Source organism: Tetrao urogallus, assembly GCF_951394365.1.
Source record: "Tetrao urogallus genome assembly, chromosome: 17".
In the NCBI taxonomy this organism is placed as follows: domain Eukaryota; kingdom Metazoa; phylum Chordata; class Aves; order Galliformes; family Phasianidae; genus Tetrao; species Tetrao urogallus.
Window position 1 is genome coordinate 5,440,170 of NC_136830.1, and position 115,582 is coordinate 5,555,751.

A 115,582-nucleotide genomic window follows, 5' to 3' on the forward strand; every position below is an offset into this window, starting at 1 on the left:
AAACATAGAATGTAACTGGCACTGTTCCTGCAACAGTGTTAACAGTATAAAGACTCAAGAAAGCACTGCCATTAACTGTACCTGCACAGAAGACCTTAAGCAATCTGTTTGACAGGGATTGCTGCGCTCTGAATGTCACATTACCCCTGTGTTCTCTTGGCCATTCTCTGTCACTCTGTAGGGCTCTCTCATCTGGTATCCAAGTACTGCTTACTAAGTACTTTTCTTTAGTTTAGGAATGATTTTTTTTAAGAAAGGAGGTACAGGAAACCACGTTCTTGTGGTTCTGAATCCACTCCTACCTATTGTAACTATTAATCTAATGTGATGATTGTACTTCATGTGCCGACAACCTGATCTTACTGTGAATACTAATCAGGGTCATGCAACTACTTGCTGCTAACACGTGGAATGTATAGCACTGCTAACCTTAAGGAGGGATGGTTTTATTAAGGACAGGGGAAAGGAAACCTCATCTTTAAAACCTCACATTCACCAACATTAACCAAGGCTGAGTCACTATTACCCCTGCTTCCCATCAGCTGCTGCATACCTTGCTGCTGGCAGCTCAGCTTCCAGCAGGGTGTTGTGTTGGAGCAAAGACCGCAGTGCCTGGGGCTGCCCATGCAGCCTTCTGAGGGAAGCTGCAAAATCACTTCAGATGTGGGGACAGGATCCCTGTGTCCAAGCAGTCCAAGAGTAAGTTAAAAGAAAAAAAAATGATGAAAGAAAGTTCAGCTAAAGCTACAGTTTCTCCTTTGAATTTCCCCCATGCTAACAAAGTAATTGGAGGTAAGAAAATGATTTGCCAGGGCTTCAATGTCTGGTAATTCTTACCTCTGCTACACTGCCTGTCATTCCGGCTCTCTTGTCTTCATGCGGCTGGCTTGAAAATGAGAAAGCAGCTCCTCCTCAAAACAAAATATGCAGCTTTAAGACACTGCTGACTATTTTTCAGAAGGGAGCAAACCTCTCAATGGCTTTATTTTTTAGAGTAACTTTTTAATGCTACTTGATTCCCGGAGTCTCCGTTGAGTGGGTAAGCTGATGAAAAAAGAACCGTATATTACTTCCATGCTGATCGTTAGCCACACAAGCTTAATAAAGATTTGTGATGGGCTTTCACAGCCTCTGTCTCTTTCCTTAACCAGTGGGGAAGGTGGTGGGCAGGCAGCCCAAGCTTTACCTGTCTCTTACAAGTGTGTGCCCAGGCAGACAGCAGCCGCAGGAAGGCACGTGCATTTCATTTCCCCTCAGTAATAACGCGCTGGGAGGCAGTGGAGAAAGCCTGCACTGAGCAGTGAGCTGCTGCCTGGAGCGTGGCAGAAATGGGGGCTGCTGCATGACTGCTGCTTCCATCAAGGTTGGGAACAGTTCCACAAAGCACAGAATCGAGGCACAGCTTGCTGACGCCACCACCCTTCTGCCAGGGAGATTCCTGCAAGCAGGCCTGGGCTCAGAGTCCTGTTGGGACAGGAGCAGGCCGCTGCCCTCGCTGCACAGCAGGACGGCGCACAGCAGAGCCGGGCTGCAGCAGGAAGCGCCGCTGCTGGCAGGGCTTGTGCAGCTCCACAGCTGCAGTCACTCCCCACTCCTGAAGTCCAAGCACAGCCCCCAGCTGGAACAGAAGCCCTCGTAGCCAGAATCTGTTTTTGTACAATTGTTTATACAAATTCAACAAAGGTAAAACTGCATCAGGAAGGTCTACGAAAACAACACCTTACAACAATGGCACTTATGAATGCAGAATTTTACAATCAGGAAATAACCATGTTATAAACCTTAAATGAGAACTCAACTCACACTTCAAAGAAAGAGAGACTACGTTTGACCATTTATTCTACTGCTGGACTCACTGTATAAATTAATTTTATATTGAGTACAAGAGCTCATGCTACAGAGTGAAACCCTCCTATGTGCAAAAGCTGAAATTGGAATTTTTAAAATTTTGAGAAAAAAGGTGATTTCTATACAGATAAAACTTGGCAAAGTGTTTTACTTCAACTATAATTTACACCTTATTTCCACAACATGCTTATGTCACTTCTCAAGTATACAAAGCAGGATATAAACTTCCATTAAAACATGCTTTAAGTTGAAAGTATTAACCTACTTTTCCTGACCTGGGCACGTTTGTAGATAGATACTGTCTACGAAGTATAGGTTAAGTTCTCTCCTACCATAAGTAAAGATAAAAATTGGCAATCAAAACCGAAACACTGGTAATGCATTCAAACATTGCATAAATAATTTTTAAACAATTTTTGTACAAAAATAGTTCTGCATAATGTAAGATGTAACAAAACAAAATGTGTTAAGAAGGCAGAAATGCAGTGCGTGGTCCACTTTAATGACACCAACTTTTTTTTTGTTTGTTTGTTTGTTTTAAGAAATGAAAAGCAGAAATCAAATTTACACTACCAAGCACATGCTGTGGTACTTTAAATAACAGTATTCCTTGGAGACCAGTCTTCTTCCGGGTGTGAACAATTATCATCAGTAACAGTCGCCTTATGAATTTGCATAAGAGCCAGTGCAGGACATCCCAGGTAGACTGAATTAGTGGCACAAGTTGAGATCTTAACGTGGGTAGTTTCATGTTGTTCTCGACAAGAGTTGTAAAATCCCATCACGGTATTTTCCAATATTCCAAGTTCCCAATTGAAAATAAAATCCCTACATGTTCTTAGTCCCTTCCCCGCCTCGCCCCAGTATTTACACGTGTCCTTTAACTAACTCAGTTTTTGCAGGAGTTTTTCTTCCACTTGCCCAAACTGAACACTTACTGACATCTCTGCTATGAACTGCTCACAGCCTTCTTTTGTCACTTGCTTGCAGTACCTCAAGTCGATCTGGCAGATGTTTCCACAACGTTTGAAGTAGGACAGGCACTGGTCAGTCACCTTATTGCAGTCTGCAAAAAAAGAGAGAAGGGGACAAAAGTGAAACCCCATTTTCATCTCTGATTTGACCTCCTCAGCCCTTTCCGCTCCTCCTGTGCCACGCCGCCACCAGCTGCCCCCACCAGCCCGCCTGCAGCTCCCGGCTCCCCATGGCGGCTGTGTAACCGAAGGGATGAGGAGGAGGAGATGGGATGAGGAGGATGAACAAAGTGACAATTTGCAGCTCCCAGCAGCTCAGACAGGGCAGGGCCTGGGAGAACAGCGGCTGCAGGATCACCGACTCCAGCAGCAAACAGTGCTGATGGGGAGGGACACCCCCACCCTCCTCCCCTGCCCCGAGTTCGTGCTGCATACCTGATAAATTAATTTCCGTTAATGAATCCCGCGTGGTAGTTCCAACCGCGGTCAGCAGGTTAATAGACTGATCTGTCACGTGGTTACAGTAACTAAGATTGAGTTTGGAGAGCAGAGGCATGTGCCTGATGATCAGCCGCAAAGACGCGTCGGTGATGTCCAGGCCGGCCAAGCGCAGCTCCACGATGTTCCGCAGTTTACTCCGGTTGTCGATCTGACCTGGAAAGCAGAAGCAGCAGCTGAGCCTCGTGCTGTGCTGCAAACATCTGCAAATCTATATGAAATGCACTGTGACACACAACACTGCTGCCCTGAGTTAACTTCAGATGTTTTTGCCTGTCTGTTGCTTTGGAGGGGACATCAGCAGGAACGCTTGCCTATTTTGGATACAGGCACGTGGACAATAACCACCTCCTGATTTAAAAACAAAAGGGACGAAAGTAACTGCAGGGGCCCAGCGGAATTACAGGTCGGGAATAAGCAGTAGGCTGTGCAGTGCATGCCAGAAAGCAGATCTGATTTGCTCAAAATTTCACCTGAGCTGATATCCGGGCGAATGTGGCATGACCCACAGAACTGCTCCTTCCCTGAACTGGAAGAAAGTGTTTCCATACTCTCTAAAGTACACCCGTTGCAGCCTGAAGAGAAGAAAGTCAGACAGAAAACCAGCACAGTGGCTCAGATGACTGTTCAGCAGCCAGAGAACATCACTCATCACCCAGAGGCTTCCAGCGAGGTGCTGCACGTCACTACTTAACCGCCTCACGCGCCAGCAAAGCCCAGAACCCCACCGGTGCTGGCTGCAGGGTTTGCTGCCCATTTCCTCCACGGGGGACCAGCAGCAGAGCATGCTGAGTGCAGATGGGACAGCCCGCGCTCTCCCGCCGGTTACCTGGCCGGTTATCTGTGGGCGGTGACAGGAGGTCTCTCATCTGAGCGTCCTTCAGTCCTTCTGCCCACTGCACGTCCAGAGTTCGGAGTAAAGGGCAGCTGGAACTACAAAGTGCTGACACTGCTATCCATGAGCACCCTGATAACAGCAGGTCTCGGAGACCTGCAGATACAGAAGAGATTGGAGCACACGGCCCATGCGGAGAGGCACCCAGCGATCTGCTCCCAAACACAGGCTGAGCTGAGCCCAGCGCTGCTCCAACACACCCCAATGTTTCGGGGCACGCAGGGACCCTGGGAGCCCCCCACCCAGCCATCCCTCTGCCCTGCACCCAGAACCTCCATTACGGGGGGGGGGGGGGGGAAACAGTCCCCCAGCATCCCCCAGCTGAACCGGTCAGCACAGGCACAGCACTTACTGGCCAACACCTGCCACAAATTAGTTTGCTAGAATGCCAAGCAGTCACAACAAAACTCATTTTAACATACTGATGTTCTGCCCCTATGTATGTACTCCTCCTTTCAGATAGCTGGACCCCTTCACACCCTCCTCACAGATAACAGTTTACATCTAAACTGGTTTGCTAAGATCTGGTGAAGCAGTCAAAAAACCATCGCTTACCTGGCAGTCTGTTGATAAGCCAGCTCAGCTGCTTTTTAGATATATTTGTCCAGCTAAGATCAAGGGTTACAGGCTGTCTCCTAATAATGCCACTAAGCATAAGTGGAGTGATGGATTTACAATGGTTTAAATCTATTTTGGTCCATAATCTTTTGTCACAGCACCTACCCAAAAAGAAAAAAAGTCAACAGCACTTGAATTTGGCACTTGTTTCAATTTCTGCAAGACTTTTAAAAAGCATCACAGAACTATGGGGAGAACGACAGCATTTAACTAAAACTAGCCAAAATAAAGCGAAGTGATGCTGAGGTAAGTGCACCAACAAACAGCGTCACGTAGGTTTGAAGTTTCCTGTCAAGTCTATCTCACAGCGAAGTACGGAATTATTTCTACTGAATTATCACTGCCAACATCATAGGATCCCATTTTAAGTGACCACAGCATTTATTAAAATCTGTCTTGTAGCCTGAAAACAAGCACCTTCCTTCTTATCTTCTGAATAAAAAGAATGGTTTCATGTGCTTCTTGTCCTGATTTCCCCCACACTTTCCCTATGCAAAACAAATTCTGTTCCTGTTATTCCCATGTGCATTTCTGTGCTCTCTTTATGGCTCCCTAAGGGCCACAAGCAACAAATCCGAATGGTTTGCAGTATCCTGCATTTTCCTACATTTTGCATTAGAAAACGCCATACTTAAACTGAAAAATCATCTAACACCTTCTGTGGCACTGAGAAACCCGTGGAGGAAGGGCTCCATGGGCATCGCCTTGCGCCACACTACCAACCTTCCTGTCATTTATCCAGGTTTTGCTACACTGCGCTACTGAGGGGCCTCTGCCATGACTCGCCCATCCATGTGCACATTATGGCTGAATATGAGATGACAGCCAACAAGATACTTTGCTGCGAGTGCACTGAAACTCAGCAATCTGTCCACTAATGCTTTCTGTGGTGGTGCAGTCACTGTCTGTGTCAATTTTTACGCTCTGACACTCTGAGCACAGAACAATGGAGGACTCTTCCACAAGTTCTGCTGATATGGAATCAGCAGATGGGATTGCTCTGCGTGCCCTCTGCAGGGCAACAACCGGGATGGACCTTCTGAGGAGAACACTGAGGACACCAGAAGATCTTCACCGTATCTCAATAGAGATTTAAGAGCTGAACTAAAAAAACAACTGCATCAGCAGCAAGAGCTCCTGGGGGCACAGCGACCCAGGCTCAGCCTGACCCAGACAGCATGTTCTCATGTGTGGGAACACTGCAGTGCCTGAGGACAGAACAGGCTGCTCTGGGCAGCACAGCTGCTGCAGGCTGATGCTCAGACACAGAGCTCTCATCAGAAGCGCTGGCAACTGCTGCTTGTGCGAAAGCACTAAAGACAAGCTGCTTCTTCAGACACTGCCGGGCACCCTCTCTCCTTGGGCTCAGTAGAACTCCAGGGACAACCTGCACACCTCTGTTAGTGCTCAGCCGCCCACCTCCCTTCCGAGCCCATCCCCACCACACACAAGACCCAGCACGGTTTCCCACCCTCCTTACCATCTGTTCCAGGTCTTGCAAACTCTCATACAGATGCACAAGTCTCTATGACTGAGGTAGCTAAAGACAGCCATCCAGACTTCCCTCTGCATCACGTGGGCTGCCCCATCATCCAGGGGGAGCGAGTCCGGAGGGGGGCTGATGGGGGGCGGCCGGATGACGTGCCGCTCCATCTGAATGCATTTGGGAGGAGAGAGCGAGGGCGGGGGCCGGGCGATGCCGCGCGGTGTGCTCCGCAGGCTGGGGATGAGCGGGTGCCTCAGCTCCCGGGGAGTTCCGTTCAACCCTTTGCTGAACCTATGGAGTCTCTCGCTGTTGTTCAAGGCGCGCTTGGGTTCCTCGTTTTCGCTCTCGGGTTCAGATTTGATGGGTTGGTGATTCTCATTGGCAAGGCTGTTCTCGGTTTTTTGGATCTCTTGGTTGAGCTCCTTGCTGAGCTCCTTGCTCAGTTCTTTATTGGGAAGCCGCCTTTTCCGCCTCATCTTGAACTTCTTCTTGTCCCTGGGCTCGGCCCCCTCTGTGCTGGGACCCGCGGTGGGCGAGCTGGATCGCGACTGGTCGCTGTCCTTGGAGCGGGGAGGCGCTTCCGGCAGCTCGTCCTCTGGCTCCTGCTTGAGGCGCCGCAGGGGTTTGAGCAGGGCGCTCCGCTCATCCGAAGCCTTCCACGATCGCCGCTGAAAAGGAAGAGACAAGGGCTGACTACAGGAGCACCCAGCACGTGGCGTTACCCGGAACGCTGCTGCTCTGTGGGGCTGCGGTGCCTGGGAAACAGCTGCCTGCCTGCTCTGGGCCCACCTGCCCCAGCGCCGGGCTGCAGCCACCAGCCAAAGGCATCGAGCTGGAGCGCCACCACAAAGGCAGGGAGCCCAGGATCAGCCCTCCGGACTCCAAGAGTGACAAATGCATTTATTCACCATGCATCACCTTGCAGACTTACGGGCCTTACTCATTACACAGCAGACAGCTTCCATATAGAAGGCAAACAGCATGCTATAGACAGTTCTCTCCCAACGGGCCAGAAGAAACCAGGCTTAGGATGCATTCACTGGGCAAACTTTCAACACTGGCTGACACACATGCATGCCAAATGGCCAAAAGGTCAATTTCTGAAAGCTCCTGAGGTGCAACCACTACTCGCACTGTGGCTGCGCTTCTGCTGTGATGACACCATTCCTGCTGGATGCTCAGAGCCTCGGGTTAAGCACACTCTGGCTGCCCCTTTACATCCTACTGAACTCGGTTCATCTTCTCAGGCTGCCCCACCTCCAGTGCGTGCGGACGGGGAATGCCAGGTGTGACACACTGCCACGCGATGAGCCCGCATGCTGCCACCATCTCTGATGCAAGGTGGGCTCACGGGGCTGGCAGCTTCTTCCCTGCCCTGGTTGCTGCTTGTCAAAGAGAACTGCGCTTCATTCACATTAATCTAAACTTCTGATGCACGCCAGAGAGATACGGAAGAGATGTACGGACCAAAACCAAGGAAGATTTCAAGTCTGATTTGATCGCTATACGCAAGAAAGAAGCTAGCATCTGTTAGAACGAAACAGCCTTAATAAGAAGAGATCAGGCCTGGCAAGGAAAGGTGAGCTGCTGTGAACACACCTGTTCTATCAGAACGCCCGTGTTCTGCAATAAGCTAATTGGATCACATCTGTGGATGTGCTGCTACACCTCGGACTCAGCGCCGAGCAGGGAAAGCTGATCAACCCGTACTTAAACATGTAATAAAGGAAGAGGTCACAGTACGTTAATGACAGGTTAGAAAACAGACAGGAAAATTAGAACATCAGATTACTGTCAGCTTGCAGCATCCTCCACACAGGGCACTGATGAGTGCGTAATTTAAAGGTATCAGAGTTCTGTTATTGCGGCAGATTGTGAGAGAGAAATCAATGCTTGTGCAGGGGGGGCTCCACGCTGTGATGCAGACTGCTGAGGGTATGCGTGGCAGGAGCAAGATTCAGCAAGAGAGCAAAGCATCAGCCCAGAAACTGAATTTTATTCCTTGGGGTCATCAAAACACAGTTTTTGATTGTATTTTAACATGGGACATGAGAAAAAACAGACCCAGACACTGCAGCTAACTCTTCTGAAGCATAAAGGCTTGCACGAGAGAGCGGTTTTTGAGGTGTAAAGGGCATAATAAAAATGTCCGCTCTGACACAAAGATATGAATGATACACTGGCTCACCATTCAGCCCACATGAGAAGGAGTAAAAGGGATGCAGAACATATCTATTATAAAGGCAAAGCACCTTCTTCCCGAAGAGTTTCTTCTTTTCCAAGTTTTAGCTGTTGGAAGAAAGAAAAAGTAAAAGCCCCAGAAGATGACATTTGTTCTGCTGTCTGTTGAAGGTCTGGTGACTCACAGTGCCTTCCTGACGCGCTGGGGGCTTTCACGGAGCAATTCAAGCCATCCATAAACACTCCAGTGAGTCCGCAGGGATGGGAAAAGGAGATCATGGCCAAGAAGCAGATATGCATAACCTGCTGTCACCAATTTTGCTCTCCACCAAAGCAACGACAATCCCTACATTCCCACACTGTGGTGTTCTCTCTGCCAAGACTCAACAGGCAGAGCAACTACCAAGTCCTAGAGAACTGCAGTGCACACAGTACAAGAACTGCCAGCGATCCCAGTTACAAACCATCCGACGTCTACTTGTAAGAGAAGTTGGATCTAAGTCCTCAATTCTACCTCTGGAAGCCAGCATTTCTCTACATCTCAAGTAGAACATTCTGTAATCCACACGGCAATTCAGAGTGTCTCTGCCTGGTCCAAGAGCTCTGACTTTTAAATTCAGGGAAAAGCTGCTACAGTGCTGCTGTGAGCAGCTCCTCCTCTCTGCAGGCTACAGGAGGTGTCATTCCTAAAAGTCCTCTGATCAGTTCTACACATTGTACATCTGTGAATCAGCCACAAAACAAGCAGCCACGCGCCACCAAGTGGCAACAGATGAAAAGGTTTCCATAAAAAAGTGATTTTCACTTTGTTCCTACTCCAAGCATCTTGCAGTGACTTTTTAGTTAAAGTGGGTTTTCCAGCATTTTGAACAAACCAACAGCCACAGCCCAGTGTTGTCAGCCTCTGAATGTCAACCCGAGCTTCACCGTTCAAACTACTGTCCTGTTAGACAAGCAGTTTTCAGGAAGGGAGGTAAAACATCGCAGTTTCTTTTGTAGCAATCTGGGATTTCAAGACGAGGTACAAGCCAGAAGGCAAGAGACATCAGCCCCAACCAGCCCACGCGCATCTGCGTACGTACATAAGGGTTTGTCATACCCGTTTTCTCATAGAGGGTTCCTGGGGTTTCTCAAATTTCCTTTTCCTCCGCAGATGTACTTCGTCTGACTTTCTCCTCAGAATTGAGTCAACTTGAGGCTTTTTGGAATGTTCCTCAGATTTCCGCCTGGGAGTTTCTTCACAGTCCCCTTTCCGTTTTGCAGCATCTGTTACTTCCTTATTGTCTCTGTTCATTTTCTGTTCCTTCAGCAATGAGCCTGGGAGATTTGATGCGTATTTGAATCCTGGTCCGCGCTTTTGCTTGTACGCCAAAGAGACACAAAACACAAACAAACTTTATATCTTATGCCTTTCTCAGCTATTTATGTACGTTGCCTCCAGCACTGGTGGGTTGATCACTTTGTAACAGACAAAATCATTAACATGGAGTTACAGTAGAAGCAGTTTCAACCTTTAAGAAGTTTTTATGCACACTGGCAGCCTCTCGCTTTACAAAAGAAAACAAAAAAAAGCTTCCCTAATTCCAATAGACACTTCAGGTTTCGCATGACCTTTTTTCTTTCCTTTTTACACAATCCAAAGAGTTATCTTAGAATTTAGCATGCAGCAATGCACAGAACTAACCTAAACACTCTCCAGGTTTTGGGTGAGGTGTTAGTGCGTGGAAGAAAAATAAAAGATGATTAGGGAACAGAAAGCCAACAGCTTATTTCCTTTGACTCAACTGAATTGAACACAAAAACAAAAGCGGTACTGGGCAAAATTATACCTACAAGCCAGAGGGAACGTTTGAGATCTTGTATTTCATTCCAGCACCACTTATCCCCATTAAACTCACTTTTCCAGTTTTCCCTGCATGGTTGCACTTTGGACACTCCCAGCAGTTCGGCAGCTCGTCGTTAACCACACCATCTGATTCCTTCACCTGGTGAAAGAGAGGCACAACTCAATTCACAGACAAGCTCAAAGAAGCTGCAGAAGTCTACAGGTAGACCACTCAGAGGCACTTCTCACAGCTCTGCGTTTTCTCTGATCCATTGCTGCCCTCCCAAGAGCCCCAGGAAAGAAACCCGGCTCCCTGCAGGAGCAGAGCACACCCCACAGGATCACCCTCAATATAACATCCATGGGAGGAATGTGTGGTGGCCAACCTGGTCCTTGATAAAGGCTTTGGGTCTGGGCTTTGTGTGAAGGTCAGGGACAATCCCAATTACTGCAGGGCACATTCTGCTCTTACAAAAATGATAAGGAAAGAAGCCACCTGCCGTCCCGACTGTAACCATGCCATCTCCAAACGTCCTCCCACACCCCTGATCTGAAAAGCCATTTCCCTCCCCGAAGTGAGGCACAGCCTGCTGCCTCAATAGGAAGGGATTTTTCCCATACGCACATTCTCATACATTAATACTGTTGGGCATTTTTAGAAGCAGAGCACCCTGCACTGTAATCAAGTGTGCCTTACAATATTTTTCTTTACGGCTCAGAGTGAGCAGCCCCGTGAGCACAGCCCCCAGGTTCACGTGCCAGCAGAACGCTGGCTGCCAAGCCAGCTGGAGAACAGCAAACTTCTATTCAGAGGTCCAGGCAAATGAAAACATTCTCAGGGCTTCTGACACCCACAGCTAGCGTAAGGAAGAGAAGTGCTTACTGCTTTGCTGCCTCTGAGAGACTGTGACATTCTGCTCTTTGAAAAACGCCCATTTGGTGTTGTCACATCACAAGGAAAGCACAGCCCTGCCCCACAAGCTCCTGCTTCCTGAACTTCTGCAGAGGAGCCCTCATTACATTCCAGACAGGAGAAAGGTGTTTCTGAAAAGCAGTTCCCTTGAATGAAGGAACAGTAGAGCTAAGCTAAAAAGCAGCCTCCACACAAAGACATAAGCTCACTGATGGCACGTTCGCATCTTAAGGATTAGTTACGTGGTGTTCAAGAGGTGTCTGGATGAGGTGCTACGAGATATGGTTCAGTAGCTTAGTGGGTAGTAATGGTGACAGGTTGGACTAGATGATCTTGCAGAATCACAAGGTTGGAAAGGACCTATGATTCTATGATTTAGGCAAAAGCCTCAAGGAAAAAAGAAAACATTTTATTACTGTAGTAGCACGGTTCTGCTGTCTGCAGTCAAGATGAACAGCTGGGCATTGGCATCAGCAGTACAGTAGCAGGAGCCGGCTGCTGGAACAGGCAAGGGCAGAGCTCTGCAGATTTTTCTTGTTTCTGAAGCATTTCCTCCTCCCAGCTCAGTGAAAACGTGTGAGCTGTGCAGGAGCAAGCCCTGGGATTTAGGGAACTGCTTCCTCCAGAACTGAGCCAGACAGCAGCCATTCGAGTTTCACCATCCAGCAGGAGTGATGACATGTCAGCCTTTCTCAGCAAGTCTTTGGGAGTTAATAAACGAGTAAATGAAGTGGGCAGAATTTAAATACTGGTTTTATCACAACTGTGTGCCTTTGAACCTTCTTTCCCATGGTAGGTGTAAGATACTCCAGGAGCTGTTGTATACATCTCTGCCTCAGGGGAGCAATTCCTGGCTCAAGCCCAAGTTGGGAACAAGTTATTTCCCGCACTGAATACAGAACAAATGCTACCAAAGGGAAAGCATTACAGCTCCGTCCCTTCTGAGGAGTTTAAGGAACTGAACAGATGTGAGGAACTGTAAGCAAACTAATTAGACACAAACAAACCTGCCACTGAATCCGTCCCAAGCCTTCTAGGCTGGGTGGGAGCCAGTTCTGCATGTTTGCTACCAGCAGCAGGTGGGCGTCTGAGCCACGGTGGGAGGCACCTCCACTGCATGCCTGCAGCACCAGGCAGCCATTCACAGCCTGAACACAAGACTGAGTCAGAGAATACAGAGACCCCAGGAGCCAATCTGTTATCAGCAGGTGAGAGCTGTGAGTCCTGACAGTGCAGAGGCTGAAGTAATGCAGGTAGAAACACACCTGGTCTGAAGACAGTGGCAGAAAAGCAGCTGTGCTGGAGGAGGACTTTGTTTTCTCAGTTATTTATTTTTGCTGTTCTGTCAATGCACCTAGAATACTCCCTCATTTCTATCAGTCTCACTCTATCTACCAAAGAACAGGATTCTTATGAAGAAAAATTCTTCTTAAAAAAACTGCATCAGATCCTGCATTTGGTCGCCTGTGCAACTAAGGATCTGACTCACAGCAAGAAAAATCCATCAATACTGGTTCAATACAAATGCCCTGCAACAGTAAAAGACAATATCCCTCTGAAAATCTCAGCAGCTCCCTCTGAAAGCAACACTGGGCTTATGAAAGGCTTGCCAAGATGATTTTCTCAAGGAACTATTCAGAAGAAAGAAGCTGGACAGTCAGCCCTTAGCAATGCCATTCAAGACTCCCCTGAAGCCAGGTCAGCTCTTAGGCAATGGCAGAGGACAGACCTATCAGATGCCCTACGAGGTCATCTTCTGCTGTTTCATGCAGAAAACTCACTGGTCAAACGGTGAAGCTGGAAGAGGATGAGCTCCAAACCAGACACACACAGCCCTGCAGTGCCCGAGATCACACGTGCCAGATGCCTGCTGGAGATGAAGCCATGGCTGACACGTGGCGCTGCCTGAGCAAGACAGGATGGGACCTCCTCTTGGTGCACAACCCTGGGCTGCATCTGTTTCCAAAGGTGTTTTCCATGCAGGCTGATGGCTCGGCCCATACCAGGGCTCAAGCACCTCATAAACAGGGCATCCCTTTGTCCCACAGACAACTATGGAGCCTGGCAATAAGCAGCAATGAGGGAACCAAGGAAGAGATTCTGTTCTTCTTTTGTGCTTCTCCACACAGTCTCCTCTCATCTTCTAAAATGATGATTCTGAAATCCTCCTGCTGCCCTTTTGTTTCTGTAAATAATCAATAGTTATCCACCCATTCCAGCTCAGCAGATGCACTGAGAAACTGAAGTAAAAGACACACACAGCACACTGCTAATCTCCCATTATTTTTCAGAAATATTTCAAGCAACTTTGTGCTCCTTGTTACCAAAGCAGTACTCAGAACATCTTTTATAAGCATAAAAGAACAAACGGCCCCTGCCTGACTTCACAGGTCTGACCCACATCCTGTGCAAATGGTCCCAGACGTGGGACAGTGAGAGGAAGCCATACTTCAGCTGTCACCAAACAGTGACCCTGTCCTCAGGACCTGAATACGAGGCATTGCTGGCACTGCCAGAAAGGAAGAGGAGTGCAGGGCACTTGGGGGAAGGAACAGAAGAGCAGCAGCTGCAAGACAGAACTGAGGTTCCTCTGGAAATGAGCTCCTCCTTCCCTTGCTTCTTCAGCCTTTGAAGCCTTACTTTATGCAGAGCCAAGCACACCAAGCTCCTGTTCAGAGCCCATCTGTGGCAGGAGCTGCAGGTACCCCACTCTTCAGGGCAATTCTGGCTTGCCAGCTACCTGCTTTCTGCTCCAGCAAGTCACACACATCCCTCAGTGCAACACGGCATACAGCACAGAAGCAGTGAAAGGCCGGGACAGCATCACCCCAGGCCTGCATAAGGAACACATCTCCATGCCCAGAGGGACCAAGGGCTGCTTTCTAGGGCATGGTACATCAGAATACATTTGCTAAGGCAAAATCACTTCAACCATAAACAAATCAGCAACAGAGAACGACTGAGCAGCCAAGACACAACCAGTTTTGGAGAAAGCAGGCTTCTAAGTGCTCAGACACAGGGATGTGCCCAAAAATACACTTCTGTTACCAACCAAGAGAATAGTTGTTCACAATACTCCATTCAGCCTGAAACTTGCCCAGTTTGCTCTCTAGAGCTGCAGTCTTCCTACTGCAATGTCTGCTCCCACCCTTAAGGCCAGCTGCCACTAAAAGGCATATCTGTGCCTGGACAAACACAAACAGCAAACCACTCATTTGTACTCTGCTGATACAGGGCTGCAAATAAGTCATCCAAAGCTACAGGTAGATTTTTCTGTCCTCTGGAGCTTGCCAACTGAGATGCCTTACTTCCTTACACTCCCTTAGACAAGAAGCAATAAATAAATGAAATAAACCACAAACATACACCCACATGTTGCTGCCTTGCTTTGAGCAGGCTGGTCACATCAGAAGAGAGGACCCTCCTTCAGACAGGACCGTTCACACCACAGCTATCCGTCCTGTTTCTCACACCAACTCTGGGTTCATGTAGTTCCCAAAGGTGAAAATGTGAAAATTTCTTAATTTCTGTGCCCTACTTCTACATTCAGGTGGTATCTAATCTTTCTGTTTATTTGTTTCCAACAGGTATTTCATCCTTTCACTCACCTTAAGGCATCCTGGGTGTATTATTTCATTACAAATGGAGCATTCCATTAGCATGAGATTAAACTTGCTCTCCTCCTCTTCCACAGTGTCCTCTTTCCCAGCTTCTCCACACACCAGACATACAGCAGTATGAGGCAACACCGGCTGTTTACACATATCAGAAGGAAGTCTTGATCAGGGCACATAAGACACATGGGAACAGAAGAATTCAAAATGCATTTACAGTATTTTCATTCCAAAGGGAAGATAAACAGGGCTTAATTGTGCAAACTGCTGAAGGCTCCATCCCAGCAGATCAACAAAGGCGAGAAAAACTGGTAACAACTGGGGCTGGATACCCAGAGCAAGCACCACAGGACATGTTCAGGGAATGAAAGTGCCCTTCCTGCAGCAGCAGGAGTCCATGGGGAATTGCAAGGATGAAAATGACTTTCTTTTTTTTTTTTTTCCCAAGGTCTCTTTAATCTGTGAGCTGACAGACATTGGCACAAGAGTCACTTTACTACAGTACAATGGGAGGGGAAAGAAGCAACCTAGAACATCACTATTCACATCCACTAAGCTTCACAATCTAACAATTTGGCAGCTCCCCTGTTTTACAAGCAGGGCAGACAGATGTTATGGGACCCATCCAGCCCTCATGGCAAGCCTACAACAGGACTAAGAACAGATCTTTTGCTGACTGACAGTCTATTATAGGAGGCCCTGGTCCAAATGAGAGCAGTGCAGAAAGCACTGTGCAGACACTTAAAAAGAGGGTTTCTCTGCCCAAAGTGCCACAACTGCAGTTATTTTCTGTCCTTTGCTGAGGGAGAAAGGGAATGGCAGCGTATCATATATCCATCACCTATGTCAAAGCACTGAATGCCAGTCTAATTAAAAAGCTACCTTTATGACAGTGGGAACATACTTCTAGTTTGCCACAGTAAGGTACAAGACTCCTTACAAGAAATAAAAGGAAGACCCTCACAAGAAGCTGGCCATAATGTGAATTATACTGATAAGGATGCCAACTTAACTATCAAGTAGCCAGATGCACAGGTGTGGCTTTTCATGGCAAGGATCTCTCACTGAAGGAGTGAATAAAGTCTGCAAGTGAAACACTGCACACTGAATCAAATTTATGTAGCAACAATTCACCCTTCAGGAAGTTTGAGACAGAGAAAAGAAACCATGCTAAGCCATCATAGAGCACAGTGTGCTGCCCCAAGTCCCAGCGTCAGACACAAGCTATGGCAATACTTTCTGCTTTCTCATGTCAGTACTTACCCACGCTCCATTTTAACAGCATTCAGCCAATGCTATTAAATTCCCAACCCTCCTCCACACACACAGTAGGAATCCCCAGGATTCCATTCCACTGGCAGGTAAAGCAGAACAAAACCAAGGCACCCAGAGCTGGGACGGCTCTGTCCACTTGTTCTGTCCGATCTCCCACACGACAACCATCTACAACTGCACACAAGGAACAAACATCCCAGCAACAGCACGATTAGTCTTGCTGGAAGCAAGGGCGTGTAGGGAATCTCTTTGTGCCCCAATTAGCCGTGTCCCACTGACAGACTGGAGCAGAAGCTCTGCTATTATAGCCTAGCTTCCCAGCAGAGCCCCCACACTCCCTTCAGACAGCCTCAAGTGCCCCTGGCACGCCTGCTTCCCTTCTTGATTCAACTAGTGATGCAGAGGAGTTTCCTGTTCTCTGAATGGCAGTACAGGCTCTCTTAAAACTTTGGAGTTTAATGAAAGTCTGTGCCTAGTTAATATTGTCAGTGTTATTAACCAGAGGAAAGCACAATCCCAGAACTGTGGAGATCATTACTTTCACAGAGCCTTGCTTTGGTGGCTTCTTTTAGCTGGAAGCTGTTGGACGTGCACCACAATATATTACTACTGTGATTATTAGACAACATAATGAACAAGAGTAAAGACAACAGGATTGCTCATAGAAATGTAAGGTACTGTACTGTACAACAGTTCAACTCGTTATTTTTCTACCCTTTTGCTGTTCTAAGAAAGTCTGCAACATTCCCACTGTTTCTCCAAGGAGGACTCGCAAAGAACAGAGAGACCTCCTGAGCACATGCAAGGGTGGGACAAAGAATCAAAGCACCCTGGCTACTAAGTTCTGTGCTGCAAACACAACTCCTGGAAATAAAACGGCAGATATCAAGCAAAAAAGAAAAATATTTTTTCGTAAGAAGAGAGAGGAAGATGAGAACCAAGTTCATCTCCTCCAAAAAGCTCAGCATGCGTGTGAAGATTCAAACACCTTCCTACGAAAACTTGCTCCATCAGTCAGGACAAGGCAGCGTGCTGCAGCCCTAACGTAATCTCCAAACTAAAAAGGCAGCACGATTTCTCTATTTCTTCCCCTGGAGAATAATAAATTCTTCATCCACGCTGTTCAATTCATGCCACACTCCAGGAAATCAAGTGTTCAAAGAAAAGACACTTGAGCTGCAAAAGCACTCTGTGGAAAGGTAGATATTCTATGTACTTTACTAAAAGATCCAGGAGAGCCAAATCCAATCCTCTATCAAGAGCACTGCATGGCTTGGCACAGGACATGGTGTGAGTAACCACGAGTACCTACTGGAAACCCTAGGTGCTTACCAGTTTTTAAAACCCGACCCAAGCCATTTACTGCCACCATTTTAGTTTCTTCAGCAGAATTAAATTTAAAAAAAAAAAAAAAAAAGTGAAAGTAACCATAACAAGACTAAATTGAGAGAAATCAGCATAGCTTGCATATAGCATAGCATTTCAGTTATGAATGCACAACATTGCTTTCCTTAAAAACAAACAAAAAACCCACCTCCAACAACACTACAAATAAGACCTTTCTGAAGAATTAAGGGAAAAGCTAACGTCAATTTTTCCCCTTGCTTGAGACCACTGTGGACAAAAAGCCCAAGGAGAAGCTCAGTGAGAGTCGATACGAAAGCAATGATTCAGAACCTCATGGAAGACTAACCTGTCAATATGTGTTAAATACAAAGCTCTCTCTTATGACTCGAGAATCTTCTGGGCGATATATCACAGTAGCTCAGGAAAGTGTCTCTGACTACCTGCTAGCCCTGTTCTGATGCTCAGCATCTCCCAGCAGCCCCATCCAGCCCCTGAGGGAGAAAGGATGCCAGGCTACCTGGCTCTCTGGCACTTCTCCATCAAAACCTCACATACACGCACGTAAGTGGAAATGAATCGAAATTCACATCCCAAGTAGCCTGTGGCCACCAATGACAAAGTCTTGTAGGATGCCAGTCAAAGATTTCTCCATATCTTAAAGGAGTTAAGCAGCTAAGATGGTAAAGACCATTGCAAGGCACTGCAAGAATCTCAGAGGCCCAAACCAAAAAGGCCTCTTCTCCTTTTAATGAGAGCTTCACACTCCTCCCCTCCCCCCCCAAATCCCAGAATCTCAGAGCGAATGAGTGCCAATTTCTGGTTTACTGATTATAACCACATCAACCTTCCATATTACTGAGAATGGAAGCCACGTAAGTACATTTTAGGAGTGCTATGGTTTGAAACTTCGGGATAAATCAAAAGTGATGGGAAGAAGAGATCATCTGAACTGCAGGGGTGCAAATTACACTGTTTTACCCAACGCACTTCAGAAACTTCACAGTAAATAGCTCTCAATTCCACACCTTGTCACCAGATGCCAACACAAGAAAGAAATCTCCAGAAGAACTGTAGCAAGAGGTTTACTTACTGCGATACACTGCCTCATAATGCAGGACTGTTTCATCCTGCCAGGCCCCCCAAACTTCTTCATGTCTTTGCAGAAGTGACACTCGCCACACTCTGTCCGCAGGCACGCCTCGCACTTGCGGCATCGCGTCCTCCTGCGGCGTGCCCCGGCCGTGCTCCGGTTAGCTGCGAGCTTCACCGCAGAGGCAGCGCCCAGCTTCCCTTTGGGCCGTCCGACCGCCCTGTTCTGAAAGAGCCAGACACACGAGGTTAACTCACGTCCCACTTACCATCTAAACAGCAGAAATTCCTTCAATGGGAGCTGTATGCATCTTAGATGTAAAACTGACAGATGTATCAAATATACACAGATGGCTAATGCCCAGCAGATGCATACAATCATTCTTACAGCTAAGGAATTCCATTACCTTTTGAGGAAAAGATGCATTGTAAAAAAAAGACAAAGAAATCGAGGCTCCAGGGAGAGATGCCAAACCTAACGCAAGCCCAATTCAACAGGAGGGCACTGACTATGCACAAGTCAACGCAGGACCGAGTCCCACATGACACACTTGGCTTAGGTCAAAGACGTAATCTGTGCCATGGCTGAGCTCGGCGCTGCGAGCTCCTAGGACTGTGCTCAGGTTAGCCACAAGGTTTGCTTTCCTCCTTCAGATATGGAAGAGCCCAAGGAGACAGCAAAAGTAATTATGAGGCTAGATATGGCAGGGCAATGTTCAGCAACAGTAGCTCAAGTCACATCAACCTCCCTAATGGAAAGGGAAAGTATGAGCTACTGCCAAATGGCGAGGTAGGAAATAAAACACAAATACTACAAAAGCCTTCCAAAATAGCTTCCCTCATATCCAATACCAGCAAGTGCTCCAAGCCAGAATACTAACTGATGCTGTGCAAAAAGGGCATCCCAGGTCTGGAATTCAATGACTTTTATGGTAGAAATTAAAGGAACCCAACAAGATTTTAAACGATTAGGTTAACTGCAACAGATTCACTCTACTTATCTAATTTTCACGTTCTAATAAGAAATCCCTGTTAAGCATAAGAACATACATCCCAAGTCAAATATCCCTAACAAAGTCACTGTCTGAAGGTAATTACACACAGACTGGCTTGGCTCATCCTTAGCACTGACAGCTTTCGCCATAAAGATGACAAAAACAGGCCCACAAAGCTCATCTGTGCTGTCCTGCCACACCTTTCTCACTTTCTGCGCATCTCAGCACACACAGCACAATCTAAGCAGTTTCACTTTCTGTTTGTGCTGCATTCTGGGCGATCACTGAGGTGGGACGAGGTGGAAGGAGGTGGACCGTAGGAAGCCAGGCGGAATTTCCACTGCAGCTTTTAAAAGAGCCAGGAAAACATTCTACCTGCTGCTGCGAAAGCTTCCCGAAGTGTCCTACTATACACTAACCCTGCCCACTGTAACTGAGGTGGGAGAAAAAACTGCTCAGCTGCTGCCAACGTTACACAGATTTCTACAAGTTTTAATTGCACTCCTCCAGAACAAGCTGGATCCCGCTGTGCTGTGTGAACACACAGAGGTGTAGCTTCCCATAGGAAACTGCAAGAGACACACAGATTTCAGATCAATTTCAGACACTCTAAAGAATAAATATTTGCCTTTTAGACCAACATCGCTGCCTCTCAAGGATAAAGTCAGTGCTGGCAGGACTGGCTTAGCACCTAGATAAGAGATAATTTCCTTCCTCAGCATGAATCACCCCTCCGCTGTCTCTATTAGAGCCTCCACTGGCAAAGGAAATGAGAAAAACGAACCAAAGGGAGTAAGTTAAACTGAAATACACACAACAACCCAGGCAGCTCCTCTTCATCAACCGCATGCAGATGACTCTGTGAGTCCTTGACTCCTTCCCACTAGGTCTAAACACAATTTTTTTTAAAGCAACAAATACCACTTACAACGCCATCAGAATGGGCTTTTTCAAATGCAATCTCTCTCAAGGAAAATTCAGACTTAGTGCCCTCCCCATGAGAAAGGCAATGCCTGGCACAAGCACTGCACCACAGCACCAAGAGCCCAGACCTAATTGCGAGGACTGCATCTTAAGCACCAAGTCAGAGGGAAGACGCAAGTGGTAAAAAGGCATTGCTTGAAGGTGGAATTTGAGATTCCCGATTAAAACATAAAAACAAAATAAAAAAGCAGGAAGGCAAAGGTATAAAAACAAGCCTGAAGCCAAAGCACAACTCAGATTTCCTTATAAACCACCACACAGCAGAAAGCAGGCAGGCAGATCTCTGCCTCACTCCATGGAACACACCTATCCAGCCCTTTTCATCGCTCATCAGGAAACACCAACAACTGTCCCAGCTGGGTCTGAGCGCGCTGAGCAGCAGCCAGCTCCCAGCCAAGCCGCCCTCAGCCCAGGATGTCCCAGCCAGCAAGGCTGGAGGGGCCTTGTAGGAATTCCCACTCGTATCCAGTTTCAAGGGGCTCTAACTTGGCTGCTTACAAATCTCACCAGCAGAAATCTGGCCTGTGGGTTGCTATCCCAGAAAGGGGCTGGGATTCAAGGGGAAGAAGGAGCCTCCAACACGACTTGGGGTTTATTTAGCACGTGGCAGACAGCCAGATGAATTCCAGGTCAATGCTAGGGAAGAGAAGCTGTGGGATTTCCAGCTCAGACTGTGGGTTTACAATCCAGCTGCCCTGGCAGGTAACCTGGTGAAGAGATCCCTGGTGGCTGTTTCCATTTCTACGCAGCAATTCAGGGCCCTCCCAGGACAATGCCACAGAACTGCCCCATGAATAGAGGGCAATGGTAAAAATTCCCCAGGCTGGTTTACCACGGCAGCCAGAGAGCAGCAGCTGCCCAGCCACCATACGTTACACACTACGGACTGCAAAGCTGCCTAACAGCAATGAATTTGGGATTACCCTCTCACTCCTGAGATAGAGAGGGGGATAGATTTGCAAACTGATCTTTCAGAAGTGCTGAGCTCCAAACTCAGTGTGACTTGTGCTCCAGATGGACTACTGCTGGGGGAAGCAGACATCAGTGAGTTGAACCTTTGAACAAGGCTGTGTAGATGTGGGAGTAAGACCAGGTATCACAGTTTCAACTTATTCTGAACAAAAAGGAAATGCTGCCAGTTCTCGCTGCTTGCTTACAGGTACTTTAGCACCCTCACAGCAGTTGTGAGCATCTGCTCAGGACCAAGACCAGGGTCAGAGGCAGCAGAGGCACTAAGGGAAGCGCAGCGCTTACTGCAAGAGAATCACAGCTTAGATGTTTATAGCAACATATTTCTGACCTTCACAGCTGCAAAGAATAACTTGAAAGATCCCAGACTAGCAAAAAAAAAGTAGCAAAAGAATCTTTGGAGACAACACTAGAAGAGCTATCGGCTGTTAAAAGCATCACTAAGTAGGTGCTGATGTTCTCCAACTACAATCCCAGCACCACACGTCCCTGCTGGAACTTCAAATAGATGAAGGTCTGCTGATATCAGAAGATAGTCCAGGATGCTCCAAGAACACGGCTGACAAACGCTACAGCCCCGAAATCAGCTCTTCTGCAAGTGGCCTTGGTCTGGGCACATCTCACTCCAGCAACCCAATTGCTGCCAGCAGCACCGTATCACAGCTCCTGGAGAAATCCAGGGGCATGCACAGAGTCCATCTGAAGGGCTCAGCAACAGCCAGTGCTGCAGGACCCCAAAGCACTTCATTTCCTTAACCAAGAATGATCCCAACAGCTTATGTATCTGTTGTGTAATTCTCTCCAAGAAAAGACACCTTACAGCTGCAGTTTTCCTTGCTTCAAGGTGCTGTGCCACGTTAGTACATCCTTTCCACCTGCAGAATGGGAATGATTTCCTGTTGAAACACGTGGACAGATTCTCATTACGCTGATTTGGTGCAGTTTGACCAAGTCCATGCAGCAATACCAGCACTGAAAGAGGGAAGAGGACCTGGAACTTCAGCAGTACTGGTCCTGTGCTTAGACCTTTTATGGCCCTGCATACCAACACAACTGTATTAATGGCATTAGAATACATGTATTTAATTACCGGCAATTTATTTTCTGACAACTGATAAACAAATCCCAGAAAAAAAAGTGATGTTAACCCACAATTCCTAACTGTTGTCTGCTAGAACACCACCTCAATGGGCTGGAATTGGACCGCTACTGGGCACTGGAGAAATCCCCCAAGTGCCAGGGAGAAGGAATCCAGCTGATTATTTCTTCGCCTCTCCACACCACATCAGAGGTGGGCAGAAGCTTTTTTCGACTCAAATGAGGGGGAAACACTGGAGGACGAGGCTCCCTGCTCACTAGACAAGCTCAGACCAGCCAACAGTTCTTCAGCATGAAGCCCTTCAATCCCTTCAATGATTTACAGAAATCCTAGTAAGAGATGGAAGAAAGAAAAGGATGATACAACTGCAGGAATTCAGTGGCGATGAGAAGGCAGCTAGTTTAAGGCAGCAAAAATCATGTGGATGTCAATAACACCCTTAAAAGCTGAACAACTGAAAAGTGAAAGCCAACACCATGGATTTCACGTTTCTGACTACAGGTATCTCCCCAAAAGAGATCTCCAGTTTCCCCTAGTGGTAACAGCCATGTCACCCACATGTTCCTGCCACACTGGAGATGTCCCAGACCACCAGTAAGCAATAAGCATCAGGGCAGGGGAAGGCAGCACAACTTCTCTCTTCCCAGCCACTTGCAGACAGGACCAAGCTCCTCCAGATGTTCCCATCTCCTCTGATTCCTACCCACAACCCTTCTTGTCCTCTCCTGCAGCTCCCAGGGACCACCACTAGGTCACCACATGGAGCTCCTCTGCTGAAGAAACAGAGCCATTTCCCACAAGTCAGTGGAAGAGTTTGTGCCTTGCAGGTCTGTCTGCACATTAGTGACACTCAGCAGCTTTTCCGCCAACAGAGCTACGTTGTGACACAGGTGTGACAAAGCTGCACATCAGCACTGATGCAAGTGCCCCCATTTATTTTCCTCCACTGGTGAGGAGGTAGAAGTTAGGCCTGGAGGATGGAATAAGATTTATCAGCAAAAATATGCTTTTGTAGATAAGCTGCATCCAAAGTAGAAGCTGTTATAAAGAATGACACCAGCAAACTGTACAGACTTGGGGCACCTTCCACAAACACAGCTTCTCTTCTTACTGCTGCTTGGGAGAAACTCCACCACTGCTGCCTAGGAACACTCTTCTCACTGTGTTTACTCACAGCTCCGCTGGAGGAACTGTCACTGTCACAAACCATGTTGTGTCCTACCCCGAGCAGCCCAGCAGATCAGGGCATGTGCCCAGGCCCTCGTGCTCCCAACCCACCAATGGTGCTGACTGCAGCGTAGTAAATCCTATCCACACCCGTGCTGCGAAACATGAGTCCTGACCTTCTTAGCCTAGCCATGGACTAAGGGTAAATGAGAGGTTGAAGGCAGAAGCTGGAAGAAACCAGGAGCGACAACACCACAGCTCCTACCCACACACCAAAATTGTGCTGCTGAGCTACACCTGTGGAGCTGGAGCGTTCCACCTGCTGCACACCTGGCACATCACCACAGAGTAACAGCCACCATCCTGGGCAGAAGGCAGGGTAACTGCACGTGTTAAAGCAGGCTCATATGAAAATTCAGCTGGAACCATGCTTGGGTCTGCACTGCTGAGGCTGTTTTAAACAAAGAGAAAGAAAAGCACAGCACAAGGCTTTGCACAGGTCACAGAGCTGTAATTTAAGTTCAAGAATTCCACAGAAAGGCTCTCCACTTTCTCACGTTATTTTTTGTTATGCTGTTAGATATAAAATTCTACCAAAACAAAGAATCCCGTGACACAAGCAACCTCCCAAATTCCTCCAGCCAGAACTTGCACCTTTCACACTGAATTCACAGCTGGTGCAATGCAGCTGAGGCTAAACTGCTCCCCGACCCGTGAGCTCTTTAAAAGAACTATAATAAAAATAATAAAAACTATAATCACATCAGAATTGGGAAGCAGATTGAAGAGGCCTAGCGAGGGACAAAGTTTGAGGACGGGCAGGGGCTGAGAGCTGAGCAGTGAAGGAGCCCATGTGCTCACACTACCCACGGAACGCAGCGGAGCCTCAGTGAAGTGACTCCCCCAAGACCTGGCCTGGTCTGAGCTGATATCGCAGCACAGCTCCAACTCTCCGTGTCCGCACCGGATCCATGCCCTGAGCACACCACAGTCAAACTTCCAGCTCTGATCTCTCAGGGCAATGCAAAGTGAAGCGCAAGGAGCGAGGAGGGGTCTGGAGGACAGACGGAGCACCCGGCCCATGAGCTAACTTGTCTCTAGAAGCAAATGATGAGACTATCTGAAGGAGCAAAACACCTTGAATTATGAACAAAAAAACCGAGTTCACACTCAAATTGCATGCACATGTTTAATCCTATTCCCGGTGCATTTTCAATTGCTCAGGTAGTTCTTAGAGAGTAAACTACTCGATCTAGAACATATGTTCTGGATTATTTTTCATAGATTACTCCATAAATCCAGAAAGTTTCTTCTTCTTCCCTCAAAGGGAAAGAAGAACCTTCGAAAAACAAACCCCACGAGCAGCAATAAAAGTTCTCTTTCCATTTTAGCACGCACCCTCCGCTCCACACCTCCCATCCCCGGCCACGACCCTGCCCACGGACCTGGCCCGGAACGAGGCGCCGGGTCCCGGCACCGGAGCCCGAAGTCCCGCAGTTCTCCGAGGAAGCCGGCTACAAAACCCGACCCACACCCCACGACGGCCGCGGGGCCCCCCCGCCCCTCCTGCCCCGGGGGCTGCCCTGCCCTGCCCGGCCGGCCCCGCTCCCACCCGGGGCCCGCGGACACGCCCGGGGCCGCGGTGGCGCCTCCGCTCTCGCCGGGCCGGGCCGAGCTGGGCCCGCTGCCGGCCCCACATTGTTCCCGGCCCCGCTGCCGGCCCGGCCCGGCCTCCTCCCCTCCCTTCCCGCTGCAAACTTCGCCGCCCGCCCCGGACCTGCTCCGGCCCCGGCTCGGGCCCCGGTCCCGGCTCGGGCTCCGGTTCCGACTCGTAGTCCTCTTCGTCGGCGCTCGCAGACATGGCCATGGCTCATGGTGGGCCCAGGCGGAGCCGAGCTGACATGGCTGGAGCGGCGCTGCTGGCGGAGCCCCGCTCCCCGCACACACACACATGCAGGAGGAGGAGGAGGAGGAAGGGGGCCGTGCATATTCATGCCAGGCAGCCAGGAAGGGGCCGGCCCCGGCGCCGCGGCCAATCGCGGCCCGCTCGCACAAAGCCGTTCCGCGAGGACGGCGGGGACGGCGCGGCCGCTCGGTGGGGCAGCGCCGGGCGGCGGCCCGGGGCCCCGAACCCCGAATCCGGCCGGGCCCGGGCGCCTGCGGGCGGGGATGCGCGCGGAGCGGGCGGCGGGGCCTGCGGGTGGGCCGGGCCGGGCCGGAGCGCGGAGACAAAGGAGCCGGGCTGCGAGCGGCCTGGGAGCCGCCACGGAGCCGCGCTCCGCGGGAGCCGCTCGGCCCGGCCCGGCCCCGCTGCGTGCGCCGAGATGGCCGCCTCGCCGCCGGAGCTCCGAGCCCGGGCGGCTCGGCGCGGAGGGTCGGGGCGGCCAGGCCCGAATCGCAGAGCTGCGAATTACGTTTCCCATTGGATTTCTGGGCCTTGCTTTCAGGGGAAGTCCCGTTTCCATTCCAGTTGTGAGGGTTTTGCCTCTGGCTCCTACGCCCACACCGTCGAATTAAACATGAGATTAAATATTTGCATGTGCTGAGCAACCGAGAAGCCATAAAGCAGCAGACCTAATGGTCTCTGCATCAGGATTTCTGCCAAATGAGTTCCAACTCCATTCCCCAGCCCCAATCACCACGTGGCCCCACAAACAAACACCCGTGGCTCTGCAGAGCACCGCGCTGCCCTGCACCTTCACACCGCCTCGTGGCCCTGCTCCACCTAACAAAGTTCAGCCAAACTTTAACACAGCAGGCAGGCGGCTGCTGACAAAGCCAAGTGCATCGCGTAACGATGGCCCTTCCTCGCGTTATATCTCCATTTCTTGTTTGCACTGCTGTCCTCTTGCCAGCCAACACATTATGGGAAGCGATGGTGCTGTCCCACGATGCCAGCAGCCAGGCATTCGCTCCCAGGCGGCCCTCGGTGAGCTCAGCGTCTCCTCGGGTTTCTCTCCCTCCATTGTGTTTGCACACAAGGCAGAGCTGGAGCAGATGAAAGCCCGGGCACGAAAGGCATGTGCCTAAGGCCTTGGCTTTCTGAATCACAAGGTTAGAGCAGAATCCAATGTTTTCCGGAGGAGAGGAAAGGGGAATGTACGTCTTGCTAGAGGCCTACAAAGGAGAGCTTGAAGATAGGAAGCTAGAGTAAGCAACCTGCTCGCAGCAGCATTGGTGCTCTGGAACAGCTAACATGAGGATGCCCAGTCCCACACCTGCCCACGGGCTGACCTCCACATGGGGGAAAAAAAACAACCTGGAACACCCCCTCCCCCCACCAAGGCCACTCCACTACTATGAAATATGATTCACAGCAAATTAGATCCCAACATCCACCCTTCTCTCACAACACATCTTACCACTCACGATACCCGCCTGGCCCACCAGCACAAAGTGCTAAGCTGCTCTCCTCAGCCACCCTGGGAGACTGCTCCATTCTGCCCCTTCCAGCAACACAAGTGACGAATGAGCTGCAAGGCCCTGGCAGTGTTGCCCCAACCCTGCAGGTGCCTGAGGCCATGGATGGGCCCTGAGCAGCCTGAGCTGAGGGGCAGACAGCCCATGGGTTGGGGCCAGGGCATTTGAGGTCCCTTCCAAGCCAACCACGCTGTGATTCTATGTTCTATGAGCGGGAGGATGCACACACCAAGATTACAGAGTGATTTTCAGATGCTGGGTAAACTTCGTAGAGCTGACATTTGAAAGAAAAAAAAAATCACACAGGATATAAATTAGCAAATTGGGAGTCAAGAAAAGAGGGAGAACAACATAATAAAATGAACTTTTCTGATTGCAATTGCTCTCTGAAAATCTCATCTTGTACAAGAGCAGCTAGCCATTCACAGATACATTTAATACACCAAAAGAACTATTAAGAAAGCATTTTCCAGCATGATCCTTTCAGCCTGTCTACACCAGAGAACACTAAATTACAGCAAACAGCGAGCAACCCTTGTGCAAGCAGTTCTAGCAGTGCACATCTGACAGTCCTGGCACAGTTTACAGCAGTTTAGAAAACAGAATGAGCACCGACCCAAGCCATGCCTGTACTGCTGTAACTGTGTCCACACCGCAGCCTTGCGTGATGTAATGTGTGTGATATAAGTAATAAATTACATCCTTAATTGAACTGCTGAACTAGCCTTACTGAGAGCTGCATGCAAACAGAGTACTTTCTATTCTGAACTGTTGGTGCTGATTGCTCCTCACCTGAACTCATATATAAGTCAATATCATAATCTTCTCCACAGAAACCAATTACGTTGTCACAAACTGAGACAATAACCTCAAGCGAAGAATAAACAGCAGGAGCAGATGAGTGCCAAAGAACTGGATTTTATTCTCATGCAAATATCCTTAAGTAGTAAAACCAATGTGAGGGGAGTGAGACTACCACCCCTGCACTCTGTATACTTGCTCTTGAGCTGCTCCAGGACCAACAGATCTCAGCTGCAGCTATCAGTGCTCAGAGCCAAACAGAACCTGTGGTGTCAGCCGCACACTGGAGTTCATCACAGAACATCCTGAGTTGGGTGATCCTTGTGGGTCCCTTCCACGATTTGTGATTCTGTGATTCTCACTTTGAGGTGAAACATTTTTTTAAAGGCAAACCCCATAGAAATGTTTATGAACCACATCTTGTCCTGCAGCAGGAGTTACCCTGTCAATTTCTAAGGATTGCTGTTTTGGCCCAAGTGTCTGCTCACAAGAAATATAATTCTAGACGTTGGATCTGGGCAAATTTCAGAATGCTTTTCTCCAGACTTCTAGCCAATATCTCAGTCACTCTCCACGTTGTCAGAGATGCTCTGACAGCTTCCTTTTCATCTTCAAATATCCACCCAATGTCACCATCCTAGCACTTCCTATTATTTCTCTTACCTGCACAATGACATAAGAGCAGTCACCAGATGCATCACCACAATCTCTTTAATAAACTGTCTGATTCATCAACCTTGGATAAGGTAACTCAATTAAGACTACCATACTGATTAATGCTCCTCCCACATAATGCCCATACCTTCTAACCAGTATCCAACAAATGGGAAGCAGAGGACTGCACCACTCTAGATGGCACAGCCCTGGGCTATTACAGCACAGCAGAGGAGGAGCACACAAAACACCAAGAGCCCAGGCCAAATGCGATGCTTGTAAGTCACTTAATCTTTCTCAGAGATTTAAAAAACAAACGAAACAAAAATCTACAAAAACAAAAAGCCAAAAAGCCATCAGGTGGTCTTACAAATAAAATAAGACTGCTTTCTAAGCATACTGAAACATCACATATATCTGCCATATAAGGCAAAACCACCAAATCTTGAGAATGTACCGATACAACACTGAGGTCTTCTACCCTCACAGCATCAGATTTGTGGGAACAGGCAGGCACCAACAAACCCAGCAGCACCTGAGATCTGGAGGTGTGAGTGCACTCTGTACAGGAAAAGCCATGGCACAATGGAATTACCTGCTGGGAAATGAGGGAAATCCTGCCACGCTTCCTTCTTCCACAAATGCTTCTATCAGGGAACATTCCCACAGCACAGTTCATCTCCAAGAGCCATGTTCTGCCAGTAAATGCAAAATACTGAAGTAGGCTCCTAAGAAGATAAGAAATGACTGCCACGCTGTGGAGGAACATGCAAATGGATGTGGCTGCTAGCTAAAATAGTGGATTAACCAGAATATGCAACCTGTTTTCCTTGAAGTGGCTCGGTGTGCTTTGCCACACAGCACAAAATGCTCTCGCTGGGACAGTTGTGCCCAATATCTGGCAGCAGCTTTCAAATCTAGAGACCAAACCCAAACAACGAGAGGCAAACAGTGCGCTGAAATGTAAGCAAACAAAGAGCTGAAGGACAGTTTTCCCCACGAGAGCACAGGTGCTCAGCTGTCACCTACAGACCTGAATTGGGTTTGTAGGAAAACATCCAGGACAAAAACAAGCAAAACACTCTAGACTCACAAAGCTGCTTAGCTTTCATCAGACTTTCTCCACTTCTTTTGTTAGATTTGCTGATTGTCAAAAAGAAGAGCACTTCTGTGCCTTGTATTGGTCTACTAGTGCCTGCAGGAAAGTCATGAAGTTGAAACAAGACCTCATTTATATTCTCAGCAGACTTTAATTTCACTGTGCTATGGAATCTAAAAGGAAGCCATCTTCTCAGGGACAGAACATACAATTCAATTTTGTTCTGAAAAGTGCATGCAGGATTAATGTCCGTAATTGCACAGCACATAACTGTGGAATGACAAACGCCTTCCACACTGCTCTGCCAATGTGCTTCGATCCAGAAACAAAACTATTAAATCTCAGATTTGTAACTTAAAGCTTGAATGGTTTTCATCTTGAGGTGGGGGAGAACACAAGGATGCTTGAAGACTTAATGAGATCCCAGTCTCAGATTTTTTTTGTTTTGCTGGCCAATTCAGCAATGAAAGTAGTTGGGCTCCTAGCGACACAACCTTAGACCCATCAAGTCAGTTCACATCCACCTCATTCAAAAAAGCTCTTATGACTGAAGTAGTTTTCATCAGCGCTTCTACTATCGTGGAATAAAGAGAAGGCAGCTATCTTGAAAAATGGCAATTGAGACCTTAGTTAGAAAAACTCATGTTACTGAATATTCTCGCATATGTTGGAAGAATGACAATGGGGAAGAACACATACATTTTCCAGTACGATACTTTTAAATCAACAGTTTGAAAAAAGAGATGTCTATTCATTTTTTCCAATCTGTTCAAATTTCTACTCCGAGCCAAAAAGGCTCTAATTTACCTGTTTGATGTATTAATCACATAAAGGTATCGGTCAAATTTCAAAGCAAATGGCTGGGAGTTGATAAGAAGGGAAAATATTAAGTCAAAGATGGAAGATTAAGAAGGTGCTCATTCAAGTCCTTGCTATTTATAATTACTCCCTGAAGGGACACAATATTTCAAGTACAGCCTCTTGAGGTGAGAAATAATCTGTCAAGTCACCAGGCAAAGCTTTTAGACTGACTGTGAGGCAACATGCAGCGAAGCTCTTTGGGCACGTTATGTATGATACAAGCACCAAACCCTGAGACTCCTCCGGCCTGTGCAGAGTTATTGCAGAAACAAATTTGTCTCAAGAACTCACGATTGTAAGAGATCGAAGTGCTCAGAAAAATAAACAAGCCAGACAAGGAACTGCCCCCAGGAAAGCAGGCATTTCGCACAAGCTCTTCGCAGCGTCAGCAACTCTGCACTCCTTTGCAAAGTACCTGAAGGAGTCCTCACTTCTGGTGCATCAGGTTTCTTCCTGCTCCCAAAGAGTTAGCAGGGAAAAGGCTTAGTTCTGTATGCGTGCAGCTACACTGGGAAGTCCCCTTAAATAAAGAAAAAAAATCCCCCCAACCCCAGCTATGTGGTTTCACTTCTTAATGGATCTGTCAGGAGCCAGAACTGGGGCACCTGTCTGAATAAATGTGGGACTCCTCCCAGTGGCAACTATTGTCCCTTCGGTGTAAAAGAACAAAAATTCTTCCCAATTACTTACATAGCTTATTCCGATCAAAGTTGAAATGTAAAGAGAAAAACAAATTTTAATTGATCTTGATTTTCTTTTGTATTTAAGCTACCTTTTGGTAGAAGAATTATTAGCATGTGATAACTATTAAGAGTTGTCTGATTTGCAACAGAAGAACTTAATAATCAGGGCTTTTTATCAACAAAAGGGATTCCTAACACATGTCTGTATAGACAAATCTTGCACACTGGACATTTGTAACTGTTGTTGATGCCAAGCAGAGGTCCGGCAGTGCTGTGTGAGATCACTTCAAACACCTTTACACTGGTGCCCAGCAAGGACAAAACGCGACAGCCTCAATCCCCTTCTTGTTCTCGTGGCATTTGAACAACTGAAGTAAAACTCAATGTGAATCACAACCAGAAAAAAATACAAAGTCCAACAAACTACACAGAATTCTTCTGGTGTCCTGCCTTTTTTTCTTCCCTTTCCCTATTACTTTCCTACAGAAGACTGAATTTTCACTTTAGTTTTTAAATGCTTGTTTTCCATTGTCAGTGTTTGCTTTTTAAGATGTTCCTATTGTCACAGGAAGTACCTGAACAGATCTCCAAGGCTGGCCCGTCCTGGGGAATTTGGCACAGGTTTCCCACTGCTACTAGGAATGTAGCCTTGCTGGTGGTAGCCCCCAGGCAGGCTGCTGGAACCGATGCTGTTTTGATGTTGTGCCATTTCTGCATGCTCAGATCTGCTTCAGACACCACTCAGGTTAAAGCACTAATTGCTGTAAGTAGCACCTCCGCGCTCTCACTGCTCTGGGTGGAGCTGGCCTAGCAGGAGCTATGGTAGGAATTCTTAGTAAGTAAGCAAGTAAAAACTGGAAGTATTTATTCAAAGGTTCTCAAGAATGTTCTTTGTCCACCTCACACCTCTTCCTCTGCGTGTAATGAAAATGAGATGTAAAACAATGCTCAATACTTCTGAAAAACCACAGCTAAGATCTTTTTCAAATTGCAATTTATCAAATCTCTTGAACTGATGCTTCTTCTTCTAGTTTCTACTTGCATTCAGGTTTGCTGCATCCACTGATTCTTAAACCATTTACTAAGTACTTCTGCTGTTTGATCCAATGCACGAGGTTACGTGTATGTTCATAAAACTGGAGCCGTACTTAAAGAAGCTCTTACTAGAAACTGATAGATCTTCTTCCCTTCCAAGCATTACCAATGTAAAATACAAAGAAGAAAGAAAGTTTCCTTGTTAGAAACATGCCTAAGGACCTTTGTGGGCTCCAGATATGGACAGACTGAGAGACTGACTACTAGCATGGCCTTTCATTATTTACAGTACAGGTCATGTCTAAGAATCTAACACCCTTCTCATCACTGTTGTCTACTTTTTGTGTGTGCTGTGTATTTCAGACCATGAACAATGATCAGAAACTTCCAGACTACATTTATTTATGGTATGTTTGTACTTACTTGTTCTCATGCCAACTTTGCCCACTACATAAAATAATTTGTGATATTTATATTCCCTGAAGTACTCACACAAAGCAATCACCTCTCCCTTCAACTTTGTTGTGCCATGCTGAACAAGGCATGTTCTTCTAGCCTCCTCCCTTAAACAGTGCATCTTGAATACCATTTGTGGTCCTGGAGTTCCAAACCCACCCTCATCTCAAAACCACCTCTCGTGGAACTAGAATAGAGCAATAGAGATGATCAAACGTGGTATGGCTTGTGTACTGGAAAAGACCAAAGTTACTACTGCTTTCCAGCTTAAGAGTATAAAGAAAGCGACTGAGAAGCAGTAACAGGGATGTAACAGAAACATTGACAGCACAGAGAGGGCAAATGGGACACCTCACTCCAATTCCTCAGAATCCATTATGAATGGGGCATGGAGTGTATTTCTGATAGGAAGGAACAGATCTGAAACAACAAAAGGAAACTGCGGGGTGCCACAGCTACTAGAAAGACCAACCAAACGCAGGAAAAGGTGTTTAAAAAAAAAATTAACATTTCAATTTGCGACATGTAGTCATTAATTTTAAACAGGGATATTGCCATTGCCCTCTGATACTTTTCAAGTATCTTCTCTTAAAATCAAGAAGTTACAATTACATGGAAGAAGTGAATGAGCAAGGGGTCAAAAAACCAGCCATGTTTTCCAGTATCGTTAACCAGCCACTGAAAATTACAGCTTCATCTCCTGCTCCCAGCTAGACCCATCTGTACCTGGATGCTTGCTGTCACTACAAATGCAGCAGTTCCAGGTTTGTGGCAGGTAAAAGGGATGAGAATCCAGCTCTGTCTGCATTTCTCACTCTTCACAGAACAACGGAGTCAGGCCAAAGACATTTTACTTTTTTACAGCTGCTCTTCATAGACAGCTAAAGATCTTTATCACAATAAAAACAGAAGGCACTTCCACAGAGTGCAATTATGTGTTACTACAGCTGACTATTGCCTTCCAGAAGTAGGAAATGGCTGGAAAAAAAACGTATTTTCTGCTTCAGCCATACTCTGAGGTCCTTTCATAAAACATTAGCCCTAATCCTTGCACAGATTAAATGGGAAATCCGGTATTGTAGGGCTGAAAATCTTGAGAGGGGGCTTCAACACATCATTTGATGGCAGCTCTCTACATCATTGATCACAGATGTGCCACCGCTGTGACTTTAGTGTAAGCCAGGCTCTGCTCTCCTTCCCCGCCACCCCAAAGTCCGTGTCCCGGGGCTGGGAAGGAGCTCATTTCTTACAGTTTGTTCTCACTCCCATAGGGTAAGAAATCAAAAACCTGAGGCAGTACATGCTACAGAGCTCTTCTTTTTGCACAGCAGACTGTCATTACAATAAAACACAGACAGGGCTCAGCACCAAGCAAGGACAAACTACTGCTGCACAAACCAGCAAAGCAATGGGAACATATTAACAGCTGCATGCTTGCCAGCAGAAATGTGCTGTCTAGCCAGCAGGTACACACACTGTCAGCCCGACGTCCGGACATGTAACATTTCACATTCCTGATCCTCTGATGAGGACTAAATTAGGATCATTGTGCATATCCTAGGATCCCTGGCAAATCAAACACACTGTTAAATGAGTCATTAGCAGACAGGCCTCTTCTGAAAATGGACTTCTGACAACGTTCTCTTCCAATTCTCACTACCAAAAGGGTTCTTGCAAAAAAGTCACAAAGATGAGAAGTATGATCCAGAAGAGGTGTCTATGAGTTGCACGCTGCTTCCCTATGACCATAAAATAATAATGATCCGGATGTTTTACCACAAGGCTTTCTGCTGAAGGTTTCACAGATCCTTATAAAGATTAATTTCACTCCTGGGAAGAGAAGCAGGATCCTCTAATCTGGGAAGGCTCAGGGAGAGGAGAGGTGTCATTTGCCTTGTATGACACCAGGCTGCAGCAGAGCTGGGAGCAGAACACAGACCTTTGCCTCTCATTTTGTACACCAAATATAAGATCATCAAATGCTGCCTATTTATTTTATCTCCTCGCAAAAACATTTTTGATTGCTACTTCTGTTTCTTTTCTCAGTGAATAAATTTTTTAGAGAGAGCTGCAGTAAATCTGACAGCCCCAAATGCCTTTAGAAAGGATAGACACAAGCAATGTGAAATGGGGCCACGGCATATGGATGGGACTCACATACTTAATGCAGTGTCTCGCCCGTTGCCTTATCCACTGTGAACTGAGATTCAAGGGGAGAGAACAGGTTTCCTTTCTAAACCCTGGGCTTTCAGTCTTCAAACTGCTGTTCTGCAGTGCAGAGCTGTGCACGCTGTTGGCACACCACACCAACAGTGCGTAAAAGAAACTGTGACTCAATTTTAAAGGGAAATATTATTTGCTGCTTCTATAATCACTGATTACTAAGGATATATTATTTCCAAAGACAGTCAGCCTAACTAAGCAGGGCCTTTCACGTCTTGTGTTATTCACAAGCATCAGCCATTCACCTGAATTCAAGGACCTTTTACTTTTCCAAGAGTTCTCTACCTCTGCCCTATGTTTTCCTCATTCCATCTCTTTTCAGTGCTTGGTCCTCTCCTCATCCTCCTCTCTTGCTGTCTGTAGTCTCTTCCCCTCCTTTCTTTACAGTCATTTCCATTTTCTTTGAAATGTTTTGGCATTTAGTGCCGGCTTTATTCTTCCTTCTCCATCTGCTGCTCTTGTCTTTCTAAATTTCTTCTGGAGGCTTCTCCTGGGAGAAAGGAAGAGCCACGTTTTTTCATTTACTGCCTGCTCTTCCTGAATTTCAGTTTTGCTTCTTTTGCTTAAAGGACTAAATCAGACAATCCCCCTCCCCCTGGAGCTGGTGTACCACTGTAATGTCTTCACACCAGCCCCACCAAAGCCAGTACCACGTTGCACCCTATCTGCCTTTCCTTTACACACCAACATCTCTAGAAAGTCACTGAAATATCTGGCATTTCTCCTGTATGCTAGAAGGGTAATACTGCAGCAAGCAAAACTACCACCAGGTGTTACTTCCCTGCCTTGCGCTCAATGCTCGTGGCGCCTTCCAGCCCTGCTCCACCAGCTGAAACCCCATTTTAAGGGAGTTCATCCTCCCTGAGGGTTTTCTTCTCTATCAAATCTTCTGTTTCATCATCAGGACTCACAGGGGACAAAGGAAAGCTAATGAAGCTTAACCACTTACATCACTGCTTTTATACAGACTTCTCCTATACTGTCTTTCTAACGTATTTTAATTTGGGGCTCAAAGTCACAACCCTGAGACATGTCCCAGCTGCCTCCCTCCTCTGGGAACACACCAGGAGGACATGGAAGGTGATACAGATATCTGGCATTAGAAGAGTCCAGGAAATAACAAGCTTCTTCTGCAAAACATTCAGCCCTATCTGCTGCACGCCTTTCAGCTTCAGCATAACACAAGTTGATCTCCAATTAATCACTGATTAATTAAACTAAGTATGGAGACTGTGGTGAAAGAACTACTTCTGTTACAAGTTTCCATTTGCCAGCTTCAAGATAAAGCCTGACTCTGTGAAAGTCTTCCTCTTATTTCTGTGATGCATATAATTGTTATTGTAGCTTAGCACGGATGCCTTTAAAACATTCTGCTTTTAAAAAGGATACTGGAAAACAAGCACCAGAAAGCTAAAAAGCCAAAATCCTGTAGCCAGCAAGATGGATTTTGCAAAAAGAAATGAGATGAAAATTGCACAAAAACCCAGCATCTTTTACAGTTACAGTTGTGTTGCCAAATATAAGAAATGAGCCATCTATTGACAATTCCAAAACGAAATGAACAAGAACACGAGCAAACACCAAACCTTCTAAAAACCTCCAAACATTAAGATCCTTGCGCCCCAGAAACACAGCACAAGAGCCAATTGTTTCTTAGATTTGTTTTGCAAGTTTCATGTACCAGTTCTGCTCCGAGCACAGAGATTCTGCTTTATTCCATGTCTGGAAATACCTGACCAGTAAACGAACAGCAGCCATCAGAGCAGCAGAGTGACAAATCTGACACCTACTCCTCTCAGTTTTTAAACAAATTGTTGTTTGAATACGTTGTTATTTTCAGTTACATCAGTGTTTTAAACACAATGCGTATTTCTATGGATCTGTTATAATGCAGAAGGGAGAAATGTATTTAGCAAGATATAACTGATCTGAAATGCACCCAGCTAAAAGACAGAAATAAACCAGAAGCACAACTCCTGCTCACTCTGCTCCACTCTTCCCTGGCAGCTGCTGAAGTTTATGGTTTCCCACTTCCCATCTGAAAACAGCAAACTCTCAGCTACAAGTGACTAAATGTAAAGCCACAGCAAGTACACCAGCAAAGAGAGAACGGGGAAAGTAATTTGCTCAGCTAATGACTTGAAAGTTACATACGATCATAGTGACAACAGATTTTCACAGAGAAGCCTGATTTAAGTTGATTGACCCTTTCAGCATTTCTAGGGAAACTACGTATTATAAAACTAATTCAGTGAAAAATGACAGTAAAAATAGAAGCGATGAGACATCTTCTAAATAAGCAAAGCTGCTTTTACAGCATGCTGAATAGTTGGAGTGTGGAAAACATACCACTGTTATAAATAACAGTCACCCTTTTGACTTTATTCTTAATTATTTCAAATTCTTTGTAGGCATTAACGAAGCAAGCCTCACAGTTTTGTGAAGAAAATTACTCCCATATAAAGGAGGAAAAATGAAGGTATGGGTACAGAAAACAACCCTTTGAAGTTAGTGGAAGAGGTACAGAAAACATAGGAGTTCTCACAGTGTAAGAAAAGAAACACCTCATCCAGACCCAAGTGTTTAGCAAGAGACAAGTCTGTAGCATTTACACAGCATTTAAACTTACACAAAAAGTTACATCAACACTTCAGATGTAGCTGCAATTTGTGAATGACCAAGTCACATCCAAGTTTTATGCAGATAAGTGAGGCCCAAAGAGGTTCTTTTTTAATGGAAACTGCCCATTTCTCCCTACTGAGGTACATTTATGTTCTGCTTCAACACGTAGTCATAAAATTATCAAAAAATAACCTTCCATGTTGGAAGTGCTAGCTGCTGCCTATGTCATATGAAACACTTTGCCAGAATACAGCTGAAAAACCACTAAGACCTGGCACAGCAATGATTAGTAGGTAATCGTGTCTCATTACCTTTGGGGTCTTCTTGGGCCAGCTGACCACAGGGACACCCGAAATCGCAAGATTTTGGTCATCATCAGCATGTTCTTTCAGAATGTTCTGTTGTGAACGAAAAGGTCTTTATTAACCAGAGGAATATTCTTCTGACTTAGGAGCACAGAGACTTAATGACTGTAATATCCCACCCTCACGAAGAAGAGTGATGTGCGCTCCACTGATCTGTTACATCTGTAAGTTCATTTTCCTTCAAAACTTCAAGTCACAATGAAACTCTTGCATGTCTTTAAGATGCAAAAGATGCATTTCTTTGCAAAACAGACAGCGAAATCACTCACGAATAGCCTCAAATGTTACAGATTTCTTTAAAATTGGTGTCTCCAAAAGACTAGTGTTTCCCACTGGTACCGGTCTACTACCAATATTCCCTTTCCCTGTACGTACACACTAGTTTGTTGAAACCCAAGCAATCACCAGCACCTGTCCCTAATCAATTCTGCAGAAGACCCAGGAAGATCTGGACTCTACCACCATTAGTCCTGCAGTCATGGGGCATTGGCTGGGCAGTTTAGAGGAATCTCGAATGCTTGAATACAAAGCTGAGTCACGATACAGAACCACCACACACTGCAGCCTTTACATATGGCAATTCAAGAGCACTGTCATTTCCACTGCCTTTTCTTCCACAGAGAAGTGCAGGTCAGAGTTGGTGCACCCCAACTCCCTTTGAGTGATCAAGTCAGACATTCAGCTTCCTGCACATTCACTAAATTATCTGACTTGGGCTAGTGCAGTATGAAAGGAAAAGATTGGTCTTCCCTCCTTCCCACCCCCTCCAAATCCTTTGCGTTGATGAAACCTCATGCATCCTAAAAATCTCAGGAGTGGGCTGTGCTGGCTCACACAGCTCCTGCTGTGACTCACCGCCATTCCCATACAACTCAATGCAGGGGTGGGGAAGAAGAACTCCTTTTAAGTGTACTCAATGGTGCAGTCAGGAACGGTCTGCGCTCCCTGCGACTCCCCCTGTGCTTACTAACCTAGCCACAAAGCTCTTCATGTGGAGTGCAGGCTGCTGGAAGAGACAACAACCGAAAACAAAAAACAAGTCCAAAGGAAGATTCTGCTGAGCTGCTGAAAACTAAGGCCCGAGTAAGTACTACCAGGTTAAGGAAAAAAAACTGCTCTAAGAGCACAAACAAGGACTGCAGGGTGGAAACTACTCCTAATATAATTGAGGAGGTCACACAGACAAGGAAAGTCAACGATGTTGCTCCAAATTACAATGACTTCTTGAAAAAAAAAAAAAGCTTAACTAGACACCACCAGGCATTGGGCACTCTCAGTCCCCAGTGCAGAGCTTTAATAAACAGAAATTTCACACACCATGCTAAGAGATCCTAAAGTACAGTAATTTTTTTTAACATGAAACACACTTGGAATTCCTCTGTAATCAGCTAAATACGATGACACACTGTAGCCCAATGAGCATCTCAGCAAGGCTCTGCACCAATGGCCATGGGCTTTCCCTCCCTGGAGCTACAACAACTTGCTGGATTCTGCTCAATTACCCACCTGACCTTAATCTGGAGGTGCTTTCCTATCAGAGGCCGCAGAACCAGCACAGCGCTGGTCCTGTTATCCCAGTAAGGCTGCTTTAGATGTTGACTACCCCCAGAGCAGTCCTATTACCAAAGTGAGTCATACCAAAAGGCAACACAATGCTTGGCACAGCCTACAGCACACAGCCAACACGACGGTCTTCAAGTGGAAGATCTTTCAACTTCCACACATTAGGTATAGCAAATGAACTCCTGATGGAGTTGAGCAGGGCTAAGTGAACACCTCTTTCCTCGTGTCCTTTTCTCGTGTCCTTTTCACACTAGAACAGCAATCACAGCATTACACATGACAACATTCTCAAAGTTACTCTTCAGTCATAAAAACGGAGAGGCCTTTGTGTTGTAGCAAAACCAAAATTCTTCAGAGGAAGAAGATTTACTTTGATACGCTTAAATTTGGAAATTTGCAGGACAGCAAACCTCAACCTTTCCACTGAGGACTGTGAGAAACTCTGAGATCAATAGAAAGCAGAGTACATTCCAGGAACTTGGCAGAATACTGCAGGTTTCTTGTTATCATATGTATCATGTGAAAATATTATCTAAGGAGAAACTTAGAACTGTGGCAGTTTATCATATCAGCCAGCTGAAAACAATACATGTCTCAGCAGCAGAACCATAACCAAGCCACAGCTGCACAGACAAGTGTCAAATGTCAGCACACGGCGGGGTGGATGGAGGCAGCCTTCTGTTCACCTGCTAAAGAAGGGGGAAAAATAAATGAAAAACAAAAACCAGAGATAAAGAAAGGCATGAGGCTCCAGTTAGCCAAACAACTTGATGCTCATCCAGCACAAGGCCGCCTGATTCAATGCACTTGAAGGCTGTGGTGACAACAGCAGGTAAGAAGGAAAGAAATTGATTAAGTATGTATGAATTAAGCTTAGGCATTAATTTCACAAGCACAGCAAGGAATAACTCCCCTGAAATGCATTCTGTAAAGGGAGGGTGGTTTTTTTTCTGCCATCAGAATAAGAACAGGGTAAGATTTCTTGGCAAGAAAAAGTAAGAACATATTTCAGTAGATATCATCTGTCTTGCACAAGAATCTGCTGCTGCTGCCAAGGAGTTGCGGATATTTGACAAACTCCGTTCTGCAAACTGAGTTTCTTCTGCCCTAATGGACTTCCACAGTGCCTTTGAAAGAAGAGCAGCATTTTTGCTTTGAAGTGGGGAAGGTCTGTGGCATTTTAAGAGGCCGATCTCACAGTCCTCTTCCCCAACAAGGGAATTATCATCCTGCTAGTAATGCAGGAAATGCTGTGTGCTGAAATCAGAGACTGCATACAGACAAGCAGCGCTGGCAGTGTTTAATGTGGGCTGCAGACTGCTCAGGTTTACCTGTCTGTGATGTGGGGTGCAAACTGAAGCAAGGAGCAAGGTGGTTACCTCTCTGTTCTCTTCTTCATGCCTAAGCCCACCCTGACTGCATCTTTAGCAGGCTGCCGTGCCATTTGGCAGCTACATATGAAGTGGAGAAGCCACACAAGGAAACTCTTTCAATCCCCAGGGTTACCATCTTAGAAATATTTATTCCTCATCCTATTTTTTTTTTTTCTTCCTCATCTGCTCACTGTAGGAACATGTGTGACACTTCAGCTGCTACTTCATTTTTGAGTTGAAATACAAGGAGCAAGCCATGCCACAGTTTCATACCTGAGCTTTAGGGCATGCATATATGGAACACAAGGTGCAACTGCAGGCTGTGTGTGCTTCCAACAGATAACACCAACAGCAGTGACGTGGCAGCAATGGCTGCAGAGCCTGCTGGTGCTCACCCTGCCAGCAGCTACACTGCCTTCTGTTCTCTGTGCGGTGTGGGTCAGCGGAGCACCCTCACATTTGCTGCACATACTCTCTCACACAGAGCCCAGCAGCAGACACTGGGATACAGACAATATTGCATCTCCTCTGCTGATTGTTCAGATGCCATCTGCTAGGGAGTGAACGCTGCTGTCAGTAATCGCTGCTTGGAAGCTGCTGAGAAGCTCCTTTAGTGGTGAACACCAGGCTCGTGGGATACAATTCCCATACAGCAGAGCTGCAGTCAACAACTATTTAATTCCTTGTTTGAGATGAAAGAAGAACCGACCTGCTCCCCAAGTGAGGCCCGTGCTGTGCTCTGCAAATGAGCCTCCCTTGCATTGCTGCACTCCATCGATCATGGTGATAAATGGGATCTCAATCTGCAGAGACATCAGCTGGACACTTCTGGACTGCTGTGTCCCCCCTAGATAGTCACAGTTAGTTAGGAGCTTAGACAACATGCAAGGAATTTACACAGGCTTAGATTAGTTTTCACTCTCCCTTCTCATAAGGAAAACAAATTACTTCACTACAGAGAGTCTCACCTACTTGACATTAAATACTGCATATAGCTGTAGCTGTATTTACCACACAGAGCAGTAATCCACTCACACATACTGCATCCTTGCTTCAGACAGGAAACCATGAATTCTCTGCAAGTTATCCTGATTCTGTGAAACTTTGCATTACTGAATAAAATGGTTTTCTTTCTCCAGTGAACTGCCCTTGTCTGTCTTCTGAAAACACCGAGTATCTATCCGAGGCACAAAGACTTCAATGTCAGAGAAAAAGTTCCTGAGTGTATTTCATTAAGAAATAAAACTACTACAATAAACATGGTTTTATTTTTTTCAAGAGCTGCAAACTTTCCAAGCAGAGCATGAACTTTCAGACATTCTGTCAGAGCATGTTCTTGCTGTGCGCCGGTTAAAAATAACTCTCAAGCGGGAGTACTAAAGGGCTGCTTTTTATAGGCTGCATTATTAATCCATCACATGCACGAAATTCAGGTTGCCCACAAAACAAACCTTGTGAATACAGCTGAATACAGGCATGGCACAAATGGTCTGCAAAGCTCTTTCTGCAGGATCTCTACCTCCATTCAGTTGCACCGATGACTGGTGCTCTGGGGATTCTTCAGAGCTGCAGAACAGATGCCAGGCTTCTGCTCACTCTATTGCTATTGCTAGCAGCAAAATCCCCATATTATTATCTGTTCAAGTTGGAAAGCTGGTAGCAAAGTAAAAGGAAATATGATTTTGTGGTCAAGGAGATAAAAATAATTCTGGAAAAATGGGCTGTATTTCTTCTTCTGTCATTATGTCTCTGTATGACACATAGAAAACCTTTTAAGTCAACACTTCACAGTGCCACCCCTCCGTCACACCTGGCTTGGGAACCAGGTGCTGAGGATCAGAACTTCTATCCTACAGAAACGTTAAGCAATTACAGTTTCAATGCCATTAAAACTATCTTTTGCAAGTATCACTCTTGAACAACACTAACTATTCCAAAATCACATCAGAGACACGTAAAAACGTATCCGAAATTATGGTCACTTAATCTTTTTGCAGCTCAGTTATCTACCTGTGAACCATGGCTAACAGCTCATCCATCACCACTTGTGAAGCAGATGACTGCTGCAGTGATGAGCACCACTGAGATCCCCATGGGAACATCGCTATCGCCGCGATCAGCCGAGGGTCTGAACAGCACAATGTTCCTCAACAGCAAGGACAGAACAAAATCAACAGCAGCTGCATTCTGCACAGCAAGCATCACAGGAACTCTGCAGGAGCCATTATGTTAGAGAGACGCTCAAGGAGCTGAAATGAGTCATTAGGCAACTTTTCCTTCGGTCAGCTCTACCCCGTGAAGGTAAAAGCATGTACTGACGTGGTTGGTTTTGTTGTCTTAACAGCCAACAAACCTAGTAAAACAAACCATGCAGTTCAAGTACCGTGTGGATGACAAGGAGACAGGAATTATTTACTACGCCATGTTAATGCTCACTCTCTGAAAACTGAGAGCTGCTATGTGGGACAGCTCTGTAAAAAGAGAGGTAAGACAAGAAAGTTCTTCAGCAGTTCAACTATTCAAGAGAACACTCATCAGTCAACAACCTTTCAAGAAGACTTGCTCTGACTAATCCATCCCAGCTCACCAGTGTTCGGGGTGATTCCAGAAAACACCATTCTGCAGCACGTATGATATTTAGATGTGGTCATGAGCTCTTTAACGAGCAGGGAGCCATAAAGATCCAGATGTTGGGCACATCCTGATGGTTACAGTGCGTGCTGGCACAGATTGGAGTTTAGATGCAGGCAATTTTCTGTGCAATTATCAAAGGAGATGGAACATCAAGATCAACAATTCTGCCAAGAGGCACAAAATCAACTGGCAGATGCCCACTTCATACCAATTAAAGCACAGCGGCACAGAAAGAGCACAAGGGTCTTAAGTGTCCACTCAAAGTTCTCCATCTCTGTAACCGTGAACCTGCTGCTCTGGGGAAGGCTAAGAAAGCACTGCTCCTACATGGCGTTTGAAATCAGATTCACATCTGGTATCTCACCATGTTCTAGTAAGAAGTCTTGCAGTGCAGTGCAGTTTGTCCTAACAGAGCACGCACAGTCGCACCTGAACATCCGCACCACGTATCACACGGCGCACCTCTCCCTGGGGTCTCAAGAAGGGGCAGTTTATTTTTAAGTGGAACTTGGTCCACACTTTAAACTTCAGGAAAAAAGTTCCTTCTGCAACGCAAACGCCTGCCTCCCCCTCAGACTGTGGCTTACACCGTTCTCACCTACAGAAAATATGTCGCTGAAGAGTCACATGACGCACAGTACACAGAAGCACCTCAAAACCAGTAATCCAAACACAGGACTACCTATTAATATTAATAGTTTCAAATCAGGCCCAATTTTCATGTTACTGAACCTATCTGTACTAGAGAAAGATTTTAGTTTTATTTAAGACCAAGCAAAACGAGTACGCTGGTCTCAACTTTAAAAATGTATTAATACACCTATTTCACATGACGTGAAAACAAGGTAGAGAAAAGCTAACCAGTTCATTCCAAGGAATGCTGCAGATCAGAGACAGAAGCAGCAAAGCTATGAGGCCTTCAGGTGAAACCTATCCCCATGTCTAATGAGGTACCTACCACCTCCTGTACACTAAAAATCTGAAGAGCAGATCTGTCACTAGTGGGCATTCACTCCTCATACCTTCTCCACACTGTACCACTACATTGTACCAAAGTAGAATAATTATCAACCTATAGAGGGCAATGGAGGAAAAGGAAATGAAATAGGTTAAAAAATAAAAAATAAAAAATGAAAAGGAATAAGAAATGCTAGAGGAAACATTTGACAATCTTCTGCACTAAAATCACATGCGTATGTATTGTATGTGTCAGTTATACACACTCCAGAAAAGAGACTCAAAAGGGAAGATTAAGACTATAAACATAAACAGACCGCTTGAGGTATAATATTTACACATGGGACATAAGTGCTAAACTGCAAAAGGATGTAAACTTTTGGTCCCTGAGCACAGCTGCAACAGTCAGAAATGGCTGCACTGCATCAATCAAATCAGGCTGCAACCAGCTGCCTCCCCAGTGCAAAGATGGCTTGTGTCACAGGCACAACTTCCCCCTCCATGGCATAGCAGGCTGATAGGAAGAGGTCACCATATACAAGCTTCTCTACTACTACCTCTCTACTGCAGACCTTTGCCTCCTGACCTCCTCCTATCTCCTGTGCCCACAGGACACAGTTTGTACAGATCAGAAAGCTATCACACTCACCTTCATGTCCTCCAGGAGAGCCTGCGGATCTTCAATGCCTTCTGGAACACACTTCTTGTTCTCTGGGAGAGATTCAAGCTTTTCCACCAGGGCTTTCAAACCCTTCAGTTCAAATTCTGTGAGATGAGTCCATTTGGTTGAAACTTCTGTAGCTGGAGACCCCGTTGGTGTTTTGGGATAATCCGTGGGGGTCGTTGATTTTGCACTGTCATCTGACTCATTAGACAAAGTTCTTTTTAGGTACCTCATTACTGTGGCTTTTTGTTTTCTCCCCGCACCCTCTTTTCCTTCTGAATGTGTGCTGTTGGGTGAGGAGGAGCCATCCACCAGGGATTTGGAGTTCTTATCCAAGCTGTCATCCTTTTCCTCCTGGATATGAGCATCACAAGATTCTTCATCCATGTCTAACCACGAATCTGATGAATAGCTGTCTATGCTGCGTTTTCTCTTTGCATCTGAAAGTTAGAAAAGGAATGCTGAATCTTTACCCAATATAATTTATAGTTTAATGCTTCTGTGACTGGGACTAGGAGATGCCTATTTAAAAGGGCACTGGATAATGCCAAGTCAGTATGCGACAGGAATGAGCTTTATTCAGCCTATTTTTCTGGGTTGATTTTTCATTTGTTTCATTTTTTTAATGCTGGCCTTTTTGGTTAAATCTGCTCAGTTTAAATGACTGGGAAACATTTGGGGGAAAAAATATACTTTCTTTAGCACTTCAATCTTCTGTGATTTCAATTGAGAATATGCAGAGTTCACATACAATTAATTTTTCTGGCAATCCAAAAGAGATCAGATTCAATAACCTTACAGCTTTAAAATAAAAGTTAGCAAATAAAGAGGAAAGGAAAAGTGATGGGAAAAAGCATGTTAAAATGCACTACAACATCTCCTTTAAAGCAGCTCTGCATAGCACAAACCCAATTTCTCAGTACTCTCTGTTTGCAAGCAACCATTGGTAAAACAAAAACTTCAATTTGTTACTGCACAAATACTCTTTGCTCTTCAGAGACAGAAGATTACAGTTGTGCTTTTTCTTTTTTGCAGACAAGTAGCCTAAACACACTGAGAAATGCAAGGACAGAGAGTCGCGTGATGTTGCTTCTCTAACTGCAGCCCCTGATACATTCTAGGTACTTTTTGAGAAAATTTAAACCCAAGTTTCTGATTCTCCAGAACTATTTATCTTAGTTTCATATTAAGTTTCCCCTAAAAATCCCCACTGTTACCCAACTGTATGCAATCGAGCCATGAAACCTAGGAAGGAAACTACTAGTGGCCAAGATTCTGGTCACAGCCAAATCCAGCTCCATGTGTAGTACAGGCAAACTTCCTCCCTGCATCCCTCCACTGAAACTTCACCATGAAGTAGCAAGAATGCAGTTTGTTTTGTGTGTTGAAGTGGTGGCATGCAAAACTCCAGCGCAGCTTCTCGTCTCTGCTCCATGCTAACATACCTCCATGCTTCTCTTGGAAAAATAAAACGGATTAGAAAGTATCTTAACCAGAACACTTCAGAAACACTAGGTTATCCAACTTCTATTTAATACTGCTTTTTCCTTTGTCCACAGAAGCCAGCACATTTATCCACCTCAAAGCTATATAATCAGCTTATGTCATTTTCCCATTTTACAGTTGAAGAAACAGATGCTTGGGAGAAAGAAGGATTTCTCATTGTCACACATCAAATCTAGGGCAAAATCAGGAATCAGAATCCAGTCCCTTGGGTGCAGCACTGGAGCCTGTTCTTAAGGCCATGCTGCCCTGGTGAACTATTTAGCAATTGACTGAAGCACGAAACCCCATTTAGGTGGGAGAAGACACCAGCAATAAAAAAGAAGCAGGAGAGAGCAGATACACATCCCTGTGCTGGTAGTACTAGTACAGTGCTATCAAATAAATTGGTGTAATTCTGTACAAAGAAAATTATGTTTCTGTCTTCCTGTGCTGTGGCTCTGCTGAACAGGAACTGATGGCTGTAACTGGGGCAAATCACGAGCACAGATAAGGCATAAGGAAAGAGAGGGAGATCACGTATGGAGCTGTGAATAATTTACTGCAAGTAATGCTCTGGTGCTAAGAGAAAACAGCCTTCAAGAGAGCTCCACTTTTTGTCTCTTGCTCTGATCTACTGAAACAAAAGGCAAGAGAAGAGCGGAGCATCACAGCATAGGAGGAACCATTCCCATCAGAAGCAGGCACACCAGGGCCAGCAGCTCAGCTGTGTCCGCTGCCACTGCTCCGCACAAACCAGGCACTGCTGCACCGCTACATCTGGGAATGGAGAGTCACTAAGAATGAACACACACAAATTAATCTAACCTCAAGATGAGCCATCATGAGACAAGTGCCCGTTTGCATGCCTGCCAGTTACGTGATGGCTGGCCTAACTCTACCCATGGGGCAGGGCTTGCTAATAACCTGAAGTGCAGCAGCCTGTTCTGCAGCACTGGAGGATTACAGTCCTGTTACACCATCAGATTAAGAGTGGACTGCTTTCAAGACACAACAACTGTCTGCTGCTGTTGCTAATTTAAAAACAAAAACAAAACAAAAACAAAACAAAAAACAAGGGAATCAATAATGGATGGATATCTTCACAATGAGGAAGGTTCAATTTTGTGTTTTCAAGTATTTTGTTATAATGCAACATGCCATGATTTTTATTTATTCATTTTAATGAATACAGTGTCTGATTCAGAGTTACTACGCTATACGAGTATGCCCTACATAAATGTAATCTGTACTTACTTTGTCAAGAAGTGCATTTTAAGCACTATACTATGAGAGCACCACTGGCTTGGAGGTTTTTTTTATAAAGCCTCTCCATGGAAAAGAGCTCCTAAGTGCAACTGTGGTTTCTTCCAAGCCAATGCCCCAGCCAACACCTGGTTAGAACTCCAGTTTCTCAGTGGTTGGCCAGTTCAGATTCCCATCCCACTGAGGCAGCCCTAAAGGCCTTCATCATTCCACAGTGCTAAGGAAATAAACCCAGGTTATACAACCTGCCCGTGGTATAACTCAGAAGAGCAGCAGCTGCCCAGGTTTGAACACAGGGCAGAGCTGGAAATGCCCTCTCCCCTCCCCCCGCCCCCCTGCAATTCAGTTCTCTGTGATGCTGGGCAAATCACTTAACTTTCTCCACGTGTTACAAGAGCATTGTACAAGGATAATTTTACAGTTTCTTTCCTTGCTGAAAAGTGACTTCTTGTATTACAGGACTTAGAAGATATGGAGTAGGTGAGGCGTAATTACAATATCTTTTGAACTCTTTACAGCAGACCAATATCTAATAACTACCTTGCTATTTCCAGTTTTGAACCCTGGCACAGCAGCTCCTATTGGTCTGCTAAAGACAGCAATAACATACTTGTTAGCAGGGAACCAAAACAACAGCAACCTGAGCATACCAGAACTGTACTGCATGGAACACTCCGCACAGAAATCACTCAATGTAGCCCAGTACTGTCCATCAATAAGTGAATCTATTCCGTCCCCTGAGAAGGAGAAAGTAAAGACATGGCTCCTTCACCATGCCAGAGAACAGATTTTCTTCATCCATCAGGCCTAACACACAGCTACAGCCATCCTGTTAAAATTTTAGCAATAGGGATCTTAAAAGCTGCAGGCGACAGAGAAAGCGTATTTCCGATAGCACAGTATCTTCTCCCAATTACTCTTTGTCAGCTCACTCTCAAGATCCATATCTCACTGAAGGTCAATTGTGCTTGAAAACATCCAGTACAGACTCATTCATGATAAGAGTAAAAATAATGAAGATATATCCCTCCTGAAACATTGCATGGCCAAATCCAGCTTGAAACCCAAATAGAATCCCTTTCTGACTTCAGCTGGCAGGATAAATGTTGCAGCTGAGAGGGGCAGGGAAAAGATAAAGGGGAGGGAAAGAGATGGTGTGCTTTTACAGCAATCTGTGATTTCTATCATGTCATCATTCCCCTGAGCGCCTGCCCTACAGTGGCAGAGATGAGAAGAACAGCTCTCCCTGCCTAGGAGGCAACTGCCTGAAATCTCATTCTGGGCCTGAAGAACAGGAAGGGAATCCTCAGTAGTCTTCTCCTCACTTAGAAGAGCAGGCATTTTCATTTGGGGAGTGGGAACACTCAGGGTTTTTGCCTCACCTGTAAGCACAGCTTGTTTGCTTGTTGTTTTCTGAAGTTTTGGGAGTCCAGACATTTAGAAAACAGAAATACAAAGAACAATAAAAACTGCTAGAGTAGCATACAACTATATTGACAGGGTATTACAACACAATCACAGTAATAGATTTTCTTGAGTAGGCAGTGTCTGGAAAGAGTCATTCGTGCCCAAGTACATAAATACTGTGCAATGAAAATGTAACGTGAAGAGTCTAAAGATATCCTTAAAACACAAGTGATTACAAACTCAGTTTCCTGTGTTCTCCAAAGATGTTCCCCATCACTGCAGTAAACTGTTTTTTTCAAACAAAAGAACTGAATCTCTACTGAACCTATGAAAAATCAGCACCTTGTGAATCCCAGAGACCATGGGCAGCATCCCGCGTGCCCTCTGCAGGATGTCATCAACTAGAAGTCATCGCTGATGCTCCTGAGATCCAGTAGGACTGCTCTATCAGAAGGTATATAAGAAAAGAAAGCAGAACAGCTCAAGGGTGGAATAAAAGAGAAATACTTCAGGAACCCAAAAGAAAAGTTAGTAAGTAGACATTTAGAACTAAGTGTGTCAACAAAGAAAAAAATTAACGGGGGAAAAATAAGAAACATTAGTAACACTATCATTCTTCAAGAGAAATTTCTGAAAAAGAATACAAGGATGTGGAGATTTTTTTCTGAAACCAAGGAGGACAGAAGACAATTAAATCTATCGAGGGGCCTGCAGGGAAGTTAAGTACTTTGTTCCATTTCTCTTTAAGGAGAATGACGGGAAATTCTTCGTCAAGGGATACTCTCTCATGGGAAATCAAGGCACTGCTTGAAGATAGAGAAATCTCTAAGGAAGAGATGAGCATTTAACAATTTAAGGACCTTAGCAGTTCTGAAGAAAAGTTTCTAAACCAAAGCAGCCAGTTTCTGGAGCACTGACTTCACTTAAATCTTCCATCCCACTGCGGATGCACAACAGTAAGACAGAGATATCACAGAACAAACAACTTAATTCAAGGATTAAAATTCACGGAGATTTACTCGAATCAAGAGGCTGGATGCTGAGATCAGTTAAAAGAAAGACAAGCAAGTATCTGGAACAGTATTACTCAAGCACAACAAACAACATATCTTTGTAAAGGTAAATAATGTACCTCTACTCCTGCAGAGAACTTGATAAATGCCAAACTGAAAGATCCAACAGATATAGTAGATCTGGGCTTTTGAACTGCAGTTCTCAGCTAAATAATTATTTTAAGGTTAAGGCTCTGCCAAGAAATAAAAAGCAAGTGTCTGACAAAGTATAAATCTGTCACTCCTGGGGAGAAAAACCCTGGATGTCAATGTCAGAGATTTTATCAGCATGCTAATACCTGAAGTCAAAAGATAGCAGGCAGGCAGATGAACCACATGCTGTCAGTGGATAGCACTTCAGTAAACTGGAAGAGGTGATCTGTTCAAGACAGCAACAACAGCCCAGGGCCTGGCACCAGCATCCCTGCAGTGGGGCCACACATCAGATCAGCCCAGCAGTCTCACTGATAACAAACATGTTGCGTTTTTGGGAGGGTTCATTTTCCGTCAGGTCACTGAACTGATTCAGCTCACAGGACAAGAGCCACAAAACCAGATTCTCATCTTATGAGAGCAGTGTGTTTCTTTTGTTAGCTTGAAATGGCCATAAAACCATGCTGAATTAACAGTGAAACAGTTGAGAATAGTGTCACTTTCCAGCAGGCCAACAACTGAAGGCTCACAGACAAGAAGATTGTCAGGTGACATTATTGTCACCAAATCATTTCCCAAATAGCTGGGGCTGACTTGATGCCTGCGCAGTTGAGACTTCGGTCTTGCAAAATAATCCTTTTCCATCCAGACACTGGACATCTATGGTTCCCAGTGAGCTTTTATATGATTGGAATATCTCCCAGTCAGTAACTGGATGGAGACACATTTCATGGGGATCACCAAATCATTATCAGTAATTACTGAGCTGGGCTTGAATTCACACTGGTGATTTAGCTGGAAAAGGTCCCATCTCAATATCCTGAACCATCCACTCTCCGTATCTAATTTGTTCTGAAATCACACCTCAGTGATCTGGCACCCCCACCTTGCCAACAGGAAGAGCCTCTTTCTGTGCCAATGGTTTTTACAACAGTAGGTTGGATCTTTATTTCCTAAGGAATGCAGTTACCAGAGTTTTGTCGTTGCCTTTTTTTCACATCGCTAATCCAAGAGGCCAATTTGTTCTTTGTTCAAGATGATCTTATACAAAAATTCCTCCACGTGGAGTTCCTCTTTTACTATCCCTTCACTCAGGGTCCCAAAAAGGGAGGTAGCAAGGTCCACAGACTCGTTCCAGTAAAAGGAAGGAGGAAAAAAGGGTAGTTCAGAAAAGCAACAACTGGAATTGCGCCACACTGATGCAAAGCTCGCACCAACACCAAGGCAATGCCCTCCTGCCCCAGGCACCCCCATCCATCTCTGCTGGGGTCCATTTTCAGCTGTTGTTTTAAAGGTTTCTGTGATCTCCTCATTCTTAGATTATAGATCATGTAGGTTTGTGTAGGTGTACGCTTGGTTTTGTTATTCTCTGCAACTAGAAGTCAGTCACCAAACAGAAAGAATTAAAGTCAAGATTAAAGAAAAGAAGCCAGGTTTAGTGACCAAACTGCATTCTGTAGAGGAGACATGCTATAAAAGGACTAAATATCCATCCTACCAGAGCACATTTGCAATGCACGCATTTCTGGCTACTAAGGTACTGTGCCAAACACAGCAGTAAATCCTCAACCATTTGGCAGATCATCTCAACACGAACAGTACTGAAACCAAGAAATAAATGCATCCAAAAATTATTTTCCTGGGATCTGCTTGCTAAGGAATGCTCAATAAAGACAAGAGTAAGTTGGTGCTTCATGAAAATGCTTAAGAGTCAAAACCTCCCCACCTCAAAACAAACAGTTTGTTAGAATTTCTACAAGTCTCCAATTTAATTTATGATCTTCTCCGTAGGAAACAAAGCAGTAACTAGCCTAGGGTGCCAGCATCGGTTTGAACACGCAGTCAAAGGATTCACTCACCAATTAACATTGATTCTTTCTGGTACTCTTTGCTGAGGTGGCAGCGCTGGGTCACACAGGACACGTATCTCTCCAGAACATACCAGCACATTTCATAGTAGAAAGGATAACGGAATTTGGCATGCACCTGAAAGCAAGAGCGAGACTGTCAGTCCACGAGGAAGGGAAGTTTGCAGCACAAGGGCCAGTCATCATTCTCCTCATGTTATCAAGAGCACAAACAGTGTGCAGGGGGAGGGGAGGGAGGGTGGGAGCCGCGTGAGCCGTACGCCTTCAGCATACAAAATGAGAGCCTGCCTGCCTGCCTGCCATGATAGCATCATTTCTTGGTTCAGTAATTTGTATCCTCCTGGGGTGGCGGGAGAGGAAAGGGTTTGCGTTCTTGTGAAATCATGGAAGTGATGGGTGGCCCCCACAGCATTATTTACCTACAGTATAAACATAGGGTGGTCACATACAGATGTCAGTTGCCAGAATTCAAGTTAAAACAGAAGCGCATTTTTTTCTTTTCCCAAGCACTATCAGATGATTTTTTATCAAAATGGCAGCATTACCTAAAATGACTCAAGCAGGAAATGCATCTTTTCTAATTATCGTCTTCCCAACAGTTTGATTAAACAAATGAACAAATTCTTAATTACTGGTAAATACACATTACAAGTAAAAATCTGGCTTGTGGTTTATGCTTAATATTTTGGTAGCAAGTTAACTTTTACCACAAACAAAACAGAAAGCAGGACTGTAACAAAAGACTGCCAAGCTGTGCACTTTTTCTTCCATCTTAGACCTGTTGTTCTCACAGAAAAAGCTTATTCTCCAACACTGTACATTTGGGAGATTATTTCAGATTAAGAAGAAAATTAAGAGGGTTTTGCAGCCTTCCCCTACAGTTTGCTGTTTGTGGGAGTCACTGCACCAAGGAAGAACCTAGGAAGCTCCTAAAATGCAACAACATACAGAAATTGCTTGCGATTTGTTAAAAATGGATGCCATGCATCTTGCACACTCTTGTACTTAACACTGCACACATCTTTCTCCTGGTGACACAGAAATCTGCATTTTGCAGGCCTGCACACATGCACTGCACAGGATTATAGGAACTGCTTTAAGACACATTAAGCACTTTAACAGCTCACCTAGCCAAGAGGCGTCTGCCCAGCTTTAATAAAAATGCAGGACTGCACTAGAAATACCGTTACCTTGAAGAGCCCATTTAAACAACCAAACAATACAGAGCACCACCTACATCACCCAAAAACCTGCAAAGTCAGAACAGATCCACTATCAGCAGCATCAGGCAGCTCAGGCTTGGCTCTGCACAGCAGGCACAGTCAGAGCATCTGCCTGGTGACAGGAGCACCCACCTGAGCATGCTGAAGGCTTACAAGAATGCCCATGCTTGAGAACCATTCTCAAGGTGGGTGAGGAACTTGCTGCTGTTCCCAGAGGAAACACAAACACTTTCAGCAATGAAACAAAATGTAATTAGGGGAAAACGCACTGTATTGTCCCCACTAAAGGTATCACAGTGCCAGATTTAAACACAACATGGCAATTCCCAGAAGTTAGGATTTCTTAAATCCAACACAAATGCAGCTGACAAATCTGAACTGCGTGTCGCTACGGGTCATGCATCCAGCAGAACTGCAACTCTTCCAGTGTTTCCCTGCACTGTTTTTGTTTTGTTACAAAACATACTGGAAACATAAAAAAGGAAAAGGAAAAACCAACAAGCATCCCCTTAAATGTGAGCATATTTAACCCCAGGGCCTTCTTGAAATAGAAAATCTTTCCTTCGGTTTAGTTATTTGTCACAAAGAAGAGACCCAGTCACTTATCACTACTACAGAACACAGGGGAAATTAGCCATGCTAAAATATATGCTAATAAAGGAACTCAAATTTTTCCAAGAGAGCACTGCAGGAAACGAAATTTGCGAAGAATTGACTTACAAAAACCAGGAAGCCGCCTTCCACCCCTCAGCCTTCAAAAGGTTTTCAGCCACATGCCTGGGAATATTAAAGACATCATTGCTCAACATTTGTTGACAGATTCTGAGCTTCACCAAATTTAGTTGTTACCAATGTTAATTCAATGTGAAAGACAAGGCAGTAATGCATGCAGTGCTCCCGTTATGTATATCAATCTTTAATATTCAATTTGAGTTCCTAATTGCTTCGCTATCAATGTTCCAACCCACAGCAAATCCCTCCATGCTTCTGTAATTCACCATTTGCTCAAGAAGGCTCTGCTTTCACAAACTTTCAGAAGAGCTGCCAGGTAAGGTGAGAGATGCTGTGCATAGACCTGCAGTGGCTTCTGCCATTACAGCAAGCCTAACTCTGCTTCAGAAATCATTTAAAATTTGCCTAGTGGAGAAGTAGAGAGGAGTACATTATTTATGACATCTCTGGACATTTATTAATTATAATGGATAAGAACTGTATTGCATATATGTCCACGCTTCCACCACTGTTGAGTTATGATCAAATGAACTCTGATTTTGGAGAAAAAAAGGAAGAAGTTCTGTGCTCAATTTAAAGTGTAGCAGCTGATATGGCCACTGCCTGAGGATCAGATCCCCCACCAGCATGGAGACCGAGTCCATCGTCTAATGGGCGTTTCCAGATCTAACTTCTATGATTAATAATTTACAATCCACTGAATATTTTCTCTAATTATTCCTCTGCAGTGAGAAAAATCATCTCTGGAGTATGATCCATTTCTTCAGTTCAAAGTGAAATAATTGTAGAGACTCGTATCGCCCTCCAAAACAAAACACTCCAAGCAAGCAAGGCACAGACTTTCCTTAAGAAACTATTTCCCTTCCACAATATCCATGAAGATGATTACAAACTCTATTTGTATTTCATCACTCCAATCAGAATCTTGGAAACCAATACATGATTATTTATAAGTTATGGTTATAACTTATGGTTATAATAAAGTTAGCAGATTAAGTTCCAGAAAACCAGATCAGCACAAACAACATCATCTGTGAGTGACCACCTTACGTGTATCTGCCCCTCTGCACACTCAAATCTTTTCAAGGTGTTACATTTAGATGAGTTGAGCCTCAGGTTGACACGTTCTCCCCCTTCAGCAACACAGAGCTGTGACATCCCTATGCCAAGCTGATGCATCTCAGCACGGCAGCCTGCTCTGCAGTACTCAAGCTGGTCTAGCAGAGAGCTAAACAGCTTGGCCTATTTGACTAGCTGTTAATTGGCCTCTAGGAAAGCCAGACTGCAAAATGAGAGTCTCTACAAACTGTAAGGCTGGAGAAGATTTGTTTACCTCAACTGCACATTAGGAGCTGTTTCCAACAATAGACATGTTTTTTATTACTCCTTAAAACTATTTTAAAATGGCTATAACCCTCTTAAGAAGTCTCCCAGGGATATGAGAAATTAAGCTAGAATAAGCATGACAAGTACATAAACCAGGCAATTTTATCAGGCTGTAAATCAGCATTACTGTTTCAACCATGTATTTATTCTTGTCGTAGCTGCTAAAACAATAACAACTACACCTAGCATAAAAATGACTCTGAATATCAGCAAAGATGATTAAGCATTATATAGTAGCAAGTTTAAACACAGTGAAACCTCCATAAAATTGCTCTGTGCCAAATGAAGAGGGGAAACACACCTGTATTACACTTTGATTTGAGTGTGGCGAATTACTTCGTCAACCACATCATGTAATTTACTTCTGTGCTGCACACAATGGAAAGATCAATACTGATGAGAAAGTCATTTGCAGTACGTTCACACTGCCAAATCTGTGTGAACTGCTTACTGTATGGAGCCTGCCATCCTAGCCTGTGCATGGGTAAAATTATTTGGACAAATAAAATTATTTGCACAAAGAAATCACAAAATTTGATTGGCAAAGCAAATAAAGCAAAACACACCAGAATTCTATTTTGAAAACATTTATCCTTTAAGATTCCTGCATGTTTTTTCTTGGATTTTTTTTTGGGGGGGAGGGGGGGGGGAGGAGGAGGTGTTATTTCCAAGTAACAGTACTGACGTTCCCATCTCTTATCAAACTTTAATTGCAAGGTTTATATGTTGTTACAGTCTTGAACTCTTATATTCTTCAGCTGTACACACAGGTTTGTTACAGTAAAGCTGCCTAAAAGCACAAGTCTGCAAACACAGGCACAGGATGCCCAATTCACACTGCTAGCACAACGCAGCACAAGAGCTGAAACAGTTGCTGTAAAGTTGGGGAAGTTCTGGGCTGTTGGCTTACATTGGCCTTTTTTGATACCCTGAAGTATTTTTTGAAAGGGAAAATTATAAAGAAAGACATTGGACTTTAAAGAAAATCAAACAAGTCAAGGTCTGATTTGGGATCTCCAAATGTTGCACTATCCCTTCACAAAAATCAGTGATAGGACATTTTTAAAGAGGCAAATATCACACTCTGAGAACCTTCCCATAGGATCAAGCTACCAGTGACTTTTCAAAGGCATTTCAGTTAACTGTCTGGCAGGTTCCTAAAGGTTACAGAAATACCTAACCATAATGGGGCAATCTGCCTCCTGCTATAAAAGATCTCTGGAGATCAAAGCTGCATCCAGTTTCCCCAGAAAGGCCTGACATGAAGCACTACTAACCAGTTCCAACTCCAGCAAAACGTGTGGCTTTGGGTTGCTAAGTCCAGTGAGAACAAGATGTCAGCTCTTCTACTACATCAGGAAGAAGAGCATTTGTTTGCCATCTCCCCCACAGACATGAATGGAAATAGTTTCTTTTCCCTTCAAGTTGCCAGTGCCAGTATCTTTCACGACAACAACGCACCTTCACTTTGAGGAGGTGCTGTACACGTACCCTGCACTGTTGGCTCTTATTTACAGACACTAAGAACCTTCCTGTGCCTGGCGCCTTCGTGTAGCCCCAGTCCACCTCTGGCCTCCTGCTCTTTCTCTGAAGGGCTACTACAGCTCAGCTCAGCTCCCTTCACTCTGCAAAAGAAGCTGGTGAGTCCTTTCTAGCTTCTGCTATCAGAACATTTTCTTGTTCAAGTCCCTTTACTCCCAGATACTTCACATTCCTGCCTTGGGAACATCTACTCAAAGCCAGGCTGAACTCTACTCTGTCCCTTATTTCCACTCCTGTTTTCCACTACATTCTTTCCGTTCTAGCTGCTCTGAATTTCAGCATTTACCTTTACCTGTCTTCCTCTAGGAATTAATTTTTCTACTTAAGATTCCTTCTTCCCATTAAAATCACTCTAGGGAACCAAACACTTCCAGCACTGCTTTGTGATGTGAAGATTACCAGGCCTTGCCACCTCCTGCGAAATCAGGGAGCAGCCCCTTCCCAACACAACACTGGCAGAGAGGCTGGCAACAGTCTTCCATGCACTGAGCTAGAGATGCACTCCTGAACAATGTTGGTGTCTCAGACGAAGGCATTCTCACACAAAGGAAGATGATCTGGGGCAAAAAGCCCACTTGGAGCCAGAATTGTGCCTTCTTGTAGAGGTGAACACTGAACACTACTGATGTATGATTTTAAGACTTCCTAGTGATGAAGCACTGCAGCTTCCTGCTGTTTTGCAGCCCATTCTCCATGAGCACTTCACCTAGCACATGTGCCAGTGGTTTATCAGCACCATTGCAATAGCCAGCTACAGAAAGCCTCTATCTAAATTTGCATCACACTGCTCTGATTGCCTTGCACAGTTTAGTTAACAGCCTAGTAAAGTAGTGGCACTTCCTTTGGATTCTGATACTTTATGAAATTCAGCCAGGAACTGAAGTTTATCAATGAACAGCATCACTTTCACTCCCAACACAGAGGCTGCACGGTCACCTCCTCCAGGACGCCGGACCCTTTCTAGAGGCAGATGCTACACCCAGATGAACATCACAACCTTCAGTCTCATGTCTCAACCCAGCCTCTGTCCCATGACATTTTGCACTATATTGAGTGACTGTAAAACAAAATCCTACTAAGCACAGAAAATGCTGTTTCATAAGCAGCCTCTCTGCAGCTTTCTCAGTTCAGCTGTGGACAGCAAAACCATCTCAGACCCATTAGGTCTCCATTCTTAGATGTCTTCTGCCAGTGTGCAAAGACAAACAATCAGCAGGGGATTACCAGAAGTACAGGCACAAAGGTCTGTGGTGGCAATAGGCTTCTGTGCAAAAGGGGATGTGTTTAAAAAGTTCAATGGGCAAACAGACGATACAGAACGGACGTGTCTGTAGGAAGCAGGGGAAAAACAGATGAGTAAATGCCACTAAAAATAGCCAGCATCTGAAAGTCTCATTATTTCATGTTTACCTCTCAATCAATCTGACATGGAGATCCCACCAGCTCTAGTTTCTCAGAAAGGAATACAAGATAGAGACAGATCACAGTGACAAAGAACTGTTCAGTTAAAAAGAGAATCGAGCATCCTTACCCTTGTTCTGTCCTCAATTTCATAGATGCGAAGCTGCATGGGAACATTAAAGCTATGCAGGATATTTCCACCAAACACCAGAGAATCTACTGGAGTATAAACCGCATGTATCCACCCTAGAGAGGGAAAGCAAAGAGCTGAGAATGCCTCGTGCTATGTAGTATTACAGAGCAATTTATCATCACATTTTAGCAACCCCATAAACCCCATTCTGTGGGGGATGAGAGGTTAAAGCTGTGACACGTTAAATGGCACCAAGACTAATAATAGCAGAAGGCAGCATCTTATGATGTACATACAGTCTCACAACCCTCTGTATATTGAGCACTATTAATCCACAGAACAGTTACAGTGTTTACTGAGAACACGCAAGCTTGTGACTCAACCACATCCATGACTAAGAAGTAAATTCAGTCTGCTCTACATTCTTGGCTCTTAGACAATCTTCTGGCACCTCCAGAAGGGTTGCAAATCATGTTAGCAGTGGTGGTGGGCTAGGGCTAGAACTGGACTGAGTCACATTCAATTTGTTTCACTTCAGCACCAGAGCACACATCCTCAGATATCAACAATTTCAAGTTATTACCAGTCCTCCTTCAGAGGTGAAAGTTTCATTTCCTATTATCAACTTCCTGAAGCAACCGAAAATCTCTCAGTTTCCAGTTAAGAGACTTAACATTTCTAGTACTCAATCTGATGAAATTGCCCTGGTCCCATCCTGGAAGGGACCAAATTCACTTTTCCCAGGCTCCAAAGCGAGGGAAGAATTTTCTACCACAACAAAAATCCAGGCACAGCAATTCAGGCAGCCATACACAAGCTCTTCTGATTCTGCATTGTTTGCTTGGGATGTCAGGAGCTGAGGGTCTGGCTATGCAAGACTGTAGCCTCTGATCTCTGCAGTGAAAAAAGAATTGATTCTGCTAATGATCTGGGAACCACAGAGACCAGATACTACATTTTTTCCCCTTTTTAATGAAAAGCATTACAATTTATAAACCAGCAGATAGCAAAGCAACACAGAGGGCAGTCAATTTTCTTCTAACTGTGCAGTACTTTCTATTAAAGCCATGGCAGCTTCCCTCCTCTTCAAGACCAGTGAGAGAACAGGGAAATGCCATTCAGCATACAGGGTTCTTCAGCCAGCAGCCACAAAAGCCATCTTCTGCTACAATCCTTAAGCCATAAGGGCCAGCCGAGCTACATCCCAGAAGTCCTTGAGCTACAGCAGATGGCAGAGGCAGGGCTTTCATTTAAGGGCATATCAGTAGGAGTCAGGCAGGAAAAGAAATCAACGCAGGAATTTTTTCCCTGCAAACACCATTCTGCATGCATTTTTCTGAATTTCAAAATCACAGAAAGGCTGAGGTTGGCCAGGACCTCTGGAGGTCATCTGCTCCACCCCCCGCCTGAGCCAGGCCACCTGCAGCTGCATGGGACCACATCCAGGCAGCTTTTGAGTATCTCAAGGGACAGAGATACACCACAGCCCCTCTTGGCCACCTGTGCCAGTGCTCAGTCAATTTACAATGATAAACGTGATGCACAGAAAAACACAGGTGGCTTGTAGCTGTGGCACCTCAGGTATTACCACATCTGTCCTGCTCCAGTTAGCCTAATTACAGAGTCCCCTGCTACCATTCAGCATGTTTGAAAATTAAGAATAACCAACTAGAGAGGATTTTTTTTTCCCTTCCTTTAAGGGTAATTCAGCAACCATAGAAAAAAAAACTTCAGCTAAAGCAATTCATCCCCTCACATGAAATACATCAGTCTGCACTAAGAGCAAAGTACTGGCAAGATTAATGACAATCCAGATCCTGGTGTTTGGGAAGTAAAAAAAAGATGCAAGGTCAAGGCATTTAATGCTTCCATCAGGTAATCAAAGATTTCTAGAGTTTAGGGGAAAGAATGGAAACCCTGCACTGAAGCATATCTGCTGCTGAGTCCCCAAAGCTAACTTACTGGATAGGTGGCAAAATCGCTGGCAGAGTAATTAAGTTTGTCAGATCCAGAGATGAACCAACTGAAGCTCCAACAAGTGGAACGCCTGGTGCACAGCTACACAACTGAGTGGTGGCAGAGGTCAGGGCAGGAGCAGCCAGTTACCAGCACAACACGGAGCAGCCCTCACCACTGGCTTACATGGCAGCTCCACCAGCACACGTCAATCGGCGTACGAACTGATTGAGAGATGCAGCAAGTTATTTCCATGGAATCTTCATCATCATTCTAAATACAGTCTGTTATCAAAGAATTACAACCCAATTAAGAGCAACTGATTAACTGAGCTGAAACCTGGCTTTCTAGACATCTGTGAAAGGTAAAATAAATATTCTTCATTTTACAAAGAAGTAAAACAAACACCATCAAAACACACTTCTGTTTTTCAAGTGCCTCTTTTCAATACAACCCACTCAGTAGCCTCTTCCTACAAATTATATTTCCTCAGTGAAAATTCCACACTGGAGTGCAATCGATTTCATTTTTTCCTTGCTCTTTGGGTTTCAGTCTCATCACAAGCTCCACAACCTCTCAACTCTGTCCTATTAAATGTCAAGGATCTTTGTACTAATGGCCTCCGGACTTCCTTGGTAGCAGCCTCAACATCATCCAAGAGAAACATGAGCCAATGATGCCATGAGCCAATGCTCCAAAAAATGGGGTCCCAAACATGGCAGTTCCTCAACAGAATGATTATCTAACAGAAATGGAGCTTCAGTGTTGTTACTGGAAAGCTAGAAGAGATGCAAACTAAAGGACTTCCCTAAAATACTTTCGACAACATCTGGTTCTGCAGATAATAATTAATTCCCTATTTATGTTTATAAAACAGATAGCTACTCATTAACAAACAGTGAGCACTTCAATCGACAGATGTAAATGCCTACCTTCTGAACTAAGGCCCTTTGAGATACACGTATTTCCAATAATAAGAGAGAAAGACCTGTTCCTTAATGACATACTTCTCAACAACAAAGCACTGAAATCCACTCGGGTTAGGAAATAGATTAAAAATAAACCAGAGATCAAGCAACCCACAGAAAGCCAGTGACCATAAAAACCTCGGAAGTCAAGTTCCCTACCTCTGTCCAAAGCAGAGCAAAACAATTTCCACGTGTGGCTCGGAGATGAGTAAGGACAATATTTGGGTGCCCCCCATTCCACATGGGTTCCAGGGACACACCGGATCTCCAGCAGCTCACTTGCTGCCACAGGGAGGGCACAGCCCTGGCAGAGCTGTCACCTGCTGGGAGGATCTTGGCCACTCAGCTGCAGAGCGTTCTGCAGTCACACTGCATCCCAAAATAGTTTCAGCTTGCCTGAGGAACACGGAATATTAAAACTGCAGAGACACAAACATGGAAAGGTGTGTTCCAGGGACACAGGACACTGTGCAAGATTAGTCTAAAAAAGATGAACTGACAATGTAGAAAAACACAGGAAGACTGGCACAGAAGTAAGGAAAAAAAAATCTGTTCTAATATTAACAAGAGTGTGTACAGAGAAAAACTGAAGACACCAATACCAGAAAAACAGAAGCAGGAGGAAAGAGACAAGCAGAAAGCAGGAAACACTTTCCACAAGCCACACTTTCAGGAAACATTTTCCACACATTATTTCGTGGAAATGAGCTCTGGGAAGAGATAAACTTGGATGGCACATTCAATTAATTTCTACAGATTAGACGCAAGCAGAGCTCAAATCGTGAGGAGGATGAATGTTCATTGTGACCACAGAGAACAAAAACACCCATGTTGGAAGCCTCCCAGCTGTAATGGTTTGTAAAGAGAGAGACCTCCAAAGAAGGTGCACATACCCATGAGGCAGAAATGAAGGCCACTGGGATTGCTTTACCGTCATCCGGACCCATGCACCCTGCCTGCACCTGAAGAGGGGCACCAATTCTCCCTCAGCCATTGCTTTCTGCTGTTTACATAAACTCTGGTACACTCTGCTGCACAGCCCTGGGTGTTCCACGGGTTGTTGTGTGGCAAGAGGTGAATAACTTCTCACCTTGGTAACACTCTGAAAGACAGCCATATTCTCTCTCTCTCTCAAAAAAAAAAAAAAAAAAAAAAAAAAAAAAAAAAGTGGAGGGGCTGCAACACAATAACACCACAAGTGTAATTTTATACTTAATGCTGAAAAAGAAAACAAACCAACCAACCAACCCAACACTGGCATAGTAACAGAAGAAAAGGAGTAAAGATAGAAAAAAATCCAGAAGTCGAGACAGTGTTCCTTTCTGGTTGAAAGACAAACAAAAGCACCTGCTGAACATTATCTAAAGCTACTCCTAAATCATACAGATGAGACACACAGAGGCTGTGCGGCCTCGGGGATCGATCAATAAATAGAAAACTTCCTCAGAGGTGATCGGATTCAGTCGGCCTGCCTCACCAGCAGCGCTGCTCATCACGGCAAGGCCAGCCCTCCCCTGGCAGAGGCGCCGCGCACACGGAGGCAGCGCTGCTCCCCGCAGGTCGGTGATGCTGGTGGGATCTGCCCGCTTGGGTTTCTTTCTGAAGTTATCTTTTTTATTTCAGTTCTTGGTGATTAATGAGCGTTTCTCCCTTCTCAAAATAATCCTAGATTATGAAGCAAAACCAGCGCTGAGCAGGAATTTTATTGGCGAGACTCTGAAATACCCTCAGCTGCTTTACAGTTACAAATTGTTCCACTGCTGCTATGAAAGGCTTGAATATTTAGATGTTATCATCTCCAGTAAATCAAGAAGGTAAAATTAACAGTAAAAAAAAAACTTTTCTGAACAGCTAAGAGAAAGATACAATCTCATTATCTTATGAATTTTATCAAACAAGGATCATTAAATATTGCAAATTTGTTAGATGATTTCAGAGGACTGCAAATTCCTACTGCACCTTCAAGAATGCAATTATCCATCTGTGAATAATAAAAAAGATTATTAACAAGTAAAGCTATGGGGCAAATTGACTACCAGCTCCAAGGCAAACCTACGGTACATCTGCTTCCAGCAGAAACTGAACAGGTATTTTGCTTTATAACATAGAAAGCATACACATTTTCCTACAATTCTATAGCAGCTTAGTCTGGAAAAGCTGAAACAGTCAAGTCTCAAAAAGAAAAACCAAAGTGACAAGAGATGACCTTCCAGTGGACACTGCCAGCAGGTGAGACGTTATTTCTCTCCGTTCAAAACGAATGGTTGTGTCATAATGGCATCCACAACCAAGTATAACGAGGAAATGCCACGTTTACCTTTTAAGAGTAAAAACTTAATTTGTCCCCAGCAATGTAGGTAACTCAGCAATTCTCAATCTTACACAATTTGATGGGAATCAGGCAGAGCACTGCAGAAGAACAGAACTAAAATTCAATGTTATGCTGTCACCTTCTATCTGAAAGCAGACAATCGAGGCAAAAACTCTCCTCTGTGATGCTCTTCACTGATCCCCATCGCTCGATCCCCACAGGTTCCAGGCATGGAGCTTCCATTAATGTCAGGGGAAGCTCCTGAAATGGAAAAAGCAAACAGCAACCGAAAATAGCCAGGCAGTTGCACAGCCCTAGCACAACTCCCTGCAAAAAAATATTTACCAGTCAGATTTTAATAGCCCAACATCCTCCTTGATAGAAAGACTGCGTGCTACCTTCTGGCCCCATTACACAATAATTCATCAAATACTGGCTGGCATAGCAGAGGCCACTTGGACCACGCTCTTACAGCAGGCAGAACCGTGCTGATAACCGCTGATGCCGTATCTGCAGCGCTCTGCATCCTTGCTGGTTGCTGCCTACAGTCTAGCACAGAACATCCCTTTCTGTTCGTTTTCCTTCCCAAAAAACATTCTTCCAAGAAAAGCCATTATTTCTGCATTTGACTGAAAACCAGAAGTTTGGAGCACTCTCAAGTTACCATAACAATCATCACAGAACAATGAGAATATTTTGCTCGACTGTGGCTCATTTTTCATCTCTCAAGAAATTAAGAGATTTTAATAGCATCTTTCCATGTGCAAGGCCCCACGGCACATTATAAAGAACATTAAAAGTAAAGCAACACAAACAGCTTTTCTCCTCCATGGAGGACTGCCAAACTCCAAGGTGAAGCACAGCTTTTGTAAGAGAAATGTGCAGCCACACCAGAGAGAAGCTTAAGAGAAAGCAGAGAGGCACACCATGCCAGCTGCCAGCAGGTTATCTTCTCCAGATTTTGATCATGGGAAAGGCTCATAAATCAGTGCTGCAGAAGTCTTCGACAACATCTAATGGCAGCACATCATTCAGTTCTTGGAAATGTGCAGTGACTTCCTGCACCACGGATGGCATCTCGCTTGCACTGCTACCTACAGGTGTAAAGACGAGCCAAACAGCTCACAATGGCTTGTACAGCAGAGTGTTTTGGAACATTTATGGAATTTTTTCTTAGAAAGAAACAAATGACCTTAGCATATCTCATGCCACTGCAATATCTTGCCCGTAGAGGACAACACAGACGATACCCCATCAGATCTCTGAAAACTTACCATCAAAACGACAGATAAAAGCACCTGGATTGAAAAAGGACGACTTTGTTCATTTTGGTTAAGCTTAATTTTGAGCTTGGGAGCCAAGTTTAGAAGAACACAAGAGGAATGAATATGGTATTCTGAGAAACAAGATGAGAAGAGAATTCCACACATAAAGCACCACTTTAATAACAAACAACTCAGAAGAAAAAAAAAAGCACAAGGAAAGAAGCAAAAGGTGGTTTACAGGGCATGGGGACTGGAGAAGATAAAGGGTAAGAAGTAGGGAGAGAACAGGGTCCACTGAAGTCATTTGGTGGCGTAAAAGAGGAAAGCTATTTACTTTCAAAGCAAAAGGACAAGCACTAAAAGCATTCAAGAGCAAGCTAACACATCTGCACTGACTTAGTGAGCAGTGCTTTTCTAGCAGGCTGCAGAGAAGCAGCAGTTATCATCTATGTGAAGTACAAGTGGCTGCATACAAGCCAGAGAAAGTGCTTCCAGCAATCCTGAGTGGCAGAAATCAGGGGGATGCTGCCCAAACGCCAGCTCAGCCTGCCCCTCACACAGTCATCAGAGACACCTGAATGCTGTCTCCATAGTTTACACCTCAGAGTACCCAAGTGCTCTCACTTGCACATCCCCAGTGCAAACCATTGCTGAACACACTCCCTGTACAGCTAACAGCACAAACAGCTCTGGACAAGCTCTACACTTGTGACTGATGACACTGTTGTGTGTCCCTGCTGAGACAACAGCTGCACACTGCGATTACGCTCTTCCTCTTTGGGAACATCACAGTTTACACCTCAAAAGAGAAGCACTCTATAAATGCCCCTTCTGGTTGGCAGATGGATCAGATATGCAGCATGCACTGTACACTACCTCACAGCAAGACGCTTTACCTTCCCCACATTTCATCCATGTTGAACACTGAGCCATTTGAAAGATTAAATATTTCTTGTGATAACATACACAGTGCTCACAGCCTAGGGCCACAGCATTCTTTACTAATGTCTTTATTAACAAGGACAAGTGATCTCCCATCCTAGGAAAACAAACCAGATTTCTACAGGGAAAAAAAAATTGTGCTAACACAGATAGTAACTCTTGCTTCCTTCTCCTCTTGATCTCTCAGCTGCTCTCACATCTTGAACATTAGTCTGGCTACAATCCTCAGCACGTCAGAAAGCGGTATATTTGTCAACTGGCAATTAAATGTTGACATCAGTTTAGATTATACTAACAGAAAAGGCCACATTCTTCGTTAAATTACCACTTCACTGCAGACTTTACCAGAGTTGATCATCCTTGACTCATCAGTGGAAACTGGTAAAGTAGGAGGTGAGAGCTTGTAACAGCGCATCACTTGTTGGGAAGAGCCCTACAGTGCCATGAAATGTGCAGCTTGGGTCCTATGCAAGGCAACAGACTCAGCATCCCTCAGAACCCCAGCTTAACTTCCCCCAAGCCCATAGCTGGAGGGCCTCCTAAAATACTGCAAGGTACACCTTGACCCACAGTGACTCACTACGCTGATAATACTTGGACAATTTTCTCCTTGATTCCACAGCTGTGATCATGCCTCTCAGAGCTTTCCAGGGTTAGGAGCATAGGTAGAAATTAACTGGTTTAAGCCTAATCCTGAAAAGACGAAGGCAGTGATGCAGAGGGAAATACCCCGAGGCCCTGGTGAGCACTATAATTATGCCTTCTGAAAGAATAACTCCCATTCTTGTGCAACTGCTTTGTAGTTTCAAGGATTTACTGGATCTACTGCTGATCCTAGATTCTCAAAGAAACCTTCCATCTCCCACAAGCCTATGATCTTACTCCCCCATGTGTCTTGTTACAGCCTTCTCTACCTGCTTCATCCTTTGCGCTGTGATGATATAACAGCATTGCTAGGACCACCCCAAAAAATGACTTGAAAATGAGAGCACAGCAGGATATTTTATGCAAAAGGCCCTTCACCGCGATGCTCTTCATTCACAGTCCAGCTGAGCACTAATTTTACCATTCCACACTTTCTGAGCACAAGCCATTGCACCCGAGTTGAGGCTGGTTAAGAGTTTATCAGGCTCAACTGAAAGCATGGGACAGACTGGTTTTATAGGCACCCATTACCAAAGCCCAAGCACTAAGAGCTACAAAGCACATACAAAACACATCCTAACGTAAACCAGTGTGATACTCTCACAAATGACAGCAAAGGTCACAAGAACTGACCTCTCTGACAAGGCTATGCTCAATTTGACCTGGAACAATTTCAACCGGGCATTTTCTACTTTTTTAACTAACGTGACAATATTGTTGTTTCACATAAGAGATCTGTGAAGGTTTCTAACGATATACAGCAAAACAAAAATCTCTGAAATCCATCAGGTGCTTAAGGAGAAGTTATTCGTATCTGTCTTTCAAACATGCCATGGGGCCTACAACAGCTGAGGTACTGGCATTTCTGTGCTAGGGGTGTTCCTAAGAAAACAGAAACTATAGTCAAAAAAACATGTGGGAACACTTCAGCCACCATGCTGCAGTTGTGTCCTGTATAATCTCCCACAACTTGCTGTATTCCAGCTGCTGAGTGTGACTAAACTAACACACAGAAAGTCTTATTCGTAGGAGGCTGCTCACAAGGGAACAAAGATAAACATGAAGATGCAGAAACGGATCTAAGCAAACAGCACAGGCACACTCAAACACCCAGTTCAAACAGTAACAGCACATTCTGACCTGTTTCAAGGGAAGACCTAATTCCTTTAATGGATTAACTCCTCCACCCTCCAGGTCCTTTTACCTGTCACCCCCAAGCTGATTCTGACCAAATACTTACAAATGTGCAAATTTGCAGACTCGGTTGATACTAATAATGCTCCCTAGTTAGCAAGAACATTTTCAATGTCTTTTCATGACCTGCATACTATCCATCTCTAAGACTAAAAAAAAACTGTCACAATCTTATCTCTGCAAAGTAATTCTAGAAGCTGAAGAACTACCAAGCAGTCCTTCTGTCATGTAAAAAGGCTATCAATACTTATTTCCCTGGTAAGCTCCACTAGACAGAGGCAATGTATTATATCATTATAAAGAAGCTTGCAGACCCATAATAGTCAGAGCAAAGCCTGATATCGCCTGAAATGAAGAGCGTTACAGATTGCACCATCCTTAATCCATTCTAGGCAGCAGAATAAAGGTCTGAAGACATCAGCCTTCAAAGCAGCAACTGTTTGGCTGCTTTGCAGGAAGAGGCTGAGTCGTGCAACCTAGCCACTGAGGCAGGCAGCAGTGTAAAATCATGGCCTGGACTACTGGCAGACGTCCATACCCAGCACACCCTCCATCAGCACAAGTCCTGAAGAATTATAACCGTTAAATAACATTGTTTCACCACAAAGCAACTTTGATGGAGTGTAACACCTGCTCCTCCACACAGCGCAATCTCCACTGGGCTCCATCAGGAATCAATCCACCTCAGACCACAGACAGTGGCAAAGTCATAGATAACAAGCACAGGTTAATCTTGCCAGAAGAGATCACTGGTCACTGGATATACTTAACAGCAGTTTTACCTCGGAATAACAAAAACAGAAAAGTGTTTTTCCAAGAAAACCAACAGCAGTAACAATAGTCACAGCACCTCTGAGCAGTGGTGGACTGACAGCCCCAGAGAGCCAGGGCCTCCCTCAAGTGATCACTGCATGCACATCCTCAGTTTCAATGAGACAATTCCTGGGAAATCAAATGCATTCAGCCCCTCACCTTTCCTTGCCACAGAGAATAAAGAGCTCAGCACAGGCCTTAGATGTGAAGAACTGTTTTACAGAGAGCCAAGCACAATTCCAGTGATTCCAAAAACAGTTAGCAAGTGATACCTGAAGGAATGAAGAATGTATAGCCTTGTTTCAGTTCAATTCTTTGGCATCGTTCCACCCTGTCTCCCAGAAAGATATCACTTTGCTTTCCTGAGAGAACCCATTCTTCATAAAGTTCTAGATTCTGCAGAGTAGGCGGAATCAGCCAGAAGATCTAAAAATAAAGCAAAGATGTAACTATTATCCACAGTCAACAAAAATACACAGCTAAGAGATTCCAGGAACTTTATCCTACGTTAGAGAAATGAATGCAGAGCACCAAGCCTGCTTTCTGCATAAAAAACACATTTTTCAGGTATTGTACATTGAGGTCCAGAGCAGACAGCGGCAGCAATTACGTGCTGGAAGTGGCAAGATAACTGTCAGTTGTCATCTCTCTTCCATGAAACATTTCATTCAGAAGATGCCTGCACAATTCACTTTCAGTTCAAAACAGTATGTTGGTATAGCACAACTTCACTGTACACAGAGATTAACGGTGTCTGCACAACAGGGATGATCAATCTGTTCCACTTATATCAGTGCCCTCCTTACGCTGTCTACACTACAATTAGGAAAAGCAACCTAAACCAGTGAAGATGTACAGCATGTGTGGCTATGTTCACATTTTAACATTTCTCTATTCTGCAACACTTCAGCTCAGCTTAATGTGCACACAGGAGGACCATGAAATCTCTAAAAGGATACAGTAAAGCTCCAGCTACAGAAGGTGACTTACGAGGGCACTACGACCCAACGAGGGTACACACAGCCACGTACTCCACATGACACTTCTAACCACACAGCAATAACATGCACAAAGTCACCGTCAAACAACACGCGCATTACAGATTTCAAACAAATCTCTTGCTTGTTTCATAAAGGCAAACAGTGTCCTTCCATTTCTGCAAACTGCATCTGCATCAAAGGTAACTGAAACAGACTGACAACCCACTAGCAAAGAAAAAAAACAAACAAACAAACAAGAAAAGTGAAAGAAAAACAAAAGCAAGCAACCCCTTCCTGCCATAAGAGGCAGAGAAGAATAAAAACAAACATCAAGCAAGGTTCGCTTACCTTCCCCCCACGGAAAACGTGATACCACACTGAAGTGCCTCCAAAATCAATATGGAAATCAGTGAAGCATCCTTTCACACTCATCAAACAGTACCTGAAAGCAGAGCGAAGGACAAAACAGAATCAGTCTGAAACGCATTTTTCATGTCTTAATTTACAGAGTATTATGTGCGCAACACCGTTTCCAACCAATCATATTTTTGCATCTACAGCACAGAGGTTTTTGTCTGTAATGATAATTAGCCTGTAACTGAAAAAAGTGCATCTCCAACTTGGAGTTTGCTGTCTGGACAACCAGGAGCTCCCAGAGTCGGGGAATGGAGGAAGGCTGGCAGTTACGCTGTCAGAAGCAGCACAGCACCGCCCGTCGCTGGATGCTCTGCTGCACGCTCTCCTTCATGCTCAGACATAACCTTCACCGTGAGTTGTACGCAAATAGCCTCCAAGTTTTGAAAAATCGCATTTGCCCATAAAAGCTCTCATCACCTGCGTGCCACCGCTGCCATTCCAGCAAGGAGCGGGGGGCAGAGACCTCGCTCGGCGAGCTAGCTCCTTTTTGTTCCCATCGCTCGGCATCCCAGTAGCAGGAGGCAGCCAGGCCGCGGCCGGCAGCATGGCCAGGCACCCAACCCGTCAGCTCAGCCGCTCGGTGCGGCTCTCCCGGCGGCGCCCCCCGCCCGCAGCCCCGCGGCCCGGCGCTGAGCGATGGCCGAGCTGCAGCGCCCTGCGGCCGCAGGAAACGCACACCGCTTAACCCACTAACCTCTTTTCCTTGTTCCGGTCTCCGTTTCATGGCCTGACTGGGTTTATTTTTTTGGTTTGGAGGTTTTTTTAGGGTCGGGTTTTTTTGTTGTTGTTGTTTTGGCTTTTTTTTTTTTTTTTTTTTTTGTTTGTTTGGTTACGGAAACAGTACCAGAAAGGGGAGGTGGAGGGAAAAATAAAAATAATTTAAAAAAAAAAAAAAAAAGGTATCACAGCACCGTGCCTTTTTCTCGGCACATCCAGGTGGCGAGAGGCTCAGCAGTATGCAGGCGGCGTGCAACGTCCCGCGCGCCGATAGGCTGCGGCCGCCCGACCAATCAGCGCGGCCCTCGGCCCCAGGAGCCGCTGCCTAGCAACCGCCGCGAGCCCGGGCTGACAGGCCGGCACGCAGCGCTGTCAGGAAGGCGGGCCGGGGTCGCAGGGTCCCGCGCCGCCGCCCGCCATTACGGCTCCGCTCAGCGCGGCGCGCGGGTTCTCTTCACGGCGCCCCCAGGAGCGGGAGCGAAGAAATACCCCTGGGCAGCCGGGGTGCTTCAGGAATCCCAGCTAGCCCAGGGGCTGGCCAGACTCTCAACATGCTCCATTTCAAAATACGAGTCCTTCCCTCCCAAATGCTTTTTTTTTTTTTTTTTTTTTCTCTTAAATTTCTCCTTTCATGTTGCAGCCCACCAAGATGTTGTTGATTACGAGAAGTCAGACAGAAATTAAAACCAATAAAAGCCCAGGAAGGAAGTCACCTTTCTTTGAGCCAAAGAGCAGAAAGTCACAGATTGAATCATGGCGAATAAAACAAGCCCTCGGTTTGCAGGCAGCACTGAGGATGAGGGGTTTGCATTGTGCTCAAGCAGAAATCCAAACCCTTTGGAATTGATTCCTTTTGTTTGTGGAAGGTGAGCCACGCATGGCACGATCAGTTCTGTAGGACTGAGCTACCTGTGCAGACCCCGATCAGGGGGCACTGCGGGGCCCAAAGGCAAACGCATCATCCCGTGGCTGTGCCCATCCACCAGCAGCTAACGCCAACCTGAAGCTGTTGATCTCTCGCACTCAGATAGGAAACAACAGCATTCGTGCCCTGTCGAACCCAAGTGTGGAGAATTTAGCTGTGTGAGAAAACACCCAGGCAGAGAGCAGCGCCAACGCACGTTTTTGTCCATTTCCCTCTGATTTCTTGCAGCTCTCTACACACAACCTCCATTCCAATCCAGGTGGGTGCCACGAGCCAGGCAAATGGTGGTTAACAAAAACATACAGCTCATTTTCAACTACAAAAACACCTTTTTCCACAAAGGAGCCACTACACAGCGTAGCTCCCCTTTGGTTTCTGCTGCTCACCCACCCCATCGGGCCGCTTTTGTCCGGCCCCGCAGCGCGGAGGGGCCGCAGCCCGCAGCCCTCCTGGCACAATGCCTTTGCATTGACCTCTGCGCTTCCTTCCCAACGCGCCGCAGTCACATGGCCCCGCGCAGCCCCACACACCGCTGCTCCAGCAGCTGCTGCTGCTGTGGGGAAAGGAGCAACTTTTCAGGTTTTTTTTGTACTGCGTGCACCCGCAATAATAATTATTATTATTAAAAAAGAGCTGTCGCACGGTAACCGCACTGATAGAAATGCAGGGCCGCAGCAGGTAATGGGTTATGGGAGCACAACCCCAAGCAGTGTGAGGGGACACAATGTCAGAGGTACGCCCTGAGAGCACAGGTGATGCAAAGGATGCCCCACTTCAGTTGTTCTCCACCACATCCAAACCCTGCATAGCACCAGCGTAGGCTTTCCACCACCAGGCAGCTGCTTGTAATCTCCTATAAGAGAGCCTCCCTTCCCCACCGGAGTTTGTTTCATGTTCCAACAGCCGGGAATTGTTTAGGTTAACACACTGTTATTTTGGAGGAAGGGTCTAAGATATAAGGGAAAAAAGAACTTCCCCCCCCAAAAAAATCTGTGTAAAACCATTAGTGAAAGGATGCAGAGAAACATGGAGTAAGCTGTGAACTCACAGGGAAGATCATCCCCCAAAACGAGCACAGGGGATGATCCAGAGGAAGGCAACCACCAAGCAGACGGAGGCAGAAACAACACGGAGCCGCTGCTCCGCACGCACCACGCTGGCAGGCAAACCCACAATGCACTCGCCACGCATCGCTCCGAACCCACAAGCAAACAGCGAAACAAAGACAGCAGCGGACACGGCAGGATGCAGACGCGCACGGGCGCAGGCACGCGCGCAGGCAGGGAAATGCACATGCACACGGACTCGGGGGAGACGCGTGAGCACACGCAGGCGGCATTACCCTGAGCTCAGCTCCTTTTCTCTCGCATTAGGTATCGTGCACCATACGGCTCTATTCCCTCTGGCATTGCGAGGGCTCCCCTGCCACTGAGCTCAGCCCATAAACCACTCCCAAACCCCAGCAGAGGCTTCTGTTTTTTGTTCGGGCCAATGAGAAAAGTATAGCTCACTCTTCCTTCCTCCCAGGAGCAGCGCCGGCTGGTTGAAATCCCTAAGCCTGAAACCGAATACCACAAACCCATGAGCCGACCGCGAGAGCCAAAGCGGGGAGAAGGAGCGGGCCCCGCGGCGGGCAGGACGGAGCGGCTCCGCGCTGCCCCTCACCTCCGCCCCGGGCAACGCTAACGGCCCGAGCCACGCTCCCGCACGGGGGCCCCGTAACCGAAAGCCACAAATCACGCCGGCAGACAAAAGGAACCTTTGTCACCCAGCAGACACGGGGCCAGCACTCGCGGCCCCTTCTGCCGTCCTCCGCCGCCCCACCCCCGCCCAGGCCCCACCGGCCCCCGCAGCGCCGACCCCGCCCGCAGCCCCTGCGGGAGGCCCGAGGGCCTCGGGTCCCTCACGAGGAGAGGGGGACCCGTGTTCCCCTCGTAGAAGGCCCGTGGCCTCCCCCCACGTGATGGGACCCTCACGGAAAGGGCTCACCGGCTTCCCCCTGGCTTCCCCTCTTAGACTGGGGACCTCCAGCCCGCTAGCAGGGCGCGGGCACCCACCTGCAGCCTCAGGGCCAGCTCCACCTTCCGAGGGCACAGTGAAGCCCACAGCCCCGGATCCCCTGCCAGGAGCAGGGCCTGAGGTGAGGAGCTCTTCAGGCAAAGCATCGCCTCTCCAGATCACGGAGGAACTAATCATTAAAGGTGGAGCGTGCGGCAGGCACTTCAAAAGCACATAAAGGACCTGGTGCCTGCCCTGAGGGGGTTACAGGCTGAGTCAGGCAGACAGAAACAACGTACCAGATAAGGGACGGCCTCACTTTGCACTAGAGATTTTACAAAGCAACCAGAAATCCAGATCACACCGGTAGCAAAGAGAGCAGTTGATGCCGACCTGGTCCCACCTTGCCCCGCTCCCATCCAAGGTGCCCTGAAGCACCAAGGCACCGCTGTGCTCCTGATCCCGGCCTGCCTCCTGCTGCATGCGGGGACCTCACGAGGAAGGAGTTATTTACATTCCAGCCATCGGATTTTGGCAGGGACAGCTCACAGAGAGGAACAGCAGAGCTGCACCCAGCTACCATTTCAAGACTGACTGCAAACCTCACCGCTACGGCGTGCATTCAGCTAATGCTGGGGAGGTTACCTTTGAACTTTAAGAACTGAGAGGCCTCTCTCTTAATTGGAAGCTTACATTTCTGAGAAGGCAGCGATGGCTGTGAAGAAATGAACCAACCTGCCAATTTGCAAAAATATGGCCTGTCTGCACTGCGAGCACATGAAGCTGGAATAGCGTTCTGGCATCTGCAGATGCAGTGCATTTCTCCATCTTTGTGACATGGCTGCCCAGCTACACCACAAAGAGTTTCAAAGACCAGCATTTATTTCAGCTGTACGTGTGAGTCTGCGAGTCCTCCAAGCTGTACACAAGGGAGGATTTGACTCTAATGTATCAAATTGAAGACATAAAGTTTTATTTACCTGGCTAGCTTAAGAAGTTTGAGAACTCGTGCTTACTGGTCTCTGTTTCTTGTACTTAATTATATCTGTGGGGCAGTTTTGTATCCAAAACAATTCACAAATGACACACACTGTGCACAGAAGTATCACGCATGCATTAAACAGCACCAGGTTGCCTTGTGGGACCTGCGAGCTCCCTCAGTTCAAAGGGCAGTTTCTGTCCCCAGAGGCACACCCTCAGCTTCTAATTAGACCACAGCTCCATGGAACATTTTAGCATCTGCTTAAATCCATCTCTACTTAGCAAAGGAATTAATGAATAGAAAGGAATGGATGGCTGAATAACTGCCCAGCAGAGGGAAAAACAGGGCTAACAGTGTATTGTATCAGAGCAGCACCCTTTTGTGAACAAGTCAATGTTTCATGTAAAATCACACAATCACGGGGGTCGACAGGGACCTCAAGAGATCAAGTCCTATCCCCCTATATCATCCCTTATTGAAGGACAGCAGTGATATTAGAGATCTATTATAGCAGTGTGTAGGCATTCTAATAAGAAGAATTTTTAAGGCCAGAAGGCTGCTGCAGTGATTGAGGCTTGGCACAGTTGCTATTTTGCTGCCATTGCTTTGTGATCTCAGCAGCAGTGAGCTGCTGTTTGCTCTCCCAGCACCACATAGATCCGCACCTCGCATGAACTGCAGAAGGACTCTGCCTGCAATCCCCCTGCCGTGATCTTGTCGTGCTCTTGCACTGCTTCTCAGTTGGCACAAACATCCAAGCAATCATGTGATGGCTGGAATGGCCTAAAAAGTGACCAATTTTTCTTTATTTCTGAGGCGATTTTCAGCCAGACCAATTTCTAGTCCAGTTTACTTTGCAGCTGTATAACAGCATGTTCTGGCAGTAAAGATGGACAATATGGGCACAGGACAGTTTTTCAGGGGCAATGCCAACTTACATCAGTTTGAATTTTGTCACACCACCACCTCAGCAGGCCAGTGCCTAACTTCTCACGTTTTCTTGCTGCTTAAGATGCAGTGCTTGGAAAGTTCTACTTATTTTTTTTGACATAAACTGTTCCTCACTTAATTCAGTCCTCTAAGGCTCTTATTAGGAAAGTAGTCATTTACTTACAGACAGATGAATGACCTCATTACCCTGATTTTTGATTTTTTTTTTTTAAGTTAATGGTGCAAATCCAAGTGAAAGCCACAGCAGCCTCCAGCACGTGTAGCACTCCTAGTAACCGAAGCAGCGCAGCAGATGGAGCGTTCTCTAACTTCACTCCCAGCACGGAACTCGATGTGCAGGAGCCAAGACAGACATTTGTGTCTGGTAATGCCATCTGTGTCTGCAAAACTGCAACGCGCTCGCTGGAGTGCTTTTTGTTTGTAGGGAACACGTTAATGGTGGGTATGGCATACTGCAGAGTCAGTATTATGAGAACGCTGAAAACCAAAATGAAATGAAACAATCCAATTTCTGAGCAACAACAGTCAGAATTAAAGAATACGAATACTGGAGATTCGCAGAAACAAACGGGACATACGAAACAAGTGACAGCACTGACATTTAGCTCCATGATTGAACACAATCTCTTTAATAAGGGCTCGTGCCCTCTGGGCACTCACAGCAATAGCTGGGACTGGTATCTATACAGGAAAGGGGCAGTGTGAATTCCCAGAGATGGAGAAAGCTAATCTCTTGAGGATTTCATATTTAAACTGGACAAGTTTAAAGAAGAAAAATCTCCTGAGAGTCACTAAGCACACAGAAACCACTTCCAGCTCAAGAAGTCCCTGCCTGAACTGCTTACAGTGGAAGTTCAGAAGTCTATTAAGGGGCTGCTGCATTTTATGCTCATGCTGTTTTCCCATTCTCCCCAGAGCAGCTATGACAGCAGGCAACAGCAGACAGGTTACTGAGCACCATGGAGCATTGTCCTCATCCAAGACAACTTCTCTGGCACTCCTAGACTATCAATATTTGCTTTTAAATTTATCTTTGTTGCTTCTGCAGACCGATAAAAATTTTGTGCCACCAGTGCTGTAAATCATCTTTCTCTACCCTTTCTGCTAGATGATGCTCACTAAATAACCCTCTTACACTCTCACTCCAGCTGCATCGTGCTTGCCTTTAACCCTTGTGCACAGTAACTCTCTTTCCCCACAACAAACTCCATTTTCACATTTCAAGCACCTAGTCTTTCACTGTTTAACTTCCCTTTACCTATCACATCTACTAGTTTATCAAGCTGCCAACCTCTACCTTCCCTTTGCTAGTGACAGCAACCTCTATGGTTACATGTCTACTTCTTGAACAGGCATCCCTTCTTTCTAACAGGTCACCCCCCACACATGGGAAAAGCTCCATGTCAAAATCTGTTGAATTGCTACTTCTCTAAAAATCCCTCCTTGAAACCTACCATCTGGCAGTTCATGATGCAAGTAGTGAACTGCAAGAACACACTCTGCTTTTTCTGCTAAATTCTGTTAGTCATGTTGTTACCCTATCCTTGAAGCCATCTCTGCCTTGTTTTGTTTACTGACTGCATTTTTTCCTCAGTATCTGGAGTACGCCTGCTCCAGGTAAGGGACAGTTTTCCTTGCTTCTTACTTTGTACAGCCCAGGAATCCTGAAGATCTTAAGAATCTTAAGAACACAATTCTGTTCCTTAGTTTTAACTTATTATACATAAAGCATGTTGTTTAGTGGACTAATCACTTGGGAAGGGGAAACAATTTGCCCGAGTTCTGTTTTCCACTCTGACTGCACAACTTTAGCAAGTCACATAGGACATTTCCAGATGCATGTGTGAAATTTGGCACTCTTATCCATATCTGATGACCCTAACAAGCAGTTTGCTTATTCAGGATGTAGTACCTTTAACTTCTACTGAAATCAGTGTGCTCAGCAAATTGCAGGACAGGGCTTCCACCCAATGCTTGCCACAACGCCTCTCCTGTTACGGAGACCTGCACCTTCCAAAACATTTATTATTATGGAATAAGAGACAAAATGATGCAAAATGGATTGCACGCTTCTTTGTATATGTTAGTATCAATCTATTTTAGACATTACAGTTTGGAAGCAGTTCTAAGCAATTTGCAGAGCGCTAGAAGTTGGTTCAACAACAGAGTGTGAGACGCTGCCAGCATTAGGTCTGGCCAATAGAAAATGCCTCTAAAACAGAAACAGCGGTGAAGTCAATTTAGTGCTTTCAGGATTATCTGCTGCTCACTGGCCACACAAGTCAACAGCTGTTAAAATTATTAACAATAAATCCAATTTCTGTTGTTTATTCTTATGAAACTTCTTACAATGCATATTTTCAGGCCTCCAAAAGTGGTATGTTTCCTCTAATCTTTATTCCAAATATTTAAAAAACAAAAACAAATAAGCCACTACAATTCCAAGAGGGAGACATTCAAACAGAAGGAGCACTGAGGTGATTTCATAGTAGCAAATTCATCCAAAGACTACAACTGGGATTGGCAGAAGAAGGTCAAACTACCTGTGATCCTCATCAAACCTGTTCTGAGAGGGTCCTCTGCCACCAGAAATACAGTGTATGCAGCAAGTCCAATGCTTGGGAACTTCAGCAGGTAAGTAAACTGCCATGAGTGGTAGAAACAAATCTCTGAGGGAGACCCACGCCTATTAACAATGGACTGCAAGCTCATTTCACAAAGCATCAGCTGACAACTTTTCAGCCATTAGTAGTTTAGGACCTGAGAAGAATCTGAATGCAGCCTACAGAAGGGCTTTGATTTTACTGTATGAATTGTAAGACATCTGTATCCTGTGAAGGGGCTTTCTGGGCCAGTGCTTTTGGAGAATGGAATAGTTCAGGTGGAAGGGAACTCACCAGATCGCTGAGTCCAACTTCCCACTAAAGGGCTAACCAACAGATAAAGCAATGTTAAGGGCATTATCCAAGTACCTCTTGAACACTGATAGGCATGGGACATCAGTCACCTCAGTAGGAAGCCTGCTACAGCATTTGACCACTCTCACATCTTTATCATTTAAGATCAGAGGTAGTCTGTCATTTTCAAAACAGTTGCTGAAAACAGAAATGAAAAGGTACTTTTTAAAGGGATTGGACTGAAAATGTACTCAAATCGTAGATTATTTCTCAGTTGAAAATATTTAGAAAAATTGCATCGGGAAATTTAAAAGGCATGCACATACATAACTCCTTTCCTAAAGATCCCAAACACAAGCTTTAAATCATGAAGCATCCATTGTAAAATTCTCAAATACAGAATTGTTCTCCTTGAAACCTGGAGCAGCCTATCAGCATTACACTGCTTAAACAGATCAATCACATCAATTTCTCTTCCTGCTCACAGAAAATAAATAAATAAAGATTTTCTTTGCTTCTTGCTTTTGAGTTCAAAAGGAATTAAACCAGGAGGTCAAGAGGAAAGCATTTAAAGAAACTTACTTCTTCACTTTCGGGTATTTCATCTCTGAAATAGCATTGGTAGCATCTGTCTGTCTCTCCTTCAAATGCTGTGGCCACATATTATCCACCCAGTCGACTAAGTCCACCTGGAAGCCCCAAAAATCAACTATTAGTCACTGAACACACGGTAGGATGTACCCCTGTTGGCTGCAATCCCAATAGGGTCAGCAGCAGATGAGTAGCAGGCACACTTTTTTGTAACCAATATCCCAGAAACTGCATTTATGAACATTAAAACACAAGCACAAAAGAAATTACATTTTTCCAATACGTTCCATTTCAAGGAACATTAAACCCATTTTCTGACCACATTCTGATTTGAGTAATTACATTATCATCTCCTTCAGTGTTCTACTTCAGATTAAGATTCATCGAAGTTCCTGTTCAAATGCCAAACTTCTAGGAAGCATGGCAGGAGAAAACAGCGAAAAAGACTTTACCAGCAAGATGAAGAGGAGGTGGAACCTGGTGCCTGGTAGAGACATTTTAACACATCTCTCCTGGGTGCCAGAGCATTAGCTGACCATCAGTAAGGTCAAGCCTGCATCTCATTGGTTGGCATTTTTAGTGATGTCCTAGGTATCCATCACACTCCCTCCTGATTACACAAGTGGATCACGCACACCAGCTTTCAAAACGGCTAACTCCAGTGAAGGAGGGAAGTCCAACCAGGCAGGCTGTAGTGCGGCATTTGGCCACGGTGTGGCTGCACATCCCGACACAGCTCCAAACTCCTGCCGTGCTGTCTATGGGCCAACAAGGGCCGTGAGACCTATCCGAGGTGTTTGTTGGTCACCTCTCCTCCCTCTGTGTGCAGCAAGAACCGAGAGCTACAGTTCTGCCATGGGCAGCACTCAACCTAGCGTCCTGACTGCCGCATATTTTAAAAGGCCCGTGCAAGAATGATTATTTGTATGAGCTGACCCAAAGGCTTGCATTTCATTTCAGAGCATTTCATAATGCTGCACTTAGCACGTGACATTCTTGCAGGTTGGGCTGTTGCTCATCTATTTCTCCATCTGCACCAGGTACTGTTGATAACAAGCAGTACTTGGAGAAGAGTCAAAGGGAGATGATACAGGCAGTAGAAGTAGCACCAATTCGTGACTATCACAGTTGTATGTGGAAACAAAATTGATGATTACTGCCCCAGTTCTGAAATAATCCCCACATGCTGATATTGCAACCCACAGCCTTTACTCAAAGTCAAGTACTTCTGCCTTGTGGGCTGAAATAGCTCTGCAGCACTCACAGGATCTCTCCTACAAATACAGTATCTGGTTCATATCTGACCTTATGTACTGACTGGACTTCCCCACAGTCCCTGGCACCTTCTTCTTGTATCTCCCACTGCAGCACCTGAAGGGTGCTGAAAGAGCACTCTTCCAGTGAGATCTAAATATTGCTGGTTTTACAAACCCCTTTACACTCAGGCTGAATTAAACAAACATGAAAAATTAATTTACATGGGGTAACAGGGACCTAATTGCATGTTTCAGTCCTGAGCACCCAGGAAATTAGCACAGATGTTTTAAAAGCTCGCTGAGAATGATGTGTTGGGAAAATCGGGATCAACTGAACACCAGAAACTCCCCAGAGCACTTCCAAAACTGCCTGGCTAGTGTCTGAATGACAGCAAAAACCTGTATAAACTTCTGAATAAGTGCTTAATATTCAATTTGTGATACACATGTAACAGAACACAAACCCTACTCAATAATTACTTCCATAAATCAGCTATAAAGTCTGCCATCTACTTTTTTTTCTTCACCAGTTCGGGCATAAGTGTGGCATTTATATTGCCTGCAAATGCAAGAGATGTCCCCAGTGAAAAAAAAAAAAAAAAACACAAAAACAACCACTACTACAGCTGCAATAGCACTTAGAAATTGCAAGAAAAGTGGCTGACAGCAAAGCACCATAGGGCCATAGTTTTACACTCTGCAGCACCATGAACATTCAGTGCCAGAAACAGGCTCAGTGGAACAAGCAGCACTCATTCTGCTCTGAGAAGTCTCTTTGTTCTCTGATCAACCAGGACCAATGCCCAAATTTCTCTGTTGAGTGTCCAGAGGAGACACTGTGAAACTTCCAATGCCAGTTCCTCCACTGTATCACTGTGTACAACAAGCTGATGCTGTCATCCTCACTCACATATGGCTACTTTTTAGTAATAAATGAAATTATCTTTATTAACATGGTCACAGTTTCACTGCTAGTAACTCCATGAAGTTACAAGAGTCACCCACTTTTCCAAAACGCGTACGAATCTGCTTTCTTCCTCTGATGATGCCAATTCTGACCATGCAGTAATTATGACAAATTAATTTTGTGTAAATTTCTATATTTAATACATGTGTTTTCAACTTCTTTGCTTTGGCTCCCTTGAACGTTTTTGCACTGAACAAGAGGGTCTGTAGAAGGAATTTAAGCTCCTAGGTTATGGCTTTAAATTTCCTCTTCCTTAGAGATAATCCACAATTTCCTTCTTCAGCAAGTCACAGACTAAGACTGCTTTCTTTAGGGTAGTAATAGCTTTATATTTTACATTACAAAATAGCTCTATTGTTATTTTGGATTAGGTTGTATTTGCACATTAACACTTATACAATACCATAAGACAATAGACAGGTATTTAATTTTAAATGCAGTTTCCCCTAAATACATTCAAAAGAATTGGATGTCAGTACAAATCACATGATTAAGAGCTCATCAGGCACCTAATTCCTGTAGATTAAGTTCCAGCACCAAGGAGACAGTGGAAAATGAGATCCTAAACAGACGAGAGTTACAAGAGTTACGTTACTTTCTTTCTAGTGTGCATCCTCCAGCTCTATTATTTACTACAAAGCAACTGCTTATTGGAAAGAAGCTGAAAGTAAACAGGATCCCTTACCACATTGGGACGCTTGACAATGTTCTCCAGCTTTGTATGACTGAACTCCAAGCTGATGACGTTGTAGAGTTTTTCACGCTGGGCCTCTGGCGTTTCATAGTATCTCACAAACTGGGACATGCTCATTTCAACACCTCTTTGTGTGTTCACATCCATCACATCCACTATTCGACGACTTCCTGCAAATGCACAGAAATGCTCCTAAAACACTTGATTTATTTTAAATGTGTAAGTTCTCAACAACTACAGGGAAGCTGTTTTTAGAGGGCAACAGAACAGTGTCGGTACCTCCCCAGGTCCTAAGCAGCTCAGTCAGCAGGTAACTAACCTGGAACAAGACTTTGTGCCCAGTATGACACTGAGCGAGTCATCTGTTGCCTTTGCTCCAGAGAGATGGAGAGTTCTTCCCTCCTTTACACACACAAGACGAGCTGGAGTACATTAAAATCTGCGAAGAACTGATTTAATGTGGTAGCAGTGGGCATGCAAGACAACTAGCTCTCCAAACCATACCGTGCAGTCTTGTAAACATGCCTCTCATATGCCTCTCAAGATGCTTTTGGCCATGTACAAAAGTTACCATAAGAAGCAGTCTGCATAAGCAGTTGATACGAACTGCTGCACACCTGATACTGATTGCTGTGTATTCTCAATTCCAGTCATCACCAGTGGAGATGAAAGCAGCAGAAGTGCTCACTTCGGATCTCTACACAAAAACCACAGGACACACTCGCAGCTTCTTGAGTGGCAGACATGCAAGTCTCATTAGCACCAAAATGTTGAACAGCAGTTTTTAATCGAGCCTTCAGCTTTATACAGATTAATCCACAATCTTCTCTTTGGCCAAGTGGAAGGTTTCACCCCTTTCAGCAATTTCATCATCTTAATTAGCAGTTCATTTGTGTGTGAGCAAAAGGGAGCCTGTGAGAGACATGCCTCATTTCCAGGAGAGAAGGATTCCAGCAAACAAACTTGCAGCACTTCCAAAAAATCACTCCAAAACAATTTCCATCACTGAAGAAATAACTCTAAGTAAATTGTACTAAAACAAAACGGAGAGCCTATATTATGCCATCAGAGGGAATTATTAATAATTGCAGCACCTGGCCTATTGTGTGCTTAGGAGCAGTATTTCAGCAAGAATGATAGTTTGGATTTCATTGCTCCATTAAAAACATCCTTAGCCTCTGATAGCAGTGACAGTGACAGATGTGATAATGATTCTGGGAAGGAACTCAAGACCATAAAGCTTTGTAATCAAAAAGAAAAATTTATACAGTGTAAGTCTGGAGTAGTTTCACTGGCCTGTCAGTCAGACTCCACTGCAGCACCACCAAAATGGGATTTGATTCCTCAGTCAGAACTCAGGACTGCACGTAGTGTTGCCACCTTGAGGCAGGATGGGGAGAGAGCTCAGTCACGCATGAAAAAGCACAAACATGCTTAAATCTGGTATTTGCACGTTTGAAACAATACACAAAACCCAGTTTCCTTTTGCCTTTTTTTTTTTTTAACTTGCTTTTTGTTGTTGTTTTTTTAACTGTTAACTTTACCTTCTAGGGGGAAGTTCGTTTTCCACTCATCAGGGTATCAGCTGGGAAAGTCCTACTAAACAGCCCCTAAATTAGCACCAGCCTGGTTGCTGGCTTCCACAGCCTGAGGATTAAAGCAGAGACCACAGCCCACAGGGGTTAAGCACTTTGATACTGAAAAATTGAATCTGAAGGGCTTTGTGGCAGTCTGAGACGTGCCATAGTACAATCCAGGTTTGATCTCAGCCGCACTGGAAGCGACCTCATACAGCCTCTCAATTACCCTTTCTGAAAGGAAAATCAGCAGTTACCTGATGAATTAAAAATATGAGGCCCAGTTCAATAACAGGGTTGTCAGATGTACCTGATTATCAATTACAAGCAGAAGAGCTAAGATGTGAATCGACAGTCACTTGACTTCTGAATTAAAGAGTAATTAGAGGGGCTGTTTTTCTTTTAAACCACAGCACTACCAAACACCCTGTGCATAATGATTTCTGGAGCACCGCTTGCAAAATTTGAGACATATAATTACAGGTTCACAGCCTCAGCTCACTGCCCACTTCCCAGTGGCTCTGGCTTACTGCCAGCTTTTTTTCCTCTTCTCTCCTGAAAAGATTCAGCTGTCCCACCTATTTCCTGCCCCTAGGAGAAGGTTAAATATTATCCAGAAAGGGAGACCGGTGAAGAACAAGAGAAAGGAACACACAGAGACTGAGAGATGTGAGTTCAGGCAGAGTTTCTGAGGCTGCGTGCAATTTACTGTGTGCAATTTACCATTTCCCAGATATTACTAAGCCTGTCCACATCAAGAGGATAAAGCTATCTTGGGGAACTATTTTAACCATTTGTGACAAAATTAAGATCTGTGCATAACAGACAGCTTGATGCCTGCAGTCAGAAAGCAACTTTGAATGCTGAGGGCCAGGTCTGCTGCTCCCTCTTGATCTTTACTCTTCTACAGGGAAAAACATCCCCAGATTGCAACGCAGGATTTTGGCAGAGCCTAAGGAAGCCTGCTGGCTTCACTAATGGGTTAATTGTACCTAGAGTTGCAACTTTGACCTGAATCCCAGTCAGTCCCTCTGGAGCTTCTGAGCTAGAGAGCACAGATACGTGATAGCCTGCACTGGCTAGAGGGACAAGAATCAGAGCAGAACGACCTTGCTCAAACAGAGCTACTAATGAGATTTCCCCATGCTTCAGAACCAGCATCAGGACAAATTTAGTTACAGAAATGCATCCCACGTCTGAGATCCTCCAGAGGACACAGAAGAATGAATGGCAGCAAGAGTCCAGCTGGACACTTCTACACACCTCCATGCCCCCATGGTGGTTCTCCCACCCGTAGTTTCCCCACCACAGGACAGGCCCCAGCCATTGCCCTCCTGTCCTGCAGCACCAGGGCCAGAAGCAGCCCCAGACTGGAGCCCTTCCCACACCAGGAGCCTTTCAGTGGGGTCAGATTATTTCCTTCTTACAGAAATGCAAAGCTACCTGCGCCCAACAAGCACCTTCCCCATCTTCCATCCTCAGCAGCTCTGCCATTTGTTATAGAAGTGCCAACCTGCAATAACCCATGCTGTTAGATTTCTTCGTACAACAAAAGGTTCATTTAGAGCATGTCTATAGGAAGAGCTTGAGCTAGCAAAGTCTTAAACCTTAACATGATAAGACTAAAAGAGGTTCATGGCAAATAATGCGTTTCAGTGGCATTATGTAGAAGCCATTTTTTCTTTGCATAGATGTAAAGATATTAAACTGTGATTTCCAGCAATTCTTTGAGATAAAACCTCAGCCATAGAAAGCCGCACAAAAAAAGTTTCCAAGCTTCTACAGGAGTAGCTTGTGACACATATAGCTGTAGTTACAGCAAACTTCCAAAACATGCTGATTAATACTTAGGTAAAGTTGTAACTACAGTCAAAGGTCATTTTGGACTAAGGTAACTTACGACGCTAAAACACACCAGCTACCATGAAATACTTAAGACTTTGCATGCTGCTACCCTAGGATAAGATAGTTGTTTTCTAGCCTGGATGAGCTAAGCCAGAGAATGCTTATTGCAGAAGAACAACAGCGTTATGGGCAATTAATCTGAATACCTGGTCTGGTTGCTTTTCCCACATCTACAAGTGGTTTTAAATGCACTTGTAGACAGAAGCACTGAGATAACTGATATGTTGCTGTGGTCATCATTCAACTTCCTTTTCGTGTTTTGACATTATAGGTATATATCTTTTAGAGAGGTTTGATTTTTGTTACAGCATTCATCCAAAGAGGATTTGCTGCCGTTTATATCTAGACAGCAACATGACTTTTTTAGCAGAACTATCTCAGTTTAACTAAGATTTTAATTTATTTTTGGAAGAGTTTTACTGTATTAAGCAAAGGACAAACTTAAAGAGTGATCATACAGGAAGCTCAGCTCTAAAAATAGGGATGGTTCGACTTCCAAAATGGCAAGGCAGCAGACATGCTAAACATAGGCAAACATCACAATGTTTCTTTTTTTTTAAGCATAAGGAGGAAGCAAAGAACATTTTTATTTTATTGCACAGAAGTCCCAATTGTGAATCAAGGCTCACTCAACACATGTCATAAGACACGTATCATGTCTTAGCCCAGCATCAGTGCTGAGAGCTAAACTGGGACACAACAGAAATAGAAAGTTCTCCTGCTCTGTGTGAGGGAGGAAGAAGGCTGGGTGATTTCTTCTTGTTCAGCCTTCTGAGGCACCTCACCCAGCCCAAGCCTGCAAGCAGGAGGGAGACAAGAGAGCACTACCAGAAGCAGGGAGAGAAGGAAGGGAAGAGAGGACATCAGTTTGGACTTAATTGGCAGGGCAAGAAAAAGTGCTGTTAGAAGCAGTGCCCATGAATAGCATTAAGAATAGAAATGCTGTAACAGGTGACAAAAGGCAGCATTAGCAGAAACTATATGCCAACCTGGATGACAAAATGATTGTCTGGCACCAGATCACGGTACAAAAATTCAAGGGGGTTTTAAGTAGTTCCCGATTTTAATTCTGCCTTAGAGGGTGCCCAGCAAAGCCCCACAATTTGCCCACTGCACCCAGTTGGCTTGACTCTCCCAAGATCTGAGCAAGGAAGAAATGGATCAGAAGTGACATGAGTTTGTCTCAGCATACATGCCTGCATGTCCCCCAGACCTCATGACAAACAAACAAAAACCAACCACCAAATCAGGCTGCTGCTGCTTGCAGCCAGGTACATTGATCCCTCCATTGTTACCGGCCCACAGCTGCTGAGATGATCATGGCAGCACTTGCTCCAGGCTGAAAGAATTTCTCTCCACTTTCTCCCAAGCTACGACGAGACTGGGGGTGAAATGAGTTACGTACCATAGAGCAGCCTCACCAACACAGGACAGATGCAAAGGAAACAGGAGAGGTCGCTCAAGGGAAAAGAAAGAAGAGACAAAAGGGATGTGCCAGTGTTTCTTCAGTGCAGTACTTGAAAAAGAGACACCTGCCAGACAAGAGCTGGAATTAATCACTTCAGAAGAACAGCACTTTTTTTTTTTTTTTTTTAATGGTCCTTATGTTTCCTCTATGTAGTTCTCATGCAGAAAAAGAAATGCAACAGCTAGAAATTTAGGCAGCTCACATCAGCAGCACGATATAAACCACTTAAGTGACAGACCATTGGTTTGACTCCATCCTACCTTTGGGGCACCTGGAAGTTACTGTTTCAGTAGTAACATTTATTTGCTGATCTGGTTGAGATCCGACTCAGCAGAGTTCCTTATTACAGAAAAGCCTCAGAGCACGAAGCACACTGGCAGTCCCAGCAGCATCATTGGGAGGACAACTGGAGCTTGATTCATTAAGAAAGTTTGAAACAAATATTGGAGATTTTAAAACATATTCTGGCCATAGAACAGTATGTTGAAGGAAACATTTCCACAAAATCTCAATGAAATTTTCATATAATAGTGCAAAAATAGCTTTAAAACACCTGAGGCAAATCGCCGGCCTCGACCTACACTGCTTACTGATTCTCCATGTTCCCTTTGAAAAAAATGATAGTTGATAGCTCAGCACCCTTAAATCATAGGCTTTGGATCAAAGGAAACAGCACCCACATGCAATTACTTTGCAGACGCTCACGGAACATCCCAGCTTCAACCTGCAACAACTCGGCCTTATCTCCCATCTTTGAAATGTTGCTGGATCCCCCGGCACCTCAGCTGTCAGAGCTGCCACCCATGGCCCTGAGCCACCTGCTGAACAGTGTATCGTGCAGGATCCTGAGCATCCTTTATGTCAGTTCTCACAGAGGCTGAAGAACAAGCCCACAAGTTGTTTTATGAAAAAAAAAAAAAAAAAAACTATGAAGTTGCTGCCCTTCTAAACAAGAGCAATGAGCCCACTGCCATTAGATGCATTCTGGTCAGCACTCCAGCAGTCTCACTCACAGCCTATTGATCAGACGCTTCAACACTGTGCTAACATGAAAATAACAAGTCAGAGAGGAGGGTAGGAACAGCTCACACCATGGGACAAATAAACATCAGCAACAAAGGAAGAATCTTACAATTAATGTAAATATGGGAGGAGAGGTTTCTTGTACAAAGTAAGATCAGCTTTGACTCTTACACAAAAGTCTCATCCATTGTGTCTTGAAAAAACCACGGTATTTGAACAGGAGGAAGAGAGCAACGCCTCCTGGAGGTGCAGCATCTCGTGACTCCTAGCTCAGCCCTTTGTCTCTAAGCACCGTGCTCCAATTCACAGGCAAGTCTCTGCACAAGGAGAAGCAAACGTCTTCATCAAGACCTCAGTGCAAGACTGAGGGTGGACTTGTGCACTTCCTTTGGACAGGCAGGTTAATTTTAGTATTTACTCTTTCTAAACAAGCTTTTCTAATGAGCCTCCTTTTTCACTGCTCTCAGTCTCCAGTTTCACAACTGCCTTGAAACAAATGAAGCACTGCTCTATAGAAAAGGCATTCAGAAGAATGATGGAAAGTTTTATGAACTGCAGTGTGTGGCTGCTTTGTTCTTCTCTTGTCTCTGCAAGACTAATTTCCTTTCACAGGATGGGGAACTGTACATAAAGACAAAATTCCCCCTACTTGCCTGCAGACCGCACCACGAGTCTCTCATCTTGTTTTGTAGTTTGATGTGAACTCAGCCATGATACAATTTTCAGAGCAGATCAGTTTGTGAGGTGGAGCAAATATGTAGGAGGAATGAATAACAATAAAACAAAATCACTGGGAAGCAGTTACTCAGAAACAGTTAATCTGGTTTGTTTTCAGCTTTTTGGAGTAGCTGCTAACAAAAAGCTGAACACATTTGCACTGCTGACTTGGAAACTGCTGTGCTAACACACCAAAATAAATAAAAAAGAAATACAATACAGAGCCTCTGTGCCTCTCTCCCTCTCCTGCCAGCCTTTACCCACCTGGCCTGCAGTCACCACCACCATTTGCACTTCTGGGAAGACAGCATTTATGATTCTTGTTTGAGTACTGAATTTTATGCATACATATAAAAAAGTAAAAATCACATTTTATAAAACCAGAACAACAATTACTTACAATGCATGCTTATACTCATTTCACCTCTCTCCATTCTCCTTTCGTCACTGAATATTTACAAGAGCATGGGTTGGGTGGGTGAATGTCTTCCTGTGAAATATTTAGTGTATGAACTCTTATCTCATCTGAAGCTCCCTGGGACTACAGCAGCACACGGAATGGCTGGATGAAAGACAGTCTGACACAGCCTGTGGCTGCTGTGTGTACCTCACACACTACACACAGGAGGGCAGTAACTCCTTATGCCCCAGCTGAATTTAAATTATTTACATCAGCTTGCTTACACTAAGTAATAAGGGAACTTGTTCCACCCCCCAGCTCAGCTTCTCTGCAAAGAGAAGGCCACGACTGCCAAATTCAATCTGGATGCCAGCATTCTGTACATCATTCACAGCTTACAAGAAAACTAGAAACCATTTCCAATATTACTCTGAGCAGATCATTTCACTATTCAGGCCTGTTTCTACCTGGAAAAATGAGGCCACATTTACGGTGCTCTATTACACTGTGGAACTATGATGGGTCTATACACAATATCTGATTTTAACAGCAAAATACATGTCTGATGAAACGTTCTTTGCTGCTTCTACACTTAATTATTCTAATAAACCCTTTAGTGGTGTAGGTTAAAAAAAAAGTGTCAGTTGCTACATCACCCCATGAACAACTCAAGTCCTCTACTTGCTCTGGCTGGGCACAGCAAATGCCATACAGCAATGCTACCAATCCTATACAAGTGACTGCGCTGGTCACATCTTTATTCTCTGCAGCCCAGGAGTCACAATAACTGCAAGTCATCTTTCTTTAAGATCCTCAGCACATTTTGAAATCGCCCCTTTTGCCACTAGCCTGGATTGCAAGCTGAGCTCTGCAGATGTACAGACATTATGTCCCACAAAGCCATATCCAAGAGGAGATTGTCCCCACCTGTAGTAAGATGAAGTGATGCACGTTACAGAACCCAGAGGCACAGAGAATGCTTTGGCTTTTGGACATCAAAGACTAAAGCAAATTATTGCATTTGCTTCCTGAATCTGGGGACAGCAAAGGCTAGAGATGGTCGACTGCTGCTTGGCTTTCAACAAGGCAATGGCCTTTCTCCTTGTCTCATTCTTAAGTTAACCTTGGCAGCGTACTTCCCTTTTTCTTTGCTGAAATTCACATAAAACATTCACACAGGTCTGACTGGAGATTCAGGCACGTAATCTACAAAGATAACACTTTTCTGCCCATGTGTGGCAAACTGCAGCTGCAGCTCAACAGCATCACTGGTGGAAGAAACTGTCACAAGTGAGTCCTGGAAAATATCAGTATACCAGCACTGCATGCCAAAAGCAGAAATAAGCAGCCTGAAGAAATAACACTCCGACTTCTAGTGTAGATGTTTACGGAGTTGCTAAGAGGGCCAATGACCCTCTTTGCAAAATTTTAAGTCAGCTAGGTGATGAAAAGAAGATAATGACATTCTGTTCTTCAGAACTAGCAATCAAAACCACCTTAGGCAATGAAATCAAAGCCCAATTGTTATTAAAATACAATGGACTTTGTCTTCTTTCAAGAGTTATCTCAAGTTCCTGGGCAGCTCAGGAATTCCTTTCCTCTTCTCCCTTTGTATTCTTGGCTCAAAGCCATTTCACAGACAAGACAAATTCCAACTGCTGAAATTAATCCATTGTTTCAGACTTAGAGAATATGCAGGATATCTTCCCTACAAGACAGGAGTCTGCTCATAACCATTATCCCAGCTGTGCAGTTTCAGATGTTTGTCCTTTAAAGCTACTGTATGGAAAGGCCTTTTGCACGTGTTACACATGGGTGCACATTCATGCAAACCAGCGTGCAGGTGACAGATATCTCCAAACTAAATATCAGCTGCTATTGGCATTTTTTAAACAATGAAAGCCAAACAAATCCCAAAAAGCAATGGCAACATTTCTTTGGAAGTTTGCTGAAATCTTAAGAAATGGACGCAGAAGCACAAATAAGGACAATGAGCAACCAAGAAAAATCACTTTTCCTCTCACTGTTGTCACAGGCTGGAGTTTTTAAGGTGAGATTTAACAGTATTTGGTAGCTTAGCTTCTTATTTCCTTGTTACTTACGGATGCCCAAATAAGAAGTGATACAACAATCACACTGTAAATGCAAATTAATTTCAGAATCATTTGAGGTCAATAACTTTGTACTGAATTTATGTGCTTTCAAAATACCCAACACCTCTTTAAAGCGTTCTATAACAAATACACTTTCCTGACTCTAAGAGAACAATAGGCTTAAATATCATCAGCATATTATAATGATGAGCTCTTAAAAACTAAGAAGTTTAAACAGAACACAGCTTTTTCAAGGTAGATTCTCTATCAGCACCCACACACATTCAAACACCGAGTTACGATCGCTTCACATTTGCAAAAACATCCACTTCCAGTTGTGAAGAAAACCTTTGACTTGAGAAATGCATTGACCTGAGTTTCATACAAGACTTGAGGAGTCTGTCAGAAAATTCAGGGTCAGAGGAGATGATAACAATAATAAAACAATTTTCATCTGCTTTACTGGAACATTAGAAAGTGAGTGAAATATATAAAGATTATTTTTTTTTAAATCACCAATGATATGCAATATGGAGATTATCCAGTGTTTCTCAGTCAGTAGTACATAACCGTGAAGGAACAAAGCTGAGGATTGGTCCTATTTGCTCTCAGTGCAACTCTTACATGCAGCACAGACTGCAGTGACACACAATGCCCCATAAGAACCACACGTAGGTTTTATTTATTTATTAAGATGTAACTCACCATCAATTCCCCAAATATTTTAGATTTTTAAAATCAGAGTTTCCCCCTGCGATGCCAGAAGTCATCATTGTATTACAAAATAAAAGACAACAGGTGACAGAGTCCTGTGCCAAATTACAGGTTCACCACAGTGGCTTCAAGGGAGTTTGTCCAAATCCAGTGAAAAAAGATACGTGACACGCAGTACCTGGCCTAGAGCACACGGTGGATTGCTGAACCAGCTGGGAGGAAGGACACACTTTCACATTAAAGTTAATCTAAAAGTTAATTACAATTGTTATTTTTGCTCCATTGTTTTATAAACATCCTCCTGCTTTGCTGGCCATGTACACAGGAATCTCCACCCCCAATATTTCAGGAGACATCAATCTTGAGGAAATGCAACTCCCACACTTTGACTGTTAGGCAGGAAAAACAGTGCTGTTATACAACACTACGCTGCACCAAAACATCTCAGCATCTGAGCATCAACCCCAGCACTTCCAGAAGCAAAAATGGCAACTTCTCAGCTATGAAGCAAATTCACAAACACTGCAAATAGGGCCTAGCACTCGGCATCTCCACAACAAAAAGAGGTGGTCGAGTATCTAAATGTGTTCATGCAGGCGCTTAGGAAATCTGTAAGAGTTGGGAATTACAAATACACTCAAGCTATTTCCTGATTTAACTGCAAATTGATCAACAGCAATGCTACTAAATTGCACTTCCCACAGCACTTTAACATTTTAACCCAAAAAGGTTCTTAAAAGGAGCTTATAAATGATCATAAATTAAGCAACGTTGCCAAGTTTTGTTTGTGAAGGAAGGTTAGCAGAGATAACCTCTCTTTCACAGATAACCCCAGCTAAGAGAAATGTAGCCCAAGTTTTTCTCCTTTGCTTTTCTCAATAGCAGCCTTCACAGAGTTGATATTCCTATTGATCAAACTCAACCAATTCTCAAAAACTCTTTCAGAATGGACTGATCTGAAAGATTAACTCCTGCCACACGGCAGGTGAATAACAACAATAAACTCTAGGTCACAAGAACGCAGCTAAAGGTCTCTGAAGGACAGCAGCTACGCAACCCAGCGCCCTGCCAGCTCCACAGCCATGCCTCCGCAGAGTGCAGTGTCACTTTTCAGTAACCACTGCAGAGACAGTATAAACATATCCATCTGAAGTAAAGGGAGATTTCAAAGAAACATACTATGCAATCTCCTACTCAGAATGTTGCCTTAGGTTTCTTTCTTCTGCCAAAAATTGCTAGGAAACATTTGATGACTGCAGTCACCACTTCTGCTTTGTCTCTTATCAAAGACAGGCAGTTTGCAGAGCTTTGTGCTCAGTCCATTCAGCAACCTTTCCTCCATGCATTGACCTGTCCTGACACTGATAAAGTGTGTGAGGAGAGCACAGGCAAGAGGTGATAGGGCTCTGATCAGACCTTTTACTAACAGATGCTCTACAATAGATAAAAGAAGAAGAACTCGACCAATGGAACTGCTGCTTTCCAAGATCACAAAAGTGTATGTAGGACACCTGTTAAGAGCAAAAGCATTCACTTTCCTTTAAATGGCCAATTATCCAGCATGAGATCAGAGCCTGGTCAGCACTACTAATTAGCGTTTTCCCCAGCCTTTTTAATTTACAAATTGCTTTTTTATTCCTTTTCCCAGATTCTGTTATCACAAATGTCTACAAGCACAACCAGACAAGTATTTCAAAGCAATTCTGTTTTGTGCAGAGTTAATTCAAAATGACTTACCCACTAATAGCTTCACATCTCTGACGGTGAAATCCGGGTCAGGCATTCTATAATTAGCAAAGAAAGCAACATTAAATACCATCAGGGTAAGCATAGGCACACTTTTGTTATCGTAACAAAAGAGAATACATAGTGGTCTCTGTCCATAATACAGTAGGTAGAACCAAGTAAGGCCTCTCTAAAGCACGGGCAGTGCAAGTATTAATGGCACACAGTGCCCTCACACTGCAAGCATATAAACGTTCCTCTGCTTGTAACAAACCAGAAGAGGTGTCTCTTCCAGCACTCTCTAGCAGCACTGGAGTGGGAGAAAAGGGAAGGGGCTGGAAGTTATTTCAATGAAATCCCATTTCTGCTCATTTCTGCTTGGCAACTTGCTGTACTATCTGTATACTCTCCAGTTTTCCCAGTGGACACAAACTAAGGCAGAGAAGAGTAAAGCAAGTTGTTCAAAGTCACATCATCATAGACTGGATTCTCAGTTTAGAAATAAAGAACCAAAAATAACAAATATAAGCCCCTTTATTTTAAAGGTTATTCCAAACCTCCTCGCCTAGCAGAAGACAACCCAGCCACATTTGATGGGTACAGAAGTAGCTGTTCGATTCAATTCAGGCTAATTGAGAGATAAATGATTTCCTAATTGGTTCACTAATGTTGACACATTTATAAGATCACTTACAATATCTTAAGTGTTTAATATACATAGAGTGAGTGAATTTTAAGTGTCAGGAGATTGAGTCTGCAATTCATTGACGGGATGGAAAAAGAAAACAAAAACAGTAGCGGGGATTTTAAGTTAACTTCATCATAATGAGATTATTTCACACTTCACATCTTTGTATAGCACAAGACTGAGGAAGGAATTGTGATGAAAACCAGCCCTGTAGGAACTGCCAGTTAGGAGCTCCGTCCCACTGCCATGGGTGGAAAACAAACAACTTGCTCCTGGTACAGTGCTTTTGACACAATTCTGTTAGAAATCAGAACTATACACCTACATGCAAACTTTCAGAGTTCTTATATTAAGAAAACACCAAAAGGTACAGTTAGAAAAACGCACTCATTGTCATGTGTGTATCTTCAGAACTATTTGCCAGAACTTGTTTGGTCACTCACTGCACCCTTATCACCTTCCTCCGGTGCAATGAGGCAGCTGGACAATATCTTTTGTTAGGTTGCTGCCAACCCTCACATCTCTGCATTTACCAGTGAGGGCCCCACAGCTTTGGAATTCACTCCCTCGCCAGAACGAAGCAGCCCGAATCAAAGCTCATCTCAATATCCAAGCTCTAGGAAGTCAGAAGCAGGGAAGGAGGAACTATTTGGGGGCAGTAAGAAGAAGCAAGGCTTACTTTCAAGTGCCAAAATTTGCCTTTGCTTTATGTCAGGTGCAAAGGTGAGCAATCTTCTTCAGACTTGCAGAAATCAAAATAAATTCAACAGCCAAAACAGAGAACAGCCCTAATGCAGATGCATGCAAGCAAACCCATTCTTTCTGAGAGCTCCAGCAGCAGCTGAAAATCAACTTTACAAATAAAATTAATAGCAGTTTGGAGGGCACACCTGGCATATCCTTGTTTTTTCCTCTGCATCCTCAGGATGTGTTGTACAAAGAGTCCACCAAGAGAAGAATTTCAGGCTTGAACACAGCAGGTTTCAACTACAAGAACCCATACTGTAGCTGAGTTACACCCTGGGAGGTCCAGTTTTAAATCAAGCCAATTCTGCTTGCTGCTGAGACTGTAAATTATTGTACTCCACCCTCGGCTTCACTCAGCATAACTGCCACAGTTACTCCTCTACATGTAGGGCTGCTTTGCTACTGCTCCATGTTCAGATGAGACAACAGATTTCCAAGCAGCATTTTCTCTCCGAGATACAGCAACAGGAATGATCAAACAACTCTATGAAAACAAGATTACCTTCTGCTAATGGATCACAGGTGGATCTTTCTGCTTCTAGTTATAGAAGTAGCAGCTCATGATGATCAGAAATGCACATGAAATCAATTTCCAAAGTTCAGTTATAATATTTTTTCCTCATTCATCTTATTCCTCAACATTTTGGAGTATCCCCAGTCAGTCACCAGACTGTTCAGCTATGCTTTGTACATCTGCCAGCCACAGACGTGCAAACTGACTGCTTAACATCAAACAGAAGTGTGGAAATTCTCATATCATGTATTTTATAGACTACTGCATCTCAAAAGTCACCCTACACGTATATGGTAGATTAGGTGATCCATAAATGACAAATACAGCCTGCCATAGACAGGAGACAGCATTGCTAGAGAGGACCAAAAAAGCATGGCTTTCTCCAGAGCCTGAAGAGGAATACACATTTCCTGAACATCATCAGCAAATGACCCAAATCCAAAGGCAAACTGGCCCATCTCACTCTACTGTTGTAAGGCAGCATGCTACAACAATCATTATTTCAAGCAGCAGATGTCAGGATAAGGAGACTAAGTATTTAAAATCAATTAGGCAAATGTCAGTACTATTTTGATCTCACTGGAATACAATGCACAGAGCCTTTCTGTACCTACACATCTACAAAAGGTATATGCTGCATGCCAGCCACCCTCGATAATACAGTAAGAAGTGAAACTGTAAATAAAATTATACCTGTTATCTTGCAGAGTGTCAAATAGGAAAGCCTGCTCGTGCATTTCACTTCTATCATTTAAAACATACATCTATTGTGTCTCCACAACCTTCTCTCACTCTATTGGCATTTACACCCAACTATGTGAAATTCCTTCACAACATCCAATTCCAAGCTAATGAAAGTTAGAATGTGAAGTGTCCTATAAGCAATTACTGATCTACAAATTCTAACACTTTAATCCTCTACAGCAGTCAGTGATTCAGAAGAGAAAGGAAACACAAGACCAACTCACCCAGCTGACTCTGAAATGGTTTTATATTTCCATTATGGTGAAATGGACAAGTCCATTGAATCCATGCATGATCCGTTCAAAGCTCATATCAGATAAATTTGCTCTCACTTTTATCAGCATATTAACTGATCAAGATATGGAGATTGGTGGTATGAATTCTATGCTCAAAAATATTCTTAAAGGAAGCTTCAATATTTTTCTCCTCTTTCTTCTTTGGTGGTGAATTCCATCTCCAGTATTAGAATGATACCAGAGACTCATTATTTTATCTCCCAGATCTCCAAAAGGCCAACTGAACAACAAATGAAGAGTGATGCTACACTTGGTCTTGTTAGTTCTTCACACCCAATCTGTGCATTAGACATTCTATTTATTGAACTACCTTGGTAATAATTTCCTGAAAAAGGTGGCTTACCTTTAAGTGGTCCCCTCTGATGACTGACACATGCTGTGTATGTGCATACACAGAAGCATTTGAGCAAGGCCATTTTTGGGCCTCAGCACAATGCACCTGTAATCTGGCCTCTCCTTAGGTTACTCTGAGGTAACTTGGCTTTGTTAATACCCAATTTTGGCATTAAATTTTCAATTTAATTAAAATTTAATTAAATTTTGGCATTAATGGCATTAAACTGTGAGATGCTCAGCTGAAGTTGAGTGAAGTAATAGTTCTTGCACATAATTCATTTTCTATCATTCAGATATAATCAGTTATACAATTGAAGTACCCAAGAATATCAAAAGAGGTTATATTTTATCAGTCACACAATCTATAGTTGAACCTTGCTTATTAAAATACCAAATCCTTTATGGTTGGTATTAAGAAAATGCAAACTCACAGACTCTAGTAACACCACATTTTAAATATTTACCAAGTAATAACACTCTGAGGAGATAAAATCATCAAGAAAAAAGAGCAACATTCGACTTTCCACCTTTACACAGAAAATGATTGAGAAAATGATCAAAAACTGAAGGGTGGCTGTTCTGCCTTTGCAGCACCGATTGGAAGCAAGAACATTTGAATTTTATTTCTGACTGTATCACTGATTTGTTTTTTTGATTGTATAGAACAACACTACACGCACTTAAGTTTTATAGAACTCATTACCTGTTTGTTTTTATGTAGAAAAAGAAAATCACTCTCCTTCTTATAGGAACTGATAGTCTGACTAACTGCAATACCTTCTGATGTTATTAGAAGAACCATCATAAATAAGAGAAAGCATAATGGAGGTTTTATAAAAGCATTTCTTAATCAAGATTTGGTGGTAACTTACTTAATTCCCAGTCCATCCTTATTTCTGAAGATAAGCGGAACTCTGAGAGCTTCTCTTTGCACATATTCAAAAGTAAAATCTGTTTGAATAAGGAGTAAAGAAATCCAAAATCAATTACAATGGCATTAGCACCTCACATTGCATTCTCTCAAAATGCAACCTGTTCTCCTTGTCTCACCAAAGAACTCCACTATTACTCAGAGAAAAATATAAAGAGAATGTGTATTTTAGGTCCAGAAACCAAATGACAGACAGTGCTCTCCCAGCTGCTCTATTTTTCCTGTTCACTGATGCACATAGAATAGTGTCCAGTCACTCGGCCAGTTAAGGTCTGGGCTGCAACACGCAGGTTGTAATGAAATAAGATTCTCTTTTAACTATTAATTTGCTAACTAAATTGCTGCAAATCAGTAGAGTACTTTTGGAGCAAACGAGTAATTGAAACTTAAGTTCTTACATTTTACACTTCAAGCTACAGATTTTTATTTTATACTAGAGGAAAGTTTCCCTCCAACCATCATTTGAGTACAGCACAAAGCCCTGATCCTGTAAACTGTTTTGTTTCCATGTGAGGATTATTACTTTCAGCTGATGACGTTCCCCTAATTAATTAGAAATCTAACTGCAGGAACTGATACACAGAAATTGTGTACAGCTGTTGGCATTTAAGAAGGTGGTGAAAATGAATAGTTTTTGTATGGAGGTCACAGAATAGCACACCAACAAACTGAAAATTAAATGCAAGTTTGTTAACACTGACCAGCATCACCTTGTTGCTTCACCCTGAGGATTACACGGATTTAGGCTTTCCTGGGGATTTCTTTATGCGGTGGTCTGATACAATAGCGGTGATTCAGGGATTAGAAAGTTACAAGGCAGCAATTTGAGTGAGCAGTGCCTGCAGAACCCCACGGTTCTCTTGGAACTGGCATTCATGTGCTGCCTTAAAGTGGAAAGTATTGTTTGAATCTTTAGCAGCTAAGCACGACACTGCCAAAGACACAAAACACTGAATGACTGAATGCATTATAAGCGGGTACCTTCAGACCAGCATGCACGCAGCCTGGGAGAGTATAAAAACTTCATCAGGCTCCAGCGTATCGAGGATGTTTTTCTGCTATAAGAAATAGGGAGAGCAGAGGCTAAGCTCCCATGACTTTGAATCTATTTCCCTCTCCCTTAACAAACTTTTCCTTGCCACATTCAATTTCTACCTGTGACAGGAATTGATGTAATATTCCTACTTAGAGTTGTCACATCAGAGCACTTTAATTATAGTTATTTACAAAAACATTAAAATTGTAGAAACGTTATTTCCACTAGTCTGAGGATAAGGATAATTAATACCCTAATTAGTTAAGATACCAATTAAGTATTTCTGTATTAGATAAACCTTCATTTCTAATTCGTATTCACCTTATAACAGATCTGGCCTTAGCTCAATAAACCACAGATTTATTTATTTTGAAGGAAACTTTCATCCGAGACAAAGTCTACAAATATCAAGAACAACAACAGTTGAAGAAGCAGAGACAGATTTACAGCCCAGAGAACAAGCAGCTATGATGATTGGGAAGAAAACCTCCAGCCCCCATTCCTGGCAGGAAAGAAAAGTCAGAGAAGAGTTATCATTAAAAATAAAGACAAAGACATAGGAAATAGAAGTAAGTATCATTCAACCAATTTCCCGTGTTCATATAACCTGACTTTTTTATTGTTACTAAACACTGTCATTGTTCCACCTCAATTCAATTCAGCACCTGGATTTACAAGAAAAATATAAACCAATAGTAGAGAAATAAAAAGAGTGAATAGAAAGGCAGAGCTATTCCTTATAATGCCCCAACAAGCTTTTAAATCCCTTGTGGGGTTGAACAAAGCGGACACGGACCACAACAAACTAACAAAAGACACCCATTTGTTTTCAGGTTCCTCAGATAGGGGAATGCTACCCAGAGACGTTAGGGCTGCACAGCCGGGTGAAGGTCAGCGCAGAGCGATGGCAGCCACGGGAGCGCTCGGAAAGTGAGGGTAGAACGCGCTTCTGGAAAATTAATTAACGTCTCGGAGCTAAAAAAGAATAGGTGTTTGTGTTTATTTCGGAGGAAGAAGGGGGCAGGGCTAAGCTTATCTCCTAAATAAACACCTTCCTAAATAAGATAGGTATTTAATTTCTCCACCACACTAGCTTTTCTTTAGAAGGAAGCTTAAACGCTCGTGCAAAACGAAGCCTGGATAAGAAAACGGAAAGTTTCTTAACTGAACTAGCGGCCCCGCATTTAGAGACGTTTCGGGAAGGCTACAGCAAAACCTTTCCCTGGGGAAGGGGGTTCAGACAGAGCTCTCAGAAGAGCAGATCGCTGACAGCCCCGGCTTCGGGATTGCGGCTCTGCCCCCGCAGGACTCGGGCACCGAGCCGCTCCGGTAACTCAACACGCGCCGGGAACACAAAGAACTCAGCAAGTAGGGAAACCCCGGCCCTGCGAGCGACTCGTGGGTGCATCCGCAGCCAAAGCACCCGGCTCAGAGGGCGGCTCCCCGGTGCCCGACACGTGGAGGCGGCCGCGGCCGTACCTTTCCCATCCATAGAGTGCACGAAATCCCCGCGATACGTTTTGCTCTTTAATTTCTCCTCCAGATTGAAACTTCTGACGCTGACGATTTCCTCCACGTCCGAGAGGTCCTCGTGCTCATCGTACCTCCTCCTACCAATGGGCCGCTGCAAAACACAAAGCACACGGGGTGGAAAAGTGGGGTCTGTGGGGAGGGTGATGCGACCAGCGGTAGGGGCACGAAATTCGCCAAACCTCCCCCGGTGCGAGCCCCAGCCGCTTACAGCACCTTTTCCATCTCCTGACAGCGTTAACAGGTGCTGAGCTACAGGAAAAGCCAAACAGGGGAGAGGGATACGCGTGGCCCCACAGCCGGTTGTTGGTATTATTTTGCCGCACGTGAACACGGGACCACTCCGGAGAATGTAGAGGGGTATCATTTACCCCAGAGCGCAGCGTTAAGGTTGCGTTATTTACATAATCCCGGGGTTTCCATAGCCACGCCGGAAGCCGCGATTTAAAAGCTGGGCGCATTATGTAACGCCGCAATGAATTTCTCCCCCCCCCCCCCCCCTATCGCAGCCGGAGCCTGCGCGCTTCTACTGGAGCACAGATTTGGGGGAGGAAGGGGTTAACAAGGCCGGGGGTGGGGGGTCGGTGCCGCTGCCCCCGCCCCACAGCATCGCCCGGAGTTGGGGGGTCGGGGGGTGCGACACGCACCGGCCCGGGCCGCTGCTACGGGGAGAAATAAGTCTGTGCCCTCTCCTGTTCCCTCGGTTAAATCCCCCCCTCCCGGTGCCTGCGTTGCTCCGTGGTGAGCTATGGCGCTCTGCAGCCTGCCCCGCTCACCGTGCGAACAATTACGCAAAATCAATTAAAAGGCACAAATAGGAAAGAGACCGAAGACGGCTACACACCAATCTTCTTCCAGAGTCCTTCTCCGCCTTCATTTTTTCGGAGAGTTTCATCACTTAATTGTCAACGGCTCCTGTCCTGCATGTTTGGCCCGAACGGGGAGGAGGGAACACAAAAGGCGGCTGCTAAAGGTCTCGCTAGAGTTGGGCAAGTTTGCACCAGCACTTTTTTGGGGGGAGGGAAGGGGAGGGGCGGCGATGCGCCGTGCCAGGTCTCAGGGAGCCGCGGCCGGGTGGCAGCGCAAAGAGCCGAGGGGAGGGCAGCGAGTGCGGCTTTAAACCCAGCACTCAGCGCCGTGCGGTGGGGGAAAGGAGTTCCTCGGCTGGGGGCCGAAGAAGTCCTAAAATCACCTTACGTGGCTGCCGGTACAAGCAGCTGTTGGGACCGTCTGACCACTGGGCAGGCAGCAGGTTCGGAGCCCTCCCCTGCAGAAGGCACATCGCGGGGTCGCGGGCTGATGGCATCGGCTGTGCTCCTCTCGCCGATTCCCCTTCCACACATATAATTTTTGCAGTTGATGTGAGACTTAAATGAGATTCTACCTTTGCTACAATCCTTGCAGCCCCCAAGTTACAGGCCTCTACTCCAACGAACCTCAGCAGCAAACTTCAAGCTGCCTTTCTCAGATCACTTACGTGGAGGCTGAGCTCTTTCTTAAATAGGGCATTTCACTACTCCTGTCTGCTTGTGCTGAACAACAATGTCTGCACACGGCATCCGCTTTCCCCTCGCATACCTCATCAATTGCATTCTAAGCACTGCATCAATGTATTCAATATTACGATAAAAGACACAAAAATTCACCTTTGCAGGCCTTGCTGCTCATCTCTTTGGAAAGGCCCATATTGTATCAACCCAAGGCACACAGGTAAAGGCAGGGCTTGTCTCTTGAAAAGGGCTCTAACACAAGATTGAAGGCAGTGAGTTCCTCTTCCTGCATCTGCCAACAACTGTTTGCAGAATCTTGAGGAATCATGTAATCTTTCTCTAACATCTTCCTTCTTGCAGACGATTGAACCTTATTATCATATAGAAGCAGTGTATGGGTTATATATTGAAGTGTGGGTTGCAGATGTCTGTTATGTGGAGTGCATTATTAATCCATAATCCTGAAGAGATGGATGTATATGGTGACCTTTCAGCCAAGATTACTCAATCTTAAAATTAAATGCATGTGTACATCTGCAGGATTGAGGGCAGAGGACTTGTACAAGATAAATGGATGTTACTAGAGACTCATCAAACAAAAAACACATCATCCATCCAGTCTACAGAAGTCCACCAGCAAAGATGGAACATACACATAAAAGAAAATCAAGTCATTTTTCTCTATCTTTTTTTGGGACATGAACTATCTGAGCCTTTCGGTGCACCAAACCAACCCACCAAGGGCTGTGTTAATCACTCACACCTGGAAACACTCAAGCACATGACTGAAATATGGAAGTATGCTTCAGAAATATCAGTTTTAATCTATAAACCTCCAAACATAGAAAACGCATTTGTAATCTCGTTTTAAGACAGAAGTGATTCCAGTGGAGCTACAAGTCATTTCCCCTTTGAAATACGACTGCAATAATTTTGTGTATTAATACCAAAACACAAAGTCACAAACTTAAAAGAACTGAGGAAAAAAGAGGGGTGGTAGGATGTATAGGATCGCATCCCAGCTGCATTAGGTGGGATGAAGCCATTTAGAGCAGTATCAAGGCCATGTGCTGCAGGATGCAGGTTAACTGCTGGCAGCTGGGCTGAGAGCTCATTTCCCCCCAGAGCCACTCGTGGTTTCTTAGCAGGGGTAAGATAAAAAAAAACACCCAAATACAATTTTAGGAGAAAACTTCATGAGTACCTGAATGCCAGCATACAGATTTCTGAGGGCTCTCTGGGAAGAAACCTGGGACTCCTGCTGCTTCCTCTGACTGTGTTCATGCAAAAATGATCCAGAGAATGGGAAAACGTTACCTCTAATTAGGGGCAATAGCAGCCTGCTGCTGCAGGGGCCAATTCCCTTTCTCATGCGTATATGTCCCACATTAAGGCTAGTGTTTGCGTACCCACAGGGAAGCTCGCTCGATTCAGCGGCCTGATCCAGACACAAAACTAACTCAGTACGAAAAAAAGCCTATATATTTATTATGTCAGTACTCTTGCTCTGCAGCCTGAGGCGGAGGGGTGGTGTAGTTTACAGGATGGACGGGTGAATGAGATGTGTTGAAGGAAGAGTGCAGGACTACACCCTTTTGGCGGCCTTCTGCTATTGCACTCATCCGAGGTACCAACAAACCCTGGCTTTGAACTCCCGCATGATTTCAGAACTCCCTGAAGCATTTCTGAGTTAATTAAGCCCGAGTGAGTCATCGTTTCAGCTCACTCTAGAGGAGAGGTGTGTATAGCGGTGAGTAATTAGGGTTGGAAATAAAAGAATTATCCCGGATAGTTCATATCTCAGAATGGAGGTGCAAATGGATACACTGTTATAGTTGTAAATGGAAGAGGTGTGGTGTTGATTCTTCTTGTTGCTGTTCGTTTTAAGACTTAAAACACATAAAACAGAGTAGTACTTAATAATACTATTGTATGCTGCCTTTCACACAACTCCTATGGAGTGTTACTGTAAGTCATGTCACCCTTGGAAGAGAAAGAAGTAGCAAAGAGCATCTGAGGTTGCTCTTATTACGGGAACTCTGAGTCAAACTGCTTTTCACAGAGGTCTCTCAATGATCCTGCAGACAAACGTTTAACTAACAGATACTTTTGACATTAGAACGACTCCGGTTATTTCCTGAGAGAAGAATGAGATAGAATCTATGACCAGGTTGTTTCAGACACTGTATCTACGAACTTCAAATTGTCTGGATTTTTCCCTGGCTGTGTCAGCTGCTGTTTGGCGGTGTAAATGGAGAGAAAAGCAGTGTGATCTGCGTGTGCGCATTCTGTTATCGCCTTTAGATATAAGAAAAAGAACAATCTTGCAAATAAAGAAAGGTGTTAAGAGGACCAAAGCAAAGACACTCAAGGTGTGTTGCAATTATTATTTTGAGGTGAAAAACTTCCATGTCACAGAAAATCACCCATTCCTTTAATCCCTAACAGCACTGCTGTTGCAGCAATTCAGCTCGTGCATACCTGTAGGCAGTGTCCTCGCCTGGCGTTTCTGTGGCAAGAATCATCCATCTCCTTGCTAGAACTCTTTAGCAGTGGCCCTCGGAGCTGTGCCACCAGCTTACTGCCTGCTCTGCACCTCGCTTTTCCCTCTGTGAAAGGCAGGGAAATAAATAGAACTGCATGCTGTTGGCGATTGCAAAACTGACAAGCACTGGCACTAGCCGTTCTGCTAACGGCCGACTGTTATCAGCCGCTCGCTGATAAACGAGTTTGCACAAACGTTGATCTGGTGCCGAGGGCAGAGGTTAGCTCTGAAGTGAAGCGCCGGAGATTTTTGGGGAGGCGGGCTGAGGGGGGGCCGGCAGCGCTGTAAGGGAAGGCAGCGAGAGGCGCGGGTAACGGCTGCCCCGGTCCCTTTTCTCTGTCCTGAGAGCGAGTGCAGGGGCAGTTCCCACAGAGTTGTGAGAAGTTACCTAAGAAAACACAGAGGCCTGTCAGCAAAACGCGTCTGACGGAATCAGAATCGCTCCGCTCGGGGCCGTCGAGCCGCGGCCGCACTTCGCCTCAGCGCGGGAGGCGGGAAGTGGCCGCGCGGCGCCCCCTCAGGCGGCAGAGAGGGGCGGAGCGGGCGGCGGCGCGCAGACTCGGAGCCGCGGGCGGCAGGCGCGGCCCCAGCACCGGCAGCAGCGCCGGGCGCCATGGGGCGTTAGCCGCGCAGCTGGTGCCCTCGCTCTGCCTCCGGAAGGAGCCGCCGTCGCCGCGAGCCGCTCGCACCGCTCCTCCGCCGCCCGGAGCCCATGAGCCTGAACGAGCACTCGATGCAGGCGCTGTCCTGGCGGAAGCTCTACCTGAGCCGCGCCAAGCTGAAGGCTTCCAGCCGTACCTCCGCGCTGCTCTCCGGCTTCGCCATGGTGAGCGCCCGGCGGGTGAGGGGCGCCGGCTGAGGGCGGGCGGGCGGAGCGGCGCTTCCCTTTTCCGCGTCGCAGCCTTTCCCGCCGCGCCGCGCTGAGGGAGCACCGCGCGAGGCCGGGGCGGCTCCGTGTGGGGATTTAGCTCTTAGAGAGGGTGGACCTCGCCACGCGGCCGTCTGGTGCTGATGCCGCCGCGTTGCCCTCAGGCAGGCACAGCCTCACCGGCAGCCCTCGCGGCGGGGGGAGGGCCGGGGTCGCGGGCTGCGGTGTTGTTTTGCAGGCAAATAAAGGCAAATAATCCCTTGGACGTTTAGAGATCGACGTGAACCGATATATTGAAAAACTCTCGGGTTTGCCTCATTCTGAGGGAGTTGTGCGCGCTTCCTGCTGTTTTTTGTTTTTCTGTCGCTTTGGTCCAGAATCCGTCGGACGCTCCCGGTTACTTCACGTGGAAGTCGGTCCGTGCCCGGTGCTTGCAGCGGGAGCCGCTTCCCGCCGCGCCGCCGTTCGGGCGGAGGATGCTGCTTCAGAGCGCGGCGGCGAAGCTCTGTCGCTCTGACGGTCAAATAAATGTCACTGTCCTCCTCTGGCGGCTAAAAACAGCCCGCAGGGACTGAGTGACAGGGCGCTGTGTCGGCCGGGGGGCGGTGAGCTGGGGCTGCTCCTCCCGTGGTACCGCCGCTGGCAGCTTGGCTGCTTCGCTCGGTGTTTCTGACGGCGAGGGCAGAAGGTGGAAAAGAGAATCTCTGCTTTCGTCTGTGGGCAGTTGTGAATGGTTGCGTTTGCAGAATTCCGTAGAATCGCTTTAGTTGCAAGAGACTTCCGAAGGCCGTCTGCTCCCACTGCCCGCAGTGCACAGGGACACCCACAGCTCCATCAGTGCTCACAGCCCCGTCCCCTGTCCGTGGCTGTCTGCAGGGATGGGGCTCCACCACCTCTCTGTGCACCCTGTGCAGTGCCTCACTGCCCTCAGCATAAAAACTTCTTCCTTGTATCCAATCTAAATCTCCCCTCTTTCAGTTTGTAACCATTTCCCCTATGACAAGCACCACTAAGGAGTCCAACCCTTCTTTCTTACAGCCCCTTTTGACACTGACAGGATGCTCTCAGCTCTCTCCAAGCTGTGCAGCCCCAGCTCTCAGCCTGTGCTTGCAGGGAGACGATCCATCCCTCAGATCATTTTGTGGCTCTCTGGACTCACTCCCAACAAGTCCGCGTCTCTCCTGTACTAAGGATGCCACATCTTAAAACATTATTTAAAATTAAAATACTATTATTTAGAAGTAATTCTTAATCTCATAAATCTGCTTGGCTTTTCTTTAAATATTTATTCTGTGGGGTCTGGATCCCTGTGAACCTATGAGGTGAGACTTATGTTTGCTTTCCAAGGAGCTCAGGCAGCTGGGGGTGCTGCAGTATGAAACTGCAGCTTTGAGGTAATTCAGGAAAAGCTACTTCGTCCTGCTTGGAGAAGCCCTCGCAGCCCGGAGTGTTACATGTGAATATTGTTTTTTTTTCTGGAAGTTACCCCTTCAAAAAAAATTGTACTTTTGTTTTTGTTGATAAAGTCGCGCTGGAAATCAGCTTGTAACCCTATTGGTGTGTTACAGGCAGTCAGCTGCTGGGACTTCCTCATTGGGTTACGGAAGAGCTGATTTAATGTTCGAGTATTTTTAGATTTCTTTTAAATAACTTTGCTGATCTGCTCAAGGAGTGCTTTCGGCACCGAAGCAGGGCCTGCTCTGTGCTGTCACGCCTCCGCATTGTTCTCGGAGTTTGGTGGATTCCTCAGCACCTGATGTCTGAACAATGGGCTGCTGTGCTGCAATCTGGTCCTGGATCTAAAACTTCTCACAGCAATTAAGAGTCTTTGTTCCTCCCTTTTCCTTATCAACGCAAGAAAGAGCCTGAAAGACGCATCCAGGACTTGCCAGCGCATTGCTGGGAATTGCCAGCTGTGCAGTGTGTTGCTCTCTTGTGCTCCATTGATCCGTGGTCTTTTATTAAACAGTGCTTACATCCTTTAGTACCAGCTAAGTGTATTCCCACTAAACTGGTTCTTCACTGTTGGATTAATCCGGCATCTAACTGCAGCCATTTTGCAGAGGTTTTTCCCTCAAGATTAGTGAAGCATGCCCCAGTTAAATGATCCATGCCAAAGTCGTAATTGCAGAGAGCAACAATGTGTAGAGCATGAAATACTCAGCCAGGTTTCAAGCTCACGAGTGTTAACATTTCCGCAGAGGACTTTTTAATGAAAGCCTGCTTTACAATGAGTGTTGGTTCTGAGCCTACACACCAGGATGTTACGCTTTGTGTTGGCTTTGAGGAAGTAATGCAGGCTCTGGTGGCTGGAGAGAGATGTTAGTGATGCTCCTCAGTGTTTCCTTTGCAGATTTCCATGGGTGCTGTTGTCTGGTCCAACATGTTACCTCTGCTAGAAGTACTACCTCATCTCCACTAGAAGTACTTTGCAGAGGGTACCCAAAAATCACAGGGAAGCTGTTAAATCCCAACAATTAGTGGAGTGGAGAAGTCAGATCCCAACCCACCTGCTGCCAATTAACAGCTCTACGAAAAAACTCAAGCCTAAATTAGGTGTCTAAATTACACAGCCTTGGTGGTTGACTTAGTTATATTTAGAATTTGGAGGATGTCACTTAGCAGAGAGTGCACTTGTAAACACCTCTAATGATTCAAACTAGGCAGACTGTTGCAAGTAGTAACATACAGGCTTAAAATACTGGATATTGTCAAAGAACCGTATGCAGTTGCCTTTGGAAGAGCTGATATGGAAGGCAGCTTCTGTCATCTTTTCTAGCAGTTGGGCTGCATGGAAATGTTGAAAAGTAGGATCCAGCCCTGCTGCTGCCAGTGCTGGGCAGGTACAGGAGGTACTCTGCCATCCTGCATGCTTCAGTCATCCCTCGTTAAAAGTCGTGTTAGCTGTAGTTTACCACATTTCTGGAAGAATGATGTGCAACAGCTGCATTTTGTAGTCTCCAGTAAAGCCTTACAGCCTGGTTTCACAGCTCCTGCCACCACATATCTTTTATATCGCTATTGCAGTTGGAGGTTTTTACTGCAGCCGGAAGGATCTGCTCTGTACAAAAGGTTTCTCCTCTTTGCTTACTGCTGTGAAAGCAGCATTTTGTTGCTCCTTTGAGCATCCCTGTCTGGAGGTTACAGATGAGCAAGGCAGGCAGCAAGGAGCGCTTTGGGCTCTCTCTGATCTCTAGCAGCAGCTGCCTGTGGCTGCTATCGTTTTGAGAGTGTAAAGGTGATGTGAAGCTGTTGTTTGTTCCTGTTGTGCTGTCTATTGTGACCTTAAAAACTAGATTTATTGTAAGTAGTGCCATGTCAAGATGCTGCCTTCTCAAGGTGCGTTCACTCTGATTGTGTGGGTATTGGATTTTCATGTTTATTAACCAAGCTAAATCATGCATTTCTGTTCCAGTGGTGACTTTAGCAAATATTGACATTTTCCATTCTAAACATATAACAAGCCGCAGAGTCGCAATTCTAGGCTAGTGCGTAAGTGATGCTTCCTTTTGTGTTTAAAAAAAAGAAAAAGAAAAAGAAAAAGCAGTAATATCATTTTGGCTTGCCTTTTTAAATTTCCTGCGACTGTTTCTGGCTCATACACTGTCTTTGTATGAGTTGTTTATAACTTGTAATGAATGGTGCAAGAACTGCAGAGCCTGCCTTTGTGTCTCTGTCTCTGGGAGTGTGCAGCGCTGTCAGGCAAAAGGAGGCAGCTCAGGAGCTGAGGGCAGCTGCAGGAGCACTGTGTGATCTGTTACTGAAATAACCTTGTGATCACAGCCTCTGCTCTGGCAACGTGAAGGTGTTGTAGTTCTGTTGCATTTCTCCAGGTCACATTTACCTCTCCTTGTGTGGATGGGCCCGTACGATATCCAACCACAAAGCTTTCTTATAAAACATTCTTCATGTACTGCTCTGTATAAAAATTGTCTTTTTCTCTTCATTGGTTTCTTACCTAGGAGTGGCAGCTAAGGACAGGGATGAGGAGCTGAGGGCAGCCTTGCAAGGATGTAGCCTTGATTAAGCCTGTGATTAAGTGGGAGAGCTCTCAGTAACTGTTTGCTGCTGTTGCTATTGCCCATAACAACAAAGCAGTTATCTTCTTTCCAGTGTAGAGTCTCGAGTGTCAATGTGACCTGCTGCACGGTGCTCTCAGCTCACTTCTCCCTTTTGTTTTCCTTCTGATCATTGTCTCTCGTGTCTTATTTTCCTGGAATACTTCTAATTTGAGGGAATCCGATTGTTAAACAGGAACTGAAACTTGTCTTACAGCTTATAAAACTGGGAAATAGTGCTGGAATTTGAAGCAAGTCTTTAATTTCTGTCTCCCCTGTGCTAAAATGAGCAACTGACAAGCCAGAGCAATAACTTACCCTGCGTTTATGTGGCCATACGAGTTTCATTTGCAGCGACGAGTTTTCTGTAGAAAATGGTGTTGTTGCTGATGAAAACTGCTTTACCAGCATAGCACAGCTCATTCCTTGTTAGTGGTGTTTGTCAGTCACTGTGTCAGTGCTCTTCTATGGATAGAAACTTCAGGAGTGCTCAGCATTTTCCTTTTCTTTTCAGAGTGTAATGAAACATGGAAATATTGCATGCAAGCAAGTGAAATGAACTTGTTTCAGGACACTGAATTGTAAATCGAGCTGAAATTTCAGCAGCTTCTTCAAGAGGGTAGGCTGATTTCTTGCAGACTGGTATTGTTCAGGCTCCCATAGCTGTGAAATCCAGAACTGTTGAAGGCTTTAACATGACACGTGCCCAAACTCAGTCATCTCTTGAAAGTGTGAGCGCTGCCCTTCTGTGGCCTTATGCAAACTCCAGTCTTGTATCCTGAAATCATGAGTCTTCGAGTTTTGTTAGGAAGCTCTGTTTCAGACTTACAGCTTTGTCAAGGGCTGCAGTAAATCTGTCGATCATATCTGTAGGATGACCTGAAGTTAAAGTTAGCTCTTCTCGGAGCCGGGGATTAGAGCAGATGACCTCTTGAGGTGTCTCCCAGCCTACATTACGCTCTGGTTATGCAGCAAGGCAAGATGCATGCAGTGTCCCTGTCAGCTATGCAATACAAATCAGGTGGCAAGTGTTCAAAGAAACTTTAAAAGTGGTGAAGGCAAAGATGCTGAAGCAGGTTGTTTTGGATACCATGGAGACATCAGTGCCCTGAGGGTTGCATGTTTGAGTCAGCATAGAAAAATACTAGAGGTCACAGAGGAAAAAGTCCTGTGTGGAACATCAGCATCTATATGTCAGACTTTGCACTGTGTGGGATTAGATCTTAGCAAACATGCTCACCTTGGCCCTGGAATTGCAAGCATGACCTTACAAGAGCAGTTCTCATCTGTTTATTTCGAAGTTGCAGCAGGAGCAAAGGAGGCAGGAACTTCTTGTGCTTTGCTTCACTGTTGGAAAGCAGATGCAGGACCTCAATGAAAAATGGAGCTTTCTGTTTTAGGTGCCTGGCCTGTGCTGTTTACTTTCTTTAGAATGGAAGCTTGCAACTGAGAAGTGTTGGCAGTTTTTCTGCTGTTTTCCAGAGAAAGGTTCCCAAAGCAACTTCCTTGGTAGTTTGAGGAGACAGAAAACATGAACTGATTTCTCACTTACAGGTCAAGTGGGAGTTGCTCTGCCAGGCGCAAGCACAAGGCGGCTTTGCTGTGCCCCCTGTGGAGGCTTTCTATCAACTTTAGTAGGCTTTGAAATCCTTTGGGCATTCTGCATCCTACAGCCTCTATCTGAAGGGATTTCTGAAGTATCCATTGATGCTGAATGAATGCAAAACAGAAGTGCTTTCTTGCTTTCCCTGCTCCTTTCAGGGTGTTTCTAACACTATGTCACAACTGCAATAGAGTGTGTTTCCCTTTTGCTTCAGGGTGTCTCTGTACAACTGACTGCTTCAGCATAATTTTTTTCCTTTCCTGTCTATGAACACATGAAAAACTCTTATGTCTTTGTTTCTTAGGCACATTTTCTCACCAAGGAAAGTTTAAGAAAAACATCCACCCCCCTTTCTGGAGAGCCTGTAGTCTGCAAAGAGCTGTCAGTGTTGGTGGGCAGCACTGATCATGTCTCAATATACCCTGAATGTTCAAAGTGTGGAGCTCTCGCACTGGTCCCTTGGAGGGCTGAATCTATGAAGCTGTCATCTCCTTAGCGTCAGGAGAAATATTTTTCCAGCTGTTTTTCAAGTGGGCAGATGGCTTCTGCCTTGTTTGCCCATTCTCAAACTGGGAATACTGGGCAGTGTGCAGTGGTGCCTGCCTGGCTGCCAGCTTACTGCGCTGCCTTGAGATGGTGTTGGTGCCACCTTTAATTCTTCTTACAGAGATGGTATGCTTGCAGTCATAGCAGCTAGTTGCACGGTATGGTTTGAGCTGAAGGAAGTTACACCCTTCCTGCTTTCGAGTTGGTCTCAATGTGTTTCAGAAAGCACTCACAGAAGCCATATGGGGCCGGCCAGCGCAGCAGGCACCCTGTGCAAAGCTGCTCTGCCTTAACGCCCGTCAGCCACAGATGCCAAAGCCTTGTTTGTGTCCCTCAAGCTCAGGTTTCTCCTGTCCTGTTGTGGTGTTGTGATGGTAGAGACTCATGGGGGGTGTCCAGCAGTGATAAAATGCAGCCTTTTTCCTCAGGAGATGCCTGGCCAGGATCTCTGCTTCTTGGAGATCAGAAGTCCCTGTGATTCTCTCTGCACAGAGCTATCTCAGTGTGTGAATGCTGCTTGAATTATGCTGTTCTCGTGTAAGATGCTCTTTTGGTTGCATTTAAGTAAAGGCAAATCGTAACTAGGTACTTGTAGATTACATGTAATTGTTTGAGATTTCCTTTAGCTCAGCCTAGGGAAAGAGCTTTCTTTCTGATGCCGTTGAAATGGGAAGAGCTCCAGAACAGCCAATATGTTGCAACTATGAGCCTGTCTGAACTTTAGAATCAGCTGCTTGATATCGTCATTAATGTTATCAACATTTGGCGAATGAAATACTTAAGAAATAATCAGTTCTTATGAGAAAAAAATATTTATCTTATGGTGTTCCTTGGTGTTTCATTTGGTTGTTATCACAGTAAGAACTGGGATGGAGGATTTAAATGTCCTGCAAGAGTGGAGAATTATTGAATCTGCAATAGATCCAGCAGCCCAGCTTTTGCATTCAAGCTACGCACCAGAAAATGTACATGGAAAAAATGTTGATAAGTAAGAAAATGACTCCTCAGTGGTGAAGGCTTGCAGTTGTTCTGTGAGAAACACAGCACAGGAAGCCCAGCATCCCACGAGTGCATGGGGACTTAGAGAGCAATCCCTGCTGAAGGGAGACCTGACGGCCATATGTTTATCCTCTCAACTGTGAAGTTTTTCACAGCTGAGAAGTGGTTATTTTAAAACCTTCACGCAAGAATTGTGTATGTATTACTGTAATTTCTTGTGGAGTTTCTTTAGCACTTGGATGCTGCTCACTAGCTTGGCTGGTTGGTTGGGCTTATGATGACAAGAGCTTTCAATAAAGAAATTAAAATATTGGCAAATGGCCTGGAGTGCCTGTTGAAACGTGTGTAGGAGCCTTGGTTGGCTTAACGTTTGGGGCAGGCAGTTAGGAGTTGGGGTGCCATAGGACGTGCTGGCTCTGTGTGTGTGGAGCTGGGACCCCACACTTGGTGCAGTTTTGATTGCTCCAGCAAAGCAGTGATATTTGAACGCTCACTGTTTGTGCAGCTGTCTATGAACATTTTTCCTTGTGAGTTTTTGATGAAAATTAAGGTGTCTGAGATGCGTGTCGTAGTCTGAGCACCATTTATGCCATCTGTGTGGTGCAGCCATGGGCCAAACCTGTGCTGATGAGACACGGGAGAGATGCTTTCCCAGCGACGTGGCTACAGCTGCAGCTTCCAAAGGTTGGTGCTGGCCAGGGCTTCTCATACTGCTTCATTCCTTGAACAGGAGGATTTCTGCTGTAAACACCCTGTTATTATTTCAAACAGGAGTAACTACTGTGTTTTCTGGATCTGAGATCTTAGCATGCTGAATTGAATAATTCCTTCTGGAATCTTCCCCTCATTGGTTTTGTTCACTTTTCTTGCCTAGGAGAACATTATTTTTCTTTCTTTCAGCCTTCCCCACACCACTTCCCTCTAACATGTATTTGGCACCATGCACATGGTGGAGCCTTTGGTGTTTTGAACCTTTTGGGTTTTTTTTGGAAGTTTGCTTTAACTTATTTTGAGTGAAAGAATGTAACTGAGAGCCCTGTGGAAAGGTGATCCTCTAATGAAGGGCTGTGGCTCTTCAGAACACAGGCACAGAAGATGAAAGGAGTAGCGGGGTTTGAAGGCAGTCTGCAGCCTTCACAGGCAGCCGTGTTACTGATACCAACTTCAGATGACTTTGCACGGCATTCATTCTACGTACGTATGCGACACAAAGCGTTTCATAACACTCAGCAATATTTAGAGTCTATAGTAGAGTCTGCCACTTTAGTAGTGTGGGAAAGAAGAACTCTTCCACCTGGTGATCAGCATGGTTGGACTCTTAAAATCCAGCTGTTCTGTGGGATGAGCTGGAGGTAGCTCAGTGGCTGTGCTGCTCGAGGCTTTTGTGCATGCTGATGGTTGGCTTTAAGCTGAGCAGTAAATGTGAAGGGGTGGCTTTGTGTGATGGCTGCCACCTAAGACTGAAGTGTGGTGCAGCCTGTCACTTTGTTTGGATCAGTTGAAGTTCCAGAGTCATTGGAGCATCAAATAAGTATTTTTATTGTCTCGGCATAAGCAGAATTAGAATGACATGCCTAATTATCCTGCAATTAAAATGATTTAAAATCAGGATTGGTAGTCAAGCAGTATGTAACAGAGGTAATTATGTCTCCTTTTTTTCCCTTTCCTTTCAGGTGGCCATGGTAGAAGTTCAGCTTGATGCAGAGCATGACTACCCACGAGGTCTCCTGATAGCCTTCAGTGCCTGTACTACAGTCCTTGTTGCAGTTCACCTTTTTGCACTCATGATAAGTACCTGCATTCTTCCAAATATAGAGGCTGTTAGCAACGTGCATAATCTCAACTCTGTAAAGGAATCTCCTCATGAGCGTATGCATCGGCACATTGAGCTTGCCTGGGCATTTTCTACTGTCATTGGGACTTTGCTCTTTCTTGCAGAGGTGGTGTTGCTGTGTTGGGTGAAGTTTCTTCCCCTGAAGAAGAACCCCCTCGACCCAGCTCAGAGCAGCAATTCCAGCATCACGTCAGGACAGGCAGCAGCCATTGCATCGACGTCTATCATGGTTCCCTTTGGACTGATTTTCATTGTTTTTGCAGTCCACTTCTACAGGTCTCTGGTGAGCCATAAAACAGACAGGCAGTTTCAAGAATTGAATGAACTTGCTGAATTTGCACGGCTCCAGGATCAGCTGGATCACAGAGGTGATGCCATCTCCCCAGCTGTTACCCATTTTGCATAAACCTGTACTTAAAGAAAATAAATCCACCGTTCTGCTCCTGCCTTATATTGACTCCCCCATGCATGAATGTTCAAACTGTTGATTTTCTTTTCACAGAAATTTATAAATGTTTGGGGAAAAAAAAACAACCCACAACAGTTCTCCCCTTAACATGGCTAGCTGAGAGCAGAAGGAAAGGATGACCGGATGTGCATGTGCCACATCCCTTTTCTGAGCACTCTCATTTGTTTCTGCCTGCCACTGAATGGTGGCTACACAAATGCAAGGAGAGTAATGCTGTACATTTGGGTGATAGGGATGGACAGAGAAGCTTTTTCCTCTTTGTTTAACGTTGGCATTTACTAGAAGATACTGTTTGTCCAGTCCGTGTTGCATGGCATGATACAAATTACTTGGGATATGCAGCAATTAGCACTCGGTTTCAGTGCTAGCACTCTCAGTTCTCTCAGTCTGACAGATGGTAGAAGGGAAAGCTCTCCCACCACTTT

The 115,582-nt window shown here is 45.1% G+C and overlaps 2 protein-coding genes across 3 annotated transcripts; one reads left to right on the forward strand and one right to left on the reverse strand.

Moving 5' to 3' along the window:
- Nucleotides 1–2,732: 2,732 nt before the first annotated feature.
- On the reverse strand, nt 2,733–101,622 carry KDM2B (lysine demethylase 2B; the record flags this gene model as incomplete). The annotated part of the gene is given in 23 exon segments (XM_079543910.1): nt 2,733–2,914; nt 3,258–3,476; nt 4,150–4,311; nt 4,771–4,934; nt 6,314–6,987; nt 8,572–8,590; nt 8,592–8,608; nt 9,600–9,860; nt 10,399–10,485; nt 14,847–14,990; nt 18,565–18,789; nt 37,943–38,029; nt 45,173–45,627; nt 52,407–52,533; nt 58,830–58,945; nt 69,199–69,352; nt 70,255–70,348; nt 79,376–79,482; nt 82,293–82,471; nt 93,936–93,982; nt 98,121–98,199; nt 100,695–100,839; nt 101,590–101,622. Coding segments are annotated over 23 exon segments (3,777 nt in total).
- LOC306953075 (calcium release-activated calcium channel protein 1) lies at nt 100,832–115,094 on the forward strand (the record flags this gene model as incomplete). Of its 2 annotated transcripts, none has more annotated exons than XM_079543915.1 (2): nt 100,832–100,903; nt 114,528–115,094. In XM_079543915.1, the coding sequence occupies 2 exons, from the start codon at nt 100,832–100,834 to the stop codon at nt 115,092–115,094; spliced, it is 639 nt and encodes a 212-aa protein (XP_079400041.1). The 2 variants fall into 2 exon arrangements, with proteins under 2 accessions (XP_079400041.1, XP_079400040.1); XM_079543914.1 differs by lacking the exon at nt 100,832–100,903 and adding an exon at nt 105,493–105,606.
- Between the last annotated feature and the right edge of the window lie 488 nt (nt 115,095–115,582).